The sequence below is a fragment of the Bos taurus genome, chromosome 29, assembly GCF_002263795.3.
Source record: "Bos taurus isolate L1 Dominette 01449 registration number 42190680 breed Hereford chromosome 29, ARS-UCD2.0, whole genome shotgun sequence".
NCBI classification, from domain to species: domain Eukaryota; kingdom Metazoa; phylum Chordata; class Mammalia; order Artiodactyla; family Bovidae; genus Bos; species Bos taurus.
This window is the reverse complement of record NC_037356.1, coordinates 42,050,272-42,193,764: the sequence shown is the minus strand read 5'-3', so window position 1 is coordinate 42,193,764 and position 143,493 is coordinate 42,050,272. Positions and strand designations below refer to the sequence as shown.

The window sequence follows — 143,493 nt, the reverse complement described above, 5'->3', positions numbered from 1 at the left end:
ACCTTTGTCAGCCAAGTGATGTCTCTGCTCTTTAAAAGGATGTCTAGGTTTGTCAAAGGTGATGTGGAGCCAGACCTGGTGGACCACTGCTTTGACTTTTCTTTGGAGTGAGGTGGGGAGCCACTGTAGTGACTCTATCTGACTGGTTGCCAGATTGCTGGTAGAGTGAGGGGGGCTTCCCTGGGTGTCTAGTGGCTGAGACTCCGAGCTCCCAATGCAGGGGACCGGGCTTTGATCCCTCGTCGGGGAACTAGATCCCACATGCCATAACTAAGAGGTCAAGTCCTGCAACTAAAGATCTTAAGAGCGGCAACTAAGACCCGGCACAGCCAAATAAATCAATACAGGGATTATTTTTTAATTATTAAAAAAAAAATGAGTAGAGGGGCAAAGCAGGAGTAGAAATCTGGAAACCCTGAAGGAGGCTTTTAGGATAATTCAAGTGAGGAATGACCATGGCTTGGAGCAAGGCAGCAGCAGTGAAGTAGTGGTTTATTAATAAGATTGATAGAGCCGACAGGATTTCTTTCTTTTTAAAAATTTTTTAAAAATCTTATTTATTTATTTAAGGCCTTCAATTCTGTTGCGGCAGGCATGTGGGATCTTTAGTTGCAGCATGTGTGGTCTAGTTCCCTGACCAGGGATTGAACCCAGGCCCCCTGCATTGGGAGCTGGGGCCATAATCACTGGACCACCAGGGAAGTCCCCAAAAGGATTTTTTGATGGATTGGTTTAGGAGATAGGTGAGAGAGAAGAGTTAAGGATAATTCCAGACTTTCCAACCTGAACAAGTGAAAACGAATGCAAGAATAAAGGCATCTCTCACAGGCCCCAGACCAGGTAGAGGTCAGCCAATAGGAGCAGTGCTCCAGGGCAGCTGTGATGCCCACTGGAGAAGGCGAGGATTACAGATTCCCGGCTGCAGAGTCCAGGGGCTTAGACTAGCAATTCCTCCCATGGCCAGGAGAGGAAAAGCCAAGGGGAGCCCAAAGTGCTGGATGGAGACACTTTCATTCTCACCCCTGTGAACCATTGCAACTGTTCTCCATCTTCTCTTCCCAATCAGGGGAGCCAGAGAACTTGTTCATTCCAGGCAGGCCACTTTGTGGGTGAGGAGAGCCTTCTGGTCAAGAGTCAGATGACAGGGTGTGGCAAGACCCATGCATGTCCTCTCACTCACCAGAGACCCTCCTATCTCACTGAGCTTTACTCTCGATTTCTCTAAACTTTCATCATGCACTTTATCATCATTGAAAGTGAAATGAAAGTTGCTCAGTCGTGTCCAACTCTGCAACACCATGGAGTGTAGCCCGCCAAGCTCCTCTGTCCACGGAATTCTCCAGGCCAGAATACTGCAGTGGGTAGCCGTTCCCTTCTCCAGGGGATCTTCCCAACCCAGGGATCGAACCCTGGTCTCCTGCATTCCAGGCGGATTCTTTACCAGCGGAGCTACCAAGGAAGCATTATTACCATACACCATATTGAATTTGGGGCTTCGCTGGTGGCTCAGCTGGTGAGGAATCTGCCTGCAATGTAGGAGACCTGGGTTTGATCTCTGGGTTGGGGAGGTCCCCTGGAGAAGGGAACGGTTACCCACTCCAGTATTCTTGCCTGGAGAATTCCATGCACAGAGGAGCCTGGTGGGCTACAGTCTATGGGGTCAAAAAGAGTCGGCCACGACTGAGTGACTTTCACTTTTCTTATTGAATTTAAGACATTTCAGAGATTAGAGTATGGGAAAATGTGCATCTTAGAATTGATGGAATAGAATACATTTATTATTCCACCAGGATGTGAGCTACACAAGGACAGGAACTCCCAGGCGCCTTCCCTTTTCTCAGGGCTAACCCACACTGGCTCCTATATGGATTTAATCACATTTACAAGCGAGAGGCACTATTATTTCCTCAGGTTTACTCAGAAGGAAATCGAAGCCTAGAGAAGCTTGGTCCCTTGCCAGGGGGAGTAGGAACACGGGAATGGACTTCAGGCTTCTGAGCCCGAGAGAGGCAGGTTGTGTGGGGGTCGTGAGCAAAAACACATAGCCCCTGCTGCCAGGCTGCTCTTTATCGGCTGTGTAATCTTAAGTAAGCCTCTTAACCTTGCTCTGCCTTAATTTTCCCATCTGTTAAATGGGGATAATAAAAGTACCTACCTCACAGGGTTGATTTGTGAGGCAATGATGAGATAATACATGAAACATGCAGGGACAGAGCAGGGTGGACAGCCAGTGCACTGTGTGGGCTCCTGTCATTACTATGCAGACTCTAGCTAGCCTCCCGACTCTTCTATTAAATCTCTCTACTGTATTCTCCCCACCTCCCAGAACACCAACCCTGAATCAGATGTGAGAGAGCCCATCCTGGCCCCAGTTCTCTCACTAATGAATCAGGTGAGTCATGCTACAGTCCGTGGGGTCGGAAAGAGTCAGACACGACTGAGTGACTGAACAATACCCCTGAGGTGATGGTTTTTGAGGTGTGGCCTCTGGGAGCCAATTAGGTCAGGAAGGGATGGGATGAGAGTTCTTTTTTTTTAAATATTTATTTATTTTTGGATGCGCCATGCCGGGTCTTCATTGCGGTGTGAGGGGCTGTTAGTTGCTCTGTGGGCTCTCTCTGGTTGCAGTGCGTGGGCTCCTCAATTAGGCGGCTTCTCTTGTTTCAGAGCACAGGTTCCAGAATGCTCTGGCTTCAGTAGTTGAGGCACACAGGCTTAGTTGACCTGCGGCCTGTGGAATCTTAGTTCCTGGACCAGGGGTCAAACCCACGTCCGCTGCATTGGCAGGTGGATTCTTAACCACTGGGCCACCAGGGAAGTCCCAGGACAAGGGCCCTTATAAGACTCCCTGGTCCCTTCCACCGTGTGAGGACATGATAAGAAGACAGCTGTCTATGAACCAGGAAGCAGGCTCTCGCCAGACACTGAATCTGGCAACTTGATCTTGGACTTCTCAGCCTCTAGAGATATGAGGAATAAATTTCTGTTATTGTATGCCATGCGTGCATGGACTCTTTATGACCCCATGGACTATAGCCCACCAGGCTCCTTTGTCCCTGGAATTTCCCAGGCAAGAATACTGGAGTGGGTTGCCATTTCCTTCTCCAGGGGATCTCCCCGACCCAGGGATCGAACCTGTGTCCCTTGCGTCTCCTGTATTGGCAGGTGGATTCTTTCCCAGCTAGGCCACCGGGGAAGCCCATAAGCCATGACTGTATGATATTCTGTGACAGCAACGGGGACAGTCTGAGGCAATGTCTCAAACCCTACTGCAGTGACCATGTCACTCTCGCCCTTCTTCGCCCAGGACTTGACACTGTGCCTGGGGTGGAGGAGACCGTGTCCCTACCAGCCTCGCTCATATGTGCCCAGTGCAGCAGGAAATTCCAGCTGCCCATGGAGGCCACTGTATACCAACTTGGGATGGCAAGTGGGGAGGGGCAGGTGCAGTAGGCATGGAGGCCACCTTCAGAGTCTGTTCTGGTGAGAAGTGCCCTTTGGGCCACCCACACTCCCATTCTGGGCGACTGTCCACAGGCAGGGTTCTGCCACCTCCATGGCTAAGAAGGTTGAGCATCCTCGATGCCTTGAGCATCAGGTGGCCATGTTGGCAGAAGAAATGCTGGTGGGAAGCAGAGGCCAAAGCAGGAGTGGGTAGGTTTTCCAGGGTCTCAGAGGGGAATACCCTAAGTGGATGATCTGGGGCCTGTGGGAGCACAGGGGCTGGAGGAAGCAGCAAGGAAAGCTTTTTAGAGGAGGTTATGCTGAATCAGGTCTCAAGGATAAGCAAAGGACTGCAAGGAAGGACTGGAGAAACTGGAGCAGCCCATGGGGGCCCGCAGGCGGCCAGCCCTCAAGGAGTTCGCATCTCATCTCGTGCGGATGTCAGATGGGCCAAGAGCAGCCTTAGACTTGGAGCTGGCAGAGGGGAGTCAGTACCAGCGGGTATCCAGGGCTCTAACTGGCTTCCGGGAGGAGGGGGGCACGGGCGGGTGGAAAATGACTCATCAGTATGCCCAAAGCTGCAGGCTTGCTCCTGGCTGGCAGCACGTGTGTCCGGGGGGACATTCCTGCTCCTGACCGTCATCCTCCCTGGGGAGGGCAGTGCCTGAGGTCCCCAGCCCCAAGGACAACAGGGACATTTTCTGGCCTGGGTGGTGTCCTTAGTATCAACAGGGTCTATGAACCCCCAGGAAACAAAATCCACAGGGCTTTGGCCCTCCTTGTCCCTCTTCCCAGAACTCCCCTCCCTAAGTAACTACATGTTCTCTCTGCTTAAATGTCTCCAGAGGAGGCCCTCTCAAGCCTCCATTTCAAAACTGCCTCCCTTGATGGATGAACTTGCAAGCATATTACGGGAATGTGATCAGCCAGATTCAGAATGGAGGAACTTCAGTCCACAGAGCAAGCCACTGTGTTCTTAAGAAAAAAGAAAAGGTATAGGGAAAAAGAGGAAAGAAAGGCTGTTACAGGTTGAAACCTGTCAAGTGAATGCTGTACATGGACCATACTTAGACCATGATTCAAAGAAATCAGCTTTCAAAAGATTCCCGTCAGAGTTCTTGAGATGGGTTGTACAACAACATGAATGTACTCACTATGTGTATTTCCCACAATCAAAATATTAAAAAATAACAACAACAAAAATGATGTTCGTGGACCAACTGGGAAATGAGAACACTGAATGGATATTAAGTGACATTCAGTTCAGTCGCTCAGTGGTGTCTGACTCTGCAACCCCATGGACCACAGCACGCCAGGCCTCCCTGTCCATCACTAACTCCTGGAGTTTACTCAAACTCATGTCCATTGAGTCGGTGATGCCATCCAACCATCTCATCCTCTGTTGTCCCCTTCTCCTCCTGCCTTCAATCTTTCCCAGCATCAGAGTCTTTTCAAATGAGTCAGCTCTTCGCATCAGGTGGCCAAAGTATTGGAGTTTCAGCTTCAACATCAGTCCTTCCAATGAACACCCAGGACTGATCTCCTTTAGGATGGACTGGTTATATGTCCTTGCAGTGCAAGGGACTCTCAAGAGTCTTCTCCAACACCACAGTACAAAAGCATCAATTCTTCAGCACTCAGCTTTCTTTATAGTCCATCTCTCACATCCATACATGACTACTGGAAAAACCATAGCCTTGCCTAGACAGACCTTTGTTGGCAAAGTAATGTCTCTGCTTTAGAACATGCTATCTAGGTTGGTCATAACTTTCCTTCCAAGGAGTAAGCATCTTTTAATTTCATGGCTGCAGTCACCATCTGCAGTGATTTTGGAGCCCAGAAAAATAAAGTCTGCCAGTTTCCCCATCTATTTGCCATGAAGTGTGGGACCAGATGCCATGATCTTAGTTTTCTGAATGTTGAGCTTTAAGCCAAATTTTTCACTCTCCTCTTTCACTTTTATCAAGAGGCTCTTTAGTTCTTCTTCACTTTCTGCCATAAGGGTGGTGTCATCTGCATATCTGAGGTTATTGATATTTCTCCCGGCAATCTTGATTCCAGCTTGTGCTTCATCCAGCCCAGCATTTCTCATGATGTACTCTGCATATAAGTTATATAAGCAGGGTGACAATATACAGACTTGATGTACTCCTTTCCCGATTTGGAACCAGACTGTTGTTCCATGTCCAGTTCTAACTGTTGCTTTCTGACCTGCATACAGATTTCTCAAGAGGCAGATCAGGTGGTCTGGTATTCCCATCTCTTTCAGAATTTCCACAGTTTATTGTGATCCACACAGTCAAAGGCTTTGGCATAGTCAATAAAGCAGAAATAGAAGATGTTTTTCTGGAACTGTCTTACTTTTTTGGTGATCCAGAGGATGTTGGCAATTTGATCTCTGGTTCCTCTGCTTTTTCTAAAAACAGCTTGAACATCTGGGAATTCATGGTCCACGTATTGCTGAAGCCTGGCTAGGAGAATTTTGAGCATTACTTTGCTAGCATGTTGAGATGAGGGCAATTCAATTGTGCGGTAGTTTGAACATTCTTTGGCATTGCCTTTCTTTGGGATTGGAATGAAAACTGACCTTTTCCAGTCCTGTGGGCACTGCTGAGTTTTCCAAATTTGCTGACATATTGAGTGCAGCACTTTCACAGCATCATCTTTTAGGATTTGTAATAGCTTAACTGGAATTCCATCACCTCCACTAGCTTTGTTTGTAGTGATGCTTCCTAAGACCCACTTGCCTTCCCATTCCAGGATGTCTGGCTCTAGGTGAGTGATCACACCATTGTGATTATCTGGGTCATGAAGATCTTTTTTGTATAGTTCTGTGTATTCTTGCCACCTGTTCTTAATATCTTCTGCTTCTGTTAGGTCCATACCATTTCTGTCCTTTGTTGAGCCCATGTTTGCATGAAATGTTCCCTTGGTATCTCTAATTTTCTTGAAGAGATCTCTAATCTTTCCCATTCTATTGTTTTCCTCTATTTCTTTGCATTGATCACTGAGGAAGGCTTTCTTATCTCTCCTTTCTATTCTTTGGAACTCTGCATTCAAATGGGTGTATCCTTTTCTCCTTCGCCTTTTGCTTCTCTTCTTTTCACAGCTATTTATTAGGCCTCCTCAGACAGCCATTTTGCTTTTTTCACATTTCTTTTTATTGGGAATGGTCTTGATACCTGTCTCCTGTACAATGTCACAAACCTCCATCCATAGTTCATCAGGCACTCTGTCTATTAAATCTAGTCCCTTAAATCTATTTCTCACTTCCACTGTATAATCATAAGGGATTTGATTTAGGTCATACCTGAATGGTCTAGTGGTTTTCCCCACTTTCTTCAATTTAAGTCTGAATTTGGCAATAAGGAGTTCATGATCTGAGCCACAGTCAGCTCCTGGTCTTGTTTTTGCTGACTGTATAAAGCTTCTCCATCTTTGGATGCAAAGAATATAATCAATTTGATTTCGGTGTTGGCCATGTGGTGATGTCCATGTGTAGAGTCTTCTCTTGTGTTGTTGGAAGAGGGTGTTTGCTATGACCAGTGCGTTCTCTTGGCAAAACTCAATTAGCCTTTTGCCCTGCTTCATTCTGTATTCCAAGGCCAAATTTGCCTGTTACTCCAGGTGTTTCTTGACTTCCTACTTTTGCATTCCAGTCCCCTATGATGAAAAGGACATCTTTTTTGGGTGTTAGTTCTAAAAGGTCTTGTAGCTTTTCATAAAACCGTTCAATTTCAGCTTCTTTAGCATTACTGGTTGGAGCATAGACTTGGATTACTCTGATATTGAATGGTTTGCCTTGGAAATGCACAGAGATCATTCTGTTGTTTTTGAGATTGCATCCAAGTACTGCATTTCGGACTCTTTGGTTGACCATGTCTACTCCATTTCTTCTGAGGGATTCTTGCCCACAGTAGTAGATATAATGGTCATCTGAGTTAAATTCACCCATTCCAGTCCATTTTAGTTTGCTGATTCCTAGAATGTCAACGTTCACTCTTGCCATCTGCTGTTTGACCACTTCCAATTTGCCTTGATTCATGGACCTAACATTCCAGGTTCCTATGCAATATTGCTCTTTACAGCATCGGACCTTGCTTCTATCACCAGTCACATCCACAACTGGGTGTTGCTTTTGCTTTGGCTCCGTCCCTTCAGTCTTTCTGGAGGTATTTCTCCACTGATCTCCAGTAGCATACTGGGCGCCTACTGACCTGGGGAGTTCATCTTTCAGTGTCCTATCTTTTTGCCTTTTCATACTGTTCATGGGGTTCTCAAGGCAAGAATACTGAAGTGGTTTGCCATTCCCTTCTCCAGTGGACCACATTTTGTCCGGACTCTCCACCATGACCTGTCTGTCTTGGGTGGCCCTACATGGCATGGCTTAGTTTCATTGAATTAGACAAGGCTGTGGTCCGTGTGATTAGATTGGTTAGTTTTCTGTGATTGTGGTTTCAGTCTGTCTGCCCTCTGATGCCCTCTCAGCACCTACCATCTTACTGGGGTTTCTCTTACCCTGGATGTGGGGTATCTCTTCACAGCTGCTCCAGCAAAGTGCAGCACTGGAGTGGTGGGCAGCCAAGAGAAGATACCGCATGTCCAGGGTCAGTAGCAGCAGCTGGGAGGAGATACCCTATGTCCAGAGTAAGTGACACCAAGGAATTATTAATTTTGCAAGTGCAATATGATATATTTTACTGAAAAGAGTCTGAATTTCTGAGAGATACAGACTTATTTACAGATGAAATGATACAATATCCGAGACTTTTTAAATTGTTGTTGTTGTTGATCAGTCTCTAAGTTGTGTCCGATTTTTTGCGACCCCATGGACTGCAGCACACCAGGCTTCCCTGATATTCACTATCTCCTGGAGTTTGCTCAAACTCATGTCCACACATCCATTAAGTCAGTGAGGCCATCCAACCATCTCATCCTCTCCCCTCATCCCTTCTCCCCTTGCCCACAGTCTTTCCTAGAATCAGGGTCTTTTCCAATGAGTTGACTCTTCAATTAGGTGGTCAAAGTGTTGAAGCTCTAGCTTCAGCATTAGTCCTTCCAATGAATATTCAGGGCTGATCTCCTTTAGGAAGGACTGGTTTGATCTCCTTGCAGTCCAAGGGACTCTCAAGAGTTTTCTCCAACACCACAGTTCCAAAGCATCAATTCTTCAGTGCTCAGCCTTCTTTATGATCCAACTCTCACATCCATACATGACTACCGTTAAAACCATAGCTTTGACTATACAGACTTTGTGGATAAAGTGATGTCTCTGCTTTTTAATATGCTGTCGGGGAATTCCAGTTGAGCTATTTCAAATCCTAAAAGATGACGCTGTGAAAGTGCTGCACTCAATATGCCAGCAAATTTGGAAAACTCAGCAGTGGCCATAGGACTGGAAAAGGTCAGTTTTCATTCCAATCCCAAAGAAAGGCAATGCCAAAGAATGCTCGAACTACCACACAATTGCACTCATCTCACACGCTAGTAAAGTAATGCTCAAAATTCTCCAAGCCAGGCTTCAGCAATATGTGAACCGTGAACTTCCTGACGTTCAAGCTGGTTTTAGAAAAGGCAGAGGAACCAGAGATCAAATTGCCAACATCCGCAGGATCATGGAAAAAGCAAGAGAGTTCCAGAAAAACATCTATTTCTGCTTTATTGACTATGCCAAAGCCTTTGACTGTGTGGATCACAATAAACTGTGGAAATTCTGAAAGAGATGGGAATACCAGACCACCTGATCTGCCTCTTGAGAAACCTGTATGCAGGTCAGGAAGCAACAGTTAGAGCTGGACATGGAACAACAGACTGGTTCCAAATAGGAAAAGGAGTACGTCAAGGCTGTATATTGTCACCCTGCTTATTTAACTTATATGCAGAGTACATCATGAGAAAACGCTGGACTGGAAGAAACACAAGCTGGAATCAAGATTTCCGGGAGAAATATCAATAACCTCAGATATGCAGATGACACCACCCTTATGGCAGAAAGTGAAGAGGAACTAAAAAGCCTCTGGATGAGAGTGAAAGTGGAGAGTGAAAAAGTTGGCTTAAAACTCAACATTCAGAAAACGAAGATCATGGCATCCGGTCCCATCACTTCATGGCAAATAGATGGGGAAACAGTGGAAACAGTGTCAGACTTTACTTTTTTGGGCTCCAAAATCACTGCCGATGGTGACTGCAGCCATGAAATTAAAAGATGCTTACTCCTTGGAAGGAAAGTTATGACCAACCTAGATAGCATATTCAAAAGCAGAGACATTACTTTGCCAACAAAGGTCCGTCTAGTCAAGGCTATGGTTTTTCCAGTGGTCATGTATGGATGTGAGAGTTGGACTGTGAAGAAGGCTGAGCACTGAAGAATTGATGCTTTTGAACTGTGGTGTTGGAGAAGACTCTTGAGAATCTCTTAGACTGCAAGGAGATCCAACCAGTCCATTCTGAAGGAGATCAGCCCTGGGATTTCTTTGGAAGGAATGATGCTGAAGCTGAAACTCCAGTACTTTGGCCACCTCATGCGAAGAGTTGACTCACTGGAAAAGACTCTGATGCTGGGAGGGATTGGGGGCAGGAGGAGAAGGGGACGACAGAGGATGAGATGGCTGGATGGCATCAGTGATTCGATGGACGTGAGTCTGGGTGAAGTCTGGGAGTTGGTGATGGACAGGGAGGCCTGGCGTGCTGCGATTCATGCGGTCGCAGGGAGTCGGACTCGACTGAGAGACTGAACTGAACTGAACTAGGTTTGTCATAGCTTTCCTTCCAAGGAGCAAGTGTCTTAATTTCGTGGCTGCAGGCACCATCTGCAGCAATTTTGGAGCACAAGAAAATGAAATGTCAGTTTCCACTTTTTCCCCATCTATTTGCCATGAAGTGATGGGACCGGATGCCATGATCTCTGTTTTTTGAATGCTGAGTTTTAAGTCAGCCTTTTCACTTTCCTCTTTTATCTTCATCAAGAGGCTCTTTAGCTCTTCTTCACTTTAAAAATTATTCATTTATGTATTTTGGCTGTGCCTGGGTCTTCAGTGCCGCATGGGCTTTCTCTGGCAGCAGAGAGAAGGGGCTCCTCTCGAGTTGCAGTTCGCAGTCTTCTTGCTGCGGTAGCTTCTCTTGTTCTCTTGCTGCTCTAGGCACACAGGCATCAGTAGCTGCAGCCTGTGGGCTTTTGAGCGCAGGCTCAGTTGCTGCTGTGCACGTGCTTAGTTTCTCCAAGGCACGTGGAATCTTCCCCGACCAGGGATGGAACCTGTGTTCCCTGCACTGGCAGGAGGATTCTTAACTACTGCGCCACCAGGTAACTCCTGAGATTTGCTTTTAAATAATCCGGAAGGGAGGGGAAGATAAAGATAAATGAAAATTGTCCATATTTGTTCAAACTGGGTCATGGATACATCACGGTTCATTATTCCCCCTCTCTCTTCTTTTGGGTGGGTATGAAAATGCCTGTGATCAGGAATTCCCTGGTGGTCCAGTGGTTAGGACTCTATGCTTTCACTGGACTTGATCCCTGTTGGGGAACTAAGATCCCACAAAGTGAGAGGTGAGGAAAAAGAAAGATGTCCATGATCATGAAAGAAGAGAGAAAAAAATAGGGCCCTTTCACCCGGCGCTCATCCCTGCTGGACGCTCGGAAAAGTTCCAAGTTTGCTGTCCAGGGTGTGGGGAGAGCTGCAGTACGGTCTCATGCTCATGACTGTATTCAGAACACCCGAACAGTGAATGCCTCGCATCCAGCTGACAGCTGGGGCCCGGGTCCGACTGGCCCCTTGATCCTGAGCTCTGAAGAGTACAGTGATCTTGACCTTGGAGGGCCATGGGCTTGTCTCTCCAAGGCCAACCACTTAACCAGGAGGATGTGGGTGGGCAAGTGGTCAGATCAGAGAGAAGGAGTGGAGGGGTCAGGGCAGAGTCTGGAAAGGAGAAGCCCCTCCCTATGCCCTGTCCCCTAGGGCAGCCCCAGCTCATGTGGACATCACACGCTGCTTTTATAGCCTCCAAATACCAAGCCCAGTCTGACCCGGTCAGAGGTTAGAGTGAGGCCAGGGCAGCAGGCAGGACCCACCCAGGAGCCCAGGCACCTTTCAGGAGAAAGAGGTCAGTGAGGAACAAGACTCCCCACATCCTCAAAGCCTTCAGCTTGGTTCCCAGACATCATCACCTGAGACAGCTGTGATGAGCTGCTGCTGCTGCTAAGTCACTTCAGTCGTGTCCGACTCTGTGCGACCCCACAGACGGCAGCCCACCAGGCTCCCCCGTCCCTGGGATTCTCCAGGCAGAACACTGGAGTGGATTGCCATTTCCTTCTCCAATGCATGAAAGTGAAAAGTGAAAGTGAAGTCGCTCAGTCGTGTCAGACCCTCAGCGACCCCATGGACTGCGGCCTTCCAGGCTACTCCATCCATAGGATTTTCCAGGCAAGAGTACTGGAGTGGGGTGCCATTGCCTCCTCCGGCTGTGAGGAGCACCCCTCCACATTGTGGTGAGCCGCTCCAGTGGGCACTGCCAGGCACAGGGCAAGATCCCAGCAGGGGCCAGGGCCTGGGGGCCTCTGGAAGTTGGCACGACCAGGGCCCTGGACACCACTATTACAGTCCTGGAGCAAAGGAGGTATGAGTGGCCTTCCCTGGTGGCTCAGCAGTAAAGAATATGCCTGCCAATGCAGGGGACGCAGGTTCGATCCCTGGTCCGGAAGGTCCACTTGCCTTGGAGCAACTAAGCCCGTGTGTGCTGCAACTATGGGGCCTGCGCTCTAGAGCCCGGGAGCCACAACTGCTGAGACCTAGTGCCCTAGAGCCTGCGCCACAAGATAAGCACTGCGATGAGAAGCCCAGTCACCACTACCAGAGAAAAGCCCTCATGGAAATGAAGACGCGGTACAGTCAAAAATAAATAATAAATGAAATTATGAAAACGAAAAAGGTGTGAGTGCTTGTCGTTTTGAATGCGCTTCCTGATTCCTGAGTCAACTCCCGCCCCAAACCTACCGAGGGTCTCCAGGCTCTGGAGGGAAGACATGTTGGGCCTCCCTAGGGCATAGACAGGCCGCGGGGCGCCAGAGACAGCAGCTCTGAGGTCACAGACCTGGGCCTGGCCAGCTTCTGCTGCTGTAGTTGCTCTGGGGTGGCAGGCGAGGTACCACGTTTCCTCATCTGTATCACAGGCACAGCGTGGGGTGACCCACCCTGGGGACCAGGGCGGTGTCCTGTCTACCCCCCCAGTTCCCGGCACCAGGGCTACCCAGGGCCTGCATTCGCAGCTGTGCAGTCTGACCCTGCAGGGTGCTGCTCCTGCTGCCCCGGGCCTCCTGACGGTGGGGCCTGAGGAGACCAGAGGCTTTGTTGTTGGTGTTGGAGAGGCCCAAAATGGTGGCTTTGCTTCCTGTCTGGAGGCGGGTGAGCTCTGACCACGGAAAGAGGTCAGAAAGGGACTGGCTGGATTCAGTGATGTGAAGGCGACCGGCTCCAGGGAGGTGGGGAACAGACACACAGGCTGCGGTGGGGTCACCTTACCTGTCAGCGCACCTGCAACAGCAGCTCCCATCCTGCCTCGGGGTCAGCTGGGTGCCCCCCACAACAGACTGGCCGGGGGGACAGACAGAGAGAGGCTGTGATCCCCTCAGAGAGGCTCTCCCACCCCAGACCTCCCCACACCCCATGGTGTGCAGGACTTCCCAGTTCACCAAGGGCCAGAAGGCAGTCTCATTTGAGCCAGACTGCAGCCTGGCCGTGTGTGTGCGCGTGTGTGCATGTGTGAGAAAGCTGGGGTGGGGGCACTGGAAAAGGGGGGTCAGGTTGCCGGAGCCACAATCTGGACCAGAGCCATGATGGAACCGGATGCTACAGAGGTGCTCAGCCAGTGACCCCCATTGTCCAACCATAGCTGTTTCTCTTCAAGGAGAGAAGTGGGTGCTTCTTCCCTTCTCTCAGTCTGGTTCTGCCCACAGGTCTCTAAAAAGAGCTCTCTGACCTGCACCCCAAGGAAGGCAGTTGTGAAGGGTGGCAGGTGGCCGGCCTCAGAGCGCAAAGGAGTATTGGACACTAGGGGCACGGGTTGGGGGTTGGGTGGTGACATCCTTGTCCCGATTCTTCTCAGTTGTGGCTGGACTTCGGCACTGCACCATCAGCCCCTGGGTCGCTGATATTTGCGAGGGAGGCTTTCCTGGTGCTGCAGCCTCTATGACAGTGACTCTGGCCCCGGTGGTGGACCCCAAGCAATCCTTCACTGGTGTTTAGAAACCTCCTTCCGCACTCTGGGTGGAGCCATGTTCCGGGCTCCACTCTCTGCCTCTCCCTGGAAGCCCAGATGTGCCCACAGGCAGCTTCCAGCCTCACAAGCTCATGGAGTCCTGGGGGTCCCGGCTGAGGCTGGGCAGATCCCTGCCACCCAAGATGTGGGGCTTAAGCCACGGAAGAACCACACCACCAGCAGTTACTCCGACAGCTACCTTGTGATAGCAGAGGACCGCATTCCGAGGACCAGCCCACACAGGAAAAACGTCACAAAGGAATACACACCAATAGGGCACTTAACAAACATTTATTGAGCACCTACTCTGCGCCAGGCCCTACGCAGGACACTAGGAAAATGAAGTCAATGCAATCCAACCCTCGCCCAGAAGGAGCTCACAGTCTAGCGGGCCAAACCTTCAATCATAATTAACAGCTGCGAAGATGCATTTAGCTTCACAATTGTACAATGAGCTTTTCTGTAAGTTCTCCCAATTGTCAACACCCAACAACAGCCACGTTGTTTTAAAAGCACATTGGCATAAATGTAAACAGTCACACGACTCAAAAGACAGACAGCAATCACCTGCAATAATTCAATCTGTGGTTCAGAGCACTTCAGCATTATTTATTCCTTCCTATTCGGAAGGATCAAGTTCTGCCAATTTGCAGAAACGGGGGGAGAGACACAGGGGAGTTCCATGGCCCTCATGCACTGGTGGAGTGGCCTGAGACACCAGGGGTCCTGAATCCTTGCTCAGTTTTCCTCCCCTGGAAAAGGGCCCCTGACATCCTCGGACTCTTTCTCCCAAGCTCATCAGAGAGGGAGAAAGGGCCACATCCTACGAACCAGTCACGCCTGGTTGGGCCCATGGGAGACATCAGCTCAGACAGCCACACAGCACAGCCTGCTCAGCCCAGACTCTTCCCGATTCCGGGACTGGCCTTCTGGTCAGTCTCAGAACCTGCTGGGCTCAGTGTTGTACAGGAACAACTGCCCTGCGAGTCCATCCCCCTCAGGATGCACAAGACCCATCAGAAGCAATGGAGCAGGCCAGGGGCAGAGGGTAGACGGCCCTATTTCTCCCACCCACCCCTGGATTCTATATGGGACAGTCAAGTTGGGGATCTGAGCGCTCTCTCTGCCTCTCTTGAGAGCCCCCATCACCACAGAGGAAAAACCACCCTATGCAGGTTTGGCTGGTGATGGCTGGTTTAGGAGGGAAGGGGTAAGGAATATGGGGAAGAGATCCAAAGTGGGTTATCTCCTGGTTCAGGGAACCGGAAAACCAGGCAAAGGCTCGCTGTGAGTAAGCGAAGGAGATGAAGGCTGACCGCGAGGCTGAAAGGTTGGAGGCGGCCTGCCTGCCTTCCCGTCATGGGGCGGGGGAGGTGGGGGGGCAGGCATCGGTGCCCTGCACACTGGCCACAGCCAGGGCACACCAGAAAGATGACCTTAGGTCTCAGCTCCTCCCCGGATGCCCCAGTGTGGCCTGTCTCGGACGGAGGTTCACCAAGTCAGTCAGAAGGTATGTGTAAAAGGCGCTCCTGACCGCATCTGGAGGGCAGGGGTGAGGGGAGAGGCTGAGGCGCCCCTCTGACATGGCCTGCCCCCACCCCGCGCCAGCCTCTGGGGCCGCAGCTTTCTGGCCCACGCCCGGGGCCGCAGCTTTCTGGCCCACGCCCAGGACCCCTGTCAGCTCTCCTGCTTCTCAGGGTCGCTCTAGGGGGCTGGACAGCCTGCTAGCAAACCCCTCCCCGCAATGATGGCCCAGACGAACTCTCTTAATAAAAAAAAATAATTTATTGTCAACAAAGGAGATATATACAACAGGAAAAGAGGTGAACAGGACAGTGAGTGACCAGTCGGCCACCAGTGGGGATGGAGCGGGAAGAGGTAATGGAGGCCTCCTGCTCTGGGGGCCTGCGGGGGGGAGGAGAGGCGTCCCCCGAGGTAGTGGGGCTCAGTTCACGACCACCTCCTGTGTAAGGCACTGTGCCGAGGGAGAATGGGGGGCCAAGAGGGCGGGAGGAGGTCGGGAGACAGTAGAGGTCGGGGTCAGCAAAAGGATCGGGTGGGTGTTCTCCACAGGCCCAATGCCCTACCGCTCGACAGCCACTGGCGGCCCCCCCCCGGCCTCATGCCTCGCCCCGAGTCACGGCAGATGCTACCCACCCTCCTCTCCTCCATCCTGCTCTGGCACCTGGTTCTACTCTCTCTCTCAGGCGGCCAAGCTGGGGGGCTCTGTGTGATAAGCCCAAGGGGGACACTGCCTTCTCCCTCCCTCCCTCCCACCCCAGAAAAGCAAGAACCTACAGGCCACTTCCCGCCTCTGGCTGTGCCCCGACAGCGCTGCTGGATTCCGACAGAGCTGCGGGCCAGTCTGGGGCGTCACCTGCTCCCACGCCCTTGGCGCCCTGGGGATGCTTGGACCAGTCTTGCAGGAGGCTGACTGCAGGGGGCTCCTCCAGTCGCACGCGGATGACCTGGAGATCCAGCGTCCCGCGAAGCCCTGGAGGGGGAGCTGGGCAGGGGTGAGGACAGAGAGCAGTCAGGGCTCTCCAGGCCATCGCCTCAGGGTGTTCCTAGAAGGTCTGGGTTAAGTCACATCCCCCTTCCCAGGCCTTCCATTCCACAGCCCTGGACGGGCAGTCAGAGGGGAAGCCCAGGGACAGTGGGAGGCCTCGCTCCTGGTCCACCCCAGGACCAGCGCTGACCACAGAGGCATCACGCCTCCTGGGGCATCCGCCACCGGCCCTCTGCAGCCTTCCTCCTGTATTTCCCACACGGATGCTTGGTGCTGTCCTCTGCTCCCCTTACCCCTTTATCTTCAGCTGACTGTTTCACCTGAAACTTACTGGGCATCCTAGCCTGATGGGCTCTGCCCTGCGTGGGCAGAGGTGGTGGGATGGAGAACACCCCAAAGGAGACAGGGCTCTCACAAAAGAGCTCCCAGGTGAATATGCAGGGTGGAGGAGGGAGCACTGCACGGAGAGTCCTGGGGTGAACATCCAGCTCTGCTTTGCAAAACCCGACCAGGCTCTTTATCTCCTGAGTCAGTACTGGCCACGCAGGGATCACGTGTCCACATTACCAGCATGGAGAAGCTACTCACAATGGGCAAAATCAGATCTCAAGATGGGAAAGCGGACTACTGACAGCCCTGTCAGGTACCAACCCCGCCCTGGGCATTGCATAAGCAGTTCCAAAAGTTACATCAAAAAGCAAACCCAGAAAGCAGAAACCGGTGACAACTGTGAGGTGTCTGCATTAAACCCGTGGTTTTTGCCTTTACTGTTTCTAGAGACTTCGTGATTTGGCAGGGAAAACGGGCACAACTTTGCTATACCGTTTGCTGGGACGGAACAGGACTCAATGGCTGCCACCGGGCTGTGCACCTGAACAGACTCTGCTTTGTGTTCACATGAGCTGGTGTGCCTTCCTGACACACACTATGCCCCTCGAGGACAGGTGGGGCCCTCTCATTGGGCTCCTTAATTCAACAATAACTTACTGGGCAACCACACTGTGCCCAATGCTAGTCTAGCTGCTGGGGGTTCCCCAGCACATGGGGCAGATCAAGTGGCCTTTCTGGAATTTATGTTCCAGCAGTGAGAGCCAATAAACAAGATAAACAAATTAAAAACGCAATGTGATATATACGGATGGAAGCAAAGTAAAAAAGCACACCAGAGTAGGGGATAGGATATCAGGGAGGATCTCACAGAGGTGACTGGAGCTGACCCGTGAGCAAAGTTGGGCAGGAAATGAGGAGTCCACGGTGTCTAGCTGGGGAACAGCATTCCTGGTGGGAGGAAGAGGACATGCGGATGCCCTGGTGAGCAGGAAAGGTGAGGACCACCAGTCCCATGAGGACTCTTGAGTTTTCTCTGGGATGTTACAGTGAGCGCTGGAGGGCTGAGCAGAGCAGTGATAGAATCCCACTTGTGTTTTCAGGGGGGCTTTGGCTGCTATAGGAGACTGACCGCAGCGGGCAATCATCAGAAGCCAGGAGACAGTCTAAGGAACCCTGGATGAAGGGAGCAGCAGTAGAGATAGTGAGTGAGTGAGTGAGTGAGTGAGTGTGTGTGTGTGTGTGTGTGTGTGTGAAACCTGAGCATCTTGGAGGTGGGGCTAACAGGATTTGCTGACAGACTGAAGTGGGGTCTGAGAGAGATAGATGACAACTCTGAGGCTTCGGTCCAAGCAAACTGAAGAACGTGGCAGCCAGCTTCCCGGGGAAGTGAAGCCCGGGGAGCGGGTAGTAAAGAGGCTGGGGTAGGGGAGGAGACTGCGGGTTCCATTCAGAAATGCTGTCAGAAACACAGAGTTTGGGGGATCTTTTATACAACCAACCAAACACATCAACTGCGCGCGAGAGAGGCTGGAGCCGAAGGGACAGGCCCGGGGTGGTGGGGAAGGTGGGCCCATGACAAGCTTCGAGCCTGGGATCACCCAGGGTGTGAGTACAGATCCTGACTCACGGTTGGGTCATTCATTCATTTGCCAAATACACAGACGGCACCCATTCTGGGCTGGGCACTGGGGATATTACTGTGAATGAAACAGGCAAACTTCCAGACCCAAGGAAGCATAATACTCTAGAAACAGGAAGCAGAACCACCATAGGATCCAACTTTTGAGAGCTGGAAGCGAACAGGCAAGAGAGGCAGGGGCAAGCCCCTCACGGTGCGGCCTGAGAGGCCAAGGGCAGAATGAGCCTCCAGGAAGGAGGGCGGGACAGGCTCCTGGTTTCTGCCGATCAGGAAAAACAGGGACTGAGAACTGACCACTGGGTCTAACTTTATGGAGGTCAGTGGCCATCTTGCCAAAAAAGACATGTAGGTGGTAAGCATGAGGTTGAATCTAATGGCTTCCAAAGACAGACTGGAGACTGTTGAGAAAAGCTTTTCAGCAAAGCTAGGGACAAATGTGACAGAGGCTATGATGGATGAGGGCTGAGAAGGGAGAAATAACATCTCTGTGTAAGCTGATGGGGAAGACCTGAAGCAAAGAACAGCTCAGGGTCCAACAGAGGAGACTTGATCCCTGGCACTTGCGGCAGGCTGGGCGCTGCATGGGCGAAACACACATGGGCTGCCCGAGGCTCAGTTTCCTCTTCTGTAAACCGGGGGCTCAGCACCCCGAGCCCAGAACCACCCCCACTTGCCTCCTGGCCCGGCCCAAATCCCTCTGCTCCCCCAGCTTCAGCCCCCTTCTCTTCCTCCACACTTGTGCATGTGTGTGCAAATGTGAGCACCTCCTCTGGGGGTGGCTGGGACCCATCTCTCGTTTCTCACTAAGGCTCATCGGAGCAGAGACTCTGGAAATGTCACCACCAGAGTGACGAGTGAAGGCAGTTGCCATCCACTCATCTGTCGGTAAATCTTTTCCAAGGGCTTTCTTTGTGCATGCCCTGTTCCCGGTACAGAGGGTACAGCAGTGAACAAAGCCTGCCACGCATGAAGCACACACACACACACTCTTCTTCTTGGTCCAGTCTCACACACACCCGTCTTCTCTTTGGTCCAGTCTCTCTCTCACTCCCACAGTTTTTTCTCCTTGGTCCAGTCACACACACACACACACACACACACACACACACACATTCTTTTCCTTGGTCTAATCACACACACACACACTCACATTTTTCTCCTTGGTCCAGTCTCACACACACACACACACACACACACACACACATCCTTTTCCTTGGTCTAATCACACACACACACACTCACATTTTTCTCCTTGGTCCAGTCACACACACACACACACACACACACTTTCTTCTCCTTGGTCTAGTCACACACACACACACTTTCTATTTCTTGGTACACACACACACACTCTTCTTCTTGGTCCAGTCACATACACATACACATTTTCTTCTCCTTGGTCCAGTCTCTCTCTCTCTCTCACACACACACACACACTTTCTTCTCCTCGGTCCAGTCAGGAACACACTGGTCTAGCTGAGGTATCCTAAGCCAGGTCTCAAGGTCTTATTCTAATTAAACACCAGCAAGGATTTTCTCCACTACTTGCAAGTGGGCCCTCATGGCTCACCGCCTCTCCTGGCCTGGACACCCTCATCCTGTAAGGCCCCAGAATGTCCAGCAAGTCTTCCCTGATGGCTTCACACACATGTCCATCAGCTCAGCTGACCACAGTGACTTCCTGCCCACTCCCAACTTCTAAATCCTTGATTTTTAATTTTCTTTTTTAAAGTGGTAGGATCTCTAGTCCAATAAGACCTTTGGAGAACTTCAAAAAATTAAACAACTCAAAGTAGAACATTCTGGTTGAAGCCTCACATGTTTCTGAGACATCTGAGCTTTGGGTTCTTAAAACCCAAAACCAGTCTGCAGTCACTAGTCTGGAGGCCGTACTGTGCATAGAACCATCACGGGCACCCTGCTAGTCTGGATTTGCTGGCCTGGGCCCCTCAGAGGACCACTTGTGTCATTTCTCAGGGTGCTTCCTGGGTCAGGCTGCAGGCACACGCACCGCTGTGTCACTCACCATCTCCTGCGGTTTCTGGACTGTCCCCAACCTCTCCAGGTCCCTGCCGCTGTCAGGACATGGCTCAGCACCTCCCTCCCTTTCAAATCAGACGGCTGAACCCCGAAGTCTCAGGCTCTGCCCACTCACCCCAAACGAACCTGAGACCTCAAGGATGCTCTTCGCAGCTACTGGTCACTCCAGACAGGTGGAGTTTGGGCACAGGGTACCCCAAGGCTCGAAATGAAGCCCCCACCTTCTAGAATGAAACCAGAAGACCCACCAGCCAGTGGGAGAGGTCAGCTGTGTACAGCAGAGGTCCGCTGACATGAGGGGGACCAGGAAACACACAAGTCTAGGCAGAGTGCGGTCCTGGGAAGGCAGGACGCAAGGTGACTCACGCTGAGACCTGAGACAGTTAAAACCCCACAGGGGTGAGGCCCACCTTCAGACTGGAGACAGCAGAGCCCCTTTGGGTCAAAAATAAACAGACAGGAGTACACAGGCACCTATGTGCACGCAGAGCTTTGTGAGAGGTTGGACGGACATAAGCCAAATTTTTGACAGTGGTCACCACTGAGTGACGTGGGCTGAAGGGAAGTGAAGCTTTTTCTTTAAGCAAAAAGCATGCCTCCTTTTTGGGAGCCCTGCTCTGGGGAGCCTCCAGCACCCCGTGTGCTGTCTTTCTTGGAGCTTCAACTCCAAGTGCCCACTTCAGGCGGGCCGGGATGCGGTACTCTGTGTATCACATTCACTCCTTCAAGAACCACTTTCTGCACCCTAGATGCTGCGAGCAGGGCCTAGCCGGGCGAGACAAAGAGAGAGGAACCAGGCGCCCTGCTGGAACACAGCCCAGTCTCATCTCAGTTCTGCTACTGCTGCATTAGGTGACTGTCCTAGCAAGAGTACCAGTCCCTCAGAGACGTCCACATCCTAATCCCCAGGGCTGTGAGTATCGTTCGTTCACAGTGGGGGAAAATCAAGGCTACAGGAGGAACTGACGTTGCTCATCAACCAACTTTAAAATTCAATGGAGCCTTGGATGACCTAGGAGGGCTCAGTGTAATTACAAGGGTTCTTAAAGGGGAAAGAGGAGGTCGAAGAGCGAGAACCAAAGATGGCAGCCTAAGAAAGCCTGGGCACGGCTGGCTCTGAAGACGGAAGGCGAGCACAGCTGAGGAATACAAGCAGCCGCGAGAGGCTGCAAGAGGCAAGACTCCCTCTTTAGGAGTCAGAAAGGAGTTGGCCCTGCCGACACCCTGCCTGTAGCCCGCTGACACCTCCCGTACGAGGACTCTGGCCTCCTGAACTAAAAGGCAGTGTATCTATGTTGTTGTCAGCCACTGAGTTTGTGGTAATCTGTTACAGCAGCCACAGGAAGGGAACACATGGACGTGGAAAAGGAACCACCTCTCTGAGACTCAGCCATTCGGAAAAAGACACTTTTATAAGCGCCAAATGAGCTGCATATAAGTTTCTTAAAACCAGAGAACATGATATAAACCCAAGTGCCCACTGGTATTACCAGACACAACCTGAGCTGAGGGTCTGTGGCGCATTGACCTCCGTCTCCTGTTATCAGTCCCATTTAGGCCCCTGGTGGGCACCTCAGGCCCCAGCTGGAATCAACCGTGAGTGTGGTGATGGGTGTCAGGCTTTGGGGAACACTGGCCTAACTCAACCTAACAACCAGGATGCTCCCAAGAAGCGTGCCAAAACCTCAGCTCTCAGGCTGGCTGCTGTATTCAAATCCACCTGCCCTCAGCCCAGCTGCCCGGGGACCAGAGCGCCGGTCACCTCTGCCTGGGGCTCCACCCTGGGGACGTGGCCTTCCCAACCCTGCACACCTGCCGCCCGCAGCTCAGGCGCTCACCTGGGGAGGGGCTTTCCGGCTGGAGACGACCTCCTTCGGCCCCTTTTCCCTCTTTGGGCAAGTCTCTGCGGTTTGAGGCCCTGAGCTGGGTGTGGGAGAAGAGCTGGAGGGCGAAGCCGGCCGGGAAGCTGCCATCCGTGAAGTGCCGGACCTCGGCCGGAGCAGCGAAGGTCTCCATGGGTGAGTCCGGCGAGGGGGGGTCTGAAGGAAGGACGGGATCAAACTGTGAGGCCACACTCCCAAGGCCCGCCTGGGTCTCGGCTGAGGGGCACGTGACCCCTGCCCCTCCCACCCCAGCTTTCCCCCTGGAGCCCACACCTTCCTCCCCTTCACCTGGGTCAGGGTCTGGGTCTAGGTCCAGGGTTTTGGTCATAGGTCTGCCTCTTTTCTTCCTGACCGGCTCCTCCCCAGAGGGCTCCTTGCATCTCTGACCACGGGGCTTCTTGCTTACTGGCTCTGGGACAGGGGCCGCTGCAAAAAATAAGACCTTTTTGAGGCCTGACTCCCGCAACTCCAGGGCTGCAGGGTACCTGTTGAGCAGCCTGTCTCCACCCAGCTGGCGGGGCTCATGATACCCTCACCCCAACTCAGCCTCGCTGGCTTTGGGATAACTGACCAGGAAGTTCCAGAGGGCGAAGTCCCCTGGGCCGGGTCCTTCTGGGGAGGGATTGGTTGTCCTCGGAGTCGAGGAGAACGACAATCTCTGCTGGCATCCTGGCAGGGTCCAGGTCGGAGTCCTGGCCTGAGTCTGAAGTGGGCAGATACCAATGATCAATCACGAGCTCCGACTCTCCCCTCTGCCCCCACCCCTGCCCCCACTACCTGAGTGGGGTGGGGACGGCTGCTCCGCTCGAAAGTCTTGCACAAGGGCCGCCCCCTCGCTCCAGGCCTCCAGGATGTTGCTCTTCTCGGAAGGGCTCAGGTCCAGGGTGTGAGGATGCTGCTCCAGGATGTGGGCGCGCGCCGTGTCTGCTGAGGGGGCCTGGATCTCGGCCCCACACACCATGCACAGCGCCCGCCCGCTGCCTCCCGGGCTGTTCCCCACCAGAAACTCCTGCTCCCAAGACACCTGCTGTCTGGGCTCCTCAGAGCTATCGTTGCCCGCCTCCAGGAGGCTGGGCCTGGGAGGTGGGATCTTTTCCTGCTGGGCCACTAAGGAGGAGAGGAGGGGGAAGGTGTTATCAGTAGAGGTACCCACACCAGCAAGAGAGAACAGGGTTCCCCAAGCCTGGCGGTGTGTGCAAGGAAGGACCTTTCCCATCTAGAGTCTCTTTTCTTCCCCCTCTGGAGCCCACAAGGCACCAGCCACAATAAAAGCAGCAGACATGCCACGACATCCCGCTAGCCCAACCTAGTCTCCGACCACAGGTCCAACAGGTTTTTCCATAGACTGCATTCCAGCATGGCTCTGGTCTGGGCACACTGTTCAGACCACCCCATCAGTCTGGCAAACTTCTTTCACGGCCCTACTCAAATCCTCGGCCCTGTGAAGCCTTTCCGATCACCCACCCCCGGCAATTGTATCCACATCTGACTTCTGACAGTGCTCACTTCCTCTAGGACAAGAACAGCAAACTTTGTCATCTTATTCTCCTGCAGGGCCTGGCATGCAGGGAGGAGATGCTCGATGAGCCTTGGGTCAGCGAAGGGCATCCAGGCCTGGTCCTCCACTCGTTGGGGCCCTGTCAAGGGGCCTCTCCCCCAAAGCCTTTGCAGCGGTGACCTTGTCCATCCCCAAGGGTGGACCCAGCACCTTCTCCCTGTGCACACGGGACCATGACATTTGACAGGGTGGGAACCGTTCTCAGCTTCACAAAGGATGCAGGCTCAGATCCTCGTGAGCCTGGCATCTCAGAGCTTTTAATCCCTTGTGGGTGCACCTCTCTCCCACCTGAGAGGATGGGGCAATATACAAACAGGGGAGGTCCTAATACCTGGGGACTTCCTGGAAGAGGTGGCATCTGAAACAGGTCTGAGAACTGGCTTGGTCTCAGAAGCTTTAGCTCCAAGGCTGGGTGGTACCTCTCCCCCAGGTGACAGTAGCTGCAGTTCTTTCCCACCACTCCTCCAAAATAGCTTTGTCAAGGTCACCAATGCTACACCCAGCGGTCAGCGCTTCAACTTCATCCCCTGGCAGATCACTTCTTTCATCTTGATTTTTGTCACCTGGTTTCCAGGGCACCACCTTCTGTTGGTTCTTTTCTTACTTCATGGAGGCTCTTTTTCGGGCACCCGTGCCAGTTCCTTCTCTAGGAGAGAACCGTCTTCTCACCAAGGCCTGCCTGCCATTCCTGAGAAAGCGGCCATCAGCCCCACCTGAGCGTCCTGTTCCCCTCACTTCATCTCCTCCAGAGCACACAACGCTGCCTGACAACACACGTGCTCTTCTTGTTTCCTGTGTCTCCTCACTTCGCCGCTGGTCTGTGACAGCATCGATTTTTTGATCCTTCACACCTGTATCTCCAGCAACTGGCCCAGTGCCTGGCATGCTGTGGCATTCAGCAATGTCTGGTAAGGATCGACTCAGTCTCCAAGCTCGAACCACGGGAGCATTCCACGACTCAGTCCTAGGACCCCTTCTCTGTCCACCTCCTTCCTCTGGCGGTCTTGCCCCAAAGCCTGCTTGCTGACAACTCCCATGTCTATACCTCTAGCCAGACACTCCCAGGAAATTTAGATCCATGTGTCTTATTTCTCATTGGACCTCTGTGCTTCAATGTGCTTCTCAAACTTGTCTTGTTTAAACTGTAACCTCCTACAGGCCTGCCCCTCAGTCTTTCTGTCTCAGCAAATGGGAAGTCCATCCTTCCAGTCACTCAAGCCAAAAACCTTGAATTTGTGTTTTTCTTACCCCCGTGCACCAAACCTTTCAAGAAACTTGTTTCAGGATCTTCGCAATTGCTGTTCTCTCTGCCTAAAATGCCTTACCTCCAATTATCTACAGGATTCCATTCTTCACTTCCTTTGGTCTATGTTCAAAATTCACCTTATTAAGAAGACTTTCCCGACCACTTGCTACTCCAAATAAACCACTCTCACTCTTCTTGATTCAGTGTTCTCTGAACTACTAGTCACCATCTAACAAGCTATACATTTATTTATATTCATCTATCTCTGGTCATTAGCATATACACACAAATTCCGGAAGAGCACGGTTTCGACTTTGTTTACACTAATTAGCATGCCCAGCCTAAAACAATGCTTGACATGTAAGTGTGGTGCTCAGTCGTGTCTGACCCTTTGTGACCCCATGGACTGCAGCCTGCCAGGCTCCTCTGTCCATGGGATTTCCCAAGCAAGAATACTGGAGTGGGTTGCCATTTCCTGCTCCAGGGGATCTTCCTAACCCAATGATCAGACCCACATCTCTGCATCTCCTGCACTGGCAAGCGGGTTCTTCACCACTGCACCACCTGGGAAGCCCTGACATATAAGAGGTGCCCCAAATACTTGTTGCATGAACCCACTTCCCTGGTGAAGAAGGATGTTCTCGCAGTTGTTGAGATGGTTAACTGAGACAGTCTGCCACTGAGCACTCAATAAATGCTAGCAAAGGTAGGGAGAGAACCTCTTTCAGATGGAAAATGCTTTATTTCCCTCATTTTAAAGCCCTCCAAAAAGGAAGAGAGGCGGTGTAGGGAGACGTCAGTATGTTCTGCTGAAGCTAAATGAATGGCCTTGCTCTCAAGCTTTTGGGTATTGTCCCCACTAAGAGAGGAGGTATCCAGGAATGCAAAGATCTGCATTTTCATGAATAGTATGTCTTCCATGAAGGTGGCCTTTTGTTTCCTTAGGGCCCTCAACATCCTGAGGGCTGGAAAAATCGGTGGAGGAGGAAGGGAAAGTGAGTGCTTACACATTGCTCTTCAAATCCCATCTCAAGGCCCATCTCCCTCTAGAGTGGCCAAGGGCTCCTGTAGCAAGCATTTCTTTAATAAAACTGTGTGCCGTAAGCAATCCTTTTCACCCCTCTAGCGCCAGAATCTGACACCTGTGGCTTATACGTGTACAAGGCCTGGGAATGGTGGCGGGGAAGCGCAGGAAAGCTTTAGGGTTGGAGCGCCCTTAAAACCCACCTCTCGGCGGGCTACACCGGCGCCTGCCTCCACCCACCGAGTCGCTCCGAACCCCGAGGGGAAGGGCCCCGGCCTCCGGCCTGGAGGCCTTGACGCCCCTCGGCCTAGAACACAGCCTGGCCCCTGGGCCTGCCTCTGCCTTCCCGGGCGGGGGACCCGCCATCGTCACCTCGAAGCCGTCGTGCTGGGCCCGGGCGAGGGGGCGCTCGGGCACCGGAAGATCCGGAGCGCGCCGGGCGTGGATCGAAGGCTCCAGACCCCGGGCAGGGGTGGGGGAGGGGGAGTTCGGGGAGGCCTGAGATTCCAAACCCTGGTGTGGGGGTGGAGCAAAAGCGCGCCAGGGCCTCAGACTCTGTGAGGAAGGGGGCGCCCGGGCCTCAGGCTGGAGTCGGGTGTGGGCGGTTGGGCACCAGACTGGAGGTGGGGGAGGGGTACCCGGACCCCGGACTGAGGAGGGGACGCCGAGCCCGGACCGTGACGCCGAAGTGGGATCCCCTCCCCTCCTCACCTCTGAGCATCGGCTCGGGCCGCGGAATTACGGCCACCACCATGGCCTCCTCGTCATCCTCCCCTTCCTCGCATTTGAGCGTCACCTCGAAGCAGTCGAGCGCGGCGCCCTCGGCCTTCAGAGCCATGGCGCGGCCCGGGGGGTGGGGTGGGGTGGGATCTTGGTGACCGGACGCCGAGGACGGGCGCGCAGGCCTGGGCGCCTACGGCGGCTGCCACTTCGCGCCCCGCGCAGTCCCCTCCCCGCCGCCCGCCGCTCGCCGGCCCAGCCTGCGGACGGGCGCGTCTGGGCCTCCCTAAGACCTAGACCGTCAAGACCCCGGGGTGGGGGGGAGGGCTCAATCCGGGGCCCCAGCCCCCCGCCGCTCCCTTTTATGGAGGCTCATTGTCGGCGCCCGCCCGGCCGGGCCGCCGGGCCCCGCCCCCGACTCCGCGCGGCCAATCGCGTGTGGCCCCGCCCCGGGCACGCGGCTCCGTTAGAATCCCGGGGACCCGCCAGGGGCGGGCAGGGCCGCGGGCTTCCGGCTGCCCCAGCGCGCAGAGGTGGGGGTCGCTGGCCCGCGGGAGAGGACCCTGAGCTCCTCCCGGCCGGGAGCGTCCGGAGCCGGCCAGCCGAGCCTGACGGGTCTTCCGCCATTTGCGACGCCGAACCGGCACGCTGCCTGCACGTAGGGCGCTACCAGGCGCCCCAGGGTTTTGATCGAGCCCGACTCAAGCTTTTACCTGAACGAGCCCTCCTCCGCCAGAAGATGCCCCCGGGCGAGGGAAGAACCGGTAGGGGAGCGAAAAGGGCTTTGGCGTGGGAAGAGTGGAGACTGAATTCCTTAGGATTTGCCAGCTCTGGGACCTTGGGTACGTTATCTGTTTTCTTAGACTATTTCATCCTTTATTTAAAAAAAAAACAAAAAACATTGTGGGGCCTTCTGGACAAGGATGAAGATGCCAAGTGGAGTGTTGTGAGCGCGCGTCCACCGGCCGAGGATTGTGATTTCCATATTTTAAACGCGAGTCCAGACATCGTGCTCCTCCCCACTAAGGTCGCTCGGAAGCCCTTGAGAGCCCCGGACCAGAGTCCAGTTGCCATGCCGCTGCTGCATCATGATTCCGGTCTGGCTGAGCTCTGACCTCTGCGACAGAGAATGGGCATCTCCGTCTACTGTAGAAGCCCTCAGGAGAATTCAGTGGAGGACAGCCCTGACACTGAAAAATCTCTCATAAAATGCCACTGTACCAGATCAGAATAAAGGTATTACTAAGTGTGTTTACCCTAATTCTATCTTAAGGTTGTTCGCTCCCTTTGCTGCAGACCCCTTCCTTGCCTTTCTGCTCAGCTCTGTATTGCCCTGCAGGGTGCAGTTTCTCTGGCTTCCAGGACAGCTGCCTTCATTCAGCCTTGGGTTTGGCGAAACGGAGACAGAGGCAGGAGACTGGAAGGTAGGAGGCAGGAAAAAGCCAGGTTATTTCTCTTGCCCGTGGTTCCAACTTCTCAAAGATGACCCTCTCCCCGACTCTCCACCCCCTCCGTTTGTCCCTCCAGTTTAGGAGTGTGGGCAGCTTGTTTTTGCTAATCTTTGGGTCGCCTCATTGTCCCCTGTTGGGTTTCTCAGCCCTTCTGTCACTCCTGTCATTGTGTCACCAATACGGGGTGCTGGATTTTCTGGTTTACATACTTAAAGTGGTTCCTGTTTGCCTGCTTGGACCTTGAGTGATACACCCAATGTTATACCAGGCACTTTGTGGACATTATTTCTTAGACCTCACAAGTCTTATGTGGTAGATTGTATTGTTCCCATTTTACCTAGCAGGAATTTGAGCTTTACAGGGTTTTATTACTTGCCCAAGTTAATCAGCACGAATCCTATTTCATCAAATCTAGCATGAGCATTTCCCCCTGCATTTTAACATCTTACAGTGGGGGTACTTGTTTCTCTAATGGGCACCAGTGTGAAGTTTTAGGGCTATCAAGAAAGTATAAGATGGCCCTTCTGATATTCGGATAGTGATGATTCCAGCAGAACATAAACCATTGCTATTTTAAGAAGAAGAAGAAACAGGCCCCAAACGGAGCCATTTGCCCTCAGGACAGCAAATCAAGGCTTACTTGCAGTTTCATCCTTTCCCAGGAATGTGATCTATAAATAGAAAATCTGAAATTTGCTGATCAGTACTAGTCAGGTAATCTGCATAAAAGACCCCTTCTGTCCCCTTTCCCCTGAAAAGAAGATAACCTAGACTGGAAAAGTTCTCTCTTTGCTAATAATTTCCCCACTCACCCCTCCTTCCTTTTGTAAGACCCTTCCTTTTTGTACAGTTCCTTGGAGCACTTTTCTGTTCCCTAGATGGGATGCTGAATCATTAGATAAAGCCAATTATTCAAATTTACTCAGTTGAGTTTTGTTATTTATCAGTGCTTACAATGAGACATGCTTAGATGCTCACATGTGGCCACTTTGTGACCACAAAAATGACTTGGCCTTTCTCTGAGTGATTGGTGGTGGTTTTTTTTTTTTTTTTTGGTTTGGTTTGGTTTGTTTTGTTTTTGCCACACCACGTGGCTTGTGGGATGTTCCCCAGCTAGGGATTGAACCCCGGGCCCCAAGAATCCTAACCTCTAGGCCACCAGGGAATTCCCAATTGGTGCTTCTTTACCGAAGATACAAATCTAGCCCTGTTTGAATCTTCCTGCCTCCTAGGTAAGCATTGTAAAGATACCCAGCCTCTGAATTGCCCCTGCTTCTTGATAGCCTTCAATCCAGACCTTGTCCCCACTTCCCTAATTCCTCCACAGAGCCAGGGGGAAAAGCCCACATTTAAGGACACACACACGGTGTTCTCAGGGTAAGCTCTCCTAACTGCCTGCAAGTTAAATAAACCTGACTTTTTGACTACAGGTGTGTTTCTGGTGGTCTTTGGTCAGGACTTTGACAACCTTAACCAATTTATTTTGCTTACATTTTCCATTTTTACACATATAAAGAGTGATACATGATAAAAATCTATGCCACCATGTCAGTCTCAAAGAGCTCTTTAAATAACTATACAATTCCAACAGGTAAGAAATCATTGTGTCAGAACTTGGCAGCATTTTTTTTTTTTAGGGTTGCCTAAAATCAGAAGCCCACCAGGCTCCCCCGTCCCTGGGATTCTCCAGGGAAGAACACTGAAATGGGTTGCCATTTCCTTCTCCAATGCATGCAAGTGAAAAGTGAAAGGGAAGTCGCTCAGTCGTGTCTGACTTGTAGTGACCCCATGGACTGCAGCCCACCAGGCTCCTCTGTCCATGGGATTTTCCAGGCAAGAGTACTGGAGTGGGGTGCCATTGCCTTCTCCGAAAATAATGGTTCATCTTACTTCTTGTGCTCTATTGAGTGAAATCCAGTCAGTTGCAAAAGCAGGACTCAACTCCTGTTCTGCCCATTCTACCCATCCACTGGCCTTGCTCTATCCTCTACAGCACCACGCTACCTCACTGGGAACTTTAGTTGTTAAATGAAAGGGTAGATATTATTAGCTCCAATACATGCATACAAAGAAACTGAATCCAGGAGAAATAAGTCACTGGAGATCAAACAGCTTGCAAGTCACAGAGCGATTCTGACTGCAAAGCCAGGGCTCTTTTCCATCATACCTACTGCTGAGGGAGCCCTCCCTGCACAGAGCATCCCAGGGCAAACTCCAGGACCAGCTTAAATGAAGCTGTTACCAGCTCCCATCTGTCAGACACGTAGTCCGTGCTGAGTCCTTTTTGAAGGAATTGGGACTTTTAAGTGCTGAGCTGGCCTGTGTGGAGGAGACAGGGTAGAGGTTTACTAGGCACGTATGTCTGCAACTCATGAATTTGGCCTTGGATTATGAGATTCCTAGAGCAGGGGAAGGTCAGACTGGAGATTAGAGACATGGAAACAGTGGCCTCTGTCCCAGTAGTTAGCTGTTCCAGGCCATTCCCCACGTCATCCCAGAGCTGGAGGCCCACGCTGGGATGAAGCCTTGCCTTTTTTTTTTTTTTAACTTTTAAAAAAGATTTAAGTATAGTTAATTTACAATGTTGTGTTTGCTTCGGGTGTACAGCAAAGTGATTCAGTTATGTTGTTTACTCACGAAGTCCTGTCCGACTCTTTTGTGACCCCACGGACTGTAGCCTGCTACACTCCTCTGTCTCTGGAATTCTCCAGGCAAGAATACTGGAGTGGGTTGCCATGTCCTCCTCCAGGGGATCTTCCTGACCCAGGGATCAAACCCATGTCTCCTGGAAGTCTCCTGCATTGCAGGTGGATTTTTTACCACTGAGCCACCTGGGAAGCCCCAATTCAGTTTTTATATATATATATATAGCTTTTTCAAATATACTATTCCATTTGCATATATACTTTTTCAGATTCTTTTCCATGATAGGTTACTATAAGACATTGAATAGAAGCATATCCTTTTGATCCAGCTCTTACTGTTGGCATTTGGGGCCTTGGTGATGAGAGGGGACAAGAAGTGGGCTGCTGTGGGAAATAAAGCCAGCCAGAGCTCTAAGTGAAGAGAGGGCTGTTTGAAGGCTAAGAGTGGGTGTGTGGGGCTGCACTTTAACTTACTTGGCATTCTGTACTCATAGCAACACTTCTATTGTGAAACTTGTGCTCTAATCACTTGTCAGCATCTTCCAGTTTCTTGGTCTGTGGGTTGCCAGAGGACAGGTCCATTTCTCATCCATCTTTCTAGTTCCAGCCCTGGCCCAGGAGCTGTGGTGTTAGCACCAGCTTGGTGTCTATACTGCAAGGGTCTTGTTCAAACAAAATGGGCAGGAGGCAGGGTAGGGGCGTCGGGGAGCGGCTTCCCTGGTGGCTCAGTGGAAAAGAATCCACCTGCCAATGCAGGAGACACGAGTTTGATCCTAGCCCGGGAACTAAGCCCACGCACTGCAACTACCGAGCCTGTGCTGTAGAGCCCAGGAGCTGCAATGGCTGAACCCTCGAGCTGCAGCTACTGAGGCTGGACGCCCCAGAGCCTGTGCTCAGCAACAAGAGATGCTACTGCAATGAGAACCCTGAGCACTGCAACTGGAGAGTAGGCCCCGCTCATCACAACTAGAGAAAAGCCCAGGCAGCAAGGAACACCTAGCACAGGCAAATAAGGCAATAAACAGAAACCAAAATGGGGGATCTATTGGCTCATGGAATTCAGGGAAGGGTTGAACACTCGATCGTGCAAAGGGCAGGGAGACAGGCAGGATGTGAACACCATCAGTCCATCTTTCCATTCCTGGTCTCTGCCTTTTTCTGTGCATCAGCCTTATTCTCTCCTTGTAGATGGCTTTTTCCCACATAGCAGGAGATTTCCCACCATTTCCCGTCTACTAGCTTCTGTGCTTAGTCGCTCAGTCATGTCCGACTCTTTGCAACCCTATGCACTGTAGCCAGGCACCTCTGTCCATGGGGATTCTCCAGGCAAGAATACTGGAGAGGGTTGCTATGCCCTCCTCCAGGGGATCTTCCCAACCTGGGGATTGAACCCAGCTCTCCCAAGTTGCAGGTGGTCTCTTTACAGTCTGAGCCACCAGGGACTGGGTATGTTTCAAACCTTGTTTGTCCTCCACTGCCCACGTGCGCCTCGGGTGCCAGGCACTATAGAACACACTCCTATCAGCAGAAGACTTCTGATCCTGCACTTTGGTGTCACAAAGTGAGCTGAATCTGCTTAGTGAGCATTCGGAGAATTTCTGGAAGCCATGCCCACTCAGGACTGTTCTTAGTAACTAGACAGGGAAGTGGCTATGAACGATACACATCTATAGCAGTGTATTTATACAACTCCTCCCACTGATCTACTACACAGCTGCTGAACTCAACAGTCAGAACGGCCAATGGCATCCCTCCTCCACTTGATGTGAGGGGAAGAATGGTGGAAAAGGCAGCAGAAAAACTCAGCCAGGGACTTCCTGGTGGTCCAGGGGTTAAGAATCCGCCTTGCAATGCAGGAGACACAGGTTTGATCCCTGGTCAGGGAACTAAGATCCACATGCCAAAGGACAACTAGAGAGTCTGGCACAGATCCCACGTGACTCAACGAAGGTTCCCCGTGCCGCAACTAAGACCTGATGCAGCCAAATAAATACATAAAGATTAAAAAACAAATAGCCAATTGAATGCAACAGGAATTTTGGGAATAAATTAATATAATAGTAAAATACTAAAAATCACAACAGCCAGTAACAGGAATTGGCTAATTAAATGGTGGTGTGATAGCACCACGAAGAGCAAATTTCTAGACTGTAACAACATAGAAAAGCATTTGTGGAATAATGTTAAGTGTGCAAACCCACAAACATACACAGAAAAGCATTTGTGGAATAATGTTAAGTGTGCAAACCCACAAACATACACAGATATTCCTTGACTTACAGGTTTATTCCCATAAACCTACCATAAGTTTGAAATCGTACAACTCAGATTGTCTTTTAATCTGAGTCTTTTAATTGAGATAACACACCTGATCTCAGGACTTAAGGAAGCTCAGGTTGCTCATGTCTCATCACAGAAAGAATTCAGTGAGAGACAAAGCGATTTATTAAGAAGTGGACTTATTTAGAGAGATACACATTCCATAGACAGAATGCAGTCTGTCTCAAAAGGCAAGAACGACCTTGGGAGAAACACACTCCACAGACGAGCGTGGGCTATCTCAAAAGGCGAGAGGCCCCAAAATACAATGTGCTTAGTTTTTACGGGCTGCATAATTTCATAGGCTACGAAACGGGAGGATTATTCTGGCTATTTTAGGAAGGGGATAGAGATTGCCAGGGACTGGGCCATCACCCACTTTTTGGCCTTTTATGGTTAGCCTCTGAACTGTCCTGGGTGTGTCATTTGAGGCTCAAGGTCTACTGGAAGTCAACTTGTCTGCCATCTTGGACCTCGCTGGTTCTAACCAGTTTTTGTCATGTCCTATGGCCATGTCAAGAGCCTCCCCAGTGGCTCAGAGGTAAAGAATCCACCTGCAATGCAGGACACTTGCAGGAAATGCAGGTTCGATTCCTGGCAGGAGAAGATTCCCTGGATAAGGAAATGGCAACCCATTCCAATATTCTTGCCTGGGAAATCCCATGGACAGAGGAGCCTGGTGGGCTACAGTCCATGGGGTTGCAAGAGTTGGACACAATTTAGCGACTGAACAACAACTATTTTCTAACAAAGTGTTGAATATCTCATATAATTTATTGAATACTGTACTGAGAGTGAAAAACAGAATGGTTGTCTGGGTGCAGGATGGTTGGAAGTGTGTCAGTTTTTTACCCTTGTGATCACATGACTGACTGGGAGCGGTGGCTGCCGCTGCCCAGAATCATGACAGAGGCTGCATATTGCTAGTCTGGGAAAAGATCAAAAGTCAAAACTCAAAGTATGGTTTCTACTGAATGCATATTGTTTTCCAACCATCATAAAGTTGAACATCTTCACTCAAACCATTGTGAGCTGGGGACCACCTGTACACTACAATTACATGCGTGTGTACTAAGTCTTGCTTCAGTCGTGTTTGACTTTTTGTGACCCTATGGACCATAGCCGGCCAGGCTCCTCTATCCATGGGATTCTCCAGGCAAGAATACTGGAGTGGGTTGCCATGCCCTCCTCCAGGGGATCTTCCTGACCCAGGGATTGAACCAGCTTCTCTTACATCTGCATTGGCAGGCAGGTTCTTTACCACTAACGCTACCTGGGAAGTCCACATACTATGATTATGTTGAAGCAAAACATTGAATAACATTAATAAAGATTGGAGGTAAACCTGAGACATGGAAATAAATCTGTTATGATGGCAGAATTATTGGTGAGGAAATATATAAACATTCAAAATATGTAAGTACCATGAAATTCACACGAACATTAAAAATAGCAGTGATAAAAAATAGCGGTGATATACATTTTTATATAAAAAGGTATTCATGAAATTTTAACTGACAATTGCAACACTGTACATCATAATTATGTTAAAACATCAGTGTGATCATGTATATGTAAGAAATTGTATAAACACTGTTAACATTGGTTAAGCCTGAATGATGGGATTATAGTTTTTATATTTTAAAGTTTTCTGAACTGACTTACTTTTGTAATCAGAATTTAAAATATAGTCACTTATATTAAAGAAAAAAGACTTCCAATGCAGCAGATATTAGACAAATGTCTCATAATGTAGGAACGAAAAGAATTTGGCCCAGTAACTGTGGTAGATTGGCTTATTTCCAACTATTCCACTCCCCCTATAATAAGATTACAGGCCTAGCCCCTGTGCCTGGAGACTTTTTAGTGCCTCTCATTACGCAGTGAATATTCACCCATTCCACTGACTTGGAGCTTGGCAGAGGGACTTCCCTTGGCCAATGAAATGTGAGCAGGTATGAGATAATCTATATTCTAGCTGAGGATTCCTGCATTTGTGTGTGGCATGCCTTGGCCTTTTCTGCCTGTGCCACCCAGCATGAGAAGAGCATGCCCCAGGGAAATGCTGTGTCTCCAGCCTGGGTCCTAGAATGGGAGACACCCAGTCCAGTTGAGCACAGCTGGCCTGGTAGAGGCACAGGTGACCCAAAGACCTATGAGCGAGAAATGAGTGTTTGCTTTTCTAAACAACTGCATTTTGGGGTTGTTCGTTACACACCCTTGCCACAGCAAGAAGCTGACTAATACTCCACACCTTGCCTTTTCTCCCCAAGCCGCTTGTTCTTTTTTGAATAAAATTTTATATGGCTGAGAGTGGCAATAGGGGGAACAACCATCTTGGTTTTCCTGAACGATTGAGGGGTTTCCTAGGACATGGGACTTTCAGATTTTCAAAAACAGCTTTATTGAGATATAATTTACATCCCATACAATTCACTCATTTACAGTGTACAGTTCAATGTTTTTTAGTATAGTCACAGAGGTGTACAATCATCACAAAAATCTAACTTGAGAACATTTTTGTCCCTCCTCCTAAAAGAAGTTCCAGGCTTATCTGCAGTCACTCCCTATTGTTCCCCTCCCGTCCCACAGCAACCACTAATCTAGTTCCTGTCTCTGTCAATTTGTATATTTTGGATATTTCATATAAATGGAATCCGACAGTACAGCCTTTTTTGACTGTTTTTTTCTTAATTACCATGATGTTTCCCAGGTTCATCCTTGTAACATGTATCGGTTTTCATTGCTGGGAAAAATTCAGTTGTATGCATAGACTGCGTTTTACTCCTTTGTTTATCAGGGGTGGCCATTTGGGTGTTTCCACCTTGGGCTGCTGTGAATTGTGCTGCTGTAAACACTTATGTGCGAGTCTTTGTTTGCACATCTGTTTTCACTTATTTTGGGTGTCTGCCTAGGAGTGGAATTGCTGAGTGAAATGGTAATTTTATGTCTAACTGATAGAGGACCTGCGAGACTGTTTCCTGCAGCTGCTCTGAGGTACATTCCTACCAGCAGTGTAAGAGGGATCCAATTTCTCCACATCCTTGCCAACACTTGTTATTGTCCATCTTTTCTATTACAGCTCTCCTAGTGGGCACACAGTGGCGTATCATAGTTTTGATTGTCATTTCCCTAAATGACTAATGCTGTTAAACATCTTTTCGTGTGCCCATTCCCCATCTGTATACTTTCTTTGGAAAAATGTCTGTGCAAATCCTTTGCTCGTTTTAAAATTAGGTTATTCGTCTTTGTACATTTGAGTTGTAAGGGTTCATTATATATTCTGGAAACCAGACCTTTCTCTGATACACAATTTGTAAATATCTTCTCGTCTGTGGGGGCGTCTTTTCACTCTCTTAACTTGCAGCAAGAAGGTTTTACATTTTGATGTGGTCCAATGAATCTGTTTTCCTTTGGTGGGGGCGTCTTTTTACTCTCTTAACTTGCAGCAAGAAGGTTTTACATTTTGATGTGGTCCAATCAATCTGTTTTCCTTTGGTGACTTTTGCTTTTGGTGGCGTGTCTACCAGCTTCCTCGTTCGTAGTCAACATCCCTAAGCACTTATGGTGGGTTTTTTAATCACTGAAACTGGATGCCACCTACCTTGAAACTTTCCTCAACATTGTGCTATTGGCACGGTAGTGGTTAAAAGCCCCTGCGCTGGAGACAAACTGCGTGGGTTCAGATCCCCACTAGAGCTACCACTTAATGACAGTGTTTTCTCTACCCCAGGGTCACTGCCAGGTGAGCACAATGCTGGGTGTTCAGTTCAGTCACTCAGTCATGTCCGACTCTCTGTGACCCCATGGACTGCAGCACGCCAGGCTTCCCTGTCCATCACCAACTCCTGGAGCTTGTTCAAACTCACATCCATTGAGTCGGTGATGCCATCCAACCATCGCATCCTCTGTCTCCCCTTCTCCTCCTCTCTTCAATCTTTCCCAGCATCAGAGTCTTTTCCAATGAGTCAGTTCTTCTCATCAGGTGGCCAGAGTATTGGGGCTTCAGCTTCAACATCAGTCCTTCCAGTGAATATTCAGGGCTGATTTCCTTTAGGATGGACTGGTTGGATCTCCTTGCAGTCCAAGGGACTCTCAAGAGTCTTCTCCAACACCACAGTTCAAAAGCATCAACTCTATACCAGTGCTGGGTGTAGGGGAGAGAAATCAAGAACAGGGATAGATGGGACTTCCCTGGTGGTCTAGAGGTTTAGAATCTGCCTGCCAATTCAGGGGTCATGGGTTCGATCCCTGGTCTGGGAAGATTCCACATACCGTGGAGCAACTAAGCCTGTGTGCCACAACTACTGAGCCTGTGCTCCAGACCATGTGCTCTGAAACAAGAGAAGCTACCAGAATCAGAAGCCTGCTTACTGCAATGAGAGAAAGCCCACACACAGCAACAAAGACCCAGCACAGCCAAAAAGAAATAGATACATAAATTTTAAAAAAAGAAGGAAGGTAGACCAGGAGGACAATTAACAGAGCTTCTTCTGTGTATCCTCATAATGGATTGGACTTAATGGAGGGCCTGAACAGATCTGAGAGTTCAGGATATGGACCATACAGGAAACTCTGGCACATGCCTTCACATCTTATCAGTTACACCTCTTTTCCAGTCACTGTTGCCAACTTCCCTTCACACAGAAGCAGCCTGACCGCACCCCGCCACACTCTGCACCTCTCGCTTCTTGCTCTGGGGCTTCTCTGACTCCTCAGCGTGGGATACGTGGAGCCCTATCCAGCACTAACACTTGCACACCCTAGAAGTGGGTGGAGCGGATGCCCCTGGAGCCATGACTGACCGGCAGGGATGGAAGCTAGTGAATAAGTGTTTACACGTTTGTCCTTCACTTTGCTTCCCCAAAGATACCAAAGGAAGGGGTGAAGGATGCTGAATGGGTATAAACAACAGCTGCCCACATTTTTTACTCAAAAAGAATCTTTAGAAGGATCCCAGGAATCTAGATGTGTAATAAGCCCTGTAGGGGACTCCTATGCAGTCTAAAAAAGTTTGCAGAACACAGAATTAGGGTATTTTCTGAAGGAATTTACATTCTAAGAGGAGCAGAGATTACAATGGAGAAGGAAATGGCAACCCACTCCAGTATTCTTGCCTAGAGAATCCTGTGGACAGAGGAACCTGGTGGGCTCTGTCCATAGGGTTGCACAGAGTTGGACATGACTGAAGCGACTTAGCATGCATGCATGCATTGGAGAAGGAAATGGCAGCCCACTCCAGTGTTCTTGCCTGGAGAATCCCAGGGACAGAGGAGCCTGGTGGGCTGCTGTCTATGGGGTCACACAGAGTCGGACACGACTGAGCAACTTAGCAGCAGCAGCAGCAGAGGTTACAATTCTGGCACACTTGAACATCCCCTTGTGTCACACAGAAAAGCATTCTATGACTGTCTCCATCTCTATGTCATTCATCTCTTCTGACTTGGCATCCCCATCCTAGGTACGCCCAGCATGTGTACATGAACTTCCTTCCCAGTGTCTCAGTAAGATGACTGCTCTCTTCCTAAGGAAGGCTCCACTCCTTTTCCACAGGAGAAGGTTTTGCTTCTGGGTTCCTTCCTGTATCCTGTGGTCTAAAGAGAGCAGGGTCCTGGACTTCAGCCGGAAGGGCACTGATGTTTGCTTCCTGCCAGCCCGCCCCAGGTGATGAATGGCTTCCAGGACCCAGAGCAGGGATGCCTCAGTGGACCCACCAATTTTAGCTCAGTTGGAAGAGTGAAAGCAGCAGGGCCTGCTGGCTCCCTTATTAGATTTCTTCCTAAGTAAGTACCTCTTTCAAAGACCTCCCCCCCCACACAAAAAAGTTTCTAGAGGCAGTAAAGATAAATGCCTAAAAAGATGTTTTCCCCATTTCCATGGCTAGCTCTCTTCTCAGAAAGTATTCCTTCCTGCACTGCCTGGGTCTTGGGGACATCATTAATCCACATCCACTTCCTTTTGTTTGTTTATGGCCACACTGCACAGCATGCAGGATCTGAGTTCCCTGACCAGGGATTGAACCTGTGCCCCCTGCACTGGAAGCTCAGAATCCCAACCACTGGACCACCTCAGAAGTCCCAATACATACCCACTTTCAAAGGCTACTTGGCTTATGACTCAGGGAGTGGTTTTCATTAAATTCTTTTGATTTAGTCTTCTGATAAAGTCGATAGGGGTGGGGTTGGGGAATTTGGTACCTCTTCCTGATTTGGCTCAGACGGTAAAGAATCTGCCTGCAGTGTGGAAGACCTAGGTTTGATCCCTGGCTTGGGAAGATCTCCTGGAGAAGAAAATGGCAACCCACTAAAGTATTCTTGCCTGGGAAATCCCATGGACAGAGGAGTCTGGATAGTTCATGGGGTCATAAAGAGTCGGACACGACAGAGCAACTGACATTTTTACTTTCCTGATTTAAACAGGATAACATGTGGCAGATCTGACTTTGGCAGAGGGAGAGGCTCCCCAGTTTCTACAACAGGGACCATGTCTCACATATCATGTTTTTCCCTTACTTAAAACACCATGTCATGTCTTTCCCTTACTTAAAATTCATCCATGTTTCCCAGTTGTTGTTCAGTCGCTAAGCTGTGTCTGACTCTTTGTGACCCCCATGGACTGCAGCATGCCAGGCATCCTTGTCCTTCACTATCTCCCAGAGTTTGCTCAGACTCGTGTCCATTGAGTCGATGATGCCATCCAACTATCTCATCCTCTGTCGCGCCCTTCTTCTTCTGCCCTCAATCTTTCCCAGCATCGGGGTCTTTTTCATGAGTTGATTTGTTTGCATCAGGGGGTCAAAGTATTGGAGCTTCAGCATCAGCATCAGTCCTTCCAATGAATATTAGCCTCACATTCACATCTTTTATGATCTGGCCCCTGCTTGTCTTCTGTTTATTTAGGACTCTTCAGTTGTACATGATAGAAACTGATTTTCTCTTTTTCACTGTGTCGGTAAAGTCCTGAGCAATTCAGGAGTGCACATGTTCTGGGGAATGCCTTTTCTCTCCATCTCCAGGCTCTGTCCTCTGTATTGGCTTCCTTTTCAGGGAGAATCTACTATGTGGCAGAGATGAACACCATAGAAACTTCAGGTTTATAACCTGGTAGTTTAGCAAGCTCAATGGGGAGTGAATGCAACTTGTTCAGAAAGTTCCAGGAAAGTTCAGAGGATGCTTGTTATCAGTGAGAATACTTCATATACTCATCCTTGGACCACCCTTGTGGCTTACTGTCCACTCCTGATGCTTGGGGGTGGGGCCAGTCCAGTTGAACGACCTTTTTGAGAGTGATGTATGAATATTTACAGAGAACATTTGGGATGACATTATAAGAGGAGGATATGGCATGTACCCTCACCTAACAAATAGCTGTGTTCCTCTTCTTTGCTAACAGAATCCAAATTTTGTTGGTTAGCAAGAAGCTAAGGGAAGGAGAGCCCCTCACTCAGCTGCAGGGCATGAATCATAATTGGTTTAACCCAAGCCCTGGAATCACCAACTCAGTGGACATGAATTTGAGCTAGCTCCGGGAGATAGTGAAGGACAGGGGAGCCTGGTGTGCTGCAGTCCATGGGATCACAAAGTCAGATACAACTTAGCGACTGAACATCAACAGCAAAGCCCTGGAATCCCATCCCTACTGCAGTGATTGGTTTGTGGGCTGTGACTTGGATTTAGCCAGTGAGAACCTAAAGGGTAGGCTGCTGGAGGACTCTTGGCAAATATTTTCCTCCCTGAGAAAATAAGTGATGGAACCTCCTGCGGTCCAGTGGGCAACACTCTGCACTTCTGCAGGGGGCGCAGGTTGGAGCCTAGTCAGAGAAGCCTCTGCCCACCTTCCACACTGGGGGCACAGAATCTAAGCCACTGGACTACTAGGGAAGTCCCAAGCAGTGTCTTTTACTTAGAAGAAATTTTTTATTTTAATTATGTCCAGGATTTCAATTTTTTCCTCATGGATTGTGCCCTTGGGGTCATATATAAAGTCATTTAGAAACCTAAGGCCGTCTAGATCTGCTCGTATATTATCTTCTTGGAGTTTTATAGTTTTGTATATTACATTGAGGTCAGTGATCCATTTTGAGTTAATTTTTGTGAAGGGCATAAGGTTTGTGTGTCTCTTTTTTTGTTTGTGGCTGTCCAGTTGTTCTGTTTATTGAAGAGACTATCTTCCATCCACTGTATTGCTTTTGCCCCTTTATCAAAGATGAATTGACCACATTTATGTGGGTCTGTTTATGTGCTCTCTGTTCTGATCTACTGATCTATTTGTCTATTCCTTCATCAATAATACACTGTCTTGATTACTGTAGTTTTACAATATTGAGTCTTCCTATCCATGAACATGGAATATCTCTCCATTTATTTAGCTCTTTGATTTCTTTCATCAGGTTGTGTAGTTTTCCTCTTATAGATCTTTTTTCCAATTATTTTATTGTGGCAAAAGACACATAAAGCTTATCATGTTAACCGTTTTATGTTTATGGTTCAGTGGTATTAAATACATTCATAATGTTATACAACCATCAGCACCATTCATCTCCGTAAGTATTTTCACCTTATAAAGTGGAATCCCCGTACTTATTAAACAAAATCCCCTTATTTTCTCTTCTGCCCAGCCCCTAGCAATCACCACCTTACTTTTTGTCTCTATGAACGTGACTACCCCAAACTGCTATCCTTCTACTCTCAAACAGAAGGGAATCATATATTAATAGTATTTGCCCTTTGTGACTGACTTACTTTACTTAGCATAAGATCTTCAAGGCTCAACCATGTAGCATATATCAGTATTTCCTTCCTTTTAAAGACTGAAAAGATGCTAACTAGACTTATTGTGGTGATGATTTCTCAATGTACACAAACATTGAATCATTATGTTGTACACCAGAAACTAAGATAATGTTATATGTCAATTACACATCAATTAAAATTTTTTAAAGACTGAATAATATTCCATTGTATGTATACACCCCACTCACTTATTCTTCTGTCCACAGACACTTGTGTTGCTTCCACATATTGTAAATAACACTACTATGAACATAGGTGTGCAAACATCTCTTCAAGATCCTGCTTTCAATTCTTTTGGGTGTATACCCAGAAATGGAATTGCTGGGTAATATGGTAATTCTATATTTAATTTTTTGAGGAAATTTAATTTAATTTTTTGAGGTAATGCTATACTGTTTTCCACAGCAGATATACCATTTACATTTTTATCAATAGCACACAAAGGTTCCATTTCTCCATGTTCTCATCAACACTTATTTCCTTTTTCGTTTGTTTGTTAGTAGCCATCCTAATGGATGTGAGGTGGTGACTCATGGTAGTTTTTATTTGCATTTCCCTACTCATCAGTGGTGTGAGCCACCCTCACAATATCTGTCCTTTGCTTAGTTCCTTTAGACCACTGACATGCAAAAGTGGTTACTGGTATAGTTGTATCATATGTACCGTATTTGTTACTGTTTCCTACTTATTACCCTTCTTCTTTATTCCTGTTTTTATATTCCATTCTTCTCTTACCTTTCAAGATTTTAACTGAGCATTTTATGATTCCAGTTTCTCTCTTTTCCCTGCATAAAGAAAAATCTTTTTTTAAGTTTTTTTAGTGGTTGCCCTAGAGTTTGCAATATACATTTACAACTAATCCAGGTCCATTTTCTTGTTTAAAAATTTCATTTAGTTAGTTTTATTCTCAGCTGCACTGGGTCTTCGTTGCTGGGTGCGGGCCTTCTCTGGCTGTGGTGGGAGGGGCCTAGTCTTCATTGCAGGGCGCTGGCTTCTCACTGCGGTGGCTTCTCTTGCTGGGCGCACAGGCTCGAGTTGCAAGGGCTTCAGTAGTGCAGCATTCCGGCTCAGTAGTTGCGGCAAACGGACTTGGTTGCTCCGTGGCATGTGGACTCTTCCTGGACCAAGATTGAACCCATGTCCCCTGCATTAACAGTCAGATTCTTATCCACTGTACCACCAGGGAAGTCCAGGTCCACTTTCTAGTTACACTATACAACCTCATGGGTAATGAGTTTTTCTTTTTTTTTAGTATTTTTTTATTTGGTTGTGCCAGGTCTTAGTTGCAGCATTCGGGACCTTCAATCTTCACTGAGGCATGTGGTATCTAGTTCCCTGACTAAGGATCGGAAGCCAGGCCCCCTGCCTTAGGAGCCTGGAATCTTAACTGTTGGACCACCAAGAAGTCTTGGTAGCGGGTTTCCTATAATATCAGAATAATCATAACTTCTCTCCTGTTCCTTCACGGTCATTCGTGTCACTTATATATAAACATACATTATGTGTGTGTGTATGTATATATATCTATTATTAATTTGAACAAACTGTTATCTGTTAGATCAATTAAGAATAAGAAAAATGAAAGTTTAATTTTACCTTCCTTATTCTTTCTTCCATATTCTTCCTTTCTTTATGTAGATCCAACTTTCTGACCTATATTATTTTCCTTTTCTCTGAAGAAATTCTTTTAACATTTCTTAGAGATGGCAAGTCTACTGCTTTGGTATCTGCCATTCAGTTGGGGAAAGTCATTGCTATTTCCAGTATTTCCCCTGCTCCTTTCACTCTTCCTCCTTTTTCTAATATTCCCATTCAGTTCAGTCGCTCAGTTGTGTCCGACTCTTTGCCAGGCTTCCCTGTCCATCACCAACTCCCGGAGCTTGCTCAAACTCACGTCCATCGCGTCAGTGATGCCATGGCCATCCACACTGCACACTGAACTGCTAGCAATCCATCAGCTACACTTCAGGCTTCCCTACCTGGCTCGGGCTCCCATGGAGGTTTCAACTTGTGGGTTTCTGCTCTCTGTATTCACCTGTCTGTCTCTCCACCTTGGGGTGTGGCATTCTGCTGCCCTCACTTCTGTGACCTCACTGTCACAGGTCCCTGGCCCTCTGTGACCTTCCGTCACTTGCTGTGACCTCACTTCTTTTACACGTCTAAGAAGAGTTGCTGATTTCTCAGTTTGCTCAGCTTTCTGTTTGCTGTTAGGACAGACTAGCCACTTCTCAAAGGACCATGATACAGATGATCTTATCCTCCACTAGAGGATGTTCTGCATTCACTCTGTGGGGCTCCTGCACTAAGACTGATCACATTTAGTTAGTTAAGGATTAACCGAATTGGGGATACATTTCAGTTTTATGAATATTCTATCTACTTTTGTTTCATCCTCGTTTCTTAGGCATGAGCATTCTGGGCTTTCGTTTCTGTTCATTATTTTTATTTTTAAAGACAATTATATATTAAAAAAACTACTTATTTGACTGTGTTGGGTCTTAGTTGCAGCGTGTGGGTTCTGTAGTTGCCCACACTGAGTTAGTTGCCCCACAACATGAGGGATCTAATTCCCTGACCAGAACCCTCTGCATTGGAAGGTAGATTGTTAACCATTGGACCACCATGGAATTTTCCATTCTGGGGCTTTTGAATGAGAGCCTAGAAGGTCTCTGTCTCGGCCTTTGGGCTGTGGGATGTTTTATTCTGCCATTTGGAAGTTTTGAGCTTTAACTCTCCCACTTCCAACAACAACAACAACAACTCCCCTCTCCGGCCCCACACATCTTTGCAACATAGCAAGTGCCCTTTGTTTCAGGCAGCCCCTCTTTCTCTAATTTAGGAGTCTCATGGTCTCCTAAACACATGAGACTGCAGAAGACTTAACTCCCAAGTTTAGGACTTCCAGGAATCTCCAGTTCCTCAGGACCACCGAAAGCTCTGCTGGCTTCTCTTCCTCCCAGTAGTGTTCCTTTGCCTGAGCTAAGCTTTTGTGCCCAGAATTGGCAAATCCCTCCAGAGAAAAATATTTGACCTGTGATTCTCAGCCTATTTAGGAATGAAGGTTCATGTCTGGCATCTTTATCTCATTCATTCATAGCTTTGCATCCATAACTGCTGATTTAAAAAACATGATTCTTGCAATTTTCTTGTTTTGTTTTTCTTCTAATTTCTGCAGTGGGAGCATTGGCCTGCTGAAAATTTCTATATCCTGGTTGCAAACAGAAGTCTTTTGATCTTTTCTTATATTCTGTAAATTTACCTTCATTATCTCTTCAAATATTTTTTTCTCCAACTTTTTATTTCTCTTTCTGAAATCCTATTATCTGGATATTTTTACTTCTACTTTTACTAATTTAAAAAATATCTATTTTCAATTTTTAAAACCTCTCCCATCTGGGAAAGTTATTCAATCTGGTCTTCCTGTTCACTATCATTTTCTTCAGCAGTATTCATTCTATTTATCCCAACTACCTGGACTGATCAGCACTTCTTGTTTTGAAGGGCTACTAAGAATTAATGATTGCTATATTCATTCTTTCACATATTCATCAAATATTCACTGAATGCCTACCTTATGTCAGGCTTGGTTCTAGGCATATGCAAAGTAGACATACTAATTTAAACCTCTAGCTCAGATTCACATGTGCACCCTGCTAGTTGACATCAGAGGCAACTCAACATGTCCAAAATTGAACCAGGGACCTTCCCCTAATCAGTATTCCCTTGGTGGCAAGTCACAGAACTCCAGGTCACACTAGTCTAAGCCATAAACCAAAGTAATGGCTCAGTTAACTGAAAAGTCCAGAGGAAGAATGGCTTGAGGCCTGGCTCATTGATATTAAAAGTTCAATGATTTGACAGGTCTCAGTATCCATTTTTCCATCTTTTGCTTCATCTTTTTTCTCTGCTGACTTCACTTGTGGGATCTTCCTTCCTGGACCAGAGATTGAACACAGCCCCTCTGCAGTGAAATGCAGAGTCCTAACCACTGGACTGCCAGGGAATCCCCTCTGCTGACTTAACATCTACACTTACCCTTCCTCACATGGGGGTGAGATAATCACCAGCACCAACAGGCTTCCATGCTTCCAGCTCAGCATCTCCAGCAGATGGGATTTCTCTATCCCAATAATTCCATCATCAGCTCCAGGCTTGCGTCTTGTTGACTCTGCTTGGGTTTTGTGCCTAGTTATGACCCAATCATTGTAATCTGGAGAAGGAATTTTTGGACGGGCCAGATCTAGGTCTGAAGCTCACTCTTGCAGCTGAAGGTATGTTCTGCTAGCTTTGCAACCCAGTACAATTTAAAAAGCCTCCTCCCTGAGTGCTCCATCAAATGTTTGAAGGGGGACTCTCATCAGCCTGGCTTAGGACTCATGGTCTTTTCCAAACAAATGCCTGTGTCCTATTGGTAGGCCTGGATCTGGAGTTGCCAGATTTAATGAATAAAAATATGAGTATAAAGAAGATCTGGTACATATGTACAGTGGAATATTGCTCAGCCATAAGAAGAATGAAATAACATTCGCAGCAACATGGATGGATCTAGAGATTGTTATACTGAGTGAAGTAAGTCAGACAGAGAAAGAGAATGTCATATGATACCTCTTCTATGCAGAGTCTAAAAAGAAATGATGCAAATGAACTTATTTATGACAGAACAGACTCACAGTCTTCCAGAAGGAACTTAGGGTTGCTGGGGGTAAGGATGGGGGGAATGGATAGCTAGGGAGTTTGGCACAGACAACGTACACACTGCTATATTTAAAATGGATAACCAGCAAGGACTTACTGTATAGCACAGGGAACTCTGCTCAATGTTATGAGGCAGCCTGGATGGGAGGGGAGTTTGGAGAATAGATACATGTATATGTATGACTGAGTCGCTCTGCTGTGCACCTGAAATGATCACAATATTGTTAATTGGGTATACCGCAGTATAAAATAAAAGGTTAAAAAAAATGAGACATTCAGGACTTCACTGATGGCGCAGTGGATAAGAATCATCCTGTCAATGCTGGGGACATGGATTTGATCCCTTGTCCAGCAGGGTTCCATGTGCAGCCAAGCAGCCAAGCCCATGTGCCACAACTACTGAGCCCATGCACCTAGAGCCCATGCTCCGCAACAAGAGAAGCCACCGCAATGAGAGCCCCGTGCACCACAGCTAGAGAATAGCCCCTGCTGTTCACCACGAGAGAAAGCCCACATGCAGCAATGCAGACCCAGCACAGACAAAAAATAATAAATAGTGTGTTCAGTTCAGTCACTCAGTCGTGTCCAACTCTTTGCGACCCCATGAATCGCAGCACGCCAGACCTCCCTGTCCATCACCAACTCCCGGAGTTCACTCAAACTCACGTCTATCGAGTCGGTGATGCCATCCAGCCATCTCATCCTCTGTCGTCCCCTTCCCCTCCTGCCCCCAATCCCTCCCAGAATCAGAGTCCTTTCCAGTGAGTCAACTCTTCGAATGAGGTGGCCAAAGTACTGGAGTTTCAGCTTCAGTATCATTCCTTCCAAAGAAATCCCAGGGCTGATCTCCTTCAGAATGGACTGGTTGGATCTCCTTGCAGTCCAAGGGACTCTCAAGAGTCTTCTCCAACACCACAGTTTAAAAGCATCAATTCTTAGGCGCTCAGCCTTCTTCACAGTCCAACTCTCACATCCATACATGACCACTGGAAAAACCATAGCCTTGACTAGACGGAACTTTGTTGACAAAATAATGTCTCTGCTTTTGAATATGCTATCTAGGTTGGTCATAACTTTCCTTCCAAGGAGTGTCTTTTAATTTCATGGCTGCAATCACCATCTGCAGTGATTCTGGAGCCCCCAAAAATAAAGTCTGACACTGTTTCCACTGTTTCCCCATAGTGTGTACATGTCCATTAAAAAAATTAAAAAATGAGACATTCAGCTGCATTTGAATTTTAGATAAATAATGAATAAAATGTGAAGATCTATATGTCCCAAGTTTGCATCCTGTACTGGTAACCTCACCTGGGTCACACACCAACCCCACAACGTGGGGGATGAGGTCAGTCACACCCAACCACTTAGTTTGGGTGTGAGAAGCACAATCTCAAAAGAAAAAGTGGAAGTGCTGTTTCCAGAAAGAAGCATGGATGTGAGCTGCACAGATGATAGCTGACCTTGACACTGTGCACACCCAGTTCACTGCCACCCATTAGCCCTGCCCCAGCTCCTTTATGGGCTCCCTCGATTTTAGGAATACAGGCTCTGCCCTCAGCCCTGGGGGATAAATTATGATTACTCTAACCTACCAATGATATATATATATATATATATATTTTTTTTTTTTTTTTTTGCCAAATGATTGATGTTAAAGGAAAAACCATTCATTACATTTGTTGATGATCATCAGGTGGACTTTTCCAAGGAGCTACTACAATGAGGGTTTGTATTAGGGGTCAACTTCAAACACAATAAAGAAAAGTAGGGATTTATAGCCAAGGATCAGGGTAGGGGTCAGTGGATGGAAAATTACTAAGTGGAAAACTCAGGGGGTAAGGGCAAGATTCTGGCTAGACCAACCCAACAGATTCTTGTTAAAACTGAACGATGCAGAGATGAACACAGAAGTCCAAAAGTCAGGGCACATCTGAGAAGAGGCTTCAAAGGAGCTTGATTGGAGTTTGTCAAGGAAGACTTTTTGTCACGGATACAGATCTTTCTAGCTCCCTTTGTGTTCAGCGATGGTCAGGCAGCCAGTTCTGGCCCATGAGAGGCAATGGGAAATTTGTTGGGGAGTTTCTGAAGATCTTGCCTTCCAGATAAAAAGACAGAGCCCCTGCACCTCACTTCTTACTTGTAATGCTGGTGTGAGCACATGATATTTGGAGCTAATGTCAGTAATGAGACAACAAACACAGAACTAAAAAACCAGCCCGCAAGAAGGGATGGAGCGGAACAGTGGGAAGAGTCTGGGAAAACTCATGGAACTCTAATCTCTGGGCTTCTTCTGTAAACAATAGACAGTCTTACAGTTCAGCCTCCGCCTTCTGGTGCTTGCAGACAGAAGCTCCCTAGTTGATCTGCTCCTCGCCGGCCCCCTCCCCGGCCCCAGGCAGCTTTTCTCCTGATGTCCCAGGGCTCAATGAATAATACCAGCAGCTTTCCTTTCCTGCAAACCAAAATTTCAGTGTCATCACTGGAGCATCCCTCTCCTCCCCCTGTCCCTCCCCTGTTTTTGTTCAATATCCTCATGGACTGTGGACTCTGCTTCCTTTTTACATTTCCAAGTATGTTGTTGCATTGCTGGCAGCTCCTCAGTTCTCTCCTGGTCCCATTCAAAGGCTTTCTATCTACCTCGTGCCTCTATTCTTTTTCTCCCTGCAATATATTTTCACAGTTGTCTTTTCAAAATATAAATCTGATAATGTCAACCCCTGCCGCACCCTGACCCCCCGCAAATGTTTAAAACCTCCTCTTGTTGCAGCAAGGGGGATCTCTTCCAGGGTCTGAAAGGGGGCTCATTTCTACTGGGAAATGGATTGTCCAAGGAGATACATGTGCTGACCAAGCAAGAGACTTTATTGGGAAGGGGTCCCTGGGCAGAGAGCAGGAGAGTAAGGCAACCCAGGAGAACTGCTCTGCCGCGTGGCTCACAGTCTCAGGTTTTATATTGACGGGATTAGTTTCCGGGTTGGCTCTGGCCAAGTATTCTGACTGAGGGTCCTTCTTGGTGGCAGGCACATTGCTCAGCCAAGATGGATGCCAGTGAGACGGATTCTGGGAGGAGGTAGGACATGTGGAGTCTCCTTTTGACTTTTCCCGGATTCTTCCAGTCGATGGTGGCTTATTAGTTCCTACTAGTTAGGATTCCTTACTAGGACCTCCTGTCGTAAAGTAACTCTTGCAGATGGTTACTATGGTGCCTAGTCTGGGTGGGCAGTTTCAGTCAGTGTATTTCCCCTAACACTCTTGCTTTTAGAAAAAAGACTAAAATCCTTAACAAAGCCTTTAAGACCCTGCATGCTTGACTGTGCCTCAAGCCATACCTCACCCAGGCTACTTCCCTCTTATGTGAGTCTGTCCCCTTCTACTACAGAACCTTTGTACATGCTGGGATGCCTAGAATGGTCTTCTCCACCTCCATTCCCCTTACCCACTCCTGCCCTGCCTTCAGATCTCTCCATTACCCTTGCTTTTCAGGTGAGTCTTTTCCTGTCCTCAGAGACCCTCCCATTGCTCTCAACACCTAGGAGATGTCCACAGGTAGTCAGGTATGGATGTGAGAGTTGGGCCATAAAGAAAGCTGAGCGCCAAAGAATTGATACTTGGAACTGTGGTATTGGAGAAGACTCTTGAGAGTCCCTTGAACTGCAGGGAGATCCAGTCCATTCTAAAGGAAATCAGTCCTGAACATTCATTGAAAAGACTGATGCTGAAGCTGAAGTTCTAATACCTTGGTCACCTGATGTGAAGAGCTGACTCATTGGAAAAGACCCTGAGGCTGGGAAAGATTGAAGGCAGGAGGAGAAGGGGACGACAGAGGATGAGATGGTTGGATGGCATCACTGACTGGATAGCCATGAGTTTGAGCAAGCTCCGGGAGTTGGTGACGAACAGGGAAGCCTGGTGTGCTGCAGTCCACGGGGTCACAAAGAGTTGGACACAACTGAGCAACTGAACCGATGATGAACTGATTTCTTCCCTGCTTCCTCTGGAATCCCCACCAGGATTCCCTTCAACAATTGAGATCCCTCCCCTCTGGAACAATCCTTCCACCTTGCTTCTGTGAACCCAAGTTTTCAAATCAATGACCTACTAATTCTCCCATAACAGTGAAACAAAAGACAAATTAACATTTCAGTACATTATTTTGACATACGAATAAGAAGGCAATTGAAAGAAGTGAAAGTGTCAGTCCAACTTGAAAAGAGCACAGGACTCACAACTGAGCACACACGTGCACTTGGAGACCATCCCAGATGTGGGAGGTCCTTGAAATGCCTTGCTTACTCAGTCGTGTCCAGCTCTTTTGTGACTCCATGGACTGTAGCGCGCCAGGCTCCCCTGTCCATGGGATTTCCCAGGCAAGAATACTGGAGTGGGTTGCCAGTTCCCTCTCCAGGGGATATTCCAGACACAAGGATCAAACCTACAACTCTCTCCTGAATTGGCAGGCAGATTCTTTACCACTGAGTCACCTGGGAAGCCCTACTGGTAACCTAAAGAATGAGGAAGTTGGAACCAGGAATAGAGAGAGAAATGCACTCCAGGCAGAGGGCGCTGTATATGCACAGCCTCCTCCTTGAGGGGTCCTGGAGTGCTGGTGGTGAGAGACCAGAATAAGGGGTAAGGTGGGCTGTGAAGAATGGGTTCTGATTCTGAGGGCAATGGGAAGCCAGTAGGGGGGCTTTAAGTAAGGGAGATACTGCACCAGATTTGCTTTAGAAAGATCATTGTAATGCTGCGTGGAGAGTGGGTTGCAGGGGACGACACTGGGGAAGGGAGATAGAGGAGGACAGATGATGCTGTTAAATTAATTCAACAAGGAGGCCATTAGACTGAGGGGGCTCTGATGCTTCACCATCTATGGAAAGTGAAAGTGAAGTGAAAGTGAAACTCAGTCATATCCAACTCTTCGTGACCGCATGGACTATACAGTCCATAGAATTCTCCAGGCCAGAATATTGGAGTGGGTAGCCTTTCCCTTCTCCAGGGGATCTTCCCAACCCAGGGATCGAACCCAGGTCTCCCACATTGCAGGAGGCTTTTTTACCAGCTGAGCCACAAGGGAAACCCCCATCATCTACGGAAGCAAAGCCAAATCTAAGCCTGTGAATACATCAAGGTCATGAAAGCAGAACCTGAGGACAAAGAGCCAACTACATTTAAAAGTACAGCCAATCGATACTTTCCTTACTTTGTTTCCAGTTTTTCTGTATAAAAGCTTTTCTTCAGCTCTTATCAGCAAAGCACTTCTAACTGCTTCCAGTTTGGCATGGCCTTATTTGAATATATTTTTGCTCAAATAAATTCCCTAAAAATTTAGTATGCCTCAGCTTATCTTTTAACTGTTCTGGTGTCAGAAGTGGGATCCAAAGCAGATGCCAAATTGCCCCAGGAGCAAGCAACCAGGCACTTACCCACTGAGCCCACTGGGCTCACTGCTTTTTTGCTACCTCTGGAAGTTGTAGGTAAGTTACTTTCCCATTTGAGCTTTGCAGTTTTTGTGTTTGAAAGAACTCTCTGAATTTATTTGAGGATTTCTTTCTCTGGACTAGGCCTGGGGATCAGCTGACTTAAAAGGAACTGGACTGGGGGAGTCTTCCCTGGTAGTCCAGTGGTTAAGACTCCTTGCTTCCACTGCAGGGGGCACAAGTTTGATCCCTGGTTGGAGAACTAAGATTCTGCATGCCACATGTCATGGACAAAACATAAAAGAAAAAAAAAGAGAGAGAAAGAAAGAAAATTTTCCTTGAGTCCAAAAAATCTGGGACTTCTCCACCTGCGGTTCTGGCTAACTATATGTATAAAATTATGGGCCCTATATTATCTTATCAGAGACAACCTTGAATTACAGTGGCTACAGCAGAACATTTCTAACATAGATAAGCTTTATCTTTAAAGCTTTACAAGGTGCTCTAGAGAAAAAAGAGTTCCAAATCTCTCCCAAAACAGTGTGGTGCATTCTTTTTCTTACTGGTATTCAGAAGCTTCTTAGAAATGAAAGCAATCAAAATTACCTTTTTAAAAGGTTCTTTACAAGACGCAATTGAAAACTTTAAGCAACAAGTTGGTGGTGAATCTAAAAAGAAGTGCATACTGCCTGACTTGACTCCAACTGTTCCTTCTGGTATCCCTCCCCTCCCTAAATTTCCTGAACCTACTAATCCCTTTACTCAATTGCTTTCTATTTTCTAAATATATTTATTTATTAGGCGGCTTCCCTGGTGGCTTAGTGGTAAAAAATCCACCTGCCAGCACAGGAGATGGTCTGGAAGATTTTCGGAGAATGAAATGGCAACCCACTTCAGTATTCTTGCCTGGGAAATCCCACGGACAGCAGAGTCTTGTGGGCTACAGCTCATGGGGTCGCAAAAAGACTCAAACAGAATGTAGAGACTAAACAACATCAGCATTAATACCTTGCAGGGAACCGGTCCAGAATTAGGATACATTTATGCCCAGTAGTCTATACCCTCCTTGGAAGCAAGGGCCGTGTCTATCTTTCTTTTGGGCTTCCCAGGTGGCCCAGTGGTAAAGAATCTGCCTGCCAAACAGGAGATGTGGGCTTGATTTCCGAGTCGGGAAGATCCCCTGGAGGAGGGCATGGCAACCCACTCCAGGATTCTTGGCTGGAGAATTCCATGGACAGAGGAGCAGGGCAGGTTGCAGTTCATGGGGTCGCAAAGAGTGAGACATAACTGAGCGTGCATGCATATATTTATGTGGCTGCACCAGGTCTTGGTTGCGGCACGTGGGATCTTTAGTTGCGGCATGGAGGATCTAGTTCCCTGACCAAGGTTTGAACTCAGGTCCCCCGCATTGGGAGCATGGAGTCTTAACCACTGGACCACCAGGGCAGTCCCTCAGTGGTCTTTTTTTAAATAACTTTATTTAGTTTTGGCTGTGCTGGGTCTTTGCTGCTGCACGGGCTTTTCCCCAGTTGCAGGGGCTGCTCTCTAGTTGCAGTGCGTGGACTTCTCATTGCGGTAGTTTCTCTTGTTGTGGAACACAGGGTCTGGGCCACACGCACTTCAGTAGTTGCCCGTCTCGGGCTCTAGAGCACAGGCTCAGGTAGTCATGGTGCATGGGGTTAGTTGTTCCAGGTCATGTGGGATCTTTCCAGATCAAGGATCAAACCTGTGTCTCCCGAGTTGGCAGGTGGATTCTTTACTGCTGAGCCACCAGGGACGTCCCCTCAATTACCTTTTAAAGTGAGGCCCTTTGCTAAGCCTGGAATACCAAATGTAACCATCTTTTCTCCTGGTCAAAGGCTGAATCCAGGCCATCATCAAAGTTCTTGAGACCCTCAAGAGAATCCTCAAAATTTTTATGAGAAATTTAGAAGTCTAACTAGAGCCTACCATATGGGGCTCCTGGACCTCTGCCAGTTTATTTAAATGAATCAGGATGTGGCAATGCCCCAAAACGGATGACTGAAGCCAAATGGTAAGATCCTGAGACTGATGATAAAGACCTACATACAAATTGTGGTTTGCCACAGATGGCCCAGAAGGCACTAGAAATACAGCTGAAGACCTACTTGAAAGTATGGATAAGGCATCTCCCAGAGAGACTGACTAGTCTATCAATCTTGCAAACAAACAAGAAAAGAAGAAATCAGTCTCAGATTATAAGACAAAAATTGGAAACCCTGTGTGTGAAACATTCTTTATTAAACGCAGGTTCAGAAAACACTCTTACTTCCTTAACCATTAGGAAGCTCTGGCTGAACCAAGTAGCCTAGTTAAGAGACACGAGCTGGGCAGGGAAGCTACTTTTCTTGCTGAATTAATAGACCTAGCTAAGCATTTTGAAAAAAGCCTTGGAGAAAGATAAAATTCAAAAAGCCAACCAATTTATGGCCCTGAAGTTATAACAGCTCTAAGGGCCAAGGGGCCTCCACAAACACATTTCAAGCCAGAACCTAGAGACCCCCCATTCAGGAATAGTCTGCTCTGAAGTGTCTGCCTTCACTGTAGAGAGCTGGGGCACAGAAAAAAGCAATGCCCCCTGCAGAACCCATTGCTTCATAGACCTCCATTTATTAATCCAGACTGCTTTTCTATTGGGGGAATTCAGAAACTTTGATTACTGAAGTAATAATAAACGCTGATGGGGCTCTGAGGGGTCCTCCTGTAAGTTGCTCCCCAGGATTCTTCTAAATGAGCAAATGGAACCGAAGATAAACCGTGGAGAATACTGCACAGTATTGGGGTTTACCATTGCCACGTCATCGCTATTAAAACTTCCTTTCATAAAACAGCAACTCCCTTGGAGTAAAGAGCATATTTCCATATTGGGGGTTTCTAACCAAGTGCAAAGAGTATTTGTGTCTAACCTAAACTGAACCAGATGACATTTTTGGGAAACCATACTTTCCTTCTGAGTGACATGGCTCCCATAAGCCTGTTAGGATGAGGTTTGCTTTCTAAAAAGGAAGAGTTATATAAAATTTAACTCAGAAGGTAAAACGATCTTAGAATTTTCTGATCCCCCTGAACCTGAGGGGTCCTACTCTCTGCAAGCGGGCACTGATGCAACTGAGACTCTAAAAGTATGAAAACCCTTAACTCTCAGAAGTGCCTGAATGCCTGTATGCGTCTTCCTCAAGTGACACAGGCAAAATTAAGAGCACTGAATCAATAAAAAATCCAAAGAGAACATTCCAAACTCCTGCCTAAATTGCCTCACTATCCTAAAACCAGAAGCTATCCTAGGGCTCTCACCAAATACGGACTTAATTAAGGAAGAGCTTACCATTCCATGCAGTAGTCTCTGTAACACTCTGATCTTGCTCATCAGAAAACCAAATGGCTGAGGCTGGAGATCTGTCCAGGGTCTGCATGCAATTAGTAAAATTATGATGCCAAGTTTCCATTTCAAATCCCAAGACCTTGTTATCTAATGTACCTACAAGCTCAAAACGGTTCACAGCAGTGGATCTTAGCTCTGCTTTCTTTAGTATTTCAGTTGACAAGGATAATCGATATTTATTTGTCTTCACTTAGGAAAATCCAACACCATACCTGGACTGTAATGCCACAAAGACTCACTGGAGCCCCATCTTATTTTTCACAGGTTTTATATCAAGACTTGGCAATCTTTCAGTTCCTAAGAAATCTACACTCATTTACTATGTAGGTAACTTATTGCTATGTTCCACTACAAAGGAGAACTCAGAAATAGACTTGATTTGTCTATTACAATAATTAGCTGGTAAAGGCCCTAAGACCTCAAGGAAAATCTCCGATTCTCAAAGGAAGTGGTCTACTACGTAGAAGACAATTGGAGTGCAGAAGGCATTTCTTTTTCACCTGAAAAAAGAGAGACTATCCACAACTTGCCCAGACCAATGACCAAACAACAAATAAGAGTTTCCTAGGATTTGCAGGATATTGTAGATATTGGGTTCCAAATTTTTCTCTGATCACCAAGTCCCTTGTATGAGCTTGCAAGGATCTCAGTGCCAGAGCTTAACACTGGGAAGATAATCATGAGCAAGTTCATTGCCAACTAAAATTAGCCCTGCAATGAACTCCAGCCCTAGGGCCCCCAAACCTTTCATCTTATTTGTCCACCAGGATCCAGAAACTCTAGCACAAGAACATGGAGGAAAACAGAGCTATTGCTTCCTGTAACTTACAGTTAGACTCAGTAGCCAGAGCATATTCAAATTGTTTGAAAGCAGCAGCCATAGCAGCTAAATTAGTGGAAGACTTAGGTGAATTGGTATTAGCATATGACTTATGCTTTCAAGTACCTCATGCTGTTCAGTCTATTAAACTCCCATTAGACTCAACAGTTTTCAGCAAGCAGACTCACATGAGACCCCTCTCCTTTCACTTTCTAAGCATCTTGAGCACCACAACTTTCTCAGCTCTGCCGCCCTTGCAGATGATGGTACAGATCATCGTAACTTAGAGACACAGCGGTATGGTTATTGACCCCTTGCATTGACATACAGGATACATCATTAAAAAACCAAGATTCGATACTTGTCATTGGGTCCTATGCTAGGACTGCAGAGGGGAAAAATCAAGCAGGATATGCCATGACAGCTCAATAGGATTTATGGCAAAGGGGAAGCCTTTCCCAGTTTAACTCTGTTCAACCAGCAGAACTATACACTCTCACTCGGAGTTGTCAATTATCCAAAGGAAAATCAGTAAACCTTTATACCAACAGCAAATATGCCTTTGGGGTGGAGTATGACTGGTTTATTATGGAAACAGGTTCCTCGCTACGAGTGGAAGGCTGATGAAAAATGCGCCCCTTATAAATGAAACTGCTCTCCGTCATGCTATTGTGTAACTGAATTATAATTATTAAAACTGAAGCTCATACTAGAAAGACAGAACATGATTATCAGGCAAATGCTGTGGCAGACTTCCATGCTAAATCAGCCAGCGCTAAGACTGTACCAAGACACAACCTGAATGAACTCTGTAATATCGATTTAACCAAATTATTTATGATAATTTATATAAAAGACAAAATCAGGCATCTGGGCTGCAGCAACAATCTTGGGACCGACAAGGGTGCAAATTTGACATTATACAAGAATTTATTGAGGGCCTGGACAGTTCTTCATTCTTCCTGAATCCTTGAAAATGCCATTACTAAAAGCCCTACATTCTGCATCTCATCATGGCACAGATAAAACTATCTGAATTATGAAAAAGAATTGGTGGAATGACTACTGCAAGGTTACAAATCTGGTTCACCACCGATGTCTGATTTGTCAAATCCATAATCCTGGCAAGACTATTAAGGTATTAGATGGGGCATGAGAAGGAAATGGCAACCCACTCCAGTACTCTTGTCTGGAAAATCCCATGGATGGAGAAGCCTGGTAGGCTACAGTCCATGGGGTCTCGAAGAGTCAGACACGACTGAGAGAGACACTTCCTATCATCTACTGAGCAGGCCATTTGAACACTTACAAATGGATTTAATTCAATTGCCTCTCTCAATGCGTCATCAATTGTTGTTCAGTCCCTAAGTCACGTCCGACTCTTTGTGACCCCATGGATTTAGCACGCTAGGCTCCTCTGTCCTTCACTATTTCCTGGAGTTTGCTCACATTTGTGTCCATTGAGTTGATGATGCTGTCTAACCCTCTCCTCTGCCATCCCCTTCTCCTTTTGACTTCAATATTTCCCAGCATCAGAATCTTTGCCAATGAGTTGGCTCTTCACATCAGGTGGCCAAAGTACTGGAGCTTCAGCTTTAGCATCAGTCCTTCCAGTGAATATTTAGGACTGACTTCCTTTAGGATTGATTGGTTTGATCTTCCTGCAGTCCAGGGGACTCTCAAGAGTCTTCTCCAGCGCAATTCAAAAGCATCAGTTCTTTGGCACTCTGTCTTCTTTATGGTCCTGCTCTCACATTCATTGCCTGACTACTGGAAAGATCATAGCTTTGACTATATGGACGGTTATCAATATGTTCTTGTAATTGCTTGTATGTTCTCAGGATGGATTGAAGCCTTCCTACGCAGAAAGGCTGATGCCATAACTGTAGCTGAGAAACTTTTAGAAAATATATTTCCTTCATGGGGCTTCCCCAGAGAAATTTCCAATGAGAGGGGAACTCATTTCGTCAGACAAATAATTAAACAAATAAAGCACTGCTGACTCAAAGGCATTATCATTGTCCTCAGTGACCTGGTGAAGTTGAACAAATAAATGGCATCTTAAGACTAAAGCTAGCTAGGGCTTTGCTGGTGGTCCAGTGGTTGAGAATTTGCTGTGCAATGCAGGGGACAAGGATTCAATCCCTAGTCAGGGAACTAAGATCCCACATGCTGGGAAGCAATCAAACCCCTCAGCCACAACTAGAGAGTCTGGGTGCTGTAACAAAAAGATCCCATGTGCTGCAACCAAGCCCCAACACAGCTAAATACATAAAATAAATATTAAAAAAATACTAAATCTAGCTAAATTAACGGAATCAATTGGACAGCCCTTCCCTAGAATTCCAGTATTGGAGATAAAGACCTTGATCTGTGATCTTGGGAGAGCTGTCTACCACCTCAAGATGTCACTTGCCTCTGGGGAGGAATCTTCTGGGCATGGCGATTAGATCAACACCTATGGGAAAGGATAAAGGAATGCATTATGAAATAGTAATGGGAAGATACCCTTGATGATAGAATCACATCTGTCTCCTGGACTCAAATTCTGATATGATTCAGTATTGTAAAGCTTTAATGCAAATTTCCACCTGGTAAAAGAAGGTTTCCATGACTTTTCTACAGACGGTTGAGGCTTCTACATTTTAGAACCTGGAGGGTGGGTATTCTGGAAACATCTAAGAAAGACTGACCTTGAACCTCATTAGAAGAGATCATCCTTAGTAGTCAAACTTCAGGGACTCCAAACCTAGGTCCACATCTCCCAGTTGTAAAGTGGTCCTCCAGAGTCTTGGAACTACATCCTAGCCAGAGATGTAAAGCTAAAATTGACCAGGGAGATCCCTCCCCAGAAGCAAATGACATCTTGAGATAAACAGCTCTCTCTAGATTACAGATCAAAATCCATATCTCCAATATGCAGTCTTTATCTCTTTTGCCTATTTGCTGTCTGCTTTCTATTAATGCATGGGAAGATAACACTATAATTAGGATTTCACCAACAATAGCTACTGTAGGAAACTGAACTAACTGCTGGATTTTTCATGTTAAACCAAAATCAGCCCATGAAGGGAGAGATGCTTCAGTTTACCCTATAAGTAATTTCACTGGAATCCCAAATGCCACTGTGTACCTAACTTGTTCCACAGGTCCTTTTTATAAAGTTAAAATACTAATTCCACATATTCGTGTTTCTTGCCTCAATTTAACCCAATCCTGGGATGGAAAATGAGATTCACTAAATATATACATAAAAGACACTGTAAAGCAGCCAATGTAAACCAAATCATTTATAAGTCTGCTGACAGGCCTATACATTTAGGTGGTCTTTTACTATGTTGGGTCTTGGTAAAATGATGCTAACCAACCAATGGGTCCACAAATGATCATACTTATGAAGCAGTCCTAGGTATTCTTCCTGGCTTTGTATGCAGAAGTTTTGGTATTAGCCCTCATGCTTGAGCAGCTCATTGTCTTGACAGCTGGAGAACGAAACGGCACCATGCTCTTGCTGCATTTACTGTTTCATTATCCCTTTTTAATACCTTAGAAACTCAACAGTGGCCCACTCCCTTGAACTTATACTATAGACGGAAAAGAAGTTTGTCAGCAGATGTTACTATCTCCAGATGGGGATCATTTGGACAGTCCCTTCTTCCACGGCTCAGAGTTAGTACAAACAAACATGTGATTAGAAGTTTATCTTTAACTCTGGCTGTGATAGCTGAGCCTACCACCGCTAAGGCCTTGGCTGCACAACAAAAGTACCTGGGCTCTCTAGCTAAGGTGATTTCAGGTAGTAAGAACTGCTTTAGATTATCTGTTGACTGAACAAAGGGTCTGCGCCATAGCTAATACCTCCAGCTGTACCTGAGTTAACACCTCTGGTATTGTAAAAACTCAAATACATGAAATTAACAAACAAGCTATTTGGTTAAAATGGATTGGTACCACATCAGGTACATTCTTTGATTTATTTGATACTGGGTTCATGGGGCCCTGGGTAAGAAGTATACTTCGGTCTTTTGGTATTATCCCCTAGTAGTCATCATTATTTGTAGAAGGGAATGGCAATCCACTCCAGTATTCTTGCCTGGAGAATTCCATGGACAGAGGAACCTTGCAGGCTACAGTCCATGGGGTCGCAGAGAGTTGGACACGACTGGGCGATGAACACATATACACACACACACACAGAGTCATCATTAGTCTCCCTGGTGGGCTATGTTGTGTCAAAGATCTCAAATGCATATTTGCAATCAACAGCAGCAAATCAGATGGTCTCACTGAGCTTGGAGAAACAGAAACAAGATATACAATGGGATAAACAGCAAAAGCAATTCACCTATGGATCTGACATCATTAACTGATAAGAGCAATTTAACTCTCATAGTGACTGAGATTGGAGCTAACAGCAAACTCTTGTTCATCCTCTGAATGACCAAAAGGGGGAATTGTTAAATTAAACAAAGGGGCCATTGGATTGAGGTGGCTCCAATGTCTCAGCACCTATGTAAGCAAACCAAAATGTAAACCTGTAAATACCTCAAGGTTATGTAAACAAAACCTAACAACCAATCATTAATAGCCAACCAGCATTTCAACTAGAATCAATCAATAATTTCTTTACTTTGCTCCCACCTTTTCTCTATAAAAGTTTTTCCCCAGCTCCCATCTATGGAGTGCTTCTAACCACTTCCACTTGATGATGACCAATTCAAATGGATTTTTGCTCAAATAAATTTCTAAAATTTTAATATGCCTCAGTATCTTTTAACAGTGGACTGTGCAATGGGTTTGGTCAGTAGGGAAGAGAAGCTTAGGAGTTAGAATCTAAAAGCATTTGTGTGATCGAATGTTGGGGACAACTGACATTCCCCAACATTATAGAACCCGTAGGACCTCTCCCCCTCAAATGTGAATGTCCCAGTAGTTCAAGTGGCAGCTTCTAGGTATCCCTGCACTGCCGTCAGCTTTGTACACTTGGTGAGTCCTCAATTATAGAGAAAATGTCATTGGAGGGCTGCTGTTTCATAGAACTTCTTGAAGGCCACATACCAGTAATAGCAATTGGGTATATACTACAGGAGTAAGTGGAGAGATAGACAGAAAAGTGTCTCTTGCCCTAGGAGTTGGCTGATATAACCTAGTGAAATACAATGACTTTTTTAGTGAGCAGTTAAGGAGAAGAAAGAAAACAGATAAATAGACAGGAGGAAGCATGCCCAATGGGCAGAGAGTGCTGAGTGCCCAAGGGGGCAGAGCTGCCCACTTGCCCACAAGTCAGCCCCAGCAGCCTCCCCGCAGCTCCAGCTCCTCCTACTCTTCCCATTTGTCTCATGATAATATTTTATTGAATAACTTAATCCTCTGTGTCTTACTTTTATTACTTTTATACACATAGCTCTACCTCATTCTTTTTTACTGCCACATAATATTTATAGTATGAACATTCTCTGGCTTATTTAGCTCTTTCCTTACTAAAGGACAGTTAGGTAATTCCTGAGTTGTCATCACCTGCCATGCTGCAGGATGAATAAAGGGAACACCCTTTATTCATGATTCCGGTACATGTACGTTTCTCTAGTATCACAATTGCTGGATGAGAGAATATGGGCATTTTGCAAATAAATTTTTAAAAAATTTTGGAACAATTTTAGATTTACAGAAAAGTTATAAGAGTATTGACAGTCCCCATATATCCTTCACCCAGTTTCCTCTAATGTTATTATCTTACATTATCATGGTACATGGGTCAAGACTAAGAAACCCGACATTTGCATATTACTGTGAACTAAACTCCAGCCTTTAGTTGGATTTCTTTCTTTTTGTAAAGTATTTATTTATGTGGCTGCACCAGGTCTTAGCTGTAGCACTCAGGATCTTTTTAGTTGTGGCACGCAGGCTCTTCAGTTGGGGTATGCAAACTCTTAGCTGCGGCATGTGGGATCTAGTCCCCTGACCAGGGATGGAACCTGGGTCCTCTGCATTGGGAGTGTGGAGTCTTAGCCACTGGGCCACCAGGGAGGTCCCTATTTAGATTCCGTTAGTTGTATTATCTTCTCAGGCTGCCATAATAGAATATCATAGATTTTGGTGACTTAAGCAACATACATTTATTTTCTCACAGTTCTGAAGGCTGGAAGTCTGAGATCAGGGTGCCTCCAGGGTTGGTGTTTGGTGAGGTCTCTCTCCTTGGCTTGCAGACGGCCACCTTCTCACTGTGTCCTTCACATGGCTTTTCTTCTGTGCACATCTGCATGGGAAGAGTGAGCGAGGGCTTTGGTGTCTCTTCCTTAGAGGGCACTAGTGCTATGGGATTAGGACTCCATCCTTCTGACCTCATTTAACTTTAATTACCTCTCTCAAGGTTGTATCCACACACAGTCCCATTGGAGGTTAGGTCTTCAACATATGAATTTAGGAGGGGACACAATTCAGTCTATAGCACTGCTTTTCCACTGATGTCCTTTATCTGTTCCAGCATCCAATCCAGGATACCACATTGCCTTTGGGAGTATGCGCATTTCTAGATTTATTAATAAATCAATTTGGCCAAATTGCTTTCCAAAGTGGCCCTATGAGCTGCCACATTCTCAGCTGGGTGTCCCCCTTTCTTCATACGCTTCCCATTTCTGATAGTATCAAACTTTAAAATATTTGCCAATCAGATAGGTGGCTAATAGTATCTTGCTGTTTATTTATTTATTTTTTTGCTACACTGCGGAGTACGTGGAACTTCCGCAACCAAGGATCAAACCTGTGCCCCCTGCAGGTGGAAGTGCAGATTCTCAATTATTGGACTGCCAGGGAAGTCCTCTTACTGTTTAATCAGAAATTCCCTGAACGTAAGTAAAGTCAAGCTACTCTTACCTGGACACCTGTCATTCCTCGACTGTGAATTACCTATTCTTAACCTTTGACCTTTTTTTTTCTTTAAACTGTATGATGAGTTTTTCTTACTGAATTGTAAGAAAATTGTACTTTTGTGAGGGGAGGGGCTATGTCTTATAGTCACTGCTGGCACATAATAGGTGCTTTTTGTTCTAAGAACCAGAAAATACTTTGAGGAAATGAAAAATGTGTCCCAGGAAACCCAAGTAGGAGAGTAACGAGGCTTCTTCAGGGTTTGGAAATGGGAAGGGTACATGGCCTCTTCTCCCCTTTCCACAGTGTAGGTCTCCTCACTCTGTTCCTCACAGTGCGAGAGGGCTGATCCTGATCGATATACCCTCTGACATCATTCAGCTGCCTGGAAATCCTGAAAAGTGTTAGGAGAGAGAATCTGATTGGCCTTGCATGGGTCAGGGTGACATTCCTAATGGACTGCTACTTCTAGACTCTTAAGCTAGAACGTGTGGAGGAAAGATGGTTGCTGGGAGCTCCCACTCTGGGTGGGGAGGGGTGAGCTGTGCAGATAGCCAAAGGAGAGCCAGGTCCAGCAGGACTGTGATGGATAGAACAGGAGACATGACCCCTGCATGTGCCTTTCCCCTCAAACGTACCTCATCCTTGTTTTGCTAGTAGCTGGAATGACAATGTATCCTCAACATGAGTGACCAGACAGCTGTCATTTCTGTTGTTCAGCATCCCTTCTTTTGTTAACTTCATATGGTTTTTCTTTACAACATCTGCCCATCTCAGTCCACATGCTGATTCCTCTGGGAATGGGTGTCTGATCTCAGGCATAGGGGAATGGCACATCCTGTGTGCCACAGTGATTGGTTGAGGGATAAGCATGTGACTAAGCATGTGATCCAGATCAGGCCAATGAGAGTTAGACCTTGGATTTTGTTCACACTGCTGGAGAAAGGAAGATCTGTTTCTTTTCTGAGGGTCTTGGCGTGGTGAAGTCATACATCTGGAGCTGCTAGGGGCCATCGTTTGAAAGACCTGTCTGAAAGGGAACCAATAAAGGGGGAAGCAGGGTAAAAGCAAAGAGACACAGACAAACACTGAGATCATGGTTACACTGCTGAGCCTTGGGTCAAGTCACATCTGAAGATACCTCTTCTGTAGTTGTCAGTCCCATGAACAAATACACGCTTCCCCTCCTTAAAAAAAATACTGATCCAATTTGTGTTTTCCATCATTTACCCCCTCAAGGTGTGCTGACTTATACTGAGACAGAATTAATGAAACAGGTAGCATTTCACATCCCCCTCTGGGGTGTGAAAAGGATCCCTCCCTGTGTGCAGTGAAGACGGCACCATGATGTGCTGGGACCCTGCTCAAATCTTTGGCTTCTTCTCCATCAGCCCTGCAGCTGCTGCCTTTCTGTGGCTCGTGTGGATGGCTCCAGCTGTGCCCAACCTCTCTTCACTCCCTCCTCCCTTGTAGTCTCAGGGCTGCCTCCTGACTGCCCAGTGCCCTGGCTCCAGGCACTTTCCAAACCTTGGGGACAAACTCAAGGGCTTGCAGCAAGGCACCCCAGGCTCTTGTCCCCTCTCTTTCCATTTCTTCTTCTGCCTTGTGAAACTTTCCTTCACCCTAGATCTTCCTTGCCTGTGTTTCTCATCCTGGCAACACCTCCTGGTCTTTCAAGACTTGGCTCAAGCCATACCTTGCCTAAAATTCTTCCCTAGTTGGTTGGGGACCTCTTCCTTGGCACTTGTCACCCTGTTATTGTGTCAAGGCTGGCTAGCCTTTGGGCACTGGGAACACAGTGCCCAGAGTCCTCAATAATCTTAGAGGTCGTGAGAATGGTTTAACTTATTTAAAGGTCAGAAGAAAAAAAGCACTTTAAGGGTCAAAGAAAATGTTATTTTTTCTCACATCAGAAAAAAAAAAAAATTGTTGGGCCCATAAACATCCATTAAATCATTTAAAAATGATTTAAATTTTCTTTAGAAGATTTTCCCACGGAGGCAAAGGCTTCCCAGGTGGTGCTAATGGTAAAGAAATCTGCCTGCCAGGGCAGAAGACACAAGAGATGCAGGTTCAATCTCTGGGTCAGGAAGATCCCCTGGAGATGGAAATGGCAAACCACTCGTTTTTTTTGCCTGGAAAATTCCATGCACAGAGGAGCCTGGTGGGTTGTAGTCCATGGGGTTGCAAAGAATTAGATATGACTGAACACACACACACACTCGGAGACAAAAGTTCCTAGGACCCAACAAGAGTCATAACATGATCTGGATTGCGTGGTTTTCCCAGAGTAGACCCAGTAGACTGAGAGCTCCTAGGAAGTGGGGAACAGAACGTTCCACGGGCTGTGTTATGTAATTTTAAAACCTCTGTATCCCTAGTCCAGTACTTGGTACTCAGGACAGGCTCAGTCAATGCTTTCTGAATAAGTGGATAAGCAAATGAACGAATAGCCTTGAGTGAGACTCTAGATTCTGAGCCTCTGTTTCTTCATCTGCAAAGCAAAGCTTCTTCGTGGATGGCTGTGAGGATTAAATGTGGGTGGAAGATGGCTTGGAACCATGGACTTGGAGCTGGTTCTGAAGCTATGCTCACAAATGGGAGCAAGGAGAGGAGCCAGAGGTTGTTAAAAATGTCTCTAGGTGGTGTCCATACCTTTTTGTTGGTAACAAATAAGATTATCCTATTTATAGTGAGAAAAAGAACCAGAAGGACATTTATCAAAAGCGTCTCACAGAGGTCAGCCCTGAGCATGGGTTGTCTTCGTAAATTTTTTTTTTAAAAACATGCTTGGAGGACTTCCCTCCTGGTCCAGTGGCTAAGACTCTGTGCCCCCAATGCAAGGAGCGGGGGTTCGATCCCTGGTCGGGGAACTAGATCCCACTTGCTGCAACTAAGATCTGGCAGAGTCAAATAAATAAAACTTTTAAAAAATATAAAATAAAAACCATACTTAGGAACAGGTGAAGGCCAGGTCTGTGTCTTATTTCACCTTTGTGTCCCTGGCCTGGCAGAGTTGAAGAACGCATGAATAAGGGAATCTTCCATCACATGGCCCCATCTGGCACTACATTAGCATCAGGGTCCCTGCCCTCGAGTAAGTCAGGGAGCGTAGGAAGGCCAGCAGTGGACAGAAGAGCCCTGCAGGAGGGAGACCGTGTTCACCCAAGGAGATGTCTCTCGCAGGTCATCATGGGGACTGAGGAAGAGATGGGACATCTCCTGTGGTGACAGCCACCTTTTAGATACTACAGAAATTTTAGTTCCCAGCCCCTCTTCATATTCAGGAGACGGGCTTCCTGTGCTGAAAGTACTTTAGAATTTCCCATGGCTCCCCAAGGGGACTGTTTCCTTTTCATAAGCCGTGGGTGTTTCGTCAGTATCAGACTTGTGGGTCTTGCTCCCTGCTGTCTGCTCATCGCCTAGGGGCATGCTGGCACACAGTAGGTGTGGAGTGAGCAAAGGAATGTGTGTCAAGCGTGACTTTAACGGATTGCTGGGCACGTCCCCAAAGAAGAGAATAAAACCCACCTCGAGATAATAAGACCCTGCACGGCCTCCCGCACCCTGTAATTTGGATCTCTAGGAATCGCCTTTGTTGTGGGCGACCAACCACAGGCAAAGAAAGCACCTGCTCCTCCAGCCAGTCCTCGAGGAAGGACCCCGGGCTGCCAAGCCCCTGGCTGCTTCTCCGGGCCCCTTTCCTTTGCTTCCCGGGACCTGGGGGCTCCGAGGCATCCCGGGGCTCGCAGGCAGGGTCAGCCCCAGTGCTTCCCAGCCGTGGTGGGGCGCGTCCTCAGGTGCCGACACCTCGCTCGGGGTCAGCGTTCTTTGCCTCCTCGTGCCGGCCAGAGGGCCCAGGGCTGCGTCTGCCACCCCCAGGCTTGCGAGGGTAGGAGCCAGAGACAACCGCGGCGCACCCCCTCTCTTCCCGGCTTCCATACTGGGGCCCCCAACGCCCAGCGGCGTCGGGCCTCGGCGCGGCCGGCTCTCCGCGGTCTTCTGCGCGCCCTCTCTCTTCGGCCCGGATCTCCGAGGCCGCGGTCCCCGCCCCGGCCAGCTCCGAGGGCGCTGGGCTCGTCCGCCCTCCAGGGCTGAAGCCTGAGCTCTCAGCGCTCCTCGGCGGCTCCCGCGGGAGGGGGCGCGGCCGCCCCCGCGGCTCCACCCTCTCCGCGGGGCCGCGGCCATCTGGGGCCCCTGCCATTCGTGTCCGCTCTGGGGCCCGCGCCGAAGGAGGCAGCCCCTGGCAGGGGCCCGGGCCTCCCCACCGGGAGACCCCCTTTGCCAGAGCGGGTGCGGGAAGCCGGGCGCTGAGATGCCCCGAGGGGGCAGTGGCTGCGAGCTGAGCCTGGGTGGAAGCGCGTCGCAACGGACGCTGCGCCCCTGGCCACCTCGGTGACCCTCCAGGAGCCGGGACCCGAGCCCCGGAGGCGGCATTGCGGGCCCGCGAGGTCCATGCTCCTAACGTCCGCGGCGGGCCCCGGATACGGAGCCTCGGTCGGGCTCTTAGCCTCCCGACGCTCCCCCCAGCCCCCCGCGAGCTGGCAGGAGGAAATAGCGTGCGGCCCCTTTAAATTTACCCAGGAGCCCTTAAAGGAGCCCCAGGGGCCCCAGACAGGAATCCCCACCCCGGTCCAGCCCGCGCCGCCGAGCGAGCAGCCAGCCGTCCGTGCTGCCGGCCGCCCTGTGCATGCGCCCCGCGCCCCGGGGCCCCGCGCACCGAGCGCCGCGCGCCGGCCGCCGCCGGCCCCGCGGCCCCGCGCCCTGCCGCCCCGGGGCCCCGCGCCGCAGCGCAGCGCATGGAGCCTGGCGGGGACCACCGGAGCCGGAGCGGCGGCGGCGGCGGCAGCAGGGGCGGCCCCGGGCCAGCAGCGGCCTCGGCACGGGGCCGACGGCTGCCGCCCGCCGGATCGAGCGGCAGCGCGGAACCCGAGGAGGACGACGGCGGTAAGAGCTGGCTGGGGCCGGCGGCTCGGGCGGGGGCCCCGGCGTGGGGGAGGGGAGGGCTGCGGCTCCGGGCTCCGGGCCCCTCTTCGCCGCCGAACAAAGCGGGGGACGCGGGCAGGGCGGGCGGGGGCGCCACCTGGTGGGCGCGGATTGTGGCTGCAGCGCCAGCGGCGGAGCCCCCCGCCCAGCTCCCGGGGTTGGCCCGCGGGGCTCGGGCGGATCCCCTCCCCCTTAAAGGGCCCCGCGGCCCCCGCCTCGGAGGCAGAGCTGGAGGTGCCCCGAAGGACCTGGCCTGGCGCCGCGGGGTGCGCGCTCTAGGCTGTTGGGACTTGCGTCCCCCGTCCCTTTCTCTTTCAGACTCCCAGGTGGTCTCCCTTAACCAGCTGTCTCTTAAAAAGTCTGCCCAGACCGTGGGTTCCTTTCCGGGGCTTCCCTCCAGAGGAACTGAGCTGGGGACTCCGCTGCTTTAAGTTGGGCTGTCTTCTCTGGGGCCTCTCTAGAGAAGGGCACCCTTTTTCTTTTTCCCCTATGTTCTCCCTGGAAGAGAGCATAGCTTGCGCCTCTTGGGGACCTATCAGTACCTTCCCCACGGGCGGGCAGTTTTTAAAGAGATGGGCTCGCCCACAATGTCATTCACTCCCCTTCTATCCGCGCGTTACCCCTCCCATCTTTTCAGAAATTTTGCCACAGTTTGTCAGCTATAGCGGGACCAGCCAGTCCTCCCCGTTTGCTCTCAAAGGAGGCTGTTTCTCTATGCGGGGTCAACGGCTTAAGAGCCCTGAAGCTTGCGTCCAGGCTCTGGAGCTTCACCCCTAATCCCAGAGCTCCCCTCCCAGAAATTCCCCATCCCCTTTTGTTTTTAAAGACTCCCAGCTCCTCCCCTTTTTTCGGCTCTTAAAGGGCCAGTCCACCTTAGACTAACAGATCCGGCGCTGGAAGGATGCTGAGAGTCCAGCTAGCTTTCCAGTGCCTTTGCAGACAAAGACACTCAGGCCCAGAGAGCGGACATCACCTACCAAAGGCCACAGAGCAAGTTACCAGTGAAGCCCGGAGTCAAACCCAGGTTTCTGACTGAAACTAGCGCTTTCTTTTTCTTCTATGTACTTAAAACAAAGCCAAACAAAAACAGGGTGACAGGAGCCCCCTCTGATCCTGGCTTTTGTTTTCCATATGGTGAGATTCTCTACTGGGAGGATGACCACACCTGTCTATTCTGCCTATTTGGCCAGGAGACCCTTTTCTAAATGAAATACGGTCCAAATTGTAGGGAAAGTGGGGGGTACTGCTCAGGGTCTCGGTTTGGCAAAAGGGGACACCACTGGGTTGGTGGCCTCTCCACTGCCTGCCCACTGATTGCTGGGCAGTGGCCAGCTCCGGGCCAGAGCAAAAAATAAATCCCCAGAAAGACTTGATGGATTCCGGTGGGTGGTGGCCACTCCCTGCTGCAGTATCTTCAGTAGCCACTCAGGTGGCCCTCCTGCTCGTCCCTTCCAGTCATCAGCTCTCCCAGACTCTAGTCCTAAAAATTCCTTTCTCTGGAGGTGCTGACAGCTTTGTCATGGGGTCCCTTAATTTGGGGACCTGACAATGCTTAGTACCCCTTAAAATGGGCCTCTTAGGAGGGTGTATTTGAGACATTATTGCAGAAAGGGAAAAAGATCATCTTTGGGTGGGGCCCTCCGGGCTGGGGCCTCGGGCAGTGGGTCCTGTGTGCAGACAGATGCCCCCTTTGTTCTCTGGCCCCGCTGCCCGCTCTGCTCCGGCTATAACCGCCGCAGCAGGCTGCTCCCCTGGCTTTACCCAGACAGTGCTCATCCAGAAGGGGTGCCTTGCAGAACCTGCTGCCTCCTTGGCCTTCACCTTTGTTTTTTGAAAAAAATTAGAGCTGTGCCCTGCATTCTTTTGTTCCTGATCCTCTCTTAAAGGGGTCTCACTCTTTGTAAAGGACCAATGTTTTGACTCCCTGCTCTGCCACCTCCCTTTGATTGCTCTTGCAGTCCCTTTCCTGCCCCTGAACAGACCTCTCTCCCACCTCCGTTCTCTTGCAAAATGGAAGCCCTAGGCTCTTTCCCTAGAAATCTTAGAGACTGAGAAACTGTCTCCCTTTCCCCCTCCCCCCCCTTCAGGGCAAGATCTTCAGCTGGAAGGGGGTGCCTTAGGGTCCTGGGGGAATGCCCCCCTGCCCTCCTCCAGGGCCAGGGGACCAGCATCTTCAGGCAGGAAATACTCAGACCACTGTGAGGCCCGGGCCTCGAGGCCTGGAAAAAGCCGCATTCCTGGCCGTGACCATCGTCGCTACTACCATGACCACTGGCGGCTGGAGTACCTGATGGACTTCAACCCTGCCCGGCACGGCATGGTGTGCATGGTGTGCGGCAGCTCCCTGGCCACTCTCAAGCTCAGCACCATCAAGCGACACATCCGTCAAAAGCACCCTTACTCCCTGCACTGGAGTCCCCGGGAGAAGGAAGTCATCAGCAACAGCTGGGATGCCCACTTGGGGCTGGGGGCCTGCGGAGAGGCTGAGGGGCTGGGGGCCCAGGGGCCTGAGGAGGAGGAGGACGACGACGAGGAGGAGGAGGAGGAAGGGGCTGGCCTCCAGGCTAGCCTGCCCAAGGGCCCAGGTAATGTCCGACTTGGGGAAGCTGGGGCCTGGGTGGTGGATGGGGCCAGGTGGGGCCAGCCCGGGCTTCCTGGCCAACTAGCTGGTTTCCTGGAGCAAGCTACTGCTTGCTTTTGGGGTGAGCTCTGCTTATTGGACAGTAGTGGGTGAGGGACCATAGGACAAGATCTCCAGTATTGCAGACAGTTTTGACATTCTGTAGTTTTAGAAGGATCCAGGGAGTGGAGGCTGGAGAGAGGCCTGGGAGCAGAGGGTACTGGAAAGGTATGACAGTGAAGTCTAGGGAAGGGTCTAGAATCTGGACCTGGGGGGGAGTCGGGTCGGGCTGAGGGTTTGTGTGCAGGCGGATTAGGAGATGAAGGAGTTAAGACTTGAGGGGAGAGGAAGGGAAGGGCAAAGTTTAGGCAAAGGACTCAGAGTCAGAGTGAGGGAGAGGCCTGTGGCTGGAGGTCCTGGCTGTGGTCGGGGGGCTCTCCCAGAGGGCCAGTATCTCAGTCCCTTCCCTCCCTCCAACCCTTTCAGGCAAAGCCCCAGCTGGTGGGGGCAGCCGGCGCCAGAGGCGAGGGGGCCCAGGGGCACCCCGGGCTCGGCGTGGGTGCCTCTCTGCCTCCCGGAGGGCTGGGGGCAGCAGGGGGCTGGGTGCCCGGCGGCTGGAGCGGAGGCTGAAGGAGTCCCTGCAGAACTGGTTCCGGGCAGAGTGTCTCATGGACTATGACCCGCGGGGGAACCGGCTGGTGTGCATGGCCTGTGGCCGGGCACTGCCCAGCTTGCAGCTGGATGACATCCGTGCCCACGTGCTGGAGGTGCACCCCAGCTGCCTGGGGCTCCGTGGCCCCCAGCGCAGGGCCCCCCAGCGTAGTGCCCTGCTGCAGGCCTCGGGTGGCCAGCCGGAGGCGCTGTCTGAGCTCACCCAGTCCTCACCAGGTGCGAGGCCCCTCTCATGGCCAGGACCCCTTCATATAAGGGCTGCAAAGTGAGGTCTGTGGCCAAAACTGGGAGGGACTCATCTCTCCCTGCCTCCACATAGATACACACACACGCCCCTCCCCCCACATAGACACCCACACCTCCCAGACACACACACAGAGGTCCTGGTTGTGGCGGGGGACTCATCTCGCCCCCCTCAACACAGACACACATACCCCTCCCACACCACGGTGCCCCCATAGACACGCATACAGATTCTGGTGGGGCTTCTAGCTTAGGGCTGGGATGAGAAGCAAGGGACCCCCTCTTCGTGGGTAAGGGCAACCCAGCCAGCAAGCTGAGCCCCTCTCCCTCACCCCTTCCCCAACAGACGATGACCTCGTCCCCCAGGACCTGACCAGCAAGAGCCGGGACCCGGCCCCCGCTGCTGGAGCCCAGTCCTCTCAGGATCTCAGCCTCCCAGACGTAAAGGAAGAGGCTGGCTGGGTCCCTGAGAGGGTGCCCGGGCCGGCAGGGGAGGAGGAGCCGGAGGAGGGCGAGAGGGTGGGGGTCCCTGGCCGGTCTGCGCGGGGCCGCGACCCCCGCCGCTACTGCCCGGAGCGCTGGCGGCTGGAGTACCTCTTGGAGTTGGACGGCGGCCGGCGCGGCCTGGTGTGCCTGGCATGCGGGGGCGCGCTGGCCTCGCTCAAGATGAGCACCATCAAGCGGCACATCCGCCGGCGCCACCCGGGCTCGGCGCGCCTCGGCGGGCCAGTCGGGGCCCTCATCGCCCAGGAGTGGAGCGAGAAGGCCGCCCACCTGCTGGCCATGGGGCTGCCCTGCCCCGAATCGCCCGGGGACCCCGCCGCACCCAGCACAGCCGCAGCCTCCGAGGAGGGGGGAGGGGCAGAGAAGGAGCAGCCAGAGGAGGAGGAGGAGTGGTGGGGTGAGCTGGGTCAGAGCAGGTGGAGAGGGAGAGGGGCTAGGGGTAGAAGGCGGGTGGGGACAGTAGAAGGTCGAAGGGGAGACGGGAGGCTGGCAGCACCGGAGGGCACGGGTAGGGGGGTCACGAGGCCGGGACGCTCCAGCGCGGTCCTTTGTTCCGTCCTAGGCGACGTCCCGCTCTCCCCCGGGGAACCGTCGGAGCGGCAGGCGGAAGAAGAGGAGGACGACGAGGACGGCCCGGATCCCGGGGCGCTCGCCTTCCCTCCGCCGCCGCCGCCGCCGCCCCCACCTCCCCCGCCCCGCAGCCGAGAGCAGCGGCGGAACTACCAGCCGCGCTGGCGGGGCGAGTACCTGATGGACTACGACGGCAGCCGGCGCGGCCTGGTGTGCATGGTGTGCGGGGGCGCGCTGGCCACGCTCAAGGTCAGCACCATCAAGCGGCACATCCTGCAGGTGCACCCCTTCTCCATGGACTTCACGCCCGAGGAGCGCCAGACCATCCTGGAGGCCTACGAGGAGGCGGCGCTGCGCTGCTACGGTCACGAGGGCTTCGGGCCGCCCGCCCCGGCGGCGCCGCGCGACGGCGGCGCGGACCTCAAGGCGGGCGCCGTGTGTCGGGCGTAGATCACTCGAGGGGGAGGGCGGCGGTGCCAAGCCGGCTCCCCCGGTTCCCCGCGGCCCTGGCCGCTGCCCACCCCGGCTGGCCGGGCAGGGCGGAGACTCGGGACTGGGGTGGGGTGGCGGGTTCAAGCTAGTGCGGGCGCCGCGGGAAGCGCGCTCTCCACCTCGGACCCGGAGCCCGGGCCCTCGCCGCTCAAGGCGGCTAGTTCCTGGGACGCTTCAGTCTGTGCACGGAGAGTTTTCGGCCCCCGGTCGCACCCCGCCAGGCCAGGCTTGGGCGGGCGGGGCGCCGTCAGTATTAGGGTCCCAAGTAGGTGGAGCGGAGAGGGTGTAGAAGGGACGCGCCGGTCCCTTTTCCTTGGCTTGGGTGGGCGCCCGGGTTTCACAGAGGCACGCCGGCAGGCACGGCTCTCGGGGATCGGGGCCGGCTGACCCCCAGCCGTTCGTTACTGGCCGTCGCGGCCGCTCGGTGGCCTGGACTGCGGACGAGGGCCTTCCTCGGGAGGAGGGGCAGTGGGGCCTGGGAGCCCGCCGGCCCGCGGGCGGGAGGGCGGGGCCAATCCCTATCCCCGCCCACGGGGCGGGCCCTGCGGGGACCGCCCCGCCCTCTTTCCCGGCCCCTGCCACGCCCGCCGGCGCCGCGATCTTGTAAAGGGATTAGCACTTTCTTCCTTTGCTCGCCTGCTCCGAAGGTCTCCCTGTACCCCTAAGCTCAGTCAGGCGCGCCTGCTTCAAGCGCCCTCAGTCCGAGTCCGGGACACTGGAGGTCCCGGCAGTTGGCGTTCTGTTCCCGTCCCCCTCCGCCCCCCCCCCGCCTCTTTTGTACGCCGTGAAAGTGCCACCCATTCGCAGCCCTCTGGGCCTGGGGCCCGGCCTCGGCCTTCCTTTCTCTCCTCTTCGCGGCAGAGCCAGGCCGCAAGGGGCCGGGAACGGGCCCCGCGATCTCCCAGGCAGGTCCGAGAGGGATGTGTACATTCATTCTCCTGTGGAGAACAGGTGGCCCCGGGATCAGGCCCTTTTTGCTCTTTGTATTTTATTTTGAAACTGTATTTAATGCTTTTATATGAGAGGGGGAGGGGCGGGAAGAGAGCTGTCCGTCACCCTTATGTGCAAATGTCTTATTTATTATGCGTGTATCAGAGATAAGCTGTGAGGTGGTGGAGGAAGGACCTAAAGGTAGGAGAGAGGAGGCGCGGACGGGAGGACCCCAAACATCATAGACTAATGTGTGCCTCACCAGGTTCCTCCGAGGAGTCTCTAGTAACCCACTGGCGCTCTTCACATAGCCAGGCCGGTTCCTTTGGTCTTAAAGGCTGAGTGGGGAGATCAGCGGGTGGGGACTTCAGGGCTGGGTCTGGAGGGGTAGCGGCCCTGGCAGCCGCCTCTGTGGATGGGAAAGCAGAGAGCAGAGAGGAAAGCCTTCCTTATCTCAGTGCTCCCAGGCCAGAGCCCACGGTTCAAGTGCCTCAGGCCCAGTCCCCTTGACTTCTGATTGGGAATTGAATTTTATACCACGGATTTTGTAGCATTTTTTATATAACTCGATTGTCTGAGCTGGAAAGACCTTGGAGATCAACCAGTACCTGCCCCAACCCCTTTCACAGATAGGTTAAGATGGAGTCCAGGAACTGAAATTATCACACACCAGGTAGGAGCAGTACTAGGACTAGAATAAAAACCTCAACTCCCAGTTCAGTGTTCTTTGCACTACACCACATGGCCTCCCCATCTCTGGTAAGTTAAAATTTCTTTTACGGTTAGGCCTGCCGAAGGATGGCGTGTGCAGCTGGGCTCCGCAGGCCCTCCCAGTGCAGTTGTGGGCTCCTGGGAGTGGCAAAGAGCAGCACACTCCTAGAACAAGTATTCAACAGGGCAGTCCTGCCACCATTGGCTTCAGCTGGAGGGTGCCAGCAGCAGCTTTCCTGACCAGAACTGCACAAGTAGGGCTGACTGCCACCTGGCCCAAGGCCTCCCTGCTGGGCAAAGGCTCTGGCATTGTTTTGTTGATGCCACCAGGGGTTCAGGAAATACTGCATGGGCTGTCACTCGCCTAAAAAGTGAATTCCTAGCGTTTGAACCTCCAGGTTTTTTGAGACAGTATTAAAAAGAGAGCAGGGATTATGGATGGCCCCAGGTTGGGTACTGCCATTCTTTTATTTTCCTTCATGCATGTTGTTTTCAGATCCAGGAGTGCTCTGCCACTTTCGCTACTCTGCCTATTCAAAAACAGGCAGACTGGGGCAACTATCATAGTCATCCACACCCTCTGCCGAAGTTCAGGTAAGCCAGGGCAGAGAGCAGGATGAGAATGGTTTTTGCTCTCAATAGGCAGGGAGAGGCCTTAGGAGGGCAGCAGTGGATGTCTTCATTGAGAAGCAGCCCCAAGCACTCCACTGGTTCTCAAAAGTGTAGCCAACAGAAATTAGGAAGTTAGTAGAAATGCAAATTCTTGGGTGGCAACTTATGGATCAGAAACTGGCGTGGAGCCTAGCAATCTGTTTTGATAAGCCCTCCAGTGATCACAAGGCATGCTGAAGTTCTGAGCACCAGTGAACTGCGCAGTGGCACTGTGGTTGTTACTACTTTGCAGCTATTATAGCCTCTTGAACTAACAGTCAGGAGATTAGGTGGTTCTCATCTCTAGGTGCCTCCTCCTTGCCTTGGGAGTCTGATATGAACAGGTGAAGTTTCTTCATGAATTTTTTTTGTTAATGGTATGCTTGCTATTATGGCCAATACGTAAATGTTACTCTGAATACATATTTATATACCATGTTAGTGACATTATTTGAACATTTGTATGCGTATTTGTGAAGTTGTTCGCATCAGTTACTTTTTTAAAATTTCAGCCTAAGTTTTCTAAGAGGTATGTTGAATTAAAAAAAGCAGCTTAAGGGTCATGGCAGCCTTAGTTTTGGGAAAGAGCAAAGACCTGATGGAAAAGTTTCCATTTTCCATGGTGACTGAGTCTCATTTGAAGTACATTGTGACTGTGGGAGTTACAGGCTGCTTCACTCATGTTGCAGGTGGGGGAACCCTCCTAGGTTGGTGTGAACTGGGACAACAGACCCCCCTGGCCCTTTCCACTCACCATCTTTCTCCTGCGGTCCCCTCTTAAGAGGATCTCTTATTTTCTTTCAGAAACCAAATGCACAGCTTTGTTCTACTATGGAAATTCTGCAATCTTGGAAATCACTACTAGTATCAACTATTAATCACTTTTTAAAGCCTCGAAAGTGGAGTGGGGATGGGGGCCAGTGGAAGCCTTGTTTGGTTCTTACTTTACCCAAACTGTGTATAAAGAATAAAGTTAGCAGAATGACAGCACAGTCACTGTTCTTTTTTTCTTTTTTATTAACACCACATCAATTTGCATTTTACAGGAACCAAGATTCAAGCTCCTTGGCGCTACTGTACTTTATGTTGCACGCACATATACGCACACAGTTTCATTAGTAATTTTTCACCTATAGATTTTTCTTAAAAAAAAAAAAATTCCTGTGTGGCACAAAGATCTGTCCAATCAATCTGAACACAGCAGTGACAAAGCAAAAGCTAGGTGTGGAGGCTTCCTGTGCAGGGAAAGGCCCTTAGGAGGGGAAGCCCAAAAAGACAATCAGTGCACTGACTTCTTGGGAGGGCAAAGGAATGAAGGTGGAGAGTGCATTTCCTACCATGACGTGAAATGAGTTAAAACATTTCAGAAGGAAAGGGGGCTAAGAAAATAAGAGTGGAGTAAGGCAAGGTACCTTTACCCATCTAAATTCCTAAGTAATTTTCTCAACAAAGTAGAAAGAAAAGATCCTTCCACTACCTTCTACAGAGCTGCACTGCTTTGGGACCGTCAAAGATTATAGCCCTTACTTTAAAGTCACAAGTGCATATTCTGTCTGGATTATCACGACTGTCAGTTACAACCTGAAAGAATTCGCAGATGATTTTCTTTCAAGTTTACTGAATTTTAATGTTGGAAGGGGAGGAAGACGTTAAGTCTCAAGTGGGAATCAAAGATTCCCAAATGCCCTCCATCTGTTATCAACGTGAACTGTTTGTTGTCTTTTAATTGCGCATGGAGCCCGCCAACACAATCTGCCCTGCCTGGTCACCCTTACCTACAGCTTCTTGGAAAACACTCTCAAAAGGAGGACCCTGCACCACGGTACAGGTGCTGAGACAGCTTAAGTGCCTGAAGATGGAAGGAATCCTCAAATAACACATGCCCAGTAAGCCAGCCTCTAAGTTAAAACCCCACCTGAACCACAAAGTGCACCTCCCTACACTCATCTGTGGGGTCTCAACCACAGATACGGTCTCCGCGCACGCCAGCGCAGCTTTGGTCCTCAGGGTAAAACGATGAGCACAGGTAAAGATGGAGTGTGCAGGGAAAAGAGAAAAAGGCCTTTGTGTTTCTGTAGCTCACCTCTTGAGAATGTTTCCCCGCCACGGACTGAGACAGGATTACAATAACTCAATAACGGAGGAGCCCACATGCAGATTAATTTTTTTTTTCTCTAACAAGTTTACAGCAGTGTACAGCAGTTACAGACATTTATTTTATAATAAGAAAAGTACAACCATATTTATTGAACTTGAGGGGAGGAAAGAGGGAGGAAAGCACATTCAGGAATAAGCTCTCCAACTACAGCTCAGAACTGGTGTCCAGAACAAACGACACAGACACCACCGTCCCCCATGCGGAGCCTTTCCTTCCTGAGGACGCGCGGGAGTCACAGCAGCGCTCCTGTGTGCTCCTCCGTCCGACCTTCCAACTCCATTCCTGGTTATCAGATGGTATTCTGGGAATCAGGAATCATCACTATCAACTATAAGTTATTCACAGAGTTGAAAGTTATATCATTTAATGAAAAAGAAGAAGATTAGGAGTAGCTGCTCACGTCGTGGGGCAGAAAGATGGGATCAGGACTGCAAAACAACAACAAAAACAAGGGAAGGATCCCATTCTTGTCCCCAGATAATTTCTTCATAAGTTAATCATTATTTCTTAACTTAAAAATAAGGGCAAAACTATGATGGGAAGCTCTAGAAGACTGACTAGTCCTTGAAATTTGGATACAAGAACCCAAGAGATGTGTTTTTATTTTTCATTTTCTCCTTTACCTCCAATTTTCCCCTTCCTTTCAAGTTACAGGTAAAAGCTCCACCATCATTAAGGTACTGATTTATCCTATTAATTTGACTCTTTCTTTATTCTTTTGGGTTTTCTAAGGTATCAGTTCTTGTTTAAGTCCAACAATTCTTGTGCTTGATACTGAGGGTAGAGGGAAAGGAGGGGAGAAAACACCAAATAAAAAAAAGCTTGGAATGCAGGCTCAAGCTGACACCGAGCACGTTCCTTCATAGTACAAGTAACAACGTTATAACTATTAAATGGGGTTTTAGTAACTGTTGTGTTTCTGGTTTCCATGTACTTATTCTGCCTTTTTTTTTGCGATTCCAGGGAGTTTTGCTTGGATCCTGTTGGGAAAAGGAAAGAAAAAAAGAGTGAAAATACAGACATTAGTTGTAGATTTTTGTTTTAACACTGATCCTAGAAGACAGCTCTGGGACTCACTAGTGTCCTGAGAACAACACTCCCATTTTCACTGGGCAGGGGCTGAGTCTGGCCTGGGATGAGCCGAAGAGAGCCCCCAAGATCCACCCGCTCCCTGCCACTGAGCCTGCTGCCTGTCCTCTCTCGCTGCCCAAACCTCCTGGCTCCCTTCTCTGGGGATAACAGAGAATGAGGCACACGTAAGCACACTGCCTGCTGGCTGTGCTCTGTAGGAATAAGCAACAACCATATACAAATCTGTGTGAACTGCCCTTGCTGGGCTTTAGCTCCAGTGTCTACCTAAGAAAGCAAAAAAGTAGGTAAAGATCCTGCATTAAGTCTGGGCTGTCTGGATACAGACAAGGTTTCCTCATATCAAAGCTAGAAAAAGCACTGAAACCTGGGGTGTGAAAGGTGGGGGGCGGGCACAAAGAGAATTTAACTGCTGTGATGCTTTGTTTCTTAAAGAGTATCTGAAGAAAATATGGAAAAATATTAACTTACAGTTCCTTGATATAGGGAGTCATAAAAATTCTACCAATATTTTATTATTTGATTTAAATATGAAACTGATTAAAACAGAAGGATATGTAGTCTTAGAAAAGAGGTAGTTTTGAGCTTTAATATATTTATTTACTACAAGTTTTATTTCTGAAAAGGGAAAGAAGAGTTTGGCTTAATATTGATATTTGTGAAACTAAATGGTGAGTAGACAACCACAAACATTTAAAAACCAGTTCAAAAAGGCAGAGTGGTCCTAAGTCTGTTGATCCTTTTCAGTTTAAGATACAAAGAATGCTTTACAAAGGAGCAGATGAAATAATTTCTAGTAAAATGAAACCATTAACCAAGCTTTTCCTTTTCCCCAGGATAAAAATTACTTTCTTTGGTATTAGCATTTTACATAGGAGACTAAAAACAACTGGGGGGAAAAAAGCTCATGTCATGATGAAATGTGGAACCTAAGCATACTCACTTTTCAACAATTGACTTGGTCTGATCGCGGGCAATGCCAACATAGTGATCAATCTGGGTCTTCAAGGAAGAAAAGTCATTCAGTTGTGGCAACACACAGATTAACAATTTTCCTGAAGGTAAGATTCTTTAGCCTAGTTTAACCATCATTTTCTCAATACCAGAAACTGTGTGTCTAATCTACATTCAGTAAACACAAATATGTTCTGACTCCTGGTGAGACTAATTCATTTAATACCAAAAAGCCATGAATCAAGTCAGATGATGGACAACAGTCTATCAAGAACAACTTCACAGCAGCCAGTACACTTGGTATAAGCCACTCTACAATGCAGACGTCTGCTCGCACTGACGGATTCCCACAACTCCTTTAATAGTTTGTTTCTTCACAGATACCAGCTCTTATTTAAGCATTTTTTTCAACTTTTTTGGGGGAATAGATCCATCTGATAAAACTCAAAAGACACACAGCATGGTAACACAGTAAATTCCCTTTCTACCCTTATCTCTTCTAGACATTCAGTTTCGCTTCTTAGAGGAAACCAGTTACCAGTTTCTTGTAGGCACTTGACTTGTAAAATTAGACTGTAAAAATGGCTAGGAAAAGATTGCTGTGCACTTTCAATGCCTAAAAAATGAACTAAGGACTTCCCTGGTGGTCAAGTGGCTAAGACTCTGTGCTCCCAATCGAGGGGGCCCGGGTTCAATTCCTGTTCAGGGAACTAGATCCCATATACTGCAACTAAAGATCTGATGTAGCCAAATAAAGAAAGAAATAAAAAAAGAACTAAAATTAGTCATACATTAACTGGCATATCTGACTCAAAAACAGACAAATGCTTACCTTGTACTTCTCATAGACAATTGGAATGCTGAAAACGAGTAGTTCAGCTGTAAGAAAGAATCATGAGACACGGCAAGTGTCAATGGAGACAGTCACAAAGTCTGAGTAACAGGGATATTTTTCCTCATGAAATACAGGGAAACACAGAACTTCATCAATATGAGAAATCCTGGCCAGAGCTCTCAACTAAGGAGAGTTAGATACAGGTATATAGTCTTCCCTCTTGTACCACTAATAATTTCCAAATTATGAAGATCCTCATATTTAAACCAAATCTCGACAACTCTCCTTTATTTCTAGTTATCTGGATGTTTCTTTATAGGTGGGACCATTTAATAAACCTGTGCCCACAAACACAGGTTCCTCCAATAACTAGTCAAGGCCTTTATGGATGTTAAAGGCTGGGCCAGTGTGAAAGGACTGGAGCCACGCTGAGCTCTCTTTGTTCTTACTCTTACCAATTACTTCATAGAGCCTGAAGACATTTTCCTTGCCACCTTACCAAGAATCAGAAGGGTGATCCCATTGAAAACGGCACCAACATAGGTCATCAGCCACATGAAGACAGCAAGCTGTGAAGGCCAACATCAGAGGGTTAAGCAGGAATAATCATAATGCAAAATTCAGGTTTGGCTGTGTGAAGTCACTCAGTTTGGAGAAGGCAATGGCACCCCACTCCAGTACTCTTGCCTGGAAAATCCCATGGACAGAGGAGCCTGGTAGGCTGCAGTCCATGGGGTCGCGAAGAGTCAGACACAACTGAGCGACTTCCCTTTCACTTTTCACTTTCACGCATTGGAGAAGGAAATGGCAACCCACTCCAGTGTTCTTGCCTGGAGAATCCCAAAGATGGGGGAGCCTGATGGGTTGCCGTCTATGGGGTTGCACAGAGTTGGACACGACTGAAGTGACTTAGCAGTAGTAGTCACTGAGTTGTGTCTGACTCTTTGCGACCCCATGGACTGTAGCCCACCAGGCTCCTCTCTCCAGGCAAGAATACTGGAGTGGGTTGCCATGCCTTCCACCAGGGGATCTTAAAAAATTCAGGTTATTTGATGTTATTCTTTTCTAGCTAAGTCCTCATAAATTTAGTGATATATGCCATTAATAATTTCAAGATGGTTACCTCATTTCTATTATACATTTGAGGGTGCATAAAAGAACTCAGTGGTTCTCTCAGGCCCCCAAACAGACTGTAACTGCATTTCTATCAATTACATACATTATCCTTATTCTGATGTTAGTTCTCTTGGAGCATAAAGTACCTTCTTTACTAAGCCCTACTTCCATTTTTATAGATTGATTGAGACAAGCATACATTTTGCTTTTGTCTGATAAAACCTTATTTACTGCCTTTCCTCTGAATTATAACTCAGTCCCTGGTTTTCCTCAGCCTCACCACCAAAAGCTGTAGAGGCAACTAACCTTTAAGGAGTCAACTAGATCCTCCACCAGAAAGAGACGAATGATGAGTTTCAGGGCCCTGTTGATGTGCACCATGGCAGCGTTCACATAATTATGGAAAGCTTCTGAGGACAGAGTGATGTCGACATCCAGGTAGGCTCTTCCAGAAGAAGAAACAACAGTCACACATTTGACATGGCAGGAGACGACCTGTTTCTGTTAGCACAGAAGTTCTTCAGAGGGTGAAATCCCCCCAAGGGTGTGTGACATCTGCAGAGGCAGATTTTGCTAACATGGGGTGGGGGGACATGGCTGTCATTTGGTAGGTAGAGGCAAAGCTGCCCTATGTCTGCAGTGAGGGATAGTCATGTACAATAAAGAACTGCCCAATGTCCTGCATAACTTTTACTATCTCATAGGATATTCATGAAGGTGAACCTATTTATAATTATCAGGAGCCCAGAACATACAAAAACAAAGTAATTTCCCCACAATTTTAACATATCCCTAATTGTCTAAAACTGTATTTTGTTTATACTGAAACCTTAAGATTTTTTTTTTGTGCCATTTTGGAAAATCACATCTGTAAGGGAGATTATAAATGTACATGCAAGTATCTGATCTAAAGTATCTTTAGTTTCTTTTTTGGTGTAGTTATTTCTAAGAAATTAAAATATTGACTGAAATGCTTGTTGTAATTGTTTACCAGTAATATTATCTATGAATTTCATTTCAAAATGATAAAGGAGGCATTATAAAATATTTGTTAAAGAAACACAAAGACCTGCGTTCTGTTCCCAGGATGCATTCTAGAACTGAGATGTAACCACCTGCTCACAATCTGTCCATTCACTCAGCACTTACTGCGTGCCCATGAGTATCAGACCCTCCACTAGGTGTAGGGATATCAGAAAAGTAAAACTGCTTCTGCCTCAAACAGCCTACAGTCTTGCGGGAAAAATCAGAAGAGTAACAGGCATGTTTTTCTTTCCTGTTTATTAAGGAAATATTTACTATCAAACACAAAAGTTATAAAAATTAGATGCTGTAATTAATACAACCCAGCAAAACACATTTTATAAATCTATAACAGCGTCATGCGAAAGGAGAAAAAAAAAACACAAACTTCTACATTGCAGCTTGTGGCAAAACAGTAAAATTTATCCACTCAATCAATCAACAACTACTGATTTGTTAAAACCAATTTGCAAGTAACTTTTAACATGCCACATAGAGCTTAAATCATTCCTTCTATTTTCACCAGGAGAAAAGACAAGGACCAAAGCTGCAGTCAGACACTATTCTGTCATAGTTCTGAGAGACCACAGAAATACTTCTTTTTCCATGAGAAGGGGTTTTAAAAACCTGCTATTTGAAAATAATAAAATACTGCCATTTGTTGATGTTAAAACTTTTTACAGGCCAAGACTTTCAAGAGGAAAGGGGTGAGAAAACATTTGTTAAATCATAGCACAGTTGGAAAAGCTAGCAACTGGATTCTACAAATGCATGACCTACTGACTTCATCATGACTTGCCCCTGGTATTAAGGTAACTAAAGGAGAGATAAAACCAAGAATATACACACTGAGTTCTGTTATTGCCAAGAATGCATCCTCAATGACAACATTCCAAGGCTGTTTTAAGTGTTAACTATGTGGGGCTTAAACATGTACCTGGGACCCCCTTTCACTGAGCACTGTCCAGATGCCCTGCTTGCTCTACAGGACGACCCTGCCCAAGAATTCAGACAGTCCTTTTAGGTGAACCTCTAGTTTGTCAAAGAAGTTCTCGGTGCCTAACTTGGTCACTTCATAAAGGAGTCTCAAGCTGACGTTTCATGCGACTGATTAGCTGCATTAGGCCCTATAATTCCTGATTTCTAATCAGGTCTGATTTGAATCTGACCAGCCTCTGCAAACCCTTTCCTAAGTTGTAGAGCATTACTTATGATACTTGAACTCACTTGAATGGATGGCCTTCTTCTGATTTCTGTACAGCTTGGATGACAGACTTGTAGACCCTGAAGCTGATGGTGACAGACAGAAGAGCCAGGATGAGGTAAGAAACCACACTGATGACACTGAAAGCTGCCAGGGACAGCAGCATGATCAGTGTGGTGCCAAAGACAAAGCCAGTTTTCTTCACATCTCGCCAGAAAATCAAGTCGTGCACTGCCAACAGAAAAGGGAGGTTAAGTTAGACAACCTCTCACGAGTCACAGGGCTGGGACTGTCCACTCCGTGTTCTGCACGCCTGACACGCCTTACACTAGCGTGCAGTTAAAGGTGCACCCCTCCTCAAGACAGTAAATAAAAGCCAAGGAGAATCAAACTACATCAGCGATGATTCACACTGCCAAAGGTTTTTCTGGTTTCTGGATAGGTTTATAGAAACTTAGTTTTTAGTCATGGCTACTCAAGTACAATGGAATAAAGTGTCATTTACTTTAAATGTTTCAGTAGAACAACTGTGGGAAAAGCTTGAAAACTGTTGACTAAATTAAGCAAACCAGGCTTATAAATTATCAACAGCTGGGTCAACAGACTAAAACCAAAGGTAACTTGACATGTGGGCCTTAGGAAGCCTCACTATGAACAAAGCTAGTGGAGGTGATGGAATTCCAGCTGAGCTATTTCCAATCCTTTCAAAGATGGATGCTGTTGAAATGCTGCACTCAGTATGCCAGCAGATTTGGAAAACTCAGCAATGGACACAGGACTGGAAAAGGTCAGTTTTCATTCCAATACCAAAGAATGTTCAAACTACTGCACAAGTGCACTCATCTCACATGCTAGCAAAGTAATACTCAAAATTCCCCAAGCCAGGCTTCAACAGTATGTGAACCAAGAACTTCCAGATGTTCAAGCTGGATTTAGAAAAGGCAGAGGAACCAGAGATCAAATTGCCAACATCCGTCAGATCATAGAAAAATCAAGAGAATTCCAGAAAAACATCTATTTCTGCTTCACTGACTGTGCTAAAGCCTTTAACTGTGTGGATCACCACAAACTGGAAAATTCTTAAAGAGATGGGAATACCAGACCCCCTACCTGCCTTCTGAGAAACCTGTATGCAGGTCAAGAAGCAACAGTCAGAACCAGACATGGAACAACGAACTGGTTTCAAATTGAGAAAGGAGTACATCAAGGCTATATATTGTCACTTTGCTTATTTAACTTATATGCAGAGTACCTCATGCAAAACGCCGGCTGGATAAAGCACAAGCTGGAATCAAGATTGCCATGAGAAATGTCAATAACCTCAGATATGCAGATAACACCACCCTTATGGCAGAAAGCGAAGAGGAACTCAAGAGCCTCTTGATGAAGGTGAAAGAGGAAAGTGAAAAAGTGGGCTTAAAACTCAACATTAAAAAATCTAAGATCATGGGATCTGGTCCCATCACTACATGGCAAATAGATGGGGAAACGATGGAAACAGTGACAGACTATTTTCTTGGGCTTAAAAATCACTGCAGATGTTGACTGCAGCCATGAAATTAAAAGACACTTGCTCCTTGGAGGAAAAGCTATGACAAACTTAGACAGTGTATTAAAAAGCAGAGACATTATTTTGCTGACAAAGGTCCATCTAGTCAAAGCTATGGTTTTTCCAGTAGTCATGTGTGGATGTGAGAGCTGGACCACAAAGAAGGCTGAATGCCGAAGAATTAATGCTTTGGAACTGTGGTGTTGGAGAAGACTCTTGAGAGTCCCTTGGACTGCAAGGAGTTCAAACCAGTCAGTCCTAAAGGAAATCAATCCTAAATATTCATTGGAAAGACTGAAGCTGAAGCAAGAAGAAAATGGACTAGGATGGGGCAAGAGCGCAGGCAGAGAGACTCCCTAGGCGCAAAGGTTATATGGTAGTTTTTTGTTTGACTTCTTTAAGTCTGAAATATTTGAAAGAAAAGCTGGGGCCTAGACAGAAAAAGACCTTGATGCATCAGAGAAGGGAAAGGCATAAAAATGCTAGCCTAAATGCAAATCTACCTTGGTGCAAATTAGAAAAAGCCTCCCTTTCTCATGAAAACTGTGACAAGAAATAGTCAAACCTACAATGATAACCACTGTCAAACCTACAATGATTTCTCTGATGAAAATGGACTGGGATGGGGCAAGAGTACAGGCAGAGAGACTCCCTAGGAGGCTAACACAGGGGTTCAAGTCAGAGATGATGGGCGTTTAGATTAGGTCAGGATGGAGCGGAGTGGAAACACAGACTGTATTTTGGAGGCAGGACAGTCAGAAGTTGATGATGAACTGATGTGGGAGGTGACAGAGGGAAATAAATATGGATGAGATCTAGTTTTGGGGCCTGAGCAAATGGACCAATGTGGTGTCATTTACTGAGATGAGAAAAAGCAGAGTAGAGAGCATGTTAGTTCTGGATCGATGTCTAGAGATATACACAGAGAAGGTGGTCAGACCTAGCAGTATGGAGCACACAGGACAAGTCTGAGCTGGAGATGGCACATATGGAAACCACCAGCACACAAATAATATTAAAAGTCATGAAAATGGATAAGGTTATCTAGTTTATAGGGAAGAAGGCCTAGGCTTAATTCTGAGGTGCTCCAATATTTAGTCGCTGAGTAAAAGTAGAGGAGCTGGAGAAAAGATACAGAGGAAATAACCAAGGAAATGGGGACAACTAGGAGTATGGAGTCACAGAAGCTGACCCAGGAGTGCTTTGTGGAGAAGGGTGTGGAAACTGGCTAATTGTGCTGAGGCTGAAAAAGGGACTTAGCAATATGGAGATCGTTGGTGTCTGATCAGAGCGGTTCAGTGAATAGCTGGAGGGGGTTGAAGAGGAATTACTGGTGAGACATGGAGGCAGTGTGAAAGAAAACGCTTAAGAAGTGTGGGTATGAAGGGGAGTAGAACATCTGGAGCCAAGGGTTTTCAAAGATGGGAAACACTAAGGCATGCTTATATGTTTTATAAGAATGCTAATAAGGCTTGCTTTAGTTACAAACAAGGAGAGACTGAAGATAGGGAGCAGAAGCAGTGAAGTCCTGGAGAAAGAAGGGATGGAGAAGAGCCCAGGCGGAGGTGGGTAACCTTGAAGAGGATGAAGAGAGACACAGGCCCATTCACAGATCTGAAGAATGGAAGAGGAGAGATTCCCTTCTGGATGTTTCTGTTTTCTCAACAAAAGGGGGATGAGGTCATCAGCTGGAATTGGGGGCAGGGGGGTGACAATGGCTTATCGAGTGAGGAAAAGATATGAAATGGTTGTTTCAGAAAACTCTAAGTGGAAATTCCCTGGAGGTCCAGTGTTGAAGACCCTGCACTCCAACTGCTTGCATAGGGGGCACAGGTTTGACCCCTGGTTGGGGAACTAAGATCCCACATGCCATGCAGCATGGCAGAAAAAAGAAAAGAAAATCAAGTGTCTTAAAACTGTTAAAAGAAAAAACAGGAGTAAATCTTTGTGATCCTGGATTAGGCAATGTTTTCTCAGATACAATACCCAAGGCACAAATCACACACACACACACACACACACACACAATAAACTGGGCTTCCCTGGTGGCTCAGATGGTAATGAATATTTCTGCAATGCGGGAGACCCGAGTTTGATCCCTGGGTCGGGAAAATCCCCTGGAGAAGGGAATGGCAACCCCCTCCAGTACACCAAAAGAAAAAAAAGAACAAAAAGATAAATTGGACTGTATCAAAATTAAAAACCTTTGTGTTATAAACAGTACCAAGAAAATGACAAGAAAACTCATAGAATAAGAGGACATATTTTCAAATTATTTATCTAATAGGGTTAATTGAGTTATAACTCAATAATAAAAAGAATAGCTTAAATGAAAAAAAGTAAAAAAATGAGAAAGGAGCCAAACAGACATTTCTCCAAAGATATGCAAATGGCCAATAAGTATATAAAAAGAGGCTTAACATCATTAGTCATTAGTGAAATGTAAATCAAAACCACGATGAGCCCACTAAATTGGCTATAATAAAAAATATAACAACAAATATTGGCAAGGATGCAGAGAAACCTCATGCATTCCCAGTAGGAATGAAAAATGTTGCAACTGCTTTGGAAAACAATTTGGCAGTTCCTCAGAAAGTGAAACAGAATTATTATATGACCCAGGAATTCCACTCTTAAGCAAATGTGCAAGAGAAATAAAAACATACAACACAAAAATTTATGTACACCAGTGTTCACAGAAGCATTATTCATAACATGGAAAATGTAGAAACAATATAAACATCCATCAACTGATGAATGGACAAATAAAATGAACATTTCCATACAATGCGATTATTATTTGGCCATAAAAAGGAATGAAGTTCCAATACTACATATTGTAACATAGATAAAATGTAAAAACATTATGCCAACTTTAACACATGAATTACAAAATCCCACATATTGTATGATTATGTTTATATAAAACATCTGCAACTCTGTAGAGAGAGAAAGTAAATGAGTGGTGGTTTAGGGCTGTGGTGATGAAGTTATGACCAACCTAGACAGCATATTAAAGAACAGAGACATTACCTTGCCAACAAAGGTCCATCTAGTCAAAACTATAGTTTTTCCAGTAGTCATGTATGGATGTGAGAGTTGGACTATAAAGAAAGCTGAGTGCCAAGGAACTGATGCTTTTGAACTGTGGTGTTGGAGAAGACTCTTGAGAGTCCCTTGGACTGCAAGGAAATCCAACCAGTCCATCCTAAAGGAAATCAGTCCTGAATATTCATTAGAAGGACAGATGCTGAAGCTGAAACTCTAGTTCTTTGGCCACATGATGTGAAGAGCTGACTCATTTGAAAAGACCCTGATGCTGGGAAAGATGAAGGTGGGAGGAGAAGGGGACAACAAAGGATGAGATGGTTAGATGGCATCACTGACTCAATGGACATGAGTTTGAGTGAACTCCGGGAGTTGGTAATGGACAGGGAGGCCTGGTGTGCTGCAGTCCATGGGGTCGCAAAGAGTCGGACACGACTGAGTGACTGAACTGAACTGGTGCTGATTAGAAATGGGAAATGACTGCTAATGGGTATGGGGTTTCTTTTCTGTGGGGGAATGAAAATATTATAAAATTGGATAGTGGTGATGGAAAAAATCATTTAGTTGTAAACCTTAATGGATGAATTGTATAGTATATGAGTTATATCTCAAAAAAGGTATTTAAAAAAAAAAGAAATGAGACAAACTTGCAATTATAGTCAGGGATTTCAACATTCCTCTCTGAATAATGGCAGAATAAGTAGACAAAAAATCAATAGGGATATAAGACTTAAACACTATCAATCAATTTGACATTCAAAAGAACACTCTACACTTTTAACAGCAGAACATACATTCTTTCCAAGTACGTGTAGAACATTTACCAAGATAAACTTAATTCTGGATTCAAGACACTTCTCATGATTTCTGATTATAAGGTAATTACATCAGAAACAATAACAGAAAGATACTGAGAAAACCAATGATAAACTTTGTATAAACTAAACGATATGCTTCTAAACAGCTCATAGACCAAAGGAAAAAATCAACAGGGAAATTACAAAGTATTTTGAACTGAATGAAAATAAAAATCTGTGGTGTACAGCTAAGTGCCTATATTATAAGAGAAGAAAGATAAGAAATCAGTGATTTCATTTTCAACCTTAAAAAGCTAGAGGAAGAACTGATTGAATTCCAACTAAACAGAAGAAAGGAAAGAAAACCAGAGCAAATGTCAATGAACAGATAACAGAAAAACAACAGAAACATCAATGAAACCAAAGTTGGTTCTTTGAGAATATCAATAAAATAGATAAAACTCTAGCTAGACTGATCAAGAAAAAGTGAAAGAATACACAAATTGCCAATATCAGGAATCAGAGGTGACATTGCTACAGATTCTAAAGACATTAAAAAGATAAGGGGATATTAGGATCAATGTTATGCCAATAAACTAGACAATTTAGATGAAGTGGACAAATTCTCCAATGACCAGACCATCAAAGCTCACTCAAGAAATAGACAGGGCTTCCCTGGTGGCTCAGTGGTAAAGAATCCTCCTGCCAATGCAGGAGACATGGGTTCGATTCCTGATTTGGGAAGATCCCACACGCCACAGAGCAACTAAGGCTGTGCGCCACAACTACTGAGCCTGTGCTCTAGAGCCCGTGAGCCTCAACTACTGAGCCCACGCGCTCAGCCACCATGGCCCACGTGCCCTAGAGCCGTGCTACCCAACGAGCAAAACCACTGCGACGAGGTGCCCTCACACTGTGGCTAGAGGGCAGCCCCTGCTGACCGCAGCCAGAGGAAAGCCCACGCAGCAACAAAGACCCAGCACAGCCAAATTTAAATAACATTTAAAAAAGAGTATATCATGACCAAGTTTTTTTTTTTTTTTGCAAAAATGTGAGACTTAGTATTCATAAATCAGTCAATATAATTTACTACATCAACAAACTAAAGAACCATACGATCATCTTAAGAGATATGGAAAAACAAAATCCAATGTCTTCTGATAAAACTTCTCAACAAATGAGGTTATAGAAGGGAATTTCCTTTAGTTAATAAAAGTAATCTGCAAGAAACCTAGAGCTAACATCGTATTTAATGAAAGAAGGCAAGGATATTCTCTTTTACTACTTCTACTGGCTTTAGCCAGCACGGTAAATCAAGAAAAATAAACTAAAAAGCATCAAACTAGAAAGGATGAAGTAAAACTGTCATTATTTAAAGATGGCATATTGCCTATGTAGAAAATCTGATGGAATCTACAAAAAAGCTAATAAATTTTAGCAACATTGCAACTTACAAAATTAATTATATTTCCAAGTATTAGTATTAACCAATAAGAAACTGACCTAAAAACACCATTTAAAATAGCATGAAAACATGAACTACTTAGGAATAAATCTGACAAGAGATGTATAAGACCTGTACTCTGAAATCTATAAAATGCTGCTGAGAGAAACTAATGACGACCTAAATTAATGGAAAGCTACATTGTTTTCAAATAGATGGGGAAAATGTCACATTTCATCTGCTTGGGCTCCAAAATCAACGCAGACGGTGACTACAGCCATGAAATTAAAAGACGCTTGCTCCTTAGAGGAAAAGCTATGACCAACCTAGACTGTGTATTAAAAAGCAGGGACATCACTTTGAGACAAAGGTCCATATAGTCAAAGCTATGGTTTTTCCAGTAGTCATGTATGGATATGAGAGTTGGTCCATAAAGAAGGCTGATCGCTTAAGAATTGACACTTTTGAACTGTGGTGTTGGAGAAGACTCTCAAGAGTCCCTTGGACAGCAAGGAGATCAAACCAGTCAGTCCTTAAGGAGATCAACCCTGAATATTCATTGAAAGGACTGATGCTGAAGCTCTTTTACTCTGGCCACCTGATGCAGAGCCGATTCACTGGAAAAGACCCTGATGCTGGGAAAAATTGAGGGCAAGAGAAGGGCGCAACAGAGGATGAGATGGTTGGATGGCATCACTGACTCAATGGACATGAGTTTGAGTAAACTCAGAGAGACAGTGATGGACAGAGAAGCCTGGAGTGCTGCAGTTCATGGGGTCACAAAGAGTCAGACATGACTTAGCAACTGAACAACGACGTTGTTTTCATGGCTCTTTGCAACCCCGTGGATTGCAGCACGCCAGGCCTCCCTGTCCATCACCAACTCCCAGAGTTCACTCACACTCAGGTCCATCAAGTTGGTGATGCCATCCAGCCATCTCATCCTCTGTCGTCCCCTTCTCCTCCTGCCCCCAATCCCTCCCAGCATCAGGGTCTTTTCCAATGAGTCAACTCTTCGCATGAGGTGGCCAAAGTACTGGAGTTTCAGCTTTAGCATCATTCATGGCTTAGAAGACTCAAAATTGCTAAATTGTTAATTTATCTATAATTCTAAGTAATTCTAGTCTGAATTTCAGTAGGTTTTTTGAAAAATAGAAATAGACAAACTGATTTTAAAATTCCTATGGAAATGTGAAGGACCTAAAAGAGCCAAAACAACTTTGAAGAAGAATAAAGTTAGAGGACTAGCCCTATCTGATTTCAAGGGTTGTACAAAGTTACCACTATCAAGACACTATCGTACTGGCTTAAAGACACAGCAGAGCAATAGGCTGTCTACAAAGTTCAGAAACAGGTCAAATGGACAAACTAATTTTTGACAAAGCTGCTAAGACAGTTCCCTGTCTTAGGTAAGACAGGTTTCCCTGGTGGCGCAGACTGTAAGGAATCCGCCTGCAATGCAGAAGACCTGGGTTCAACCCCTGGGTTGGGAAGACCCCTTGGAGGAGGGCATGGCAATCTACTCCAGTATTCCTGCCTAGAGAATCCCTCGACAGAGGAGCCTGGTGGGCTACCGTCTATGGGGTCGCAGAGTCAGACACAACTAAGCGACTAAGCAGAAGACCGTTCATGGTAGAACCGAGTCTTTAAAAAATGGTGTCAGAACAATAGAATATACATATGCAAAAATCTCCAAACTTTTATCAATACCTTGCATGATATGTAAAAATTAACACAGAAGGATCACAGACTTAAATGTAAAACTTAGTACTATATAACTACTAGAAGAAATCAAACAAAAATCTCTGTGACCTTGAACTGTGAAAAATTTCTTATATACATCAATTTGATACATAACAGGAAAAACTTTAAAAACTACACTTCATCAAAATTAAAAACTTCTGCTCTTTTTGAAGGACATTGTTAAAAGAATAAAAAGATAAGCCAGAGACTGGAGAAAGTAATCTTCAAAGAATATACCCGATAAACAACTTGTATCCAGAATGTGTGTGTAACACACACATTCTTTCTCAAAAACAAAACACAATAAAAACTAGTCAAAATGTGAACAGACTTTTCATCAAAGAAGCTATATGGACAGCAAGTAAACACATTAAAAGATGGTTAACACCATAACACCATTAGTCATTAGGGAAATGCATATTAAAACCACAGCAAGAGCCTACTCTGTACCTGTCACGATGTCTACTCTTAAAAGACTGACTACAACAAATGTTGGCGAGGATATGGAGGAACCACAAGTCTCATATACAGCTGGCTGAAATATAAAATAATGGAAACCACTTTGGAAAAAAATCTTGACAGTTTCTTACAAAGTTAAATCAATTATCCTATGACCCAGCCATTTCACTTGTAAGTATTCACCCAAGAGGAAAGAATACATTGTGTCCATATAAAGATGAAACATGGATGTTCATAGCAGCTTTATTTGTAAAATAAATTAGCAAAACTGAAAATTCAAAACTTCAGCAAAAACTGAAAACAACCCAAGTGTCTGTCAATAAATGGTATATCCATACAATAGAATATTACTCATCAACATGGATGAATCTCAAAAAAATTAGGTTGAGTGAAAGAAGCCAAACCAAAAAAAACAGCACATACTTTGTGATTCCATATATATACAAAATTCTAGAAAATGCAAACCAGTCTAATGACAGCAGGCAGATCAATGGTTGCCTGGCAGGAGGGAGAGATTAAAAAAAGGGAGCAATGAGATTTTTGTGTGCTGGAGATGTTCGCAGTAATAGCTTCATGGGTGTAGACATATATCAAAACTTACCAAGTTACGTATTTTAAATATGGGCAAATTATTGCACAGCAATTAAGCTGCAATAACACTTTTTTTTTTTTAAGTTAAATGACCATGAGGTAATATGTATTATTTTTGGTCTTCAAGTGGTTATTCTAACAAAAACTTAGCAATGATTCATGAGACAGAGTCAGAGGAAAAGGAAGAATAATGAACAGAAAAGCCTTTTTAATTTGAAGTCTTTTACTATGAATTCAGACTTCATAATATTCCAAGCTTACCTCTGTATTGGCTATAAGTAAAAATGTCTGATAAATAACAGAACAGTTTCCCAACCTCTTAAACTACTCAGAAAAGTACGATTTATAAACAACAAATGTATACATTCTTATGAAGATTAAATTTAAAAATTACCAACAAAGGAAACTTTACTCTAGCAATCTGGTTACTGTGTCATTCAGAGAGAAGCAACCTATGGTCTTGGATGCTAAAGGCAACATCAGAGATGATTATGAAAGGCATCAGTTAGATCCAGCTTTAGGTACGACAGTGAATTAAGCAATGCTTATTTTAGGTATTATTCTGCTTTCTCTCTGGAGCCCCTTCATGCCTCCTGGCTTCCACTTGGCTCCAGATCCCTACCTGGTGACACACTTTATCCTCAGCTCTAGCTTCAGCACAGCCAAGAACAAACCCTGCTCCAGACTGCCTGGGTTTTCATCCTCTTACATTTACTAGCTGTGTGATGCTGAGCAAGACACCATCTCTCTGTGCCTTGGGTTTCTCATCTGCAAAATGGAACAGTACAGTTCCTGGTTTATAGTGATGTGGCCTGCAGTAAATGGGTTAACGAGTAGAAGTGCTCAGAACACTACTGATTAGGCAGTAATACAATGTTTGCTATTATTATTATTCATTTGACTGCCAATCCCTACTACCATTAAAATGAAAAATTAAGAACTAAAGTTAAAATCCGCTACAAAGAAATAAAGATTTTTCTTCTCTTTGTTGCTATATTTCCTATGAAAAAGGAGTTGCACTGTCAGCACTGATTAAATAAAGAGGATGGTGTGTAAAAAGTTAGAGGAAAGCAGAGGGCAGGAGGTAAACACAATATGACAAGGGGGCCTACAGGGTAGACTGAACTGGCACAGATGAGAGGTGCCGGCACAGATGAGAGGTGCCGGCACAGATGAGAGGTGCCGACATAGAGGTGGAAACCCAAAGCCATGAGAAGAGAAGACGTCACCTAGAGGCATCTTAGAACACCTCAAAACCCACTTATTCTACCCTCCAAGCAGTAATCAAAAACAGTTACAGAAATAGGGCTCATCTCTCCTTCTCCCTCATCCCCTACACTCAAACACCGTGGGCTGACAAAGCCTACCTCCTGGAATCTATTCACAGGAAAATAGGATCCTAATTGAGAGTCAATGGCTAACAAACTGCTACTCTAGTACACTATCTTACTGAGACAGAATTAAGCCTTGGCTAGTTTTTTCCAATGATAATGAACACAGCTGGGAGGCTCCCTTAGATGTGAGGCATCCAATTCTAATTGCCCCAACAGGAGCCCTGGAGAAGGAAATGGCAACCCTACTCCAGTATTCTTGCCTGGAGAATTTCATGGACAGAGGAGCCTGGCGGGCTACAGTCCATGGGGTCACGAAGAGTTGGACACAGCTGGGCAGCTAACACTTACACTTACTTAGCCTCTTCCAATGTTCGAAGCATCACTACAAACAAAGCTAGTGGAGGTGATGGAATTTCAGTTGAGCTATTTCAAATCCTAAAAGATGACGCTGTGAAAGTGCTGCACTGAATATGCCAGCAAATTTGGAAAACTCAGCAGTGGCCACAGGACTGGAAAAGATCAGTTTTCATTCCAATCCCAAAGAAAGGCAATGCCAAAGAATGCTCAAACTACCGCACAATTGCACTCATCTCACACGCTAGCAAAGTAACGCTCAAAATTCTCCAAGCCAGGCTTCAACAGTACGTAAACCATGAAATTCCAGATGTTCAAGCTGGTTTTAGAACAGGCAGAGGAACCAGAGATCAAATTGCCAATGTTCTGCTGGATCATCGAAAAAGTAAGAGAGTTTCAGAAAAACATCTACTTCTGCTTTATTGACTACACCAAAGCCTTTGACTGTGTAGATCCACAATCTGTGGAAAATTCTTAAAGAGATGGGAATACCAGACCCCCTACCTGCCTCCTGAGAAACCTGTATGCAGGTCAAGAAGCAACAGTTATAACTGGACATGGAACAACAGACTGGTTCCAAATAGGAAAAGGAGTATAGGCTGTATATTGTCACCCTGCTTATTTAACTTATATGCAGAGTACATCACACAAAATGCCAGGCTGGACGAAGCACAAGCTGGAATCAAGATTGCCGGGAGAAATATCAATAGCCTCAGATATGCAGATGACACCACCCTTACAGCAGAAAGCGAAGAACTAAAGAGCCTCTTGATGCAAGTGAAAAAGGAGAGTGAAAAAGCTGGCTTAAAACTCACCATTCAGAAAACTAAGATCATGGCATCTGGTCCTGTCACTTCATGGCAAATAGATGGGGAAACAGTGGAAACAGTCAGAGACTTATTTTTTTGGGCTCCAAAAGCACTGCAGATTGTGACTGCCGCCGTGAAATTAAAAGACGCTTGCTCCTTGAAAGAAAAGCTATGAACAACCTAGACAGCGTATTAAAAAGCAGAGACATAATACTTTGCTGACAAAGGTCCATCTAGTCAAAGCTAAGGTTTTTCCAGTAGTCAGGTATGGATGTGAGAGTTGGACTATAAAGTAAGCTGAGCGCCCAAGAATTGATGCTTTTGAACTGTGGTGTTGCAGAAGACTTTTGAGAGTCCCTTGGACTGCAAGGAGATCAAACCAGTCCATCCTAAAGGAAATCAGTCCTGAATATTCATTGGAAGGACGGATGCTGAAGCTGAAGCTCCAATACTTTGGCCACCTGATGCAAAGAGCTGACTCCTTGGAAAAGACCCTGATGCAGGGGAAGACTGAAGGCAGGAGGAGAAGGGGACGACAGAGGATGAGATGGTTGCATGGCATCACTGACTCAGTGGACATGAGTTTCAGTAAGCTCCGGGAGATGGTGATGGACAGGGAAGCCTGGCGTGCTACAGTCCATGGGGTCGGAGTTGGACACAACTGAGGTGAACTCAAGTGAGCCTCTTCCAAAGTCCTGAGCCAGTACAGTGGGTGCTGGGAAAAAAATGAAAAAAAGTTCCCAGACTACAAAGTTAGTGTTTTCCTAACTTTTCAGTTGTAAATTTATTTTATTATCACATAACTTAAAATTTAGTTTTTATTTGAAAGACCCTTACTTTTTTCTAGTTATGTTTCAATCTGTTTAAAGTCTCATGTTATACTAAGTATTTCTTAGAATCCATTTCCAGCTTCTTTGTATAAGTTTATGTAAACTAAGTCAAAAATTTCTGTTATCTTATTTTGCTACTGGCAGATTAAGCATATGACAATGAACGTCTATATTAACCAACAGTGTTTATGTTGCTGGTAGAATTATGAGTGATTCATTGCTTTCTTTAATTTTCCAAATCTTCAGCATATTTTTTACTTTAAAAACTTTAAAGGATTTTTACCTTTTGCCCTGGAGAAGGAAATGGCAACCCACTCCAGTAATCCTGCCTGGAGAATTCCATGGACAGAGGAGCCTGGCAGGCTACAGTCCATGGGGTTGCAGAGTCAGGCATGACTGCGCAACTATAAATCACCTTTTGCCTGTATTATTTAAGGATGCAGTAACCTTCTTACACCAAAAGAGGGCACTAAAATATCCAATGGTAACTTCAAGACTGATGGAAAGAAATCGGTTCTTGCCAATTCCAATGAGAACAGCCCCAAACCTTGTTGACTCCTTGCCTATTGACTTTTATTACTAAACCAGGGAAACATCTTGGTTTGATGCCAATGTCAACCATTCCCAAAGCCATTCTCAAACTTTACTCTCCCAAGTGTACTCCTCAAAGGAAGAAAAGAAAGGCTGCTCAAACGCTTATTCTGAAAAGGAATAAATGTGCCAAGAAATTTTAAGGTTTGGTAGCCCATAAGCTTTAACTTCATTTTCAAAAATAACTCTCTAACTAAGGATCCATACAACATGTTCTACCTTCTAAGCACTAATTTTCCAAAATTTGTTAATACAAATCTTTAAGGTTTAAAAGTGACTGCAGTAACTACAAGAAAAAAAATTCATGACCACAATACAAAAACTTCTTTAACAAACGGGGAAATTGAACAGTTAAGTTTTTTATATGAATAATTATTTCTGTAAAGAAAAGTATACAGACATTTCCACACTGATTATTTTCTTTGGTTACTTTTGTTATTAATAATTCATTATAAGTGAAGCAGTTTTTTGAGTTATAAGACATTGGATAATGCATTTATAAACTTAGAGCCAAATTCTATGGCTGCTGAAATGGGTTAATAGTCTGCTCTGCTACAGACTGATCGTTAACAAAGACACTCCCTCAAGACGGCACAGAAGGGTCACTGACAGAACACAAACTCTGTCAAGGACAAACATACGTGCTTTCGGTCATGCATACACTTGGCAGCAGGCCAAGGAAATTTGTAGGAACCCCTTTCAAGCCAGTGTTCCTCTCAAAGACTGTCTGGAAAGAGTTTTTCATTTATTTAAATAATCTAACATCCCCTTCCCCCAAGCCTTCAATTTTAGATTTTAAAAGCACAGAAGACAAAATGGTACTGACTACCCTTCCCCAACAAAATCGATGGATCTGAACATGTGAACTTTTGAACTAAGTTATCTAAAGAATAAAATTAAAGATAATAAAGGTAGTGCTAAATCATGATGGAAAGGATAAAGACACAAAACCCTGGCTTTAGTTTCTGAGCTTTTTTCTTTCCTTCTAGGTCCAGTTGGTTATTTCCACATGCTTGACAACCACTTAATTCTCCAACTAAGAAAGTTTAGACTTAAGTCTGCAGAAGTTATCAGATCAAATCTAAAATTAAAACAAAATACTAGTTAACGTGAAAGCCCAATCAAACTTGAAAAGTGAGTTTATGCCCTTCGTGTGTATTTATCTGTAATTCAATCTTCCATGCTAGTCATGTTATGGTAACGTGACATTTCTCCTATGGTTACAATACACTTGGATTTGTATGCTTCTCTGACAGTCCGTTAAGTAATGCAGATAAGTGGCAGAATTTCAGACTATCATAATAAGTAATACAACTATTTTCTTCTTTTAAAAAAGCTGACACTCCCTAAAACCTTTACCAGTAATAAGCAAAAGAAGTTTTAAACATAAAAGTATTAGGTATTATATTAATAATACACATACCCTTGACCTTTGAGATACTCTCTCCATTTTCCTTAGCTCTACTGAATGTTTCCCTCATGGGAAAATGGGCTGCGACGGCTTCCCTCCACTCTGCTTTATTTCGCAACCCGCTGACCCCGCCGGCATTTAATTTCCTCCCAACATACGGCAAAGCTGAAAACAGTTTAGAGTAAACACCCGTATAATCACTAACTAGATTTTTACTAGCAATGTCTTATTTTAACTTTTTTTTAACATGGTAAGTATATGTAAGAACACTTACCATCCTAACCATTTTTAAGTATGCAGTTCGGTGACATTAAGTACAGCCATTGTTGTGTAACCATCACCGTGATCATTAATGGTTTGCTACGCTTACTTACATATTTGTTCCTCTTATCTGTCCACTAGTCCATTTTAATTTAATGTGTTCCAAAGTAAATGGCAAATATTAGGAAATCAACATGCACTCACCCACGTAACTCTATCAAACTACACAACATTATCATCACCCCAAGAAGTTTACTCATGTACCTTCCCAGCCAACACTCCGAGAGGTAGTCACAGCACTGATCTGATTCTTTTCTGTACACATAACAGTCTGCTTGTTCTACAATTTCATATAAATGGAATTGTGCAGTATGAATCATTGCTGTACTGCTTCTTTTACTCTTCATAGTTCCTGAGATTCATCCGTTAAGTGTTGCAAATATCAAAAGCTAAGTAGCTACACCACAGGTTATCTACTCCTTTACTGATGAATGGCTGTGATGAAGAAAACTGCTATGAACACACACAGTGTTCGTGCGAATGCTTTCATTTCTCTACAGCAGAGTTGCTAGGTCACGGGGCAGGTGCATGTTTAGCTCTTTAAGAAACTGGGCAACATTTCTCCGAAATATCTGTACTATTTTGCATTCTTGCCAATAGTTGGCTAGTTGTCAGTCTTTAGTTTTAATCATTCAGGTGGATGTGTAATGATCTTATTTTAATTATATGAAGACTTGTGAGGGTGAACATTCTCACTGATTATAGGGTTATTTACCTTTTGTGAAGCGTCAGAATCTTTTCTGCCCACTTTATTTTCTTGTGTTATTTGCCCTTTTATTGTTGAAATGTATTTTAAGTATTTCCTGGATACTATTCCATCATCAGATACATATTTTGTAAACACTTTATCCTCGTCAATAGCTGGCTTGTTAGTGGTGTCTTTTAATGAGCAAGCTTTACTTCTGATGAAGTCTAAATAACTCATTGATTCTTTATGAGTGCATTGACTTAACAAACCTTTGGCTACCTTCAAGTCATGAAGATATTCTATGCTTTCTTCTAAAAGTTTCATGATTTTAGTTTTTATGTTCATGCCTCTGATCCATTTCCACTTCATTTTTGCACATCTTATGAAGTAGGGGTTGTGGCAGGCAGAATGCTAAGATGGCCCCCAAAACTCTTACTTCTTGGTGTACATGTCTTCTATATTTCCTCCTGCCCCCAAATGTGAGCAGAACCTGTGAATATGATGGGATAGTCGCTCTCATGTCTAAAGTTTCAGTTATGTAAGACCCTGTAGCAGCCTGGAGAGAAATCCTCCTGACAGCTTTGAAAAAATAAGCTAGCATGTTGTGAGAGAGTCCGAAGACCGGGGATCTGAGCACAGCCTCTTGGAGCTGAGCCGAGACTGCTGCCCACAGCCAGTAAACTAGAAAATGAAATCCTGAATAGAGGATCCGGCCTAACCTGTGCCTGAACTCCTGACCCTTGAAAACTGTGTAAGTACAGTGTTAGTCACTCAGATGTGTCTGATTCTTTGCATCCCCATGGACTGTAGCCCACCAGGCCCCTCTGTCCATGGAATTTTTCAGGCAAGAATACTGGAGTGGGTCGCCTATCCCTTTTCCGGGGGATCTTCCCGACCCATGGATCGAACCCAGGCTTCCCGCATTGTGGCAGATTCTTTACCGTCTAAGTGACCAGGGAAGCCCTTGAGATGATAAACTTGTGTTAAGTTACCAAGTTTTTGGTAATGTGTTATTTCTGGGTTCTTTGTTTCTTTATTTGTTGACTCTTCTGCAAGTTCCACAGTCTTTATTAGTGGAGTTTTATAATATCTTGGAGTAAGTATTCCAAGTCCTCAGTTTTGCCCTTTTTCAAGATTGCTTTGGGTGTTAGGTCTGTATTTTTCTAAAGAAATTTTAGAAAAAGCTTGTCAATTTCTATTGAAAAATTCTTCTAGCATTTTGAATTGTACTGAATCCATAGGTTAATTTGGGTAGGACTGACTTCTTTACAATATCAAGGTTTCCAATCCATGAATACAGCATGTTTCTCAGACAGTTCCCTGGCTTCTTTCTGCAGTTTTGTAATTTTCAGTATAGAGGTCCTGCATATTTTTTTTATTTATGTTTATTCCTATTTTGTGCTTTCATGTTATTGTAAATGGAACTTTAAAAACATTTTTTGTTTTCTCATTATTTGTTGCTAGCATATAACAAATAAAACTGAATTTTGTGTATTAACCTAATATCCTGTAACTGCTGAATAATTCATTTGTTAGTCTTAGCAGTTGCTTTGAAGATCCCTTAGGATTTTTCTATGTACCCAATTATATAATCTTCAAATTAAGACAGCTTTACTTTTTTTTCCAATAGTCATTCCTTTTATTTCTATTTCTTGTCTTAATCCAAAGGGGAGGATCTCCAGTATGATGGTAAATACAAATGGTGAGGGTGACATCTTTACCTTGTACCCAATGTCAGGGGAAGTGTTCAATATTTTGGCATTAACTATGTCAGTTGTAGTTTTTAACAGATACATTAGACTGAGATTACCTTCTATTCCTGGTTTGCTGAAAGCTTTTATCAGAAAAGTATGTTGAGATTTTTCAAATCTTTTCTGTATCGACTCACATACTCACCTAGATTTTCTACATGTTAATGTGGCAAATTATGTTGATTGGCTTCTGATCTTAAAACCTATTCCAAGAACAAACCCCACTTAGCCATGATACATTAACATTTTGATATAGTGCCTGATTTGATTTGCTGTTAATATTTTGTTTTTGTTTTGTTTTTTGCTGTTAATATTTTGTGAAGGACTTCTCTTTTTATTATATTTCTGAGTGATATTAGTTTATAATTTTCTTTGTAGTGTCTTTCTCTACTTTGTGTATCACTATACTAGTCTGAGTTGGAAAGTTGGCCTCCTTTTTCCTTAAATGCTTGAAACACATTCCACCCTGCCTCACTCCCACCCAGTGAAACTGCTGGGTCTGGACTTTAATATGTAACTGTGTTAGTTTTGGTAAACTGTATTTTTCAAAGAACTTGTTTAATTTAAGCTGGCATAAAGTTCATAATATTCTGCTGCTGCTAAGTCGCTTCAGTCGTGTCCAACTCTGTGCGACCCCATAGACGGCAGCCCACCAGGCTTCCCCGTCCCTGGGATTCTCCAGGCAAGAACACTGGAGTGGGTTGCCATTTCCTTCTCCAATGCATGAAAGTGAAAAGTGAAAATGAAGTCACTCAGTCATGTCCGACTCTTAGCGACCCCATGGACTGCAGCCTATCAGGCTCCTCGTCCATGGATTTTCCAGGCAAGAGAACTGGAGTGGGGTGCCCCTGCCTTTTCCCCATAATATTCTACTGACCTTTTAATACCCATTGGATCTGAAATGACAACTACCTTTTCATGTTTAATATTGGTAACCTGTGTTCTTTTTACCTGAATCAGTTAAGAAATCAATTTTGTTAAATTTTTCAGGAACCAAATTTTGGCTTTGGTCATTTTATTGCATTAATTTTTGCTCTTATCTTTATGATTTCCTTCCTTCTACTTCTTTTGGATTTACTTTGCTCTTTTTCTAGCTTAACTTGAAACCTTCAGTTCAGTTCAGTTGATCAGTCATGTCCGACTCTGCGACCCCATGGACTGCAGCACGCCAGGCCTCCTTGTCCATCACCAACTTGCAGAGTTTACTCAAACTCATGTCCACTGAGTCAGTGATGCCATCCAAGCATCTCATCCTCTGTCATCCCCTTTCCTCCTGCCTTCAATCTTTCCCAGCATCAGAGTCTTTTTAAATGAGTCAGCTCTTTACAACACGTGGCCAAAGTATTGGAGTTTCAGTCCTGAACGTTCATTGGAATGAGTCATGTTGAAGCTGAAACTCGAATACTTTGACTGTGTGGATCACCACAAACTGTGGAAAATTCTTAAAGAGATAAGAATACCAGACCACCTGACCTGCCTCTTGAGAAATTTGTATGCAGGTCAGGAAACAACAGTTAGAACTGGACATGGAACAACAGACTGGTTCCAAATCAGGAAAGGAGTACGTCAAGGCTGTATATTGTTACCCTGCTTATTTAACTTATATGCAGAGTACATCATGAGAAACACTGGAATCAAGATTGCTGGGAGAAATATCAATAACCTCAGATATGTAGATGACACCACCCTTATGGCAGAAAGAGATGAAGAACTAAAGAACCTCTTGATGAAAGTGAAAGAGGAGAGTGAAAAAGCTGGCTTAAAGCTCAACATTCAGAACACTAAGATCATGGCATCTGGTTCCATCACTTCATGGCAAATAGATGGGGAAACAGTGGAAACAGTGACAGACTTTATTTTTTGGGGCTCAAAAATCACTGCAGATGGCATTAAAAGACGCTTACTCCTTGAAAGAAAGTCGAAATCTTAGATTACTGAATTTATTTTTCTTTTCTAATATGTGCACTTAGAGCTATAAATTTCCCTCTCAGCACTATATTCCACAAGTTTGATTACTGTATTTTCACTGTTATTTAGTTTAAAAACATTTCAATTTTTTTCTCATGATTTCTTCTTTGAGCTATAGATTATACAAAAGTGACTAGCTTAATTTTCAGATATTTGGGAATTTTCCTAGGTATCTTATTTTCACTGTTTAACATTTTTCTTTCATTATGGTCTGAGACCATATTGTGTATGATCTTAATCTTTTAAATTTACTGCTTTGTTTGATGCCTAGCATATTGTCTATACTGGTGAATGTATACCTTGTTCATCTGGAAAAGAATGTATTTTATGCCGCTGTAGGGCACAGCGTTCTGTAAGTATCATGCAGGTCAAAGTGGCTGGTTGTGCTGTTCAGATCTTTGTGTGTATGTATAGTTGGTTTGTCAACTGCTGAACAAGAGGTATTAAAGCCAGTAATTATGATTAAAGAATGGGCTATTTCTCCCTTTAACTCTGCCAATTTTTGCTTCATTTCTTTTGAAGCTGTTATGAGGTACATACACACTTAAAACTGTCAAGACATCTTGATATCTTTTACCATGGTAACATGTCACTTTTCACTTCTGGTAAAACCATTTGTCTTCCTATGCTTACTTTTGCATGGCATACATTAATATACATTTTTGGTATACCTTTGCCCATCCATTTACTTTCAACCAATGTGTCTTTACATTTAGTGCGTATCTTTTTACAGTTAGTATATAAGTAGTTCTTGCATTTTTATGCAGTCTGTCACTCTGCTGGTTGTAGTCTGTAGCCACTAACATACTGATGATGACTGCGTCAGGTCTCCCACGTCATTACCATGTTTTCCTCTTTTGTTCCCTCATTCTTCCTTTTTGCCTTCTTTTTGATTATTTGAAAGTTTTAATTTAAACTATATGTTTCTGCATTATTATTTTAGGAAGCACAACATATACTCTTGACTTTTCAACCAACTTAAAATATCATACACTTTATAAAAAATGTAGAATCTCATCCTACAGTTTAGGCTCACATACTCTTGTTATAAATTGTTCTATCAAATAAACATTACCATCCCTGCACACAGTATAATTTCTCCTTTAAACAGTCTTAAGTATTTTATAGGAGAGGGAAAAGAGTAAGTCTTTGGTATTTACTCAGATATTTACCATTTCCAATGCTCTTCATTCCTTCTGAAGGTCTCAGTTTCTACCTGGTGTCAATTCCCATCAGTCTGAAGACCTTCTTTTAGTGTTTCTTGTAGTGCAGGTCTTCTAGTGACAATTTTCTTAGTTTTCTTTTATCTGAACATGTTTTTATTTTGCTTTCATTTTTGCAGGGTATTTTTGTTGAAAAGATAAATCTGGATTGACTTTTCCCCCCGTTTGGCACTTTAAAAGGTGTTATTTCACTCTCTTGGCATCCGTGGTTTTGATGTGTGTGCATGCTAAGCTGCTTCAGTCATGTGACTCCTTGTGACCCTATGGACATAGTTCATCAGGCTCCTCTGTCCAGGGGAGTCTCCAGGCAGGAATACTGCAGTGGGTTGCTGCGCCCTGCTCCTGGGGCCTTCCTGCCCAGGGGCTGGAGCCTGCGTCTCTCATGACTCCTGCGCTGGCAGGCTCTCTGTCCAGGGGAGTCTCCAGGCAGGAATACTGGAGTGGGTTGCCACGCCCTGCCCCTGGGGCCTTCCTGGCCCGGGGCTGCGCTGGCAGGCGGCTGTTTTACTACTAGCGCCACCTGGGAAGCCTATGGTTTTCGGTTAAGTAAGCTCTAATTACAACTGTCATTTCTTTTTGTCTTTTCTCCTTATCTTTCATTTCAAGCAATTTGACTAAGATATACTGGGCAGGAAAGGATTAACTCAGCAGTTCTGGAATGCTCAAACCCTGCACATGCCAAAGAAAGGACTGGGAGATGAAATCTGAGCCAGTGGCATATGCTGGCTGATAAGTGTTTCTGTGTGCCTGGGGCCTTGTGCCACGCTGCACCAGTGTGACCACTTAAGTCTATCTGAACAATATGATTTATGGCAAACACTTGTTCCTGCTCTGGATGGCTGGGGTCTGAGTAGCTGAGGTGAGTCACGGGGGTCAGCACACTGTCCTGAATACCCAGGACTCGGTGAGCTTCCCTAGTTGGCAACACTTTGCACATGCTGTCATGGATCACTGATGGGAAAATTAAGGACAGCTCTGTGTGAGTCTGCTGGATACCAGGAAGCTTGTACCTGGTTCCTCTTGGATTTTATCCCATGTGCCTTTCCCCCTTGCCAATTCTAATCTGTGTCCTTTTGCTGTGTACGGTGAGTGTAACAGCTTCTGAATCCTATCAAGTCCTTCCAGCAAACCACTGAAACTGACAGTTGTCTTGGAACCTCTGACACATGTACCAAGGCATGGTTTTCTTCATCCTTATCCTAACAGGTGTTTGCCAAGCTTCTTTAACCAATAAATGTGTTTTTCAAAAATTTTGATTTTTTTGTCATATTATCTTCAAATATGTTCTTCCCCAACTTCTCACTTTCCTCTTTTCTGGGACTCCAACTATACAAGTTCATTCAGTTCAGTTCAGTTCAGTCGCTCAATCATGTCCGACTCTTTGCGAACCCATGAATCGCAGCACGCCAGGCCTCCCTGTCCATCACCAACTCCCGGAGTTCACCAGACTCACGTCCATCCAGTCAGTGATGCCATCCAGCTATCTCATCCTCTGTCGTCCCCTTCTCCTCCTGCCCCCAATCCCTCCCAGCATCAGAGTCTTTTCCAATGAGTCAACTCTTCGCATGAGGTGGCCAAAGGACTGGAGTTTCAGCTTTAGCATCATTCCTTCCAAAGAAATCCCAGGGCTGATCTCCTTCAGAATGGACTGGTTGGATCTCCGTGCAGTCCAAGGGACTCTCAAGAGTCTTCTCCAACATCACAGTTCAAAAGCATCAATTCTTCGGCGCTCAGCCTTCTTCACAGTCCAACTCTCACATCCATACATGACCACAGGAAAAACCATAGCCTTGACTAGCTTGACCTAACTATACAAGTTAGGTCTTATAATATTGTCCCAAAGTTCCCTGAAGCTTGGTAATAAATTTTTTCTTTCTGTTCTTCAGATTGGATAGTTTTCTGTTCATCTATCATTAAGTTCACTGATTCTTCTATCATCTCTGTTTTACTATTAAGGCCACTTGGTGAATTTTAAGTTTAGCTACTGTATTACAGACTTCCACTTTGCTCTTTTTTAAAAAATAATTTTACTTATTTGTATTTTTGGCTGTGCTGGCTCTTCGTTGCTGTGTGAGCCAACTTTTCTCTAGTTGCAGCGAGCGGGGCCTACTCTCCAGTTGTGGTGCGCGGGCTGCTCACCGTGGCAGCATCTCCTGTGGTGGAGCACAGGCGCTAGAGAGCACAGGTTTCAGCAACTGCGGTGCACGGGTTTAGTTGCCCAGCAGCATGTGGGGTCTTCCTGGACGAGAGATCGAAAAAACTGGTGTCCCCTGCATTGTAGGCGATTCTTAACCACTGGACCACCAGGAAAGCCCAAATAATAAGTCTTCTATTAAAATTTTAACCACCCTGTCAGATGCCAACTTCAGTCTTCCTCTGGCAAGAAACAGTAACAATAGAAAATTAATTTCGTGTTGTCGAAGTGTCAGTCCTTTTTTAGTTTGCCCACTTTTGCTCATTTCCCAGTGATTTCAGGTCTTCCTTTGTCCCCACAATACTGTTCAGAGTATACAGTTACATGAAGAAAGTTGCCTGTGCCCTGTGGCATGTGCGATCTTAGTTCTCTGATCAGGGAAATGAACCTGTGTCCCCTGCGATGGAAGTGCAGATGCTTTTTAAAAAAAACAGTTATTTATATCCTTTGGTCTTTGTTGCTGTGCGCAGGCTTTCTCCATTTGTGGTGAGCGGGGACGACTCCTTGTTGTGGGTGCACAGGCTTCTCACTGTGGTGGTTTCTCCGGAGCACGTGGGCTTCAGTAGCTGCGGCACATGGGCATGAGAGCTGTGGCTTCCAGGCTCTAGAGCGTGGGCTCAGGTACTGGTGGCACATGGGCTTAGTTGCTCCGCTGCATGTGGATCTCCCTGGACTAGACATCAAACCAGTGTTCCCTGCACAGCAAGGCAGACTCTTACTGGACTTACTGGACCACCTGAGAAGTCCCAACAAAGGTCCAGTAAAAGCCTACTTGGCCACATTGCAAGAAAAATCATTGTGATCTTGTTTTTAAAAATTTACTTCAGAATCACACTGTGTGTAGGTACACAGATTCACTTACAATGACATGAAAATACGTATTATTCTGAAAACCTTGTTTTCTAACTTGTTTTTTCTACTTTAAGTATTCATCATATAATAAAAACTCTAGTGTTAAATAATATTTTTTATTAATAAACTATGAACATTTTCGCATAACAGAAGAAACAACTTTGATAGCAAATTGATAGTAACTAGAAAAATAATGCACATACACAGAAGTGAAATTGATAAGCAGTGGCATAAGGACCCAAGAGAAGTATGTACATATGTATAAAAACAGATGAGTACAGGTTGTTAACTTCAGCAATGTCTACAATAGTAAAACACAGAAAATAACCCAAATATTAGTTAAAAGAAAAATGGTATAGTAATAAAATGGGTTACTACACAGCTATTAAAATATATACCTCCATATGAAAAGAGTTAAAAAATCGAATGTTGAATGAAGCAAGTTGCATAACAAAGATAATATTAATTTATTTTGAGGGTGAGCTCTGCATGGTATGAAGGATCTTAGTTCCCCCACCAGGGAACTAAACCCATTCTCCTAGCAATGGAAGCATAGATTTTTAACCACTGGACCACAAGGGAAATCCCAAAAAAGATAAAATTAATAAAGTTTTAAAAGCACAAAACAATACCATATATGCATACATTTAAAATGTAGTGGAGCAGAAACTAACACAACACTATAAGATAATTTCCGTCTGGGGAAATGGGGGAATTGGGTCAGAAGGTAATCAAAGGGTCCTTTAGTTTGAAAGCAAATATTAATTAACAATAGAAATGAATTCTAATATACAGAAATACAAGTGTATTTCTTTTTGTACTTCACATCAACCTATAACAACTCCAAAGGCTATATAACATTCAACTGCACAGGTATGTTACACACTCCAACAATCTTTAATTGTTAAGGCACTAAGATACCTGCCACTATTGTAAACAGCCCTACAAAGAATATCTCTATAGTTGTTTTTGCACATAAATTTCTTTTCCCCTTAGAATACATACCTAGAAACAAAATTGCTAGGTCATTTCCAGGTCTGTTATATACTGCCATATATACCACAGAATAGCAAAAGAAAAATAAAATACCATTAATTTTTTCATAGCTTCCTTTGCCTATTTTCCCCAACAACTTTAGGCAGAATATAATTACAGAATTGGTTTTACTTTAGAAATGAAGACTGCTCAGATACACTGCTTAGAGCTAGATGGTGGTATATATTAGTATAATTTACATCTTAAAAGATTTATTCACGATGTAAGACAATTTTAAAAGGTTTTCAATTCTGAAACCTTCAAAGGAAGAACTTTTAGCTTCTTGGTCTAATTATACTAGTTTTCTTTAATTATCATCTAAAAATGTCTATTAATCATAGAATTTGGTCAGTGACAAAACAACTTAAACTTCCATAGTCCTTTTCACCTCTTACACTAAATAACTCAGTTGAGATTTACTAATAATTAGTATTTACACAGTACTTTATTTACTATAGGATCTTCCCTGGTGGCTCAGACGGTAAAAAAGCATCTGCCTACAATGCGGGAGACCTGGGTTCAATCCCTGGGTCGGGAAGATCTCCTGGAGAAGGGAATGGCAACCCACTCCAGTATTCTTGCCTGGAAAATCCCATGGACGGAGGAACCTGGTTAGGCTACAGTCCATGGGGTCGCAAAGAGTAACACTATGCTGCTCCGGCTGCTAAGTCCCTTCAGTCATGTCTGACTCTGTGCGAGTCCATAGACGGCAGCCCACCAGGCTCCCCCGTCCCTGGGATTCTCCAGGCAAGAACACTGGAGTGGGTTTCCATTTCCTTCTCCAATGCGTGAAAGTGAAAAGTGAAAGTGAAGTCACTCAGTCGTGTCCGACCCTTAGCGACTCCATGGACTGTAGCCTACCAGGCTCCTCCGTCCATGGGAGTTTCCAGCCAAGAGTACTGGAGTGGGGTGCCATTGCCTTCTCCTTCACTATGAAGCAGGGCAAAATACCACAATATTAACAAAGCAAGATGCCAAACCAATTTGGCTAATTGTCAAAGGTCACACACTAAAGCAGGAATTTGCCAGAATTAGACACTGGATTGTTACCTAATTTCTATACACCTCATCACTTCAAAAGTCTATGTTTAAGAATTTTGACAACAACTCATAAAGAAAACTAGTATTTACCAGGGTCAGAGAAATGGTATTGATGATCACCTACATCAACATCCTCACTTTATAGATAAGGAAACTAAAGCCCCAAAAGGTGATGTAACTTAATTGTTTAAAGTCACATTTCTAGCAACAATACGGATTCAGGTCTCTAATCCAAGTTCAACTATCTTCAACTTCTAGAGTATAACAGCTATCCTTATCTGCCATTTCACATTTCTGAGTTTATAAAAAAGCCTCAGTGTTTTCACAGATAATTATTAACAATGCATTCAGTAACAAATAATGATCTACGACCTACTATATGCCAGGTCCTCCACTTGCTGCTAAATGAATATTTACTATATACTAGGCCCAAGGCAATGGCATCCCACTCCAGTACTCTTGCCTGGAAAATCCCATGGATGGAGGAGCCTGGTAGGCTGCAGTCCATGGGGTCTGACTAAGGGTCAGACACAACTGTGTGACTTCACTTTCACTTTTCACTTTCATGCATTGGAGAAGGAAATGGCAACCCACTCCAGTGTTCTTGCCTGGAGAGCCTGGGAGCCTGGTGGGCTGCCATTTATGGGGTCACACAGTCGGACACGACTGAAGCGACTCAGCAGCAGCAGCAGGCCCTCTGAAGAAAGCTGAGCGCTGAAGAATTTGATGCTTTTCAACTGTGGTGTTGAAGAAGACTCTAGAAAGTCCCTTGGACTGCAAGGAGATCAAACCAGTCAATCCTAAAGGAAATCCATCCTGAATATTCATGAAGGACTGATGCTGAAGCTGAAGCTCCAATACTTTGGCCACCTGATGCGAAGAACTGACTCATTAGATAAGGCCCTGATGCTGGGAAAGAATGAAGGCAGGCGGAGAAGGGGATGACAGAGGATGAGATGGTTGGATGGCATTACCGACTTGATAGACATGAGTTTGATGAATCAAGGAGCTGGTGATGAACAGGGAAGCCTGGCGTGCTGCAGTCCATGGGGTTGCAAAGAGTTGGACACTGAGTGACTGAACTGAGGCCCTTTATAACCTGCATTTACACTTTTAATCTTCACGCTATTATAAAGTAAGTACCATTATTATCTCTATTTTAAGGATTAAGATTTAGTAAGGTTAAATAACCTGTCCATGGTCTTCGGTAAGGAAATACCTTTATAAAATAAGAAGTAAATGGTGCCTTTCTGCTGCAGGCTCTGATGGGCAGCAGTCATGGTTCTGCAGCGGCCTACGGCTGTGGACTTCAAGGTGACCCACAGATGCCAGCAGGGAACCTAACCAAGCAAAGCAAGTTAGTGGTACCCTTGCTGGAAGAAGTGACCAGAGGGAAGTGGCTGCAAAGGACTGAGCCCTCTCCTTATTCTGTGCATAATAAAACCTTTACAGGGGAAAAAAAAATGGTACAACCTCACTTAAAAAGTTTCTCTTAACAAAAATCTCATTTTGTTTTAAATATTATAACTCTGTGCCTGATTTCATTTTAAAGAGGAATCTATTGTTTAAAAAGTTTGGAAAACCACAGAGCCCTGCATAGCACCTAATTCTGACCACACTGATCATACACCAAGTGCAGAACCTCATATCAGATCAGAGGTTGGGGGTTGATTCTGAAGGCTTTATAGATCTTTTTTTCACACTAAGACACCAGAACAGAGAGCTTCTGAAGTAATTTAAATGAAGGTCAACAGCTAGGAAAGTAATCACTCAAATAAACAGAAGACAAGCAGAAGGGCTTCTAGTATCATACAAAGAGTTCTGACCTGAAGAATGTCAACAAGGTCCAAAGCAGAACTATACATGAGTTCTCCTAAAGCATCACTGGCACGACTGTACTGGAGTACAGGTTACCTACTTTCAGAGCATAAAATCTCTGCGGTATAAGAGCAGATTAATTAAAAGTTTCATTTATTATCTTCCCAGCAGGAATTCCTTTCTCTTTGATTGCTAAATAGATTTTACAAGGGCTAAGCAAAAAACCCAAGGGCTAAGCAGTGCTACTATTATGGAGATTTTATCATAATCTGTGTAAATAAGAGCCTAGTGATAGTCTTAAAAGCAGCAATCTAAAACTGGACCATGACACTTTTTTTCTTTAGGAGAATTAATTTTAACAAGTAGTCTCCTGCTTTGGGAAACATTTGTATAAGAGAACCAAATCAAACAACCATTAAAAAAAATCTACCTTTCCCCATTATACAGTATATTTTATTCTAGCTATAATTTAGTGATATAAATCAGAGACTAAGAAAAATGGCCCTCTAAATAATCAATCATAGCAGAATTAACCACATGCAGTATTTCTTTTTTTTCCCACATGCAGTATTTCTAATGTAAGCGGTTACCTGATGCATCTGTCAGAAGTCTTGTTAGGACAGGCTCGTTTACTGGCTCAGTCTTGCTAAGGCTGGAAATAACCTCTACCCTACTGGTTTCTTTGATAATAGTGGGCTTCCTGGAAATCTCAAGATCAGATCCAGTCTTGACATCTTTGTGTTCTAGGACATCATATGATCTCTGTGGCCAAGAAGATTCTTTAACATTTGTTAAAGTCTGTTTGAATATTTCTTCAGGAGATTCTCCTTTATCCTGTACAGAAGCTGACTTCTCAACCTTCCTTTCACTCAGTTCTTTAAGTGCTTTGATTGTGAGCTGTTCTTGTTCTAAGTCGAGAGATGCTATTGGAGTACCTTGGGTAGGGAAAACTTCCAGAAGCTCACTCCCATTTGTTTCTTTGCTTTGTTCACTGTATTTGCTTTTTATGTTTTTAATTTCAGAACCACCTGACTTACTCTCATGCAAAGCATCTAGAGGAAGAGTTGTTTTAAAGTCCTTAGTCTCCTCTGATGTTGCTTCGAAGGTATTGCCTTCACCTTTACTTACTATTCCTTTCTCTCTGGCTTCTGTAAAGGCCGCCATCAGGTCCTCTGGGGAAGAATCATCTAGATCTTTCACATTTTTTTCATGCAATGGCTCCAGATAGGCAGAGCTTGTCACACTTTGTGCCAGTTCTGTAGGAGCTGCTTCTGAAGGGAGTTTTGGGTTCTCAGCTGCAACAGGCTTTTCAGGAACAGCTTCATGCTTACTACCTGACTGCTTCACTTCTGACGTGCCATTCTTATTAGATACTAGTGAACATACTGCTTCACCTGGGCTCCTTTCAAGAGGATCAGGCTGAACTTGTCGTGGCTCAGAGTCACTGACCGACCCTTCAACATTTTCAGATGTTCTGTCTTTCTTGTTACAACTGAGGATCTCTTTGACTTCTCCATCTGTTTTTACACCAGGACTTGGGATAGAAACAGGTTTTTCAGCCTGAATTTTGTTTCTCTCAAATGAATTATCTGCTGTGAGGTCCTCTATTACTGTGTCATCAGATTCACCAGAACTATCAGCTTCTGTCACTTCTCCCAACACAGAGGTCTGCCAGCTCATTCCACCTTTCAGGTGGCCGTCGGGTAAAACTACTTTATCTGTGGCCACTCCAGAGCCAAGAGAGACACATTTCTCCAGTGGAGATCCAGGTAACTCTGAAAGTGTGTCGTCTCTTTTCTGCACACTGTCTTGCACACCTTTGATAGTGACTTCCTGTGTGGAATCAAAATGATCTGGCACAGCATTTTCCTGTGGGAGAGATGTTTCCGCCCAGTCACCTGGTGATTTAGTGTTAGTAGTGCTTCCATTAATAGAACATACAGGAATTTTCTGAGTGTTCGTTTTGAGATTTACAACAGGAATTTCTGAATTATATTCACTTGTGCCAAGTCCTGTAGTTTTTGTGTTGTACTCAGCTTTATCAATCTGCTGTTTCACTTGGGGAACCAAATCCCAAGTCAGTACTTCATTAGTAAAGTTATGCATATCATTCACACATCTAGATACCTCCTCCAATGCTGCAGTTGTGTGTGAAAACTGCCTGGTGAGCAATGCAGAGGCTGGGTAATGCCCTGCTTCTTTCTTTCTCAGTGGAAATACTTTGTCATTAGACTCTGAAATGTCTGCAGGTGATTCTCTACTAGTATGCACTGCCCAGCTACCAAAATCATTTATGCTTTCCTTATATAAGTCTTTAAATTCTTTGTCAAATGCTGCTTTGTCAATAATTACTTCAAATGGTGATTCAGGGGACTCCTTTTCCATAACACCACCTCTTGAAGCTTCAGAAGGAGACAAGGAATATGGACAAATGCCTTCTGCTTTAGGCTGCTGGGTGGCTGGCTTCTGGGCTGTCAGCACAGTGAACTTGTCATCTGCATCCAAGGCAGTTATATTATCCCTATTTGGTTCCTCATTTGGGTTCCTGGACTCTTGATCTTTATTTATCTGCTGTTCCATTTGACCAACTTCCTTTGAGAGAAAAGCAGGATGACCCAGGAAGCTGAGTGGAATGGAAGGACGGTCACAGTGAACTCCTTCTGCAGCAGAAACTGGGGAGTCTTCCATGTCTTTACTGGCCCCCGGAGGCTTTTCCATCTTTATCTCATCTAGAAGAGCCAAGCAGTCTTTTTCTTCTTGGGCTAAAAGAATCTGGCTGCCTAACATTTTGCTTTTTACTCCATGTAGTATTGTAAGGTCAGTGTTACGTATTTCAGAAGATGAACAAGAGGAGGAAGTCATAATTTCTGAAGGTGGCTCATCAGAGCAAAGAGAGCTCAATCCCTCTATGGCCAGAATTTGAAAGAAAAACAATTGTTTACCAGGTACAATTACACATTAGCTAGTCAGGCCAAGCAGCATGCTTTTTATTTTTAAATTCACATATATATATATATATATACACACACACAGGATATATATATACATATACACACATAAATATGTAACAAAACAATGATCAATAGTTATCCTATAAGACATGCATAAAACCGCCAGCAGTGACACAGAAGAGGCTGATCATGCTACAAACTGCAAATGAAAAAAAATTTTCATGACAAAATACTTATCAATCTACATTTTCCCTTTAATGGTAAAGCATGAAGAAGGTTATAATAAAGATTGGATAATCTGGGGAAGTGTTTATTCCTTTTCCTTTGGTATTTAGTAGAGCTATTCAGCAGAAACAATGTAATCCATATAAAACAAACATATTGTGAAGTACTGATATACTCTCATCTGTAGGTGGAACACTTCAGAACACACCCCTTTTATAAAACCACTGTTAAGAGCCTGACTATCTGAAAAGGGAAACAAGTGATGAGAGTTTTTTTTCCCCCAAGAGATACAGCAGACCCCGCCCAGCCTAAAAACCAGGCTAGAAGTACACTCCATTCTATCCACAGGGAAGGTGGGCCCCAGGTAAAGAGGGCCTTAATGTTTTAAAGGGCACTGAAAACGCTGGTCTGTTCCAAAATCTCTTGTACCAACTTGTCACCTGAAAACTGAACTGTGTACCCTAGTTTCCTTTATTAAGAAGAGTGAACTCCAGAAAATCTTTTAAAACAGAAAATACTCCCCTAAAAGCAATACATTCATTAGGTCTTATCAGTTTTTAATCACAGTAGCCACTGATCTACCACCCTGTTTTCCAACTCTCCAACCTAGGAAGTTTTTTACTGGAGAAAAGATCAGAACAACTGTCCCAAGGGCAGCAACGATGTTCCAAGCACCATCGTTCTCACACACTGTTGTATCTCTGGAGCTGGAACAAAGTACGTCTTAAACAACGAGTTCCAAAAGAATGAATCAAAGACTCAGCTTGCTCAGGTGAGCCCTCAGGACAGAAATGCCTTCCTTGAGTGTGAATGAGCAATTGGGAAGATGTGAGAGAGAAAAACTTTTGCGATTACTTTTATTCGACTGATGTTTTTTAATTTGAGAAGCTGAATAATAATTAGATGAAAGCAAAAGTATGACTTTATTCTATTCAAAATCATTTTATAAAGATGAAAAGAAATACTTAAATATCTTACTGCAAGAGACAAAATTCTACTATTACAAAAATGTGTTTCCAAATGCCAGATAAAGTTCCTATATTTTAAAACATTACTGAAATCTGATGTAACAGGATCTCTGACCTTTAGCACAGTGTAACTATAATCTGGGGGAAAAGTCTTTGTAAATTGAGAAAAAAATAGTTGCAGTTTGGTGGTACAAATTGTACCCATGACACAGAAGTAAGCTATAATTCATATTTAGTTCTAATGCAGTAAACATGGCTTTGCATCTATCATTGTACAGTATGGATACACAGCAAGATTAAGGATAAATGAAGCTCACCACTGCAGGTTAAAAGGTTTAAAGACCTGAAATTTAAAGAACTATGGACTACATTAATATCAGAATATTCCACAGTCTGAGCTATGTATTATTATTGAATTTACTGGTGAATGTTTCTACTGCTGCTAAGTCGCTTCAGTCGTGTCCGACTCTGTGCGACCCCATAGATGGAAGCCCACCAGGCTCCCCCGTCCCTGGGATTCTCCAGGCAAGAACACTGGAGTGGGCCGCCATTTCCTTCTCCAATGCGTGAAAGGGAAAAGTGAAAGTGAAGTCACTCAGTCGTGTCTGACTCTTAGCGACCCCATGGACTGCAGCCTACCAGGCTCCTCCGTCCATGGGATTTTCCAGGCAAGAGTACTGGAGTGGGATGCCATTGCCTTCTCCAGAATGTTTCTACTAGGAGACATTAAACAAACTAAATCTGGAATAAGGTAAAACTGGGACCTCCTCCCTTCAAACGAATGGAATCTTGAACAACACTGACTCCACCTCTCACAGGGAATGCTCAGCTTATATGTTTTATAGAGATTGAGATTTCAGATGAGTTAGACTTGTCATTTTACAGACACAAGTGGACAGAATGAATTAGTAATAATTCATTGTTAATTACTGAGTGCCACTATCATGTGCCCGACACTGTTTTAGAATCTAGATTAAAAACCAGTGAACACAGAAAAAATCCTTGCTTTTGTGGAGCTTACAGTACAGAGTGGGAGACAGAAAAGAAGCAAAGTCAACAGGTAAATGATAATGATGATGATGATGGATTTGATGAAATGAGAAAGAAAGCAACTGATACAAGATGCTAATGAAAGAATGCACACAGTATTAGAAACAAAAAAAACGTATGGCAGTGAGCTTCCTGGTGGTCCAGTGGTTCGGACTTGATGCTTTCTCTGCCAGCAAGACCTGGCTGACAAACTAAGATCCCATAAGCTATGCGGTGCGGCCACACACACACAAAGAGGATGGTAGAAATGTTCTATGCTTTGTCAGGACACAAAATTCTCAGTTTTCTAAGCCTTGTTTCTTTTCTAATTTTCTTGAACTCTTAGTACTCCAGAAGTTTAGAATTAGGTATATAATAATCTGAGGTAAAAACTAGATTAGGTTAGAAATCTTATTCTCAGAATACCAAGTTCTGTACTGAATGCCGTAACTTCTTGACAGACTTCATTTTACTGAAGATTCTTTAATATGACATAACTATTATATACACAAAAATAGCTTTATCATGTTCCCTAATGATAATGTGGCAATGCTTGGAGCAGACAGTGTTTTCTGGGGGGACAGGTTTAGGGGCTAAACAGAGTGTGGTGCTGCAATCTTTCCTCAGTAATTAGGAGAGTAATTCCTCAGCCAATAGCATCTATTAGCTATTAGCTCTGGATGTTAGCTCTCATGACAGTCAATCAAGCTTCCCCACATGTAGCAAAGTAAGTTAGCATTTTTGCTTTAATTTTAATAATTATCTTGCTTAGAATTTCAGCAAATGGAAAGAAGTTCATTTGGCTAGTTGAAATTCTAACAAACTTGAACAGAGCTAATTTGTATCAAGACACGGAAAAAAGCAGTCTGGAAGTAAAGTGCTTACAACGGTAAGAAAACATTAAATAAAACAAAGACTAGAATCTAACAGGTCTTTAGAAACTAAGCTCCATTGGCAAAGACTCTTCCAATTAGTCAGCATGACACTTAATAGTCATTACTCAGAAGTCTCCATTTACATATAGTATCTTAAATAAGACTAGGAAATTAAGTTGGCGGTCATACTCTAAATTTCCAGACCACTCCCAAACCCAAACCCAAAATCCCTATTAAGACTTGCAAAATCCTTTCATTACACTTACTAATGGTGTGTGGCCTTGTCAAGTTGCTTAATACCATCTGAAAAATTGGGATACTAAAGCACCTAACTTAAGAATTGCTCTGAGGATTAAATTGAGTTAATATATTAACTCAAAATTTTGATTGGAATAAGGCAAAAGCTCCACTTGACTAGAGAATCTTGCATGGAAATTGAAAAAGTTTCCCCTCTTCTATATCCAGAGTATTTTATCTCATAGAACAAGATGTGGTTAAGGCGCTAAGTCATGTCTGACTCTTGCAATCCCATGGACTCTAGCCCGCCAGGCTCTTCTGTCCGTGGGATTCTCCAGGCAAGAATGCTGGAACGGATTGCCATTTTCTCCTCCAGGGGATCTTCCAGACCCAGGGATCAAACCAGAGTCTCCTGCATTGCAGTTGTATTCTTTACCACTGAGCCATCAGGGAAGCCCAATCACAGGATAAAGAAACAACTTTTAACTGAATACTGTGTATGCGTCAAGTGAATATTTTGAATTGAAAAAGCCTCTTCATAGACTGTTTACTCTATCTTTCAAAATATCTTCTCTTATTCTCCAAACTTTTAGAAAAGGGTTTAGTATTTTTTTATTCAAGTGTTTTGTAACTTAATAATGAAAACACAATGTGATCTAGAAACAGGTAAGCCATAATGAATATTGTATATTATACTTCTTCCTTAGAAGAGTGAGTAACTTGGGATTATGCTACAGTTACCATTTGGTTACTACCCAGCCTGGAAATTCATTACTTTTAGTTGGTAACATGGAAAAAGCACACACCAGTGAAGAAAGGGTGCCAGCCTGTAGTAAGCCACCAAGTTACATTTTCACATACATATTATGCTTATTCATACAAGGGAGGCTTGAAATATTCAGGTATAGGCTTTCCTACACTTGAATTTTCTCATATTCACAAAACAAGAGGGAAAGACAAATTATCGTGCAAAACAGTATCAGCAATTTTCAGCCAAGCATCAAAATAGGAAGTTAGCCAGCAGACACTTTGCAGCCAAGCTAGATCCTAAACAGAAAGTCTATTTTGTACAAAGAAAAATGTTTTGCTTTTGTTAAAAAAAAAAAAAAAAAAAAAAGGCTGTAACTGGCAATTTTTTTCCCTCAATGCTTGCCCCAAAGTTCAGTGTTTAACTTCCTGTTCCATATACCTACTGCATTACTCAAATTATTTGCAAATATTCACTACTGCAAATGTGCTTCCAATTCTGGGTCGCGGATGGATCCTCCTTATAATCTTATTTTCACCCACTTTTCTTCCAATGTTTTCTACAGAAATTTGTAGTATTTTCCAGCTTCCACTTTTTATCAAAGATTTCAAAAGGAGAAACCAAATTTGATTTTGTGTCTGATGGAGGGAGTACATCCCCCAGATGATACTAAATTATATCACTAACAGCAATATTATGGTTAAAATGGTCATTTCTGCCTCTTGTGTTCTCATGATGTTAACACGACATCCTAAAAAACCTGTAAACCTTAAAATATCACTAACACATCACCTTTACTGGAGGTATTAGTTACATACATGGACTTCAGAGTCCTAGGTGAGTCATTTACTCACTGTGTGACCTTGAACAAGTGATTTCACCATTTAAAACCCCAATGTCCTCAATTAGTAAAAGAAGCAATACCTTTCCTCCATAAAATTGGCTGTGAGGATTAAATGAGATAAAAAAGTACTAACCACAGTAAAAGCTCAAAACAAACAAAAAACAACCCACCCCAAATGACCACATAAACTACATCTATACCTCTGTTAATATCCTTATTTAACAGTACAGGAAAATGTTAAAATTTACTCCCCTATTTGAAATGCTCCAGGATTAAGTTGAAATTTAACTCTGCTTGATGAACTATAAAAAAGGAATCAATAAGCAAATGATTGGAAAGGACCTACTCAGGAATACAACTTACTTAAGAAGAACTGATTATTTTTGACATTCTCAACATAAATCTATTAGTTTTCAAAAAGCTTAACTTGTTAGCTTAAGTAGCTGTATACTTCAAAGTAGTACAACTTAATAAAGACTACATAATTTCCTTTTGAAAGATTTAACTGCCCTTTCTTCTCAGTCCAAATTAATGACAACTTTGGGAATTCCCTGGTGGTCCAATGGTTAGAACTCAGCACTTTCACTACTATGGGCCCAGGTTCAACCCCTGGTCTGGGAATCAAGATCCCGTGAGCTTAGCAGCATGATCAAAAAACAGAAAAAGACAAGTTTTAGTACATGCCCCTTGAAGTCCAATAATGATAAATATATATTTCAATATTAAAAATGTCATTCTTAAGTATGAAAAAGTCATTTTTAATTACTGTTACATATTGCTTAATATGGCTTGAAAAGAAAGAGTGAAAGTGAAAGCCGCTCAGTTGTGTTCAACTCTTTGTGACCCCATGGACTGTAGCCTGCTAAGGCTCCTCTGTCCATGGAATTCTCCAGGCAAGAATACTGGAGTGGGAGGTCATTCCCTTCTCCAGGGGATCTTCCCAACCCAGGGATTGAACCCAGGTCTCCCGCATTGCAAGCGGATTCTTTACCAGCTGAGCCACCAGGGAAGCCCTAATATGGCTTGGACGTATATAGCAAGGCACAATTCTCCAAGGCTAAACAGCTCAGGGATATGAAAGCCAGAGACAGATTAGCTGGGTTAGTGCCAGTTATGGACTCAAAGGTACCTGCTGGCGACAGTCCCTCTGAAAGGCTGCAGCTGGGCGGAACTGGTCCTAGCTATCCTCTCCAGGGGGTTTAATCCAGCTAACTAAGTACTACAGCAACTTCCTTTCCCTTGCTTTTATTAAGGCAGACTAGAAGCTACCAGTCTTGGCCACCCTAGAACACACCTAATCACTTGCCAAAGAGTGCCCTCAAAAAACTGAATCAGCTGATCTCTAGACCTGCCAACGACGTACAGCACCAAGTGGGCTGCTTTTCCATTATGTCTTTTTTTTGCAGGAGAAAATACTAGTAATAGAGGCTAGATTGGAACATCTTCAGGGATATGACATTTTTAACTGCTTTTTTACAATACCCTTTTAATAATAACATACCCTGAATCTGCACTGGTCAAAATAACTATAAAAGGAAGAATTACAAATCTATTTTTTTTAAACAAACTTTCATAGTCACTGTGAAACTGAAACCTACTTCAACTTTTGTTTTAATTAGAAAAATCCCTTTTATTTACCTCTGATTTGAGTGTGTATGTAGTTTCTCCTAATATGGATTAAAGTAATTTTTAAAACTATGACATATCTTCTCAACATTCTATATATTAGGCATGTTGTGATTAGGTTGCATTGTCACACTATTTAGGCTATCAATTATTTCCTTTCTATATGAAAAAAGTGACTATGAAGAAAGTATCCTAAAAGATCTGAAATACTTTGAGAAAATATAATTATTTGTTCTATTTACACTATATTTTTAACTGACATCCTCCAGAATAGAATAAATGTAATATCTATTTGTCTAAATTATTAAATTGAAAGTATCCTAAAAGATCTGAAATACTTTGAGAAAATATAATTACTTGTTCTATTTACACTATATTTTTAACTGACATCCTCCAGAATAGAATAAATGTAATATCTATTTGTCTAAATTATTAAATTTCTCATGAGGGAAAAAATACCCTTAAAAATATAAATCTAGTTGGGTTCTAGATGTTGAGGATCAATTTGTATGTTTATTTCCTAACATTCACAAAATATCTATATTTTACTATAAACAAGTTAATTTCAAAGGTCATAATTTGACCCAGAAGATATCCAAATTCACACAGTGAGGCACATTATAAAAGAGTTGGGGACTCTAATCCTATCAGTCTGAAATGAATGCAATAAACTGTCTATCATGTTTCCCAAGAAGCAGATCAGACTCTGAAAAAAACTTACTATGTTTATTTTATCCCATTAGGTTCTTTATTCTTACAAGGCGAAAGTCTTCCTAATGAACCAGCATGCTCACTTTCATTCCGGCTAGGACAATACACTCTTTGAACAAGGCTTCTTGGACCTATCTAGTGAGTTTAATTATCTTTTTTAAAATAATGATTTTCCGTTGACCTATCCCTGAGGTGGAGTACAAGAGCACAAATGAAACAGCACTTTTTAAAAATGCAAATTGAAGCAGCACAAAGCACATTCTCTTCCATGTAGCTATCAACTCTGATTCCCTTCCTCATTGATAGAGTAAGAACAAACCCCCCAAAACATCATAATTTAATCTCCAGGAAAACAAGCCTCGCTTGCCAAAAATTCAACTGACTTGTTCAGTGTTCCTAGGCAATGTGGAACTGGCCTAGCTCTTGGGATGAATCTCAGATAAGTCCACACTAAAGTATTCTAGCTAGGACGGTGTATTAGTTCAGTGGAAGCACAGTTTTATAGAGTTTTCCCAAATCCACTACCTCTCCAAACAAATTAGATAACTGCAAATCAACAGGTTGAATGCATTCTGGAGAAAGTGTGTTTTCTGAGCTGCAGTTCTTTCTACTCCAAGTTCTTTTGGCAAGTTTCTAATTTTTAAAATACTCAAAGTTACACCTAAAGCTTATGCTATGTTAAAGGGTCCACCCAGCCTCATTCTATTTTATTGAGCTTTACGAGAAAGTCATTAGGAGTTGCTAACTTGTATTTAGTTTTTATTTTAGGGAGTTTGGGGGCAACAGAAAACTCCTGCCTCATTTCCCCAGTTACAGCCTCTTTCTCTTAACATTTTTCTTTTATTAATGCACACAAAAAATGACAGACTTGCCTTGTGAGGTCGAAAATAGAGATACAGGCTGAGAGGAAGAGGAAGAAACAAAGGAATCTGAAAGAAAATATACAGCGTGAGAATTTGACAACCTCACACAGGAATCTGAACTTTAACTTTTTTTTTTTTTAATTTGGCAAAGCATCGTAATTTCATTGGGTTTAAGGAACAGGGGAAACCCCAAATCTATATTTCCAATTACTATTTTCACTCACCTGCCAGCAAAACCTTACTTCATTTTCAAAATGCATTTCTAAAAGTTAATCAATTCAATTTTTTCTAAGGAAGAAAAGAAGAACCCCTAGAATTTTTAAATAAGCTCAAGAAAGATAATGCTACCCTGCAACTTCATGCAGGAAAGAAAAAACAGGTATCTGAGTACTAACTGGTTTTGCTTAAAACCATTTTTAACTTCATTTTGAGGAGTCAGCCATGAATATAAGCATTTAAATATATATCGTTGGCAAATATGTAAAACTGACCCTGAATACTGAAAAAAAAAAAAGAAAAAAGAAAAAAATTTAAATCACAATTAATCCACTGGGAAAAACAGGACATATGTAAGAAATCTCCTCTCTCTAAAACTGGGACTTATATTTCTCTACATTTGGCAACATATATCAAAATTTTAAATGCATAGACTTCCCCTACCAACCCCTGAGCATATTCTTTAAGTTGGTAAATATATCTGCATACATATACAAAGACATGTACATCAGTGAGGATATTCATAAGAGCGCTGGTTATAAACACCAGAAATAATCTAAACGACCATCGATAAAAGCCTAGTTAAATAGTTACCTCCAGATAATGGAATACTTGCCGCTACAAAAAACAATGAGGTACAGCTATTTACGTTGATACATTAAATTGAAAAGCAAAGTACTGAAGTTCACACAGTGTGCTTCCATTTGTTAACTGGAAACAAAAGGAACTTTGAGGTCTAGGGCAGGAGGGAGATTTGCTTTTCATTACAACCTTTGGCCTTAAAAAAAATTAAACAAAGAATATAAATTGCCTTCAGTAAAAATGGAAAAAGAAATAAAACAACATGTGAAAAACAAAACCCTGAAAAAGTACCCCTAAATATACTGATCTTTACTTAACTCCTTTTTTCCTTGTAATTATAAAAATGTTTTCACAAATATCAGAAATATACTTAAAATGAGGAGATTGCTTTAAAGGACTGGGCCATTGATATATCTGTAAGTACTAATCTAAACACAACACAGGGAATATAGCCTATATTTTATAGGAACCACAAATGAAGTTTAACCTTTAAAAACTGTGAATCTTTGTATTGAACATCTGTAATTTACATATATTGAACATGAACTATACTTCAATTAAAAAAAGAAAACTATTTAGTTGACAGAAACGGAGCACATTAACACCAAGGCAGAACTTAGTGGACAAGAGGCAGTAATTTGGTAACTCAAGACCAGAATTTTAAAATTCACTATTTTTTAATTATCTTAAAATGAAGCATCACATTTACTCCTACCATTGAAAGAACAGTACTCTTTTCTTTCTTAAAACAAGCATTTCTATTTAATGTTTCCAAATGGGTTAATATTTATCTTCAACATTAAATCTCTGCCAACTGAATAAACCTGAAAATCCAAATGCTAAGTAAGCCTGATGCTAAAAAGATCCCATGAACCTACCTTTTCATTTCCACCTGACACCCTCCTAATGGAAAATTTCAACACACAAATTTTTATGCAACAGCATCTACTCTGATACAGGGCACAGATAACCAGAAGTAGTTTGCAACAATATTGCAAGAGCTCTTCTAACTTACAAAATCATATTGTATTCATATGCCATATTGATGCAGGCAACTGCACCCAAAAAAGGTGACCTTAATTCACAAATACTAATAATTAAATCAAATATTATCTACAAGTAACTAAGTTTAGGCACTGTAACAGTGCAGAGATGATGGCTGTGCCCACAAGCAACTGAAAAAGAAAAACCAGTAAAACTGTTTGCATTACGGGAAGAATGCATACAGCAGGGGCAGAAGAGATGATGGTCATCAGGTGAACAAGACAAGGGAAGGCAGTCTGGAGAGAAGGAACATCTGGCCCGATTCCAAATAGCTTTAAATATCATACAATGAAATTTGAATTATATCATATGATGTGTAATGAGGAATCACTGAAGGTAAGGGATTGACAATATCTCGTGTGTTTTAAAGAACTCTGGCAGCAGGGTAAAGTGAAAATGAAAGTTGCTCAGTCGTGTCAGAGTCTTTGTGATCCCACGGACCATACAGTCCATGGAATTCTCCAGGCCAGAATACTGGAGTGGGTAGCCTATCCCTTCTCCAGGGGATCTTCTCAACTCAGGAACTGAACCGGGGTCTCCTACATTGCAGGCGGATTCTTTACCAACTGAGCTATCAGGGGTAAAGTATGGACTTAACTGAAAAGCTCCCACATAACATTGACAAGACATGAGGGCTTAAACTAAGGCAGTGAGGATGGGAATGAGGGGATGGATATGACAGGAAAGAATGGACAGGATTTTGAATCACTGAATGTTGGAGACTGGAGAAGCAAAAGTCAAAGGACTGAAGAACTACATGAAATGTGGCTGGCTAGGGGATGAGGAGGAATTCTTTGTATTAATTTCCACTAAGAAATAAGCTGTCTAAGGCATATCTTCAATACCTGGTCTAGTGGTTTTCCCTACTTTCTTCAATTTAAGTCTGAATTTGGCAATAAGGAGTTCATGATCTGAGCCACAGTCAGCTCCTGGTCTTGTTTTGGCTGACTGTATAGAGCTTCTCCATCTTTGGCTGCAAAGAATATAATCAATCTGATTTTGGTGTTGACCATCTGGTGATGTCCATGTGTAGAGTCTTCTCTTGTATTGTTGGAAGATGGTGTTTGCTATGATCAGTGCATTTTCTTGGCAAAACTCTATTAGCCTTTGCCCTGCTTCATTCCGTATTCCAAGGCCAAATTTGCCTGTTACTCCCGGTGTTTCTTGACTTCCTACTTTTGCATTCCAGTTCCCTATAATGAAAAGGACATCCTTTTTGGGTGTTAGTTCTAAAAGCTCTTGTAGGTCTTCACAGAACCGTTCAACTTCAGCTTCTTCAGCGTTACTGGTTGGGGCACAGACTTGGATTACTGTGATACTGAATGGTTTGCCATGGAAACGAATTCTGTAGTTTTTGAGATTGCATCCAAGTACTGCATTTTGGACTATTTTGTTGACCATGATGGCCACTCCATTTCTTTAAGGGATTCCTGCCCACAGTAGTAGATACATTATCACCCTGCTTATTTAACTTCTATGCAGAGTACATCATGAGAAACGCTGGACTGGATGAAGCACAAGCTGGAATCAAGATTGCCGGGAGAAATACCAATAACCTCAGATATGCAGATGACACCACCCTTATGGCAGAAAGTGAAGAGGAACTAAAAAGCCTCTGGATGAAAGTAAAGAGGAGAGTGAAAAAGTTGGCTTAAAGCTCAACATTCAGAAAACGAAGATCATGGCATCTGGTCCCATCACTTCATGGGAAACAGATGGGGAAACAGTGGAAACAGTGTCAGACTTTATTTTTGGGGGCTCTAAAATCACTGCAGATGGTGATTGCAGCCATGAAATTAAAAGACGCTTACTCCTTGGAAAGAAAGTTATGACCAACCTGGACAGCATATTCAAAAGTAGAGACATTACTTTGCCAACAAAGGTCCGTCTAGTCAAGGCTATGGTTTTTCCAGTGGTCATGTATGGATGTGAGAGTTGGACTGTGAAGAAAGCTGAGCGCTGAAGAATTGATGCTTTTGAACCGTGGTGTTGGAGAAGACCCTTGAGAGTCCCTTGGACTGCAAGCAGATCCAACCAGTCTATCCTAAAGGAAATCAGTCCTGAATATTCATTAGAAGAACAGATGCTGAAGCTGAAACTCCAGTACTTTGGCCACATGGTGTGAAGAGCTGACTCATTTGAAAAGACCCTGATGCTAGGAGGGATTGGGGGCAGGAGGAGAAGGGGACAACAGAGGATGAGATGGCTGGATGGCATCACCGACTCGATGGACGTGGGTTTGGATGAACTCGGGAATTGGTGATGGACAGGGAGGCCTGGCATGCTGCAATTCATGGGGTTGCAAAGAGTCAGACATGACTGAGCGACTGAACTGAACTGAACTGAAGGCATATCTACAACAAAGTTTTATCCTTGAAAAGCTATGACAAACCTAGACAGCATATTAAAAAGCAGAGACATTACTTTGCCAACAAAGATCTGTATAGTCAAAATTACGGTTTTTCCAGTAGTCATGTATGGATGTGAGAGCTGGACCATAAAGAATGTTGAGCACTAAAGAACTGATGTTTTTGAACTGTGGTGTTGGAGAAGACTCTTGAGAGTCCCTTGGACTGCAAGGAGATCAAACCAGTCAATCCTAAAGGAAATCCATCCTGAATATTCATGAAGGACTGATGCTGAAGCCGAAGCTCCAATACTTTGGCCACCTGATGTGAAGAGCTGACTCATTATAAAAAACCTGATGCTGGGAAGACTGAAGGCAGGAGGCGAAGGGGATGACAAAAGATGAGAAGGTTGGATGGTATCATCAATTCAGTGGACGTGAGTTTGAGCAAGCTCTGGGAGATGGTGAAGGATGGGAAGCCTGGTGTGCTGCAGTCCATGGGGTTGCAGTCAGACATGACTGAGCAATTGAACACCAACAACAAAGGCATATTTTATATAGTCAAAGCTATGGTTTTTCTAGTAGTCATGTACCGATGTAAGAGTTGGTCCATAAAGAAGGCTAAGTGCCAAAGAATTGATGCTTCTGAATTGTGGTGCTGGAGATGCCTCTTTAGAGTCCCTTGAACTGCAAGTAGATCAAACCAGTCAATCCTAAAGGATTGAACCTGAATATGCATTGGAAAGACTGATGCTGAAACTCCAATACTCTGGCCACTAGATGCACAGAACTGACTCACTGGAAAAGACCTTGATGCTTTGAAGATTGAAGACAAGATTGAAAGATTGAAGACAAAAGGAAAAGGGGGCAGCAGAGGATGAGATGCTTAGATAGCATCACAATTCAAAGGACATGACTTTGAGCAAACTCTGGGAGGTAGTGGAGGACAGGAGCCTGGCAAGCTACATAGTCCATGGGGTTGCAAAGAGTCACACATGACTTAGCAACTGAACAACAATAAGGAATATCTAAGTGGAAACTGCTTACCAATATGAACAGGCTCAGGAGACAGGTAAGGGTTATAGGTAAATATCTAGGACTAACACCTGGGTGAGAACTGACACCACCAGAGTGAATGAATTTGTCCAGGGAGAATCAAAGAGGTGTTAACAATGGAATCTTGAGATACATGACCAATATTTACAGAGACTCAAAAAAGAATCACTAGTAAAGGAGACAGAAAAGAGTCAATGTGGGGGAAAATGTTTTGTCACCTGAAGAAAGCTTTAGAGAATGATTAACAGAGTTAAAAGCCAAGGAGTGGTGAAGACTTTGAAACACGTCACTGAACTTCAGTAATCAGGTAATTCAGCACTGATGACTCTGGTTAGAGGGAGGAGGGGGCCAGCCACTGAAAACTGAGGAGTGAACGAAGTTTAAAAAGCACTAAAAGCAAGTGTGCAGAGTATGGATGATAAAGAGAAGGACTAAAAACTGGGCACCAGTGAGACAGAGGTAGAGTTGAAAGATTTTTTAGGAATAGAAATGACAAGTGTATTTACATAGAGAAAGGGGCAAGTAGAAGGGAAAAGACTGAATATGAAAAAGAAGCAATATTTGTAGGAAAAAAGTCCAGGAAGTTGCTAGAAGGGATAAAAGACCACAAGTGAACCTGATGAAACCTAATTCCAATATATAATCAGATTTATAAGTAAAAGAATAAATCTGTGCCTATATGTAGTTATAAGACTGTTCATCACAAACATTAAGGAAATTTAATAAAAGTTACTAGGGACTGCTTAAATAGGTTTTAGTATATCCATACAATGGGATATTATTCATTAAAAATTGTACTGTTGATGAGAATTTATTCATACTAAACGATGCTGATAATACAATGAATAAAAAAGAACATTACAAAAGTAATTTAAATAATGTGACCCCATTTCAGTAAAAAATACAAATTCATTTAAGAAGAAAAATGGATAATGATATTTACTCTCTGAGTAGAGGGATTATGAGTTTTTTTTTCTTGCTTCTTTGAGTTTTTGAATATGAGGAACATGTATTATTTCTAGAGATTGTTACAAAATGAAAGGCTATGCTACCCATTGGTTTTTAATTTTCCTTATATTTTTGTGTACTAAATTTTCTATTATGAACATACATTTTTCTTATAATTCCTGACACATACCTGTGCTTCCCACCTACATGAAATGGATTAGTTACCTTAGAGGGAGAAAAAGGACACCTAAAACAGGATCTCTCACAGGTCTCTCAATGAAACCGTTTAGTGAACAATCCTACTAGTCTTTACACCACTGGATTTTCAATCTTCATAATAATTTAAGCTGCAACAAACTGTCAAAACTACAACAAACAAAAAACTTCTCTTTGAAAACAGAGCTTCATTCCACTTAGAGAGTCCCAAGTGTCTATGACAGACACTGAATTAAGTATTTATATACATATTAAATCAAATCCTTACAAAAACTGAAGCTTATAAATGTCAGAACCAAGAGTTAAACCTGAACGTTTTTTGAAAGCCAATGCTTCTTCTCTCTCTGTCTACCAGCCAGATCACTTGTCTCTTTTGCTGGTCTGTAATGTATGTGCTACTTACCTGAAAATTTACTAATCAAGTTTATGTATACATATTTTTGTGGTGGTTATACTTATGACATTCAGTTTATTAATTTAATTACATATGAACTCAGAATCAAATTATACAAAGTAATACACTTAACATTTAGAAATACTGCTTTGTTTCCATTAACATTTTATGAATTAATTTAACTTTTCCCGTATATTTTCTGCATTCATGTGCATCTTTATCATGATAGGGTACTTTTTGAATAAATGATTTTGAGTAAATAATTTTAAGTAATGAGAAAAGTTGAGCAATAGACTTTTCCAGAGCTCCGATCCTCTCATCTATATATGTATTTTCAAGCCCTAGGATTATTATTTATTGAATCTTATTTCTCATAGGTTAGTTATATAAAGTAAGGATTTAGTGTCACTGGTTCAAAATTTTTATAGATTATACTTCATTTAAAGTTACTTTAGGGACTTTCCTGGCAGTCCAGTGGTTAAGACTCTGTGCTTCCACTGAAGGGGGTTAAGATCACTGGTTAGGGAACTGGGCTCCCACACACCATGAGATGTGGCCAAAATAAAGTAACAATAATGATAAGGTTATTTTAAAACTTGGTTATGTTCCTTGTGCTGTATGACATATCCTTGTAGCTTATTTATTTTATTCACAGTAGTTTGTGCCTCTTCATCTACTCCTGTATTTTGCCCCACCCCTTTCCCTTTCCTGACTGGTAACCACTAGCTTGTTCTGAGTCTGTTTTGTTATATTCATTTTTGTTAGATTCCACATACAAGTGATAACATACAGTATTTGTCTTTGTCTATTTCTTCTTTTGTTCTCTTCCCTTGTGATTTGATGAATCTCTTTAGTGTTATGTTTGGATTCCTTTTGCTCTCTTTCCTTTTTTTGGGCTGCACCTCACGGCTTGCAGGATCTTAGTTCTCCAACTAGAGTCTGAACCCAGGCCCTCAGCAGTGAAAACCCAGAGTCCTAACTGTTGGACTGCTAGGGAATTCTCTTTCTCTTTTGGGTGTGTATCTATTACAGATTTTTGGTTTGTGGTTACCACGAGGTTTCTATATATGTGATTATTCTAGGTTGCTGATCTCTCAATTTCAAACAAATCTTAACAACCCTGCATTTATACTCCCCTCCTCTCTCAAGTTTATGTTTTAAAACTCCATTTGAAGCCGATAAGATCCTGTCCCCATACCTCTTAACCTTTTCCTCCAGCAGCACACTGAGTAGGTAAGCAGTGGAAAAATGGGGAGGAAAAATAGGAAAAAGGCACACTAGTGGAGGTTTCCAAATTCTTATCAAGCCTGTGTTAGATGGATTGCTGGGGGGGAGAGAAAGACAGAAGAAGCTTTGGATTGGATGTCAGAGTCCACTTTTGATTTAGATTGGGGGAAAATACACTAATAAACCTGACTGTTTGAATTTTCTAAACTGCAGTAAAAAACAGTTTCCATGAATTACTTATTTTGGTGGTATCCATTCCTTCAACACCAGCAGAATATAGACTACACTGTTAGAGAAATAAGTTATTCTGGGAACAACTTTGTAGAATGACTTCTATAACACCAAAGCTTTTTCCTTTATGATAGTTTCTACAGATTATTAAAACTTCTTCTAATACATAAAGAAAAATGAAGTGTTTGAAATTTATCTAAAATTAGTATAATGAAAATGAGAAATTAATCAGTTCTTTCAAACATCTTTTCTTATTCTAATTTTAAAACAACTTATTTTTTGACTTCTCTGGTCCTGAAGTGGTAAGAATCCACCTGCCAATGCAGGGGACATAGGTTCAATACCTGGTTCGGGAAGATTCCACATACTGCGGAACAACTGTCCCTATGCTACAACTACAGAGATGGCGCCTGTGCTCATCAACAAGAGGAGCCACAACAATGAGAAACCGATGCACCACAACGAAGAGCAGCCCTCGCCTACCTCAACCAGAGAAAGCCCTGGTGCAGAAATGAAGACCCGGCACAGCCAAAAATAAATAAGTTTTATCATTTAGCTACCCTTTTTGCTTTATAGCTGAGACCCATCCCCCCCCCCCACACACACAAAAGGCATTTCTTCCACTCTTTCTCATGACCACAGTTCTTTTCTTTTTTTAAAATTTTTCATTGAAGGATAATTGCTTTACAGAATTTTGTTTTCTGTCAAACATCAGTATCAATCAACCACGGTTGTACATATGTCCCCTCCCTCTTGAATCCCCCTTCCATCTCCATCCCCATCCCACCCCTCCAGGTTGACACAGAGCCCCTGAGTTCCGAGACATATAGCAAATTCCCATTGACTATCTATTTTACATATGGTAATGTAAGTTTCCATGTTACTCTCTCCATACATTGTAGTTTTGATTTGCATTTCTCTAATAATGAGTGGTGTTGAGCATCTTTGGAGAAATGTCTGTTTAGGTCTTTTCTCCACTTTTTGATTGGGTTGTTTCTTTTTCTGGTATTGAGTTGTATGAACTGCTTGTGTATTTTGGGAATTAGTCCTTTGTCAGTTGTTTCATTTGCTATTATTTTCTCCCATTCTAAGGTTTGTCTTTTCACCTTGTTTACAGTTTCCTTTGCTATGTAAAAGCTTTTAAGTTTAATTAGGTCCCACCTGTTCACTTTTGTTTTTATTTCCATTACTCTAGGAGGTGGGTCCTGGAGGATCTTGCTTTGATTTATGTCATTGAGTGTTCTGCCTATGTTTTCCTCTAAGAGTTTTATAGTTTCTGATCTTACATTTAGGTTTTTAATCCATTTTGAGCTTACCTTTGTGTATAGTGTTAGAAACTGTTGATGTAGCTGTTCAGTTTTCCCAGTACCACTAATTGAAGAGGCTATCTTTGCCCCATTGTATATTCTTGCCTCCTTTGTCAAAAATAAGGTACCTACAGGTGCATGGGTTTATGTTTGGGCTTTCTATCTTTTGTTCCATTGGTCTGTATTTGTTTTTGTGCCAGTACCATACTGTCTTGATGACTGTAGCTTTGTAGCACAATCTGAAGTCAGGAAGGTTGATTCCTCCAGCTCCATTCTTCTTTCTCAAGACTTTTTTGGCTATTTGGGGTCTTTTGTGTTTCCATATGAATTGTGAAATTTTTTGTTCTAGTTTTGGGGGAAATGCCTTTGGTGATTTGATAGGGATAACAGTGAATCTGTAGATTGCATCTGGCAGTACAGTCATTTTCACAATATTGATTCCTCCTAGCCAGGAACATGGAATATCTCTCCATCTGTTTATATCATCTTTGATGTTTTTCATCAGTATCTTATAATTTTCTGTATACAGGTCCTTTGTCTCCTTAGGTAGGTTTATTCCTATTTTATCCTTTTTGTTGCAATGGTGAATGGGATTGATTCCTTAATTTCTCTGATTTTTCACTATCAGTATATAGGAATGTAAGTGATTTTTGTGTATTCATTTTGCATCCTGCAACTTTGCTAAATTCACTGATTAGCTCTAGTAATTTTCTGATAGTATCTTAAGGGTTTTCTATGTACAGTGCAAATAGTGAGAGCTTTATTTCTTCTTTTCCAATCTGGATTCCTTTTATTTCTTTTTCTTCTCTGACTGCTGTAGCTAGGACTTCCAAAACTATGTTGAATAATAGTGGTGAGTGGACACCCTTGTCTTGTTCCTGATCTTAGGGGGAATCCTTTCAGCTTTCACCACTGAGAATAACGTTTGCTGTGGGCTTACCATATATGGCCTTTACTACATTGAGTAAGGTTCCTCCTGTGCCCATTTTTTGGAAGAGTTTTAATCATAAATGTGTGCTAAATTTTGTCAAAGGCTTTTTCTGCATCTATTGAGAGTATCATATGGTTTTTATCTTTCAATTTGTTAATATGGTGTATCACATTGACTGATTTGCATATATTGAAGAATCCCTGCATCCCTGGAATAAACCCAACTTGATCATGGTGTATGAGCTTTTTAATGTGTTGTTGAATTCTGTCTGCTAGAATTTTGTTGAGGATTTTGCATCTATATTCATCAGTGATATTGGCCTGTGGTTTTATTTTTGTGTGTCATCTTTGTCTGTTTTTTCATGACCACAGTTCTTGATGGCAACCCAGGATCTCAGTAAAAACTGCTAAACTGAGCCAGTTACTGTCCTCTCCCCCATCAGAGGTCTAGGAGGCAGACTGATTTTCTCCCCAAACTTTATGCCATTTTTTCCTTTTTCAAAACCTTTTTGTGCTCACTAGACCTCCACTGCATTACTCGTACCTACTTGCCTCTCCCAAAACAATTTCTATTTCATGATTAAAGCTTTCTCTTATTAAAAAATCATTTTAGAAAATTTCATATTTACAGAAAAGACTGTTGCTTTTATTCAGCACTGTTTCTGCTGCTGTTAACATGTTATATTAGTATGGTGGTATTGATAAACGTCACAATTAATGAACTAATATTGATACATTGATACACTGATACATTGATAACTAAAGCCCATACTTCCCTGAGATTTCAATAACTTTTCCCTAATGCCCCCTCCCTGTTTCAAGATCCCATCTAGGAAACCACATCACATTTTGTCGTCATGTCTCTTTAGCCGCCTTTGGACTATGGCAATTTCTCAGGCTTTCTTTACTTCAATGATCTTGACAATTTTGAGGACTGCTCAAGTATATTTCACAGAATGTCCCACAATTTGGGCTCATCTGATGTTCTTCTCATTGTTAGGCTGGAGTTATGCGTTTCAGGGAGGATTACCACTGAGGGGTAACCCTTCACTGAGGTGAAGGGCTGCCTTGTCATACCATATCAAGGTACGTACTATTAATATGACTTATCAGTGATGATGTTAACCTTGATCCCCTGGCTGAGGTAGAGTTTGCCAAGTTTCTCCATGGTAGTACTTTTCCCCACCCTTCTATACTGTACCCTTTAGAAGCAAGTTACTAAGCATTTCCCCCACTTAAGGCATGGGGGAGAATCTACATAAACTGGCAGGCTAATTTTTAATAATTTTAATTTACTAGAGCTAACATAACTACTGTAAAAATAGACCAATTAACAATGTTTTGGCCCTCTGGAATCAATAAACCAAATAAGACCTAATATCCATTCAACTTATTTGCTATTGGAAACAAATTCCAATCGGACTGGAAGCACCTTATGGCTAAGGATCATCTTACATGTCCATCTTACATCTTTCATAAGGCACAGAATATGATGGTCAGCATACAGTAGAAGACACAGGATATGGAGGCTTGAACATTATAGAGCCTTAGCAAGAGTTTAAATTGTTATTTCAGAAACAGACTTTGAGTCTGGACATTTAGCCCTACTAATGCAGTAGTTATGCATTTCACTCTAGAAGTCAAGATGCTCACTCTGTTACAACACTAAAGAGCTGGAAAGCTTTCTGTGTACATATGTAGAGTAAATGCATATGCAATCTAAGAGGAAAAATAAGCAGAACTCTTCTTGCAAAAGAAACAAAATTAGAAAGTCTGACAAACAAAACAAAGCATAAAAATAGTAAATCAGTTACAAATGTTTTAATAACCCAACTTCTAAGTAGTGCTATATTTACTGTTAGGAATATTTTACTCTTCTGCAAATAATGTTTAAAACATATTAAATCAAAATCTCAGATTCTGTTAGAAGATGGAAATCAGACTTATTTTAACACATTTTAAAATTCTGCCACATCATACTAGGTTACTATTGAGTACTTAATAGAAGTGAATCTCTCATACACCAAAATGTGGCATTCAAGTGGTTTTAATTTTCTGGATTTAAAGCCATTAGTGGAAAATTAACTAGAGTCCAGAAGTAGTAAAAGAACGTAATCTTAAACATACAGTATATTTGGATATAGTATTATGCACTTATATGAAAAGTCTCTCCTCAGCACCAAAATGAATATATCAATTTCCATATGCAGAAGGTTCTGCAAAGTTTACAATCTGATTTTCAAAAACAATATTTTCTTAACCTGAGGTTTATGAGTAGATTTTATAGTAGTTCATGAATCTGTGAAAGTTGATGCAATACTTCATTTATATGCATTATTTTCCTGGGAGTACAGGTTCTCCATTTACTCATCCATTCCATAAAGTCTTTGCTCTCATTAAAAAAATACGAAGGCCTGCTTTGTGCCAGGTTCTGACAGGCATTAGAGATAGAGCAGTAAATAAAATAGCAAAAATCTCCACTCTGATGAAAATTCTATTTTGTGGCAGACAATATACAAAATAAATAAGTCAAATACTGTACGACAGATTATGACAAGTGATAAGAAAAATAAAGCAGGAAAAGCCTACAGGGTGTTTTTCTCTTATGCAATTTTGATAAGGTAGCCAGGCAAAGATCTAAGGGAGGTGAGAAACTGAAGAGCTGTAGGAATGTATGAGGGAAGAGCATTCTAGGCACAGTGAGCAGCAAACAAGACACTGAGAGAGGTATTCCTGGTGTGAAAAATAAAAAGATCAGTGTGGCTAAAGCTAGGTGAGCAAGGGGCAGGCTGGGGCCAGATACTACAGGGCTTCATAAGCTTTCTAAGGACTTCAGCATTTAATCTGAGTGTGATCAGAAGTGACTAGAGCATATGCCAATGAGTGAAATGATCTGACTTAACATTTTTCAGACTCATACCAGCTGCTGTGTGGAGAATAGACTGAAGAGAGCCAAGAGAGAAAGTCTGGAGATCAGTTAGGAGGCAATTGCAGTAATTCAGGAGAGCTATGACAATAGCCTGGACCAGGGTAGCAGCGATGGAGCTTGGGAAAACTGGTAGTCAGTCACTGTAGAATCAATAAGATTTGCTGATTGCTGCGTAAAGGAAAGAGAGGAATCAAGGGCATTTAAAATGAGGAAGAGAGACTTCTCTGGCAGTCCAGTCCTTAAGACTCCATGCTTCCAATGCAGGGAGCATGGGTTCAATCCCTGGTCAGGGAGCCAAGATTCCACACTCCTCACAGTGAGGTTAAAAAATAAATAAATAAAATGAGAAAGAGAAGTAACCACTGGATTTAGTAACATGGAAAATAACTGGTGTATTTGATGAGAGAAGTTTCTGTAGAAAAGTGGAGCAAAAAGCCACCTGGCTTAGAAACCACGGGACCAGAAGTGAAGGTTTCTAAGTTAACTGAACTTGGTTAACCAATCACTGAATTTAAGAGGGTGACAGAACTATTTTTTACCACATGTTGTTTCAAATTTGAAGGAGAGGCAGTGTATGTATTTGAAAGAACTGAGTTGGATCCTTAATCCCTGTTTCATCCTACCTTTAACTTCATAGCCACAATGTTTGATGTATGCTTAAATATTTGTTGAATTAAGTTAATGTACTGGCACAAATTAAACCATAAAGCAATACACAAGTGTAAGACATAAATCAAGTATTTCTGCCTTTTATGTAAAATGAAGACAATGCCCACTGTTGAAATGCTTTCAGGTGGCTCCATATTAGTTTTGCTAAAAATGTTTTTCAGAATACCTTTCAATATATCCTCAAGGGCAAACTGCCAGTGAGGAAGAAGTCAGAGAGCTCCTGCCTCCAAAACCATGCCCCCACCCCCAGGTTATGATGATGTGCTTATGAGGAAAACTGAACCAACAGACTGGAAAAAACAGATTAGAATATTTCTTTGAAATTTAAAGAGACCATCACAAGAGGAAGCTAACTGCTAACAATTACCCACCCTATCACAAAATGTAAAACAGAAACACAACTGAAGTATTTAAAGGGATTTTCTGCAGGAGTTCCCCAGTGGTCCACTGGTTAAGATTCAGTGCTTTCACTGCCATGGCATGGGTTCAGTCCCTGGGTTGAGGAACTAAGATTCCCTCAAGTGGTGGAGAGCAACCAAAAAAAGAAAAGTAAGAAATAAGGGGATTTTCTCTGAAATTGCAGTATTACACAGTAACATGTCCTACTCTAGTAACAGATGTTACTAGTCACAGATATGTAGTAAAACACTGCAATGATGCAATCATAAGCAATACTGATTACAGCTAAATTTACTTAATATACATGCAAGCATGCTAAGTCGCTTCAGTTGTTTGACTCTTTGCAACCCCGCAGACCGTAGCCTGCCAGGCTCCTCTGTCCACGGGATTCTCCAGGCAAGAATACTGGAGTAGGTTGCCGTTCTCTTCTCCAGCGGATCTTCCCAACCCAGGGATAGAACCAGCACCTCTTAAGTGCCCTGCATTGGCAGGCAGGTTCTTTACCACTAGTGCCACCTGGGGACTTCCCTGTGGCTTAGACAGTAAAGAATCCATTGCGTGCAACGTGGGAGACCTAGGTTCAATCTCTGGGTTGGGAAGATCCCCTGGAGGAGGGCATGGCAACCCACTCCGGCATTCTTGCTGAGGATCCCATGGATGGAGGAGCCTGGCAGGCTACGGTCCATGGGGTTTGCAAAGAGTCCGAACTGAACCGACGCTATTGAGTGAACAAGCACACACAGCACAGCGCCACCTGCAAAGCCCATTAGTATACACTCTTTTTCAAAAACACCTATAACATACCCAACGATCCAAAATAATTCTAGAAGAGCTGTTACAAATAAATGGGATAAAACTTCAGTCGGTCTCCTGTGCAACTCCTGAATGACTTAAGTCATATGAACATAGTATCAACTTGGTAATTTTCATCTAAAAAGTTATATTACAAAATTCATATTTATTTCATAAGTCTGTACAATTAAGGAGGCAGCTATAAATTCATCATTAACAATAAAGTTGGACACAGACTATAAGGTATGTACATACAACAAATACACATAGTTAATCATTTATTTGGAGCTTTTATAATTCTGCTCAGAATTACAAAAACGGTAGTTCTAGGTTTATGGCTAGTCTAAAGAGAAGTGCCCTTCTACAGAACAATGTCTTGGCTCACACAAAACTGGAAACCTTAATGTTCCTTCTGCCCTTCAATGACACGTCACCAATTCCTTCACTACCAAGCTTCATTTACAGATGCTTATAAACTGCACAGGATTAAACAGGTGACTACTGTATCAGTAAGGATACATAATTTCCTCATCACAGAAAACAGTGGGACACGAATGAGGGACTGGACAACACCACCATCACAGAATACAATAAAAGCGATAATATTAGTTTCATTTTGTTTACAGACCATCTCTAAAATAATAAAAATAAAAGCACCGATGCTCTTACCAGCTACTACATAAACAACTCCTTAGAGATTTCAATTTAAGGAAGGTGTAAGTGTTAAATATATGTGGACTGGTTTGTTTGATCAGAGTGGTTAAATTATTTGTGAATCTGACTCTAAAAGAAAATAGCATTAAAAGATACCTTCTATTACCAGGGAATAAAAACCATTCAAATCAACAAGCATTTGTGAACCATACTACATGACCGTTCTTGCCCTTTCCTGTCCTCTTGCTTCCATTGACAGGAGTTTTATAATGTATCATAACTATACTTATGGTCAGCATGCTGCAGAAAATATCTTAGCATACTGATGCCAAGCGACCTATGAAACATCCTGACTGCACCCCCAACTTCTTTAACAGGTCAGTTGAGTGAAAGGAGTGGCAGCTCTTATAAATACAAGGGGTCAAAAGCTGAAAAAACCAATTCACTTTTATAAAGAAGAACAAAGTATAAGAGCATCCTTTACTGTGAGGAAGATTCATGATTTCTCACTTCTTATTCAATTGTTCTTTGTATCTATATATTTTAAACCTACAAATAGATGTATCAAATACTAGGTATTGTTATTCGAAAAAAGTTAGGAGTTAAGGGCAGCAAATTTGTCTAGGTCACATTCCTGAGACTTAGCATGTGCACAAGGTCATATGGTCAATAAGCACAGACAGGACTGAAACATAGGTATCTCTGGGACTCAAGTCTGTGTGTTTATCACCATATTACACACTCACTGCTAATCTGATGTGTACAATACAGACTGCAGTGCTGAACAGGTAGGTAGTCAGAGTTTTTTTTTTACTTAAGAGTTAAGACTGAAAATACATATTACATAATCATGTGATTGACTGATATGTTAGAACAAAGTGTAAAAATGAAGCCATAAAAAGTACATGGAACAACTCAGTTTCACGAGTGAGGAAAGAAGTAATTAAAACAAAAACTTGTGTGTGTGTGTTTTTTTAGTTGTCCAAGCTGTTTTTTGCTTTGAGCTAACTTTCATGAAGAGATACAAGAAATGTAGCTTTATTTTGGCACCATGATTTTCAGAGCAATAATAAAGAACAGTCTCTAGCAAGTTAAAGAATTTCAAAGGCTATAGACAGTAAACTATTAAACCACTTTTTAAGTTCAGGCAATAGACAGGTATCTATACTTGATATCTAATAAGGCAACCCTCATCCTAAAAAGAATACTAATTATTTATGTATCTTTCACCTCAACCTCAAATTTCTGCCTTTGAAATCTTTGTTGTTCTTCAAAGGCAGAAATCTGGGAAGGCAATCCTGGCTCCTGACCTTCTCTATACGTCACTGCCAGCTGCGCTAACACTGAATGCGCTGGATGGGGGGAGCGCTATCACTGATCACTTTTAATTAGAAACTAAATCTTAAAATTTGTTACTAAACAGGTAGGTCAAGACACAATTTGTTTCCTGCAGGCATCAAGTGACCACCTACTCTTCTTTTTTTTTAAACTCTTATTTTTTGAAAGTTTCTAAAACCAAGAGAAGCTTGGTGAACGAAAATGAAGCTAAAGGTTGACATTAACACTTACAGATTTGAAAACAATCAAGGTAAATTTTTAAAGAATCCATTTTATGAGTCAAATTTTGTAATAACAAACTTCATCTTATTTTCATGGTGCAAAAGCCTAAGACATTTCCTCTGAGAGATGGAGAAAACATGTAGCAAGGAGGAAGAGCTTTGGCAATGAAATTCTGACTATGCACTACAGTGTCTTAAGCTAAACTTTTCAAGTAGTGACCTGACAAATGAGGATCTTGCACTGAACTCACTAAAACTGTATTAATGATTTTTATACAATATTAATACATATTTGCAGTGGATCAGAGTTCAAGGTGGCTAAAGTATCTATTTTTCAAGTGTATCAAAAATTTAAAATCAAGAAAATCAAAGGTATGCACAAAAGGGCCAAGAACCTAAGAGTAACCAATAACAAGTGATTAAAGCCAAAACATCAAGTTGCTAAGTATATAAGGAAGCTGCTGTTCATCTGGACCTTTGCCCAGAACACAGAAATTTGGAGGAGAAATGGTAGTGGTTTAAAGGGGACAGGGGTTCTAAATTTGCTGCCTCATTCCTTTATCTGGACAGCTCATCTTGGCCTTGCAGAAGCTTCCTCTGATAACTGTTTCTACTGAAATGTCCATAACCACACTGGAAAATCCGAACGGGTACCAAAGCATTTACGTGGAAATCCACTGTTTGAAAAACACCTAGAGACTATATTGAAAGCTAAGATAAATTTTGTTCTTTAGAGAATCAATGCAAGATTCTCGCAAAGGAGACAATGAAGCATTTTAAAACGTCTCAAAATTCTTTAAGGTAGCTAAATAAAGAGCAAAATTATCTCTACTCCCCCGAGCTTATGGTCCTTCGACAAAAAGCTTTTCTTCTTCTTCAAAGACTGAGTTCCTTTAAGAACCACCACCACCTGCTCATGGTGCTTTTTTTTTCCCCCTCAAGACGGCATCTGCACTGCAGATCTCTGCTCAAGGGGAGCTTGCCAGCCAGCTCCCACCAGCAGGCAGAAGCGTATACAATGGAAACTAAAAGCGGCCTGCAGCTTCCCTCCTAGTCTTTCATAGAGATGCGAGGAGAAGGGGGTTCCATCAGCCCCTGCTTTGTCTGAATTTTCTCCCCCTCCCCCCTTTCTGCGGGAAACACCCCCTTTTGTTATACGTCGATCAATAATAGCCGACAAAAAGCATGGAATTAAAACATGTCGACTGCTTGGCATGACTCTATCTATTCTCTTCTAAAATATAAGCTGCTAACCTCGTGTCCCCACCCCCACGCCGCGCCAGTGAAGAGCAGGCTGTGTTGCAGATGCAGCCACGGATCCATCTTGGACCGTCAGCAGCTCCCTCCCAAATCTTCCCTGAGCTATTCTCATCACCCTCCTTCTACCTCCGAGCCTCTGAAAAACCGGGCATTCCGAGTGTGGCCACAAAAAAATTATTAAAGGCGGATGAAAACAGTACAGAAAACGGCTTCAGTGTTTCCATTAAACTTCCTCATTCTCCCCACGGGCAACCGAAAAAAAAACAACAACCATATTTTCTGGAAGACAACCATGAACGGTTGGTTCTGTCAACACCTGTCTGCAAACCTGCAGTGCAGCCCAACCCTTTCACCGCCATCCCCTCAAAATCCTAACAGGGCATTTCTCCTACCACCAACCTGCCCCGATCCTCTCAGTCTCTCTAATCCTCCACTAAATCACCCCGGTTCAGAGGACGGATTCGCCCCCCCGCCTCTACACTGGTATCTTGCGCCCACCTGCCCAGTCTCGGCGTTAACGCCCCCGGGAATATCTCCCCTCCCCCAGTCTTCCCCACACCCCGTTATTTCCTCACCGCCTGCAAGACCTGTCACCCCCCTCCCCCTTAGCCCATTTTCCAGACGCTCCTTCCCGGGGGCTGAAGCCTCCAGGACGCGAGGATGGTGTGCCGTCCCTGACCCCCTAGGGCCCCCCTCCCGAGGTCGGGGTCCCCCGGCGCGCCTCACCCGCACAGGAGGAGCCGCAGCTCTTCGTCCCCAGGGCGGGGCAGGCTCCCGGGCTCCCGCTGCCACCACCGGGCGCAGATGACTCGGCCCCGGAGGACGACGAAGAGACGGACGGGGACTGAGTGGCTGCCGACGGCTCCGCCATGGCTGCACGAGCAAAGGCGGGAGAGGGGTGAAGAGAGATGTGGGACGGGAGACAGGGAGGGGAGAGAAAATAATTCTGCAGCTGGCTCTCCAAATTCGCCTCGCCTCTCCTACTCCGAGGACAGACTCCGACGGACTGACTGACTCAGCCGAGCGCCGCGAGAGGGCGGGAGAGCGACCGCGCAGGCGCACAAGGGCCCTCGGGCGGGGGCGAGACGGTCGCCTTGCGCCCACTGACGCAGGGCGCAGGCGCAAGAACTGTCCCTCGGCGCTCCTCCAGGGAAGGAGGGCCAAAACCTGCTTCGCGCAGCGCCAAGGCCCTTGGAGAGGTGGGCGGCGCCCCTCGGGGACCTGGCGCAGGGGGCGTGGTCAAACACCAAGCTCCTCCCACCACTGCGGCCGAAGTTGAGGTGGGCCCTGCGGCTTAGTGTTTCTCCACGGATTTTTCTGTGATTGTTTTAGCTTAGGCTGATTATGTGTTTTAACGATAGAAATTTCTTTTTGCTTCCATTAGTGAAGCATGTCTTTCCTACAGATTCCAGAGCCGATGTTTTTTGTCTGAGGCGTTGTTTTAGCTTAGGCTGATTATGTGTTTTAACGATAGAAATTTCTTTTTGCTTCCATTAGTGAAGCATGTCTTTCCTACAGATTCCAGAGCCGATGTTTTTTGTCTGAGGCGTTCCTACTCGTGACTCCGATGGTGACAACCACAGTGTAGGCCCACTGTGCAAGGTGATTTATGGATTTTTCTGGATATATCCTAATACCCCATCACCATGAGGGACAGATGGTACTATCTCCCATTTGGTAGGTGGAGAAAGATGCTATACAGAATGAAAAACTATTCCAATAACATTGCAATGCAGCCGCAGAACCTGCTTCACGTTCTTATCGTTACTCTTCCCCAGAAGGGGTCTACCTTGGGTCCCAAGGTTGCCAGTTCCCTGTCGAATAACTAACAGAGAAGACATGAACGAAAAAAAAAAAAAAAGCAAAACTAATGAGAAAGATGAGCCAGAAGATAACAGCCTGACTGTGGTTATGGGATGGTAAAATTAAGGGTTAAAAATTGAGAATATGGCACAAAAGACATATAATTGAATTTATTCGTCGCCTAAAAG

General features: G+C 44.7%; 3 protein-coding genes and 1 long non-coding RNA gene across 10 annotated transcripts; 2 read left to right on the top strand and 2 right to left on the bottom strand.

The window, feature by feature from the left end:
• Positions 1–1,972: 1,972 nt before the first annotated feature.
• Positions 1,973–4,643, top strand: LOC112444891 (uncharacterized). The gene is made up of 2 exons (XR_003033276.2): positions 1,973–2,392; positions 4,290–4,643. It is a non-coding gene; the product is annotated as an uncharacterized lncRNA (long non-coding RNA).
• Positions 4,644–15,464: 10,821 nt separating this feature from the next.
• SPINDOC (spindlin interactor and repressor of chromatin binding) lies at positions 15,465–27,047 on the bottom strand. 3 transcript variants are annotated; one of them, NM_001205765.1, is made up of 6 exons: positions 26,639–26,765; positions 22,877–23,206; positions 22,671–22,802; positions 22,388–22,525; positions 22,055–22,255; positions 15,465–16,204 (listed from the first exon to the last, which is right to left on the bottom strand). In NM_001205765.1, the coding sequence occupies exons 1-6, from the start codon at positions 26,763–26,765 to the stop codon at positions 15,993–15,995; spliced, it is 1,140 nt and encodes a 379-aa protein (NP_001192694.1). In that variant the 3' UTR covers positions 15,465–15,992. The 3 variants fall into 3 exon arrangements, with proteins under 3 accessions (NP_001192694.1, XP_024842872.1, XP_024842871.1); XM_024987104.2 differs by lacking the exon at positions 15,465–16,204 and adding an exon at positions 16,211–17,485 and having other exon boundaries at positions 26,639–27,047; XM_024987103.2 differs by lacking the exon at positions 15,465–16,204 and adding an exon at positions 17,494–17,710 and having other exon boundaries at positions 26,639–27,047.
• Positions 27,048–67,722: 40,675 nt separating this feature from the next.
• Positions 67,723–76,427, top strand: ZFTA (zinc finger translocation associated). Of its 3 annotated transcripts, XR_009493367.1 has the most exons (6): positions 67,723–68,003; positions 70,130–70,627; positions 71,149–71,550; positions 71,924–72,478; positions 72,644–75,378; positions 76,240–76,427. XR_009493367.1 is itself a non-coding variant. In XM_024987566.2 (5 exons), exons 1-5 carry the CDS (start codon positions 67,856–67,858, stop codon positions 73,099–73,101), a joined length of 2,061 nt encoding a protein of 686 aa, XP_024843334.1. In that variant the 5' UTR covers positions 67,723–67,855; the 3' UTR covers positions 73,102–76,427. The 3 variants fall into 3 exon arrangements, 2 of the variants coding, with proteins under 2 accessions (XP_024843334.1, XP_059739071.1); XM_024987566.2 differs by having other exon boundaries at positions 72,644–76,427; XM_059883088.1 differs by lacking the exon at positions 71,149–71,550 and having other exon boundaries at positions 72,644–76,427.
• Position 76,428: 1 nt separating this feature from the next.
• On the bottom strand, positions 76,429–142,604 carry RTN3 (reticulon 3). Of its 3 annotated transcripts, XM_059882766.1 has the most exons (9): positions 142,229–142,510; positions 122,752–122,808; positions 112,256–114,571; positions 83,838–84,045; positions 81,894–82,032; positions 80,971–81,040; positions 80,469–80,515; positions 79,626–79,684; positions 77,630–78,573 (listed from the first exon to the last, which is right to left on the bottom strand). In XM_059882766.1, the coding sequence occupies exons 1-9, from the start codon at positions 142,371–142,373 to the stop codon at positions 78,528–78,530; spliced, it is 3,087 nt and encodes a 1,028-aa protein (XP_059738749.1). In that variant the 5' UTR covers positions 142,374–142,510; the 3' UTR covers positions 77,630–78,527. The 3 variants fall into 3 exon arrangements, with proteins under 3 accessions (XP_059738751.1, NP_872598.1, XP_059738749.1); XM_059882768.1 differs by lacking the exon at positions 112,256–114,571 and having other exon boundaries at positions 76,429–78,573; NM_182657.2 differs by lacking the exons at positions 112,256–114,571; positions 122,752–122,808 and having other exon boundaries at positions 76,429–78,573; positions 142,229–142,604.
• Between the last annotated feature and the right edge of the window lie 889 nt (positions 142,605–143,493).

Excerpts from the sequence above, each read along its gene's own strand:
- RTN3 (XM_059882766.1), bottom strand. The coding sequence starts at position 142,373 with ATGGCGGAGCCGTCGGCAGCCACTCAGTCCCCGTCCGTCTCTTCGTCG. Across the intron at positions 82,033-83,837 it reads GAAGAAGGCCATCCATTCAA|AGCCTACCTGGATGTCGACA; the intron begins GTGAGTTCAAGT and ends TTCTTCTGGAAG. Across the intron at positions 78,574-79,625 it reads ACCAAGTCAATTGTTGAAAA|GATCCAAGCAAAACTCCCTG; the intron begins GTGAGTATGCTT and ends TTTTCCCAACAG.
- SPINDOC (NM_001205765.1), bottom strand. The coding sequence starts at position 26,765 with ATGGCTCTGAAGGCCGAGGGCGCCGCGCTCGACTGCTTCGAGGTGACG. Across the intron at positions 22,803-22,876 it reads GCCGTCCCCACCCCACTCAG|ACTCAGGCCAGGACTCCGAC; the intron begins GTAGTGGGGGCA and ends TGCCCACTTCAG. Across the intron at positions 16,205-22,054 it reads GCCGGAAAGCCCCTCCCCAG|CTCCCCCTCCAGGGCTTCGC; the intron begins GTGAGCGCCTGA and ends ACCCCTGCCCAG.
- ZFTA (XM_024987566.2), top strand. The coding sequence starts at position 67,856 with ATGGAGCCTGGCGGGGACCACCGGAGCCGGAGCGGCGGCGGCGGCGGC. Across the intron at positions 70,628-71,148 it reads TAGCCTGCCCAAGGGCCCAG|GCAAAGCCCCAGCTGGTGGG; the intron begins GTAATGTCCGAC and ends CAACCCTTTCAG. Across the intron at positions 71,551-71,923 it reads GCTCACCCAGTCCTCACCAG|ACGATGACCTCGTCCCCCAG; the intron begins GTGCGAGGCCCC and ends CTTCCCCAACAG.